At 38.8% G+C, this 102,950-nt stretch overlaps 2 protein-coding genes across 3 annotated transcripts; both read right to left on the bottom strand.

The window, feature by feature from the left end:
- Window positions 1–15,965: 15,965 nt before the first annotated feature.
- On the bottom strand, window positions 15,966–97,977 carry LOC128125430 (zinc finger protein 420-like). 2 transcript variants are annotated; one of them, XM_052762857.1, is made up of 7 exons: window positions 97,864–97,977; window positions 88,411–88,537; window positions 38,022–38,142; window positions 35,245–35,371; window positions 32,276–34,368; window positions 24,084–24,161; window positions 15,966–23,662 (listed from the first exon to the last, which is right to left on the bottom strand). In XM_052762857.1, exons 3-7 carry the CDS (start codon window positions 38,049–38,051, stop codon window positions 23,645–23,647), a joined length of 2,346 nt encoding a protein of 781 aa, XP_052618817.1. In that variant the 5' UTR covers window positions 38,052–38,142; window positions 88,411–88,537; window positions 97,864–97,977; the 3' UTR covers window positions 15,966–23,644. The 2 variants fall into 2 exon arrangements, with proteins under 2 accessions (XP_052618817.1, XP_052618818.1); XM_052762858.1 differs by lacking the exon at window positions 24,084–24,161.
- LOC128125435 (zinc finger protein 260-like) lies at window positions 78,820–97,977 on the bottom strand. The gene is made up of 4 exons (XM_052762864.1): window positions 97,864–97,977; window positions 92,440–92,615; window positions 88,411–88,537; window positions 78,820–87,519 (listed from the first exon to the last, which is right to left on the bottom strand). The coding sequence occupies exons 2-4, from the start codon at window positions 92,467–92,469 to the stop codon at window positions 85,673–85,675; spliced, it is 2,004 nt and encodes a 667-aa protein (XP_052618824.1). The 5' UTR covers window positions 92,470–92,615; window positions 97,864–97,977; the 3' UTR covers window positions 78,820–85,672.
- Window positions 97,978–102,950: the final 4,973 nt, after the last annotated feature.

The raw sequence follows: 102,950 nt of genomic DNA, 5'->3' as shown, positions 1-102,950 counted from the left end.
CTAAAGACCTCAGGGCTTTACCTATCCTAGATGTACCAATCGTGCTTTGCTTCCTGGTGAGCTGACTTCCCAAACTTCAAATGGCACCTGCTGCACCTCTGACCTGGCCCCCAGTAATATATAAAGAACTCAAAAAATTAGACATTAAGAAAACAGCCTAAGCTGGGCAGTGGTGGCACATGCCTTTAATCTTAGCACTAGGGAGGGAGAGGCAGATGGATCTATGAGTTTGAGGCCAGTCTGGTCTACAGAGAAAGTTACAAGGTAGCCAGGGCTATTACACAGAGAAAGGTTGTCTCAAAAAACAAAAACAAAACAACAAAAACCCTAATTTAAAACTGGGGTGCAGACTAACTAGAATTTTCAAAAGAAACTCAAATGGTTAAGGAGCACTTATAAAAAACTTCAACATCCTTAGCCATTTGGGAAATGCAAATAAAAACTGCTTTGAGATTTCATCTTTGTCCTACCATTACCACTGCAGCTATTACAAATGAAAAACACTTAATTGAGGTGGTGGCTTACTGTTTCAGTGGTTCAATCTATTATCATCATGGCAGGGAGTATGGCATCATGGAGCAGACATGGTGTGAAGGAGTAGTTCAAAGTTCTACATCTTGTAGTCAATGGGAAGTTGACTGGCACACTAGGCAATATTCTGAGCATAGAAAACCTCAAAGCCCATCCCCACAATGACACACTTCCTCCAAAAAGGCCATACTTACTCCAGCAAAGCTACATCTCTTAATTATGCCACTCATTATGAAAATATGGACCAATTACATTCCAACTGCCACTCTCCACTACCTGGTCCCCATAAGCTTGTAACAATATCATAATGTAAAATGCATTTTGTCCAACTTCAAATGTCTGCATAGTCTGTCAGAGTCTTAACAATGTTTAAAAGTCCAAAGTTCAAAGTCTCAGATTCATGCAATTGCTTAACTGTAATCACCTGTAAAATTCAAAATAAAAAAAGATCACATACTTCCAACATTTATTGGCACAGAATATACGTTCCTGTTCCTAAATACAGGGAAGGGAGCATATGGAGGAAATACTGTCCCAAAGCAAGACCAAAAGTCAGCCAGGCAAACTCCAAACTGCATCTCCGTGTGTGATGTCAAAATGATCTGCAGTTCTCTAACTCCTTTCAACTTTGTTGACTGCAACATACTTCTTTCTCTTGGGCTGATTCCACTCTCTATTAGCAGCTCTCCTCAGCAGTTATCCCACAACTCTAGCATCTCTAAGATCTTGGTTTCTCCAAGGCAAGCCAAGCTTCATCTCCACAGCTTCACCCAATGGCCTCTCTAAGCCTTGATTCTGGGATACCCCTAATGTTTGCCTGTTCTCAGTGGCTTTGTTTTGGCACAGGGGAAATTCCATAATGTGTTTCTGCTATCCTTAACTCTAAAACCAGAACCACATAGCTGAAGCTGCCAAGTTCTGCTGCTTACTGGGGCTGAAACATCATCCTAGTGTTCAATTACATCTTCACCAGCTTTCTGTCCTTCACTGCCTAAGCATGGCTATCCTGAAACTTGCTCTGTAGTCCAAGCTGTCCTCAAATTCAGAGATCCATCAGCCTCTGCCTTCCCAGTGCTAGGCTTAAAGGTGTGCACACCACACCCATCTCTTCACTTTTCTTTGGTTCCTTTTCACAATTTTGAAACTTAGCTGGGTGGGATATTTCTCACCACTCCATTTATTTCATTTCTTAATCCATTTATCTTCTTGAATATAGAACTTAGCTCTGTTCCACTTTCTGGTCCCCCTCAACAATTACATTCTGTAATTTACTCTGCTCATCTTACTCCTTTTCATTATAAGTCTTTATTAGAGTTACCACTAATAACCACATGACAGAGTATACTAGGCTGTTTTGAGATTTCTTCTGCCACCAGAATTGATCCAAAACCCTTCACTTTAGCCTCAAACAGACTCTTTGGACAAAAAGCAGCCACTTTCTTCACCAAAATATCACAAGGCCAGTCTTTAGGCCACATACTAACATTCTCATTTGAAGCCTCTTGATCCCCAAGTTCATCAAATCATATTCAGTACCACTGTCTTCCATACTCCTACTTGTATGCCCATTAAGCAGTGCATAAAACATTCTACTGCTTTCCAAACCTAAAGTACGAAAGTCCAGATTCCTCCAAACAAAAACATGGTCAGGCCTACCACAGCAATGCCCCAGTTCCTGGTACCAACTCCTGTTTGATTTAGGGTTTTTATTGCTGTGAAGAGACTCCATGACCATGTCAACTCTTATAAATGAAGAACATTTTATTGAGATTCATTATCTTTTCAGAGGTTCAGTCCATTACTATCATGTTAGAGTCATGGTGGCATGCAGGCAGATATGGTACTGGAAAAGTAGCTGAAAGTCCTACAACCTGAAGGCAATGAGAAGTCAACTGGAACACTGGGCAGTAGTATTCTGAACATTAGAAACCTCAAAGCCTGCCCTCACAGTGACATACTTCCCTTAACAAGACCATACTCAAACAAAGCCACACCTTCTAATAGGGCCACTTACTATGAGATTATGGGTGCCAACTACATTCAAACTACCACAGTCTTACACCATTCAGAATGGCCAAGGTCAGTAACCAAATGATAGTTCTTACTGATGATAATGTAAAATAAGGGGAACACTAGCTTGTGGGAAGGAAAACTTGTATAGCTACTATGGAAACCAGTATGGCAGTACATAAGAGAGACAGGAATTGATCTACCTCAGGATCCAGCTATACCACTCTTGTGCCTATACCCAAAGGGTGCTTGATCCTACCACAGAGGCTTTGCTCATCCATATTCATTGCTGCTCTATTCAGCATAGTCAGAAATTGGAAACAACCTAGTTGTCTGTCAGTGAATGAATGAATAAAGAAAATATCAGACATTTAGACAACAGAATATCATCTGCCATTGCAAAAATGAAAGCATGAAACTCATATGGAAATGGAAGAAACTAGAAAAAACATCCTGAGTGAAGTTAACTCAGGCCCAGAAAGTCAAATATTTTATATATTTATTTATATGTGGATGTTAGCTATTAAGTCATTGATAAATGAGCTATAATCCATATAAAAATAATGATTAGGTAGAAAGTAAGACTTCCCTGTGTAGCTAGAGTTTTCCTGCCTGGCCCACGGTCAGGGCAAATCTCTCTCACCTGCCAGTCCCACAGCCACTCAGACCCAACCAAGTAAATACAGAGACTTATATTGCTTACAAACTGTATGGCTGTGGCAGGCTTCTTGCTCACTTTTCTTACAGCTTAAATTAATCCATTTCTATAAATCTATACCTTGCCACATGGCTCGTGGCTTACCGGCATCTTCACATGCTGTTTCTCATCATGGTGGCTGGCAGTGTCTCTCCGACTTAGCCTTACACTTCCCAGCTTTATTCTCCTCCCTGTCCCGCCTACACTTCCTGCCTAGCCACTGGCCAATCAGTGATTTATTTATTGACCAATCAGAGCAACACATTTGCCATACAGAACATCCCACAGCACTTCCCCTTTTCTTTTCTTAAAAAGGAAGGTTTTAACCTTTACACATCTCCAAAATCAGCTTGGTATATTTGGGAATTTGGGCGTAGCTTCTATTACTACTTCCTGCTGGAGGGGGGTGCTGTATCTTATGGGGACACAAAGAATATTTTAGGGTTATGGAGTAGTCCATGAGGGTGTATCGTCTGAGCCAGTTGCCTTGAAACCATTCTGGATGTTGGATCATCTGGGCCATGGTGTCATCGGAGACCTTTCAGGTGGTCTTGGCCGGTCAAACCTGATGTGTCTTAATCTGGAACAAATCCATAGCCTCTGGCTTTCTGTGGAAACAAAAGCAGAGCCTCTTTTCCAAAGCAACATATCCTTACATCCAAATTTTGAAGTCAAGGTACCTTTAAAATATACATTTTTGCATAACTCAACAGCTTTTGTAATCAAATGTTTTTCTTTAGTTACGAATATCAAAGAGAACATAATCCAGATTCTCTGTGTGGTAGCCATCTTTACGTGGCTTATTTTTTTATATTAGCTTGAGACTATTGCCTTGAACTGTAGCCTTCTAAGTCTGAAACGGCGCTGGCGCTATGGCTGCTGGCTCTGCCCACTTCAGCTTCCCAGCATGGTGGTGGTACGTTTTCCGCCAGCTCTGGGAGCCATCAACTCTCAGAAATAGTGGGTCTATGCTTCTATCAAAGTAGCGTGTAGCCCAGAAACCTCTTTTTTTTTTGTACTAGCAAAGGCTAAATCCACCACACAGCTTAATGTGCCACTTGCAGAGGCCTCATTCCCACCATACTGCAGGTCAAGCATGCATGCACGCTAGGAACCCGCCAGTAGCTCAAACTGGCAGGCTGCCGCTAACTTGAAAGAGACAACTAGGAGCTGTTTTTAGCTCCGTTTTAGAATCTTTTTACTCAGGTTTCAGGTGGAAACTCTTGCCAACACGTTGGGCGCCATTTGTAGCTAGAGTTTTCCTGCCTGGCCCACAGTCAGGACAAACTCTCTCACCTGCCAGTCCCACAGTCACTCAGACCCAACCAAGTAAACACAGACACTTATATTGGTTACAAACTGTATGGCTGTGGCAGGCTTCTTGCTAACTGTTCTTACAGCTTAAATTAATCCATTTCTATTAATCTATACCTTGCCACGTGGCTTGTGGCTTACCGGTACTTTACATCTTCCTTGTCCTGATGGCGGCTCGCAGTGTCTCCCTCACCCAGCTTCCTGTTCTCTCCATTCTCCTCTCTGTTAGTCCTGCCTATACTTCCTGCCTGGCCACTGACCAATCAGTGATTTATTCATTGACCAATCAGCAACACATTTGCCGTATAGACCATCCCACAGCATCCCTGGGAAGAAAAAATGGAATAGATAATTAAGGATGGCTGAGGGGAGGATATTGGAATGGGAGGATCAAACAGGAAGAAGAAGGGGATAGATGAGGAAGGGAATACAGGGAGACTAAAGCTAGGAACCATTTGAGATGTCCTATGGAAACATAATACAGTAGAAGCTTCCTATTATTTATACATATATGAAGGTGATCTAAATATAATTGCTAAATAATAAAAAAGATAGAGCTCCGACTCGACATCTTTCCTCACCACAGTAAGTTTACAGTACCCCAAATGAGTTACATCTAATCAAGTTTTTGGCCAAAAGGGTCCCATAGGAACCCTCAAAGAACCCAAGCTATTGCCTGGGTGGCTTTCCACAAACTGTCAGTAAGGCCCCATTGCTGAAAACAACATGTATATAACTCACTGAACATGGACAGGTTGACCTAGTATCTACTTAGAGCTTTTGCCCCTTTGGACTAGTATATGGTACTGGAATATCCTTTCCATACTACCAAAGGAGAAAGGTAAATACCAGCCCACCTACAAACCATTCCATCTACAAGAGTGACCTGCTAGTAAAATACACTGGTGCAATAATGGCACAAAGTTTAGGGGAGTAACCAACCAATATCTGATTGGGTTTAGAGTCCACTCAAGGAGATGGAACCAATATACAATGCAGCTTAGGTGACCAGGAGCATATTAGATAGTCCTAGGACCTTGGGAAAAAAACAAACACTACTGCTATACTAAGGAATGTAGCAATTAAATGACTCCTAATGACATCTGCTATACTCATAGATCTGTGTCCTGCTCGGCCATCATCAGAGAAGCTTCCTCCTGCAGCAAATTGAAACAATATAGAAACACACAACAGGCAATATGCAGAGAATGAGAGACCTTGGAATACTCAACTCTACAGGGGATGTCTCCATCAAACCCCTCCCCTCAGAGCTCAGAGAACTCTAAGCAAGAAGATGTGAAAAGAGTATAAGAGACAGAGAGGTTGGAGGACAGCAAAGAATCAATGCTCAACAGGGTTGACACTTAAAGATATCACATAAATTGATTCTGCTGTCAAATCTTATCTAATATCCACTTAATCCAAAAGTACTTAATTTAAAACTAATTCAAAAGAAAAAATAAGGGAAAGGGGAGATTCCTCAGTGATTAGGAGCACTTATTGTTCTTGCAGAGAACATGGATTTGGTTCTGAGAAATGACATACTAGCTTATACCTATCCAAGGGATCTGATACCTTCTACATCTTCAGTCACTGCCTACATATGGTGAACAAACATACATACAGGCAAACATCCATATACCTAAAATAAATAATACAAAAAATAATTATAGAAAATATATCTTACAGAAACATGAGAAATATGTGTAAGACTGAGCAGTATAAATAATGGGGTTGAAGAAAGCAACTTCTTAAAGTCATTTCCTGTGTCAAGTTAAAATCTGCATTCCCTGATATGGAAATGATGAGTGACATCTGCTTGGAAGTGGGGATTATCTTCTTTACACAGACTAGAGCAGGCATCATGGAAAACTTCTTGCTCCTCTTTCTTTATTGCTTCACTTTACTCATTGGACAAAAAATAAGACCCTCAGACCTGATCCTCAACCAGCTGGTCTTTGTCAACAACTTAAGTTCTGTTCTTCCAAGGAATACCTGAGACAATGACAGCTTTTTTTATATGTATAATTTTAGTGTATGCTATCTACATGTGTTTCCAAATCAGTCTTCTGTTCAACTCTATAGTGCTGTGAACTTAAAGGGAAGAGAATTAAAATTATCAAAAGAGACCAAAAACTTGTTTGGTTAATTAAAAATCTGTGTTGAAAATCTGTACTGTCAGAAATAAAGTGAACACCTTTTCACTGAGTTGTAACATATGTATTAAAATTTTCAATAGCTAGGACTTTGCCTCCATTGATTTCTGGACCTTTGCTGAGAAAGGACCTTTGCTCAGGGAAGAGAAAACATGTACACCTCATGTCTTCTAGGAAGCAAAGTGAGGAGAGGGGGAGTGGCCAGGATGCTTTTAAAAAATTCTTTATTTTAATTTTTTTATTTTACATACCAATCCCAGTTCCCCCCATCACCCTTCCCAGTCCCCACCCCACATCACCTCAATCCCAGCGCCCACCCCACATCCACTCCTCAGAGAGGGTAAAACCTCCCATGTGGAGTTAACAAAGTCTGGAACATCAAATTGAGGCAGGCCCAAGCCCCTCATCGTACAAGGCTGAGCAAGGCCCACAGGGAAGGGGCTCCAAAAAGCCATTTCATGCACCAGGGATAAATCAAAGTGCCATAGCCAAGGGTTCCACAAACAGACCAAGCCACACAACTGTCACCCTCATTCAGACGGCCTAGTTCCGTCCCACGCAGGTTCCCCAGCCCTCAGTCTAGAGTCCATGAGTTCTCACTAGCTTGGGTCAGCTGTCTCTGTGGGTTTCCCCATCTGTAGTTGATACCTTTTCTACTTATAACCTTGAAGTACCAGCCCCCAGAGATGTAGTGAGTACCTGTTCTACCTATGTCCTTGAAATACCAGCCCCTGGGGCATGACCCATCCCTCCATGACATCTCGCACTGCTACATCCTGGGCCAGGGATTGAGGTAAAGTGCTAGCCACCGTGCCTGCTCACCCATGTTGCAAACTGTGGATTCAGCCTGATCTGGCTTTTTATTTAGAAAAAAGGGGAACAGGTGCTTACCTGCTGCAGCTCTGGTGCGTTCTGCCAGGCATGCTCAGGAAAGGAGCTGAAAGTTCCCTGGCACTCTCTGAGCACGCTAGGCACATACAAGCACTTAGGCCAGTCTAGGTGTGCAACGGGCTGCTCCACACTCCCAACCAAGGAGCTCAGAATAGCTGCCTGACACACACACACACACACACACACACACACACACACACACACACACACACACACACTGTCTGCCCTCCCCAAACAGATGACCGCTTGTGTTCCTACACAGGCCAAGGGAGCCGGCAGGTGTGTAGCAGCATGTGAGCCAGGCACTCACAAGCCAGGAGGCCTATGCAATAGCGGTGCTTGTGGTGGCCGGATCAGGTCACAGACTTTCGCCTGGTAGGAGCAAGCAGTGCATATTCCTCAGTAACGCAAGCCTAAAGCCTGAGCACAGTGGCGGTGTTATATCCACTGGCCCCTACTGTAGCTAGAGTTTTCCTGCCTGGCCCACAGTCAGGATAAATGTCTCTCACCTGCCAGCCCCACAGCCACTCAAACCCGACCAAGTAAACACAGAGACTTATATTGGTTACAAACTGTATGGCCCTGGCAGGATTCTTGCTAACTGTTCTTACAGCTTAAATTAATCCATTTCTATAAATCTATACCTTGCCACATGGCTCGTGGCTTACCGGCATCTTCACATACTGTTTCTCATCGTGGCGGCTGGTAGTGTCTCTCTGACTCAGCCTTCCACTTCCCAGCTTTATTCTCCTCCTTGTCCCGCCTACACTTCCTGCCTAGCCAATGGCCAATCAGTGTTTTATTTATTGACTAATCAGCAACACATTTGCCATACAGAACGTCCCACAGCACCCTACTAGTGGCTGCCTCAAGACAGCTGCGCGAGGTGGTACATTCTGCCTCCCCTTACCGACCGCGCTGCAGTAGGAGTGCCACCAGGCTGCTCCTTTCTTTTTAAACCCGTTCAGTGTAGCTGCTTAAGCCTTACAGGTTAAACACCTTTAGAGTAGCACTTCAGGACCTGGTTTAGCACTACACCTGTGACATCTGCTGGCTGAACATGTCTAGTACACCCAAAAATCATCCCATGAGCCAGCCATTCACCCTACCTGGTTAATTAAGAGCTTGGGACATCTGGACACTTAGGACAATCTCTCAAGGATCTTATCAGAGGTAAATTACTTCATAATTTTACACCTTAAACTTATTAATGAATAAAACATTAATAATTTTTTTCTTTACAAATGTTAAGAATCCCTTACACTGCTAGGTGATGGTGGTGCATGCCTTTAATCCCAGAACTTGGGAGGCAGAGCCAGGTGGACCTCTGTGAGGTAGAGGCCAGCCTGGTCTACAGATTGAGATCCAGGACAGGCACCAAAACGACACAGAGAAACCCTGACTTGAAAAAACAAAAAACAAAAAAACAAAAAAAGAATCTCTTACACCATCCATGGCAGATAACATAACTATTCAGGAACTTAAAAACTTCTTTGTTTATACTATAGATGAATTTTTACAAGACATATACAACCTTCCTGGGATGTATACAAATTTTGCTGTAATGGTGATTAGCATAGTAATTCATATCATATAATTAAAAAACTGGTTTAATAACAGCACCAAATATGAGACATTAATGGGACTGATACAGACGTTGCAAAGTGGTAATAAGAACTTAAACCAGTGAATTTATTCAAAGAAGCTATAGTTAACTATGGTATACATTCAACCAATGTGAAACAGATGTTAAATATGTGGTCTTCTAGAAATAGAATCACATCAAAGGACTGCAATCAGTTGATATCAGCTGTATTAGAATATAACCAGCAATTACAGTGGAAAAACTGGTTGAAAGAAGCTAAGGCCCTTAGGCAGCAAGGTAAGATTAGAAGTTTTAAGATTTCCCAAGATTTAACTCTTGGTGAGGGCTGTTTTGCTGATATAGATGCACAATCTATCTTGATGAGCATACATTATTCACATGCCTTAAATACTTGGGAAAAGGTTTCAGAACCAGGGAAACCAACTGAACTATATACCAAGGTCATACAGGGTTCAAAAGAACCATTTACTGACTCTTTACAAAGACTGATCAAAGCTGTAAGCAAGTCAATATCAGATCAAGAAATTAAACCAGTGCTAATTCAATCTTTGGCTTTTGAAAATGCTAATTTAGAATGCAAAGATATACTTGCATCTTTAAAGATCAGATCAGTACCCATAGAAAAATGACTCCAACATACAATCAATGTTGAGTCTCTTAACTTTGGTGATGAGGCTTGGATAGGAGAGGTGATTTCCAAAGATGTAAAGAGGCATCAAAGTGCCAAATGTTTTAACTGTGGTAAACCAGGCTCTATAAGAAGAAATTGTACACAGGGCACTCTTAGAAGCAATGCTTCGCCCAGAAATGACCCAAAGAAGAGACCTGAACCTTTTGGATTATGCAGAAGATATGGCAAAGGCCAACATTGGACCAATGAATGCAGATCAGTACGAGACATACATGGCAACCCTTTACCATTGGGAACACCTTGGGGAGCCTCTCACAGGTCCCCAAAATGAAGTGGTCCAGTCATTTTCAGTCACTGTGGAGGAAACACAGGAAAAACAGGACAATTAAATAATCTAGTACCTAATGTAAAAAAGCTATACTGCACTGGATGGTAGAGCAGCTTTGATAGAGGGATCAAAAATTTCAAAAAACACCATGAAACTAATTCTTTGGCAGACTTCCATAAATGAACAAAGACCAAAGCTGAAGGCTTAGTGGACACAGGAGCAGATGTGACGATAATTATGCCAAAATCATGGTATCTAAATTGGCCTCTTCAAGAGGTAGATGTTCAATTTCTACGGATTGGAATCCTACCACAGGTAAAACAAAGTATGAGATGGATTGAATGCATAGGGCCAGAAGTACAGAGAGGAAGGGTGAAGACATATTTGGCTAATGTAGCAGTGAATCTATGGGGTAATGATTTGTTACAGCAATGGAATACCAAGATTAATATTCCTCCAATCTCAGAAGTGGACCATAGACAAATTCATGTTTCTGGGAATAATATTATAAAACACTATAAAAAACATCCACCAAACATTCAGGCTATACATAAACAGCGCATGACTGCCATTGAACACTCAGAGGTACTGATGGCCACACCTTTAAAATGGCTAACTGATAAATCTGTCTGGGCTGGGCAATGGCCTGCCTATGACACAAGAGAAACAACTAGCCTTAAAACAGCTGATTCAGGAACAGTTAAGTGCTCAACATATTGAAGAATCTACCAGCCCTTGGAATTCTCTTGTATTTGTTATTAGAAAGAAATCTGGAAAATGGAGAATGCTGACAGATCTGGGAGCCACTAATAAAATAATTCAGCCTATGTAATCCCTACAGAATGGGATGCCATCACCATCTCTTTCTGTTACTGAAAGAATGGCCTATTACAGTTAGTGACTTAAAAGACTTTTTTTTATTTTGTTTTGTTTTTTGTTTTTTGAGAGAGGGTTTCTCTGTGTAGCTTTGTGCCTTTTCCTGGAACTCACGTGGTAGCCCAGGCTGGCCTGGAACTCACAGAGATCCACCTGGTTCTGCCTCCCAAGTGTTGGGATTAAAGGTATGTGCCACTACCGCCTGGCCAAAAGACTTTTTTTAAACCATACCTCTGCAAGAAAAGGATAGAGAAAAATTTGCTTTCACAGTACCTACTTATAATAATTCCCAGCCAATCAAGAGCTATCAATGGAAGGTCCTCCCACAGGTAATGTTAAAAAGCCCCACCCTGTGCCAATATTTTATGCAAAAACCATTGGAAATAATTTATGTGCAATTTCCACAATCTATAATTTACCATTATATGGATGATATCTTATTAGCTGATCTAAAGTTAGATACTTTAGAAAGCATGTTTGAAGAAGTAAAGAAAGACTTGCCTTGCTAGAGATTACAAATTGCTCCTGAAAAAAAATTCAAAGAGGAGATTTAATTAGTTAGGATATAAGATAGATCTAAAAAAAATTAGACTCCAAAAGGTACAACTTACGAGAGATCAATTACAGACTTAATTATTTTCAAGGATGGTTAGGAAGCATTTCCAATTTACAGACTATCATTGGAGTACCTAAAGATGGACTAGTAAATTTGGCCAATACCCTACAAGGGTACAAGGACTTATATAGTCCAAGAGAATTATCAGCTGAAGCTGAGAAGGAATTGGCCCTATTAAAAAAAGAAAATATCTGAGGCATGTGTGGATCATGTGAATCCAGAGCTTAACTGCATTCTAGTCATATTACCTTCCAGACATTCCCCTACAGGGATTTTGATGCAGAGGGAAGATATTATATTGGAATGGATATTCCTACCATGTAAACTGAGTAAGAAGTTAAAGACATGTGGAAAAGGTCTCTGACTTGATTTTAAAAGGAAAATTAAGACTTTGTCAATTGATAGGAATGGATCTGGCAGAAATGTAGTACCTTTAACTAGTGAAAAATATCCTCTTAATGGAAAGATAATAAACTTGCAGTAACTTTTTGGGAAAAATTAACAACTGCTATCCCCAAAGTGAGAGAATAAAATTCATAAAAAGGACCAGTTGGGTCCTTCTTCACATTGTATAGAGAAAACCAATATCTGGAGTCCCAATATTCTATATGGATGCTAATAAAACAAAAAATGCAGGATATAAATCAAGGAATTTAAGTAAAGTGGTTCAAAGCCCTTGCAATTCTGTACAAAAGTAAGAACTGTATGCCGTTCTTATGGTACTAATGTACTTTAAAGAGCCTCTTAGTATATTCACTGACTCTCAATATGCATAAAGAGTTGTTTTACATATTGAAACTGCTGAATTTATTCCTGATAAAACAGAGTTAACTTTGCTATTTATACAATTACTGGAAATAGTCAGAAACAGGTATCATCCTATATTTATCTAACACACATCAGGTCCCATACAGGTCTGCCAGGTTCTTTAGGAAAAGGTAATGATGAAATTGATTGATTATTAATAGGATGTGTGCTGAAGGCCTCAGAATTAAAAAAAAATTCATGTCAATAGCAAAGGTTTAAAAAAGGACTTTTCTATAACTTGGCAACTAGCTAAGGAAATTGTAAAAAAAAATGTCCTACTTGCTCCTTCTATATCTAAACTCCATTACCTGCAGGAAGCAATCCTAAATGTACACACACAAAAAATATAATTTGTCAGATGAATGTGCTTCATTTTGCATGTACCATACAATAGATACATTTTCAGGATTTCAATGGGCAACTTCCTTGAGTTCTGAAAAGGCTGATTCTGTAATTTCACACCTATTAATAGTCATGGCCATAATGGGTATGCCTGTACAAATTAATACTGACAATGCTCCAGCATATGTCTACAGTAAAATGAAATAGTTTTTTTCTTATTATAATATAAAGCATGTTACAGGTATACCACAAAATCCGACAGAACAAATAGTTGTAGAAAGATCTAATTGCACTTTAAAAGAAATGCTTTATAAAGAGAAAGGGGGAGCAAACCCCCCAAAGATAGATTGCATAATGCCTTTTCATTCAGAAAATGAGTTTTCTGAATGCTGATGAGAAAGGAACAACAGCTTCAGAGAGACATTGAATAACTGAAAAATCTAGTGAGTCAAATCAGCCTGTGTACTTCAAAGATGTGTTGATCTCAGAATGGAAACCAGGATATGTGCTACATTGTGGAAGGGGTTTCATTTTTCTTTCTACAGAAAAAGAAAAGCTACAGATACCATTAAAATTAATAAAAATGTGATTCAAACAGGAGAAACCTCTTAATAAGGAGAAATGATAGCTCATCCAATGTGACAATTCTACAAGTTGTAAGAAAAACTCACCAAACAAGGGTCAGGGCAGGGTTCTGGCTTTTGTCTTTATGGGATAACAGAAAAACCCATCTTCAAGAAGTCAAAATTCCTTGGACATCTAGATGTCTAAAGCAGAAGGGAAGGCTATCAAGAAAGAATTTACAAGAATAATCAGACATATTGGTACCAATATACTCTACAGGGTAACATCTCGCTGCCTAAACATCAATATATCTTTGCTTCTAGAAATGTTGTAGTCCTGACTCAATAATAATCAAAGCTGGCTTTGGAATTGGAGTGTGGCTCTCTTATGCTCTAAACCCATGCATGTTAAAAGAAAAAATTAAATTCTATCTCATATCAGCAGAGCCTCCTGGTGTGGGACAGAAGAAAACAAAAAATCTAGGGATTATTGCTGTCAAAATTCTATTTCTCCCCATACTTATTCTTGACTGTTTTGAACCTTTCTTTAGATATAGTGATATCCTAAAATTTAAACTTTCCATTTTAGTATTAATAATATTTAAGTTTTCCACAGTGAACAATAAATTCTCCTAATAGTTATCTATGAAACCTCCAGAAGAAATAAGGGGCCCCACAACAATGATTCTACCTGGTTCATAATGATGCCATTGAGCTGAAAGACACCACTCAAAGATTGGCTCAGGACTACAAACTGTTAAGGACATTTCCAAAGTGGCTAAGATAATCCATCATCTTACACCTCTAGCCAAAACTTCAAGTAAGCTTTGCCCATTACTCTGAGACTCACTACAAACATTACAGCTAGTCCTTATGAGGCTTATCCATTGTTTTAGTTTTTGTACAAGATCCTACAGAGATATTATTGCCTTCTAGACAGTAGGATGCAATTTTAAGAAAATGATGCCACCTCCCCAGAAGGTTTTGTTTTCTCAGGGTTATGGATAATTGTTATCTGTTAGGGGTTGTTTATAAGTTGTAATAGAGTTGGGGATGGAACAATAAATTTTAGACTTGGGATTCTCTTTTGGAAAGGAAAAAGGGGGAATAGATAGGAGAGGATATATAAGGTAGATTATTGTATATACTTGAAAACTAAATAACTATCAGCTTTAGATAATTTGCATTGGTATGGATTCTTGTATATTGATACAAATGTAAAACTATTGTTCTATTCCTGTTTAAGATAATTTCCATATTGAATCAAATACAAAACTGTATTTGTCATATTGTACATATGTTCCTAGTCCTGTTTGAAATATTTTGTATATTGATACAAATGTAAAATTATATTTGTCAAACTGTATGTCTGTTCTACCTCTGTTCAGGATATTTTGTATATTAATACATATTAAGGATATTATTGTCATATTGCACTATACATTTCTACCTCTGATTAAGATATTTTGTATATTGTCACAAATTCAAGGTCATTGTCTTTATACTGTACATCTGTTTACAGGTTGTTTACTCTTATAATGTGAAGTCTTAGTCTTTAAGTTATTTAGGGTGATAAGATTTACAGGTTAATATTCACCCATGTTTGTCATATTTATAGTTATGTTAGTTGGGTTTTCTAGATATACAGAAATATATGTTGGATAGATAGGTAATCTTCAAACACTTCATATACCTAGAGAATATGGCATTTAAATGCTTTAATAACTTAGAATTCTTTTGATGTGAGACACAATTGCTCATGGCAGCACTGATCTACTCCCAAGAAGATGTTGGGTATCAAAGGCACTCCATATTAAGTTTGTCTTCTCCCTGGCAAAAAATGGCCTGTTGGACAAAGAACTACCCTTGCCTCAGCTGCTGACAGCAAGCACACTGTCCTTTCAGGACAATCAGGACATAAGGAAAAGCAACTGATGAACCTTGCCAAGACAGGGTAAGATGGTGGGTTGGGAATTTAGCTCAGTAGTAGAGTGCTTGAGTGGTAGAGGACTGGGTTCAGTCCTCAGCTCCGAAAAAAAATAAAAGACAGAGTAAGATGGTCTTTCAACTATCTTGCTTCTGAAAATGATCTATCAGATATTATAGGCCTGTAGCCAAAAGTGGATGCCCCAGTATTGCAGAGAAACTTTAGGTGACTGTTCAGGCAGCCAGCTGTCTCTGTTATTTCTTGCATTTTTTTCAGAAGTTGCTTGCTTGCACTTCCTGCTTACTCGGGTAATATTATTTTCCTTCTCAGGTTTTTGATGGGGTTGAAGACTTGAGAGTTACAGTTACAATCCTCTTGTATATTAACTAAGAGGATATTAGGTACTAGGTTCAGATTCTTCAGGATAGGGCAGCTTTTTTGAATAATCTCTGCAATTTCCCATTACTTATGATCTGAACACTTAGTGTGTTTTTTACTTGATGTTGTTCTTGTTGGTTATAGTTCCAACTTCAGCTGTTTAGTCGGTTCTTTATTTTTTGAGTGCATTCTCCCAACTTATATCTTAATACGTTCCCTGACACCCTTTAAGCAGACTCCCATGGATCACTCGCATTACACACTACCCCAAACAAGAGTGGAAAAATACATATTGTATAACAAAAATAACTTTAATTTTTTATCAATATGCCAAAATCCATACCAATATAAAATAATTGAGGCTAATAATTGTCTTTTTATCCTGTATTCCTAGACTCCTCCTAAATGATGACAAATGTCCATAACTCATCAAATAAGCAAAAACCATCCACCCTACCTCTTGGAAATTTGGGCATTGTGTTTTCTAGACTGCTTCCTGCTGTTTGAGGACAAAGGCATCTTTAGGTAGTCTGAGAAAATTGAGATAATTGTCAAGTCCTGGGAAAACTAGCTATAACTTTTTTTGTCCAGTCTCTGTGCAATGGGAAAGCACAATGATTATCTGCAGTCCTGGCTAGACTAGTCTGTGAGTCTGGACCATCTCAGTTAGTATTCTTGAAGCTGTTATGGATGTAGAACTTTGAGGAAACTGCAACAGGGGCACTCTGAAAGGCTGGATCACCTGGGCCATCCATTTTCATTGGTGTCTAGTCCCCTGGCTCTGAAAACATACAACCTTTCAAAAGTATCATACACATCTGCATTAACACAAGTATTGACTGTGCAATGTGCACAAGCCTGCCAAAGATGATTTATTGTTTTATGTTTGATCAGGTAAAATATGTCACCTGTCTTGCAGTTTTTCGAGGTTTATTTCTTTATATCTGTAGCCAGGATTTTCAGCGTGTCTTTCCTGATCAAACCTGATCTCTACAACCTTGAATGGATCCATAGTCTTTTGTTTCCATAACCTCTTTCCCAAAGCAAAACATTTTCTGACTTCCATTTTAAACTTAACGCATTCCTAAGTATCTAAGATGGTTTATTTCATCAGTCCCTGCTACAGCCCCATGTCTCTGCGCAGCTGTTGTTTGCTCATTGCATTCAAAAATTTAAAGTCAATACAACACCACACAAGATACAGATTCCCTGTGTATTTCCCATCTGTATGTGGCTTATTCTTTTTTTATTATTTATAAACTATTTACTTTTTCTGTGAGTGTCTATACCATTTTTTCTTTCTTAAGCCTATGCACATTTTTTAAACACACTGGAACCTGTTTAGAATTTTTTTTCCAAACTGAACCGGTTTTTACTGCATATCTCTATCATTTTCTGTCTCCACGAGCAAAAGTTTAAACTGCTAAGCTACTGCTGGGTCATCCAATCATGATTTTGGTAGCTGGTTTGCCTGCTACTTGGGTCTAAAAGAACTAAGCCTTAAGTTCACAGACTAGTTGGGAGGTGTGTGACTGGGAACTACATTCAACCTCCCCCACCTCTGTGATGCTAGTGCCTGTGCTGTGGCTGGCATTTTTATTTAGCTTTTTGTTTCTATTTAGCATACCAGTAGAGCAAAGCCTCTTAAGGAGCCATATCCTTTTTTTTTTCTTCTTAGCTTTCTTAGGCCCTATGTCAAAATTCAGGCCTCAGCTTGGAATGCCAAATGTACATGGATTTTTTATTTAAGGCCACCAGCCAGTTCCCAAGTCATGACATGGAGACTTATTATTAGCTTTGAATGCTAGGCCTAGCTAAGGCTCATTTCTGGCTAGCTCTTTTAACTTAACCTGTTTCTTGTATGTACCTTTTGCCTCAGACTTCTTACTTCTCTTTCCTTCTGTATATTTTACTTTCACTGCTTCTTGTGCCTGTCTGGCAGTTACCTGGCTTCTGAATCCAGGCATCTTCCTTGCTCTTTCCTGCTCCTCCTCTTGTTCCTCTCCAAAGCCTGTATTTCTCCTATTTATTCTCTCTGCCTGCCAGAACTGCCTACCTTTTCTCCTGCCTACCTACTGGCCATTCAGCTTTTTATTAGATCAATCAGGTGCCTTAGGCAGGCAAGGTAAAACAAATACAACACATTCTTTTCATAATTTAACATATATTCTTATATCATTAAACAAATGCAGCATAAACAAATGTAACACACCTTTAAACAGTTAAAGTAATATTCTACAGCACAAATAAATGTTATATATCTTTGCTCAGTTAAATTAATATTCCACAACAATAAATGGTTACAGAATGGAAATAACAGTTTTGGGGTGAAATGAGATGTCTTTTCATTCTTCATCAGTTTACAAATTTACCATGTCACTGGAAGTTGTGTGAATTAAGATAATGATCTAAAGGTCATCAAGCAGAGGGGCCTCAATTCACAAAACACCTAAAATTGGCACCCCAAATTGGTCTAGCTGCTTGCAGTCTCCATATTGTTAAGGGCCAGTCTAGAAATCTTTAGTTTCCACTGTATCCTGTCTCAGGTTCATCAGCCCTGATATACAGCAGCAATTGATACAAGTGGTCATTTGATAACAAGAGCCAAAATTTGTTCTAGATTGTTCTAACCATGAGTTCATCTTCATCTATCCTCTTACACTGAAATTCATGAAATATTTATATAAATGTATAGGTTTGTTTACTGTAACACACTGCCCCAATTAAGGTCTAAAATTTTTTAGTATTTGTATTCTAAGATAGTACTTGGGAGTTGGAGTAAATACTTCCCTATCCTTTTTAAGTACTTCAAGATGATCTTCCAGCAGACTCTTGGGGATTTCTATGCTGTAAATGAGTATGCAGATGCTGTCTTATTCATAGGTTATGTCTTTAAAATTTATAGTTTCTTGTTATTTGTACAGAATGACTCAGAAATGAAATTAAGATAAATAAACTGTTTATTAAAACATTTTATTGAGCTTTATTATTTCATGATGAATTTCCTGAAATGCTACAATATTAGAATTGTGTAAAGGATTTAACAAAAAGAACTTAAATTCACTGCATTTCTTGAAGTGTACAATTATTATATACAACAGTACACAAGGACATCAAAATGGTGTGTAGTATTTGTCTATGAGTGGCATTGTTCTAAGGGTCATTGGAGTTTGGTTGAATCATGGGGTAGTAGCATGAGTTCAAAGTCAAGCAGGGGCACAGCCCAATTTGGATGATGTCTCTCACTGACATAGTTTTGTAGCTGTATTTTCATTTTTCCCCTGTAGAAAACTCCATGCATTCAAGGAAGAGAGTAACCTGGTAGTCTGAATATTAGGAAGCTGGTTTGTAGTTTGAATGACAATGTTCCCTGTAGGTTCATGTATTTGAAATCTAAGTCTCAAGCTGGTCAAAATATTTTGGGCAGATTAGTTGTTGGAGAATCATTGGAGAAAGTATGTCACTGGGGCAGAATCTCTGAGAAAAAAGGCCTTGAGCTAGCTTACTTTGGACTTTCTACTTAATGATTGTTGTGATATATTATGTACCCCAATAAAACTTATCTGGGGATCAGAGGACAGAGTCAGTCACTAGATTAGACATAGAGGCCAGACAGTGATGGCCCACACTCTTAATCCTATGACTCAGGAGACAGAGATTGTCTGGATCTCTGTGAGTCCAAGGACACACTGGGAACAGAACCAGGTATAGTGGCACACACCTTTAATCCCAACACTTGAGATTTCAGGCCTTTGCTTGGGAGGCACACACACCATTAATCCCAGGAAGTAAGATGGCAGAGCAGAAATAGGTAGAAAATGTGTGAGAAAACAACTCACTGTCTTGAGACTGAGGATTTCCTAGAGGTAAGAGCTTGTGGCTGGCTTGTTCTGTTTCTCTGATGTTTCAGCTTTCATCTCAATATCTGGCTCCAGGTCTTTTCTTTTTCTTTTTTTTTTCAGAGCTGAGGACCAAACCCAGGGCCTTGCGCTTGCTAGGCAAGCATTCTACCACTGAGCTAAATCACCAAACCCCAGGGTTTTTTCTATTAATAAGACCATTTAAGATTCATATTACAAATTGTGCTTCAGAATGTGATCTCTCAGCTTTCTGAATATTCCACCAACATGGCTGCTTGCCATCATGCTTCCCTGCCATGATGGGATCTTAGCCCTTTGGAACCATTAGCCAATGTAAGCTCTTTCTTTTTAGGTTTCCTTGGTCATGGTGCTTTATGAAAGCAACAGAGATGAAACAATTACAGTAATACATTTTATTATTGAATTTTAGACTCCCTCTTGGAGAGAGAATTCATGTCAGGTTTTGAAACCAGGTCAGAAACATGTAGTATGGTAGGTCATAGGCATTATAGGGGAGGAGGGCAAACACTATTGTAGTTTTCCCAAAATAACCTGATGAAAAACTTCCTTGAAAATACTTGCTTACATTCAAAGTAAAGTGGAATGCTCAGGATTCATCAATTAATCTTCTTATAGCAGTGTGTAGACACAAGTAAAGAAAAATGGACTAAACTGAGATATTAAATGATACCATATTCCCCTGTGGTAAGTAGAACATCTATATCATCCTGCACCCAAAAGATCAAGGAATTGTGATTGCTAGATCAATCCAAAGCTTTCCTTGAGGCACTGATAATGGAGAAAACAAACAGTTCCTCCTCTAAAACAAAGAATATTTTTGACAGGGACTTCTGGAGTTGGGGATTCTGACCTGGAAAACCCAACTTTTTGCACCATAGGGTGATGGGAATATCTGCCCTCAGGTTGCTGTGTGCTTTTCTCTGATGCTGCTGAGATATCCTGTGCCCCCTTGGGCAACACTGATTCAGTGGATTTCCATTTATTTCATCTCAATGTATGATAGGCTTGTCCTGACTGTCTCAATTTTAAATTTTGGAAAAACTATATAGGATCCTGTACTTCTTAATAACCTTGCTTAACACAGCTTTTGCAAAATATTTTGATCCCAATATTTTTCTATCTTCTTTATTCTGATCCTTTGGACCTTCCTGCTCAGGAGCCTGTCACTGAAGAATGACCTGATGTAGCTAGTTTCTTGCCTGGCCCACAGTCAGGACAAATCTCTCTCACCTGCCAGTCCCACAGCTGCTTAGACCCAACCAAGTAAACACAGAGACTTATATTGCTTACAAACTGTATGGCCGTACCAGGCTTCTTGCTAACTGTTCCTACTGCTTAAATTAATCCATTTCTATAAATTTATACCTTGCCATGTGGCTCGTGGCTTACTGGCATCTTCACATGCTGTTTGTCATCGTGGCGGCTGGCAGTGTCTCTGACTCAGCCTTCCACTTCCCAGCTTTATTCTCCTTGTCCCGCCTATACTTCCTCCTGCCTGACTACTGGACAATCAGTGTTTTATTTATTGACCAATCAGCAACACACTTGACATACAGACCATCCCACAGCAACCTAATGGTTCAGGTCAAAGGAATACCCAAGAAAACATAGTGGAAGGAATGGAAGAGCAAAGAGTAGGGGCAAGTATGCACAGAAACACTTCTGGACCTGACTATGCCACTCTGGTCATCTGTCCAATCCTTTAGGAGACCAGGACTGTCAACATTTCATCATGGCTGAAAGAAGGACCCCTGTGGTAAGGAGCTTCCTCAAATGTCTACTCGAAGTTCATAGTAGACAGTGGAGGGGTGTCACTTTTTCACAGGGGGAGCTATTCACGAGTTACTAAAGATCTAGTAAGTAACCTCCAACCCCAGCTCAGACAGGTAAATCTAGTTAAATTTAGTGAGTCCAACTCAAAGAAATGTCATGAAAGGAGAAGACCTGAAACTTTCTGCAACTGCCTTCTGCATTATCTCTACAAAAACTCTTCATTGAGTCAGGATCAGGTCCAGCATCACAGGGTCACACCTCTGCTCTCTTTATAACAGGTTTTCTGATGCTCCAAAGAGTTAACATCCCACACACTTATTCAGCTTTTCAAGAACAGATGGAGAATTCTTTCACTTTTTTTTTGTGATGAAACACTATGAACAAAAGGCAAGTTGGGGAGAAAAGGGTTTCTTTGGATTACACTTTCACAAACCTGTTCAACTTTGAAGAAAGTCAGGACAGGGACTCAAACAGGGCAGAATCCTGCTAGTAGGAGCTGATGCAGAGGCCATGGAGGGGTGCTGCTTACTGGCTTGCTTCCCCTGGTTGGCTTAGCCTGCTTTCTTATAGAAACCAGGACCACCAGAGCAGGGATGGAACCATCTACAATAGGCTGGGCCCTCTTCCATCAATCACTAATTAAGAAAGTACCTTACAGCTGGATCTTATAGAAGCATTTTCTCAATTGAGGTTCCCTTCTTTCAAATGTTACTACTTTTGTTCTATAACTACCCATGATTTCCTTTTTGCAAGAAACAATGAAATGAGGGATGCTGACCAACTAGGTCTGCCACTCAGGTTCCTGTTCCTGCTGGACAGTGATCAGCACTAATTACAGTTTGCACATATTTTGTCTTTCCCACTGATTCATCCTCAAACCTATCTCCTCTCTGGAATCTTCATGCTAGACACCATTAGTCATGAAGAAAATTTTCAACTCATGTGCACCAAGATTCCATCTCTGTCTAGTCATTGTCCACACTAATGGTACTAAAAAATAACAAATCCTGCAGAAAACACAACAGAAGGAATCCAGACACACAGTATTAGTGGAAATTCAACTAACTGCATTTACCATCCAAGTTAGTATGTAGCTTCTTCAAAAACAAACAACTATATCTTACATATGCTTTTGCAAGATATGAGTAACTGTAGCACATTCTTGCAATAGTGAAAAAATTACTCACTGATCAACATGCATATAAACAGCAACAGAAAAATACATATACAGCATGTTTATACTGACTCATGGCTAGCATGTTCTCATTAAAAAAATGGAAACAGAATCAGTGGTTTTCCTTTCCCAAAGATATTACAATTTGTTGCAAGAGAAATGGGCAAGTTCTGCAAAATGAACAAAGTGATACTAAAAAGATAACAAAATTTGTGAAAGCTTTAAGAGTTCAAAAACTTTCAGAAGATTAAATGAAGATTCAAAATATATTAAAATCATTGCAATAAAATGCATTGCATTATGGTGTGAAGACAGACAACAAGAGATATCAGTGTGAAGACAATATAGACAAAGGTTAATACTATGCAGAAATAGTGAAAATTTCTTAAGTCCTGGTATTATATTAGGACATGGGAAAAATGACAACAAAAGAAATAAAATCTAAATGAACCACAGAAAGAATCAAAGTTAGGAGATTAGGGAAAAAAGTTAGACACAGGAATATTTCTAATTTTACAGTATCCTAGAATGAAAATAATAAAATTCATATAATTGCATGAACACAAGATACATGCACAGTAAAATACATTATATTTTCTCCTAGTATTAATTCTAGCAAAAAAGTAATATATATAATAAGATAATCTTGACAATATTTACAGTAGACTATTCCAGATTCATTTCTAGATAAGCACAGTGTGGCAAAACCAATCTCATTTCTTATTTGCACATTTTTTGTTTTTATAAAGTGTATTAGATCTTCTATTGTAGCTTACATGTATCAATGTTTGGCAGCATGTATGTAGTACGTAGTCTGCTTGGGGCTGGAGTCAGAAGGCATCAATTCTACTGTAATTGAAGTTATGAATGTTGTCAGCCATTATGCGGTGGTGGGAACTGGATCCATGTTCTCTTCAAGAACAGCAAGTGCTATTATCTGCTGAGCCAACTCCTGTCCCCATTCCACTTCCAATGTTACTTGAAATTCTCACCACTCCTACCTCACACTCTCCAAAATGCATGGTACATTTGCTAATGTATGCTTTCTCTCCACATTCTTTATTCTGCTTCACAGGTAAGCAAGTCTGGCTTATCAGTGAGCTCAGGGTAGGAGAAAGAGATTCTTCAGAAAGACTTGGATTTCTAACACAGTACTGTGCTCTGTAAATAAAGAGAAAATTAAATAAGAGGATTTTCTGCAAAAAAAATCCATCAACTGTCATGCAATGTCAGAGTACTAAAACTTCTTAGGGAGCATTTTCACTTAGCATAACTTGATTTCTACTACTCCTAATTCAGAGCTCAATCAAAAATCAGGCACCAGCACCGAACTGAATGATAGAGATGACAATATTTTTACACTACTGAGTTTAACTTATCATGGAACAAAAGTAAAAGAAGCCTGACATCTGTCAAAAAGAACATGAAGAACAAAGTATCATGCAATGTTCTTTTCTTCTTTGAAGTTCTACCTATTCTCTGTAAGATGTGAGACTCATTCACACAGAGGTCACAAACATGCAAAGGTTTCATTGGAAACCAAAGGAGGAATAGAAACTGCAACAGAGTTATTTGCACTCACAGAAACTAGCCTGCTGTAATTCTTCATCCAATCTCTATACAAAGCCCGCTGAGCAGGGTCTAGGCATTGCCTTTCCTCCTGAAAGAAGTGCACAGGCATAAAATTGCAATTTTATGAGATGATGTAATTAAGAGTGTTTGACCCAGCTGTGTTGGTACAGTGCCATAATGCCAGCATGAAGGAGGCAGAGATAAGTAGATCCCGTTTAAGTCCAGACTTGGTCTATATAGTGAATTCTCAAACAAATTCTAAGGCAACAGACTAAAATATTTATTCAACAAAATGAAGTCAAAACTGAACACCAAGGCAACTTAGCCATTCATCCAGAGGAAGAGTGTTTCTGTTAGACCAAGGGACAAAAGACAATTCAAGTCAATTCTTCTAATACAGTTGTATGATTAGAATAATTTAAAACATGCTTTCCAATTTGGTCCAAATCTATAGTGCATTTTATAACTGTAAATACAGTGTGTCCTGATATTCTCTTACAGTATATATACTGTGCTTTTCCACTCTATTGTATAATATTAAGAACTTACCATATGAAGACACATTTCTGAATGCTGTATTTACATCCTAGTTTGCATACATCTCAGATGGAAAATTAATGCGGAGTAAAAATTTGCTTTGTAAATGCTAATGACTTCTACCACTATTGTGGAACTTGGTAAATTATACTTTCTGACTTAGTCAAATCTGCTCTGGTTCTTCATGGTTCTAATTTCAATCAGCTCTCAGGGTATACTTAATCTCCACTGAAAGGGTTCATTTACTTGAATAGGCAAGTGGTATGGGAGTCAAGGTAGAAAGCATTGGAGGTGAAATTCTGAGATCTTTGTAATGGACACAATAGCATGAGAACCAGTTTTGCATATAAGAGATAATGCAAATCCTCTTCCAGATTATTCTGGAAATAGAACTGGCAACCATAAGATAAATAAAAAGAATCTTGATAGGCCATATTTCATAAGATCTAGTTTACGGACAAAGGGAGAGTTATGCACAACAGAATTTTGAGAGTCTGTGTCCCCCTGCTCAGCAGCAGAAACATTGATCACACCTCTGGTCCAGTCCCATATGCCTGTTTCCCAGCCATGTAGCTTCACTGGGTTTCTGTTCATCTCATGGCACAGCTGAATCATGAGTTCCCCAGGCTGTCCCAAACAGTGTCCTGGAGCTGAAGGGAGTTTTCAGTGCCTGCAAGATCCTGTCTCAGTACTGCTTTGTTCTTAAAAATTTAGGCCCTGGATATCCCTCTAGCAATGCCCATCAGGCTCCTGTGATTTGGCTCTTACCATGCTCTTCCACAAATGCTGCTGAATGTTCCAGTCCCACAGAAACTCTGCTCATTTGCCATCACATCATCTCTCATATATAGTGATTGTTCCTGCCCCCCTGATTTGCATATACCCCTCTCTGTCCATGCACTCTCCCACACAGCTCCAGCTGATAGGCTAACCTGTTTTTTACAGCTTGACTGCATGCTTGCTGCCACCACAGACAAGAATTATGTTTATAAATGGTTACAGAATGAAGAAAACAATACTGTGAGGGGTACAGGGTGAGATTTCTGTTCACAGTGCACAAGTTTACAAACTTACCATGACACCTGAAATCTGTGCTGAATTAGGATAATGATCTAAAGGTCATGAAGCAGAGAAGCCTTGGTCCATTGAACACTCAACTTTGGAATCCCCAGAATGTATCATCTGGTTGCAGTCTCCAGATTGTTAAGGGCCAGTCCAGAAACTGAACTCTACACTGTCTGCTGTCTCAGGTCCAACATTCCTGATGCAGCACCAACTAACAGAAACATCTGTTTTTATTTGAAGATAATACCCTGAATTTAGTAATGATTATACTAACCATGAGCTCATGTTTCAACAAACTTCAACACTGAGAACATCAAAATGTTCTCAACTGGTAGTTTCTCATGAGTTGAATATGACTTTCTTTTTGTATTAAAATCTGTGGAAAAATTATGTAGTGATATGGATTTGATCACTGTAACACAGTTTGTCTAAAGTACATTTCTGAGTTTTCCTGTTTTTTTTTTTTTGGTTTTTCGAGACAGGGTTTCTCTGTGTAGCTTTGTGCCTTTCCTGGGACTCACTTGGTAGCCCAGGCTGGCCTCGAACTCACAGAGATCCGCCTGGCTCTGCCTCCCAAGTGCTGGGATTAAAGGCGTGCGCCACCACCGCCCGGCGAGTTTTCCTGTTTTTAAGATCAATATTCTGATATAATGCTTTGTAGTTGGACTAAATATTTTTTTCATCTTTTCTCCGTATTTCAAATTGAATACTAGCACACTCTTGGGGATTTCTTTTTTTTTTTTTTTTTAATCCGGAGCTGAGGACCAAACCCAGGGCCTTGTGCTTACTAGGCAAGTGCTCTACCACTGAGCTAAATCCCCAACCCCTAGATTTCTAAACTGTACATAAGCAAAGGTACATTGTGTCTTGTTCATAGATTATATCTTTAAAGTTTCGCCAGGCAGTGGTGGCGCACACCTTTAATCCCAGCACTAGGGAGGCAGAGGTAGGCGGATCTTTGTGAGTTTGAGGCCAACCTGGTCTACAGAGTGAGATCCAGGAAAGGCGCAAAGCTACACAGAGAAACTCTTGAGAAACCAAAAAAAAAAAAAAGTTTCAGGATATTTGTATGGGTGTACTCACACATGATATTAAGCTGAAGATAAGCCCTTAGCAAAGCCCTTTATAGTTTTTCATGATGAATATTCTGAGATGTCTATAATATTAACATTGTATAAAGTTTTAACAAATAGAGTTGAAATACAATTCATTTCTTGGGACTGTGGAGTGTTAAGGTACAGCAGTACCCAAGGACACCACAACAGACTGTAGTATTTATCCACAGGAAGCATTGTTCTGAAGGTCATTGGAGTTTGGTTGAGTTGTAGGGTACTAGCATGAGTCCAGAGTCACTCAGGGACACAACTAGTTTGGATGTCTGTCACTGCAATTGGAAGCTGTATTTTCATTTGTCCTTTTGCAGATCTCTCTTTCACCCTTCCTTGAAGGCAAGCAAGAGAGCATCCTTCTGAGGTCGAATCCTCTACATTCTGTATGTGTGGAGCTCTTTGAACTTAAGCAAGTACTACTATGATAGTAAGCCTGGAGCACTGAGCACAATCTTACCTATGTTTTGTGACTCAAATGCCTTCTCCTTAATACAGTGTTTCCAACTTTTCTTTTCTTTTTTTTTTTTTTTTTTTTTTTTGGTTTTTCGAGACAGGGTTTCTCTGTGTAGCTTTGCGCCTTTCCTGGAACTCACTTGGTAGCCCAGGCTGGCCTCGAACTCACAGAGATCCGCCTGGCTCTGCCTCCCGAGTGCTAGGATTAAAGGCGTGCGCCACCACCGCCCGGCTCCAACTTTTCTAATAATGGAAACTTTCAATGCAGTTACAAGTACTCTTATGTGAGTATCTGCATGTGGGCTGACCCACCTGGAGTTGGATACAGGAGCAGTGTCTCACTTGCTAAGACCACCGGAAATATGTGTTCCTGTGTCTTAGGCAACTCCCATGAAGTATGAGACCCACAAGTTGCTAACTGTGGCTCTAATATCAATTTTCTGTTTACAAGTTTGGAGGAACACTTTCTGGGTTCAGTGTGGGGTCCCAAATTACTCAGGGTCAGAGAATCTGAGCTTCATTACCCAGCAGTGCTGCATAATGGGATGATTTGGCCACAGGCATGTTTACCAGGTGTTTTGAAGGATCTATGCTTGTCTGTATGTTGTGCTTTGATCTTGATGGGGGAGGTCTTTTGCCATGCCCCTTGGTATTGTACAAAAAGCCCTTTGGAATAAACCTTGGGGTGACTGGGTATCGACTGAGGGCCCGGTGTCTCTGTCTTTCTGACTGTTTCTATCTATCATTTCCTCATTCCTCTCTCCTTCCCCCAAGAACTCTTCAACAGGTCATAGCTGGACTCCAGCAGACTCCCACATATGGCACCCAGACGTGGAACTTGAGTAGAGAGGATAAAGCGAAGGAACACCGCAAGTTAAGTTGGCATGCTCAGAATTAATTGAGGCAGTGAAGTTCTTTTCTTCAGGAGTAAAATTGTAAATATAAAGCACAGTTCAGGTTAAGCTGAGGCAAGTATCTTTCTTTGTATCTGTCTCTGTTTCTCTCTCTCTATCTACTAAGTTAGGTCTAAAAGTTGTATATAATTAAGTCATAAAAGTTTTGGTGAGGTTTGAGAAATATAAGCTTTAGGTACAGAGATATGGTGAAGACTTAGGCTTAATAGGTTTAACTTACAGTAGGTTTTCCCTAGAGTGGGACCTGGGACGCAGAAAGCAGAGTCTGGGACTGAGCAGCCACTGTGGACTTGGCGGTCTGAGGGTGAGCATTAGCTTCAGAAGACCCTATCACAAGCAGCAGCATCAGGAGCAACGGCTGACCAAGCATCAGTGGTTGATACCCGTGGGGCGTCATTCTCACAGGCAACAGACTGAAAAGAGCCAGCGCAAGCAGCAGGGATCTGTGTGCTTTCTGCTGAGAAGCCTCGGTAAGTAGAGCCAGACTGACATGGGTAGAGGCTATGCTCCCCAACCTTGTTGAGAGGAGCAGAGATGCCTCAAGAGAGGCAAATGGCTAACATCAGCAGCAGCGGGAGTGCAGCAGAGACATAGGACCCCAGGGACCAGAGTAGGTCTGTTGTCAGCGGCCAGAGCCCAGTGAGGGATACCCCTAGGGAGTGTGGGCAGAGAGCCAAATAGGCAGCTGGAGGGTGAGTGCACAGGGTGCCTTAGCCACTGCATGAGACAAAGCCTCCAGAGAAAGATGTCCTTGGGGTATGCACCTGATGGGCAAGGGAACAGAAGCCTGAGTGTGCCCAGCTGGCCATATGTTCTGGAGACACTAAGGTAGGCCTGACTACCACAAGTAGAAGTTAGCAGTGGAAGCCCTGCAGAGCAGCATCCCGAGGGTGAGACCACAGCAGAGGTAGTGCTGTGGACCCAGGGGAAACTGCTGGCTGACAGAATGCCTGGGTGAAACACTCTGAAACTCAAGCCAGGCTGGGCTCCCAGCGAAAGGGTGAAGCAGAGCCATGGGCTGCCCTGGGGCTGGCATTTGGCCATGCAAGCAAGGCATCATACAGAGGATGCAAGGCCACTGGCAGAGCCAGTAATGCAGCAGTCACAACTGAATTTCCTTCCTTTGAGCCCTAGCAGCACAAGGTGATTGAAAGACTTTAGGCCCCATGACACAGTGGACTTGTGGCCTGGAGAAGTGACCAGGACTGTTAGAAAAGGCAAATGGGAATGGAGCCAGCAGCCAAAGCCGTGCAGCTTCTGTTTACTGGCTGTGAAAAAATGCATCATGCTGGCTAATGGATGTCTTTTTCAAGAGGTCTGCAGCAGTTAAGTTACTGTGACAACCACCTTCGCCCTGGAGCAAATTTCCTAGGGTAAGGCTACCAGTCAAAAGTGTCTCTGTAGCTGAGAACAAAAGTTTCAGAGACTCTTCTTTGACCTAGGGTTGTTGCCTGCAAGGGAAGTGCAACAAATTTTGGTATGAGACTCTTCATATTTGGAGCTTTTGCTTCAGATTCATTATGACTTGGACAGCTACACAAAGACTTCAGGACAGGTGATGAGCCAGGCCCTGATCTTGAGCCTTCAGGGGAACATTAAGACTAGTATTAGTGAAAGCTCAAGATCAAGGTCTGGCTTGTCAGCTGTCCTGAAGTCTGTAAAGCTGTCCAAGTAATAATGAATTAAGGCCAGCCTGGTCTACAAAGTGAGTTCGAGGACAGCCAGGACTGTTACACAGAACTCTGTCTTGGAAACCTAAAAAAACAAAACAAAACAAAACAAAACAAAAAAACACTAGTATCAGAACTGACTTTTTGAATTTTTCAGAATTAAGAAATGGGAGGGACAGGAATGCTTCAATTGCAATGGGACAGTTTTGATCCCACCTATGCACTCGCACGTGCGCACACACACAAAACACAAACACACACACACACAGAAGTATCAACTGTGATGACTCATGAATTGTTTTGTGCATGCATATATGCTTTGTTAACTGTGGTGACTCATGAACTGTTTGTGCAGAAGTCATTTTTTTTTCTACCCAGGCTCAAGATGAAGCTTCAAAAAATATAAAGTAAAGGAGAGTTGTTATATTCCTCAGTATAACTAAAAAATTTTTTTCTTGTCCCTTGAGTGGATTAATATTAGCCTGTGTTAATGTAACCTATGTTTTGTTAGCAATAAGTGTAAATAGTTCTATTTAAGAGTTTGTTTTTGGATGTAACTTTGTGAGAATTGTAATTATGTATACTAATATTCATGTTAGAAATATGATGTTAACCTGTTAATGTTAATGGTGATGCTAAGGAGTCCTTAGATTTGATGTGGTTGCATCAAGAGTTTACTTATTTCCTTGATGCGGCTGCATCAAGAATTTATTAATTTAAAAAAAAGGGCTTGGTGCAGCTAAGACTGCTGTAGTCATCTTAGATCCATTTAAAAAGGCCATTCCATCTTCATCATCTTCTACTCCTTTACTGGGAGGTATAGCAGCCATAAGGAGCAGGTGTATTGCTATGATTATTCCAGCTACTTTCAAGCTCTTAGTGGAAAGCTGAATCAGAGCTTTCCACTTAAGATCTTTACATTAAGAAGGGGGAATTTGTGGGGGCCCAAATTACTCAGGGTCAGAGAATCTGAGCTTGCTTTATCCAGCAGGGCTGCATAATGGGATGATTTGGCCATGGGAGTGTTTACCAGGAGTTTTGAAGGGTCTACACTTGGCTGTATGTTGTGCTTTGATCTTGATAGGGAAGGTCTTTTGCCTTGACCCTTGGCATTGTATAAAAAGCCCTTTGGAACAAACCTTGAGGTGACCGGGTATTGACCCAAGGCTCTCTCAAAGCTATCCTGTGACTTTTTTGCTTTGTTTTGTTTTTTGGTTTTTTCGAGACAGGACTTCTCTGTGTAACTTTGCGTCTTTCCAGAATCTCGCTATGCACACCAGGCTGCCCTTAAACTCACAGAGACCCACCTGCCTCTGCCTCCCGAGTGCTGGGATTAAAGGCGTGCGCCAACACAGCCTGGTGTCCTGTGACTTTCTTATCATTTTTTTCTGTCTATCATTTCCTTATTCCTCTTTCTTCCCCTGCAAAGAACCCTTCAACAGGTCAGAGGTGGACTCCAACAAACTCCCAGTCCAACAGATATGGTCTATGAGACACTATTTCTGGGGAGACGCAACATGCATATGAATCTACTCACAACTAAGAATGGAAAACAAAATCAAGACCAACTTTTTGAATCAATGAGCTTTACTGGAACTGCATATAGCAGTATGGGGAAGGAGTTGCTTATGATAAGGAACACAAGAGACTCAAACACAGTTGCTATCATGAAACTTGAAACCAGCATGTGAAAAAGCTTATGAATAAAGCACAACCAGAGAATACTGCATACCTGTAAGCATTTCTACAGGTTAAAGAGTATCCTATCTTGGTGGCTCAAATCCCATTCTAAGCAGCATGGTTTGTCTGAGTTTCTTCACTTCAGTTAAGCATGCTGAATCCTGTCAGTTTCAGAGATTTCTTGAAGCTCTTTTGAGTGGTGTATTTCCTGCCTTAATCAGCTTCCCCTCAGAATGAATCATTCCAGTCTCCAGGAAATTGTTATACAACAACATACACTGCAGTTTCTCCGTTTTGTTTTCATTACAAAGAATTTGAGGTTGAACACGTTAAAAGTTTTAATGAAAATTTTCATATATTGCCACATTTTCAGAATTTCCCTCAGCATAAACTTGAGTTTTTTCTAAGATCTGAACATTACTTAAAGACTTTCACAAGTTTCTCAAGTTCATATTTTTTAGTGTGGAGCATTGCTAAGGACAGAGCTTGGATAAAGTACATGCCACATTTTATTTCCTATGGAATCTTTTCTCTCATCATCCTCTACTCCTTTACTGGGAGGTATAGCAGCCTTTTCCTCATACATTACATTTCTCAAGTTTCTCTCCTGTGTGTAGTCTCTGATGTGTTCTAAGAAACGAGCCAATAGCAAAGGATTTGTCACATTCTCTACATTTCTACATTTTTCTCCTGTAGGTATTATCTGATGAGTTCTAAGACTGCCTTTCTGGGTAAAGGATTTCTTGCATCTACTCCATTTGTAAGGCTTCTTACCTGTATGGGTTTTCTGATGTTTTCTAAGATCTGAGCCACTTGAAAAGGATTTGTCACATTTATTACATTTGTAAGGTTTTCTTCTGTATGGATTCTCTGATGAATTCTAAGTGTGAATTTCTGGGTAAAGGATTTGTCATAGTCACTGTATTTGTAAGGTTGCTCTCCTGTATGGATTCTCTGATGACTTCTAAGATGGTCTTTCTTGGAATAAGATTTCTCACATTCATTACATTTGTAAGGTTTCTCTCCTGTATGTGTTCTCTGATGACTTCTAAGAGTGTCTTTTTGGGAAAAAGATTTGTCACATTCACTACATTTGTAAGGTTTCTCTCCTGTATGTATTCTCTGATGCTTTGTAAGATTGACTTTTAGGGTAAAGGATTTGTCACATTCACTACATTTGTAAGGTTTTTCTCCTGTATGTATTCTCTGATGAGTTTTAAGATGTCCTTTCAGGGTAAAGGATCTGTCACATTCACTACATTTGTAAGGTTTCTCTCCTGTATGGATTCTCTGATGAGTTTTAAGGTTGTCTTTCTTAGAAAAGGATTTGTCACAGTCACTACATCTGTAAGGTTTCTCTCCAGTATGACTTCTCTGATGAGTTCTAAGATGGTCTTTCTTGGAATAAGATTTCTGACATTCACTACATTGGTACGGTTTCTCTCCTGTATGTATTTTCTGATGTTTTCTAAGATATGAGATAACTGAAAAGGATTTGTCACATTCACTACATTTGTAAGGTTTCTCTCCTGTATGTATTCTCTGATGTGTTCGACAAGATGAGGCAAACATAAAGGATTTGTCACATTCACTACATTTGTAAGGTTTCTCTCCTGTATGTATTCTCTGATGAGATTTAAGATAGCCTTTCAGGGTAAAGGATCTGTTACATTCACTACATTTGTAAGGTTTCTCTCCTGTATGTATTCTCTGATGAGTTCTAAGAAAGTCTCTCTTGGAAAAAGATTGCTCACATTTGGTACATTTGTAAGGTTTCTCTCCTGTATGTATTCTGTAATGTGTTCTAAGAGACGAGGCACTCATAAAGGATTTGTCACATTCACCACATTTGTAAGGTTTCTCTCCTGTATGGATTCTTTGATGTGTTCTGAGACTTGAGGAAACTGAAAAGGTTTTGTCACATTCACTACATTTATAAGGTTTCTCTCCTGTATGGATTCTCTGATGACTTCTAAGATTGCCTTTCACGATAAAGGATTTGTCACACTCACTACATTTGTAAGGTTTCTCTCCTGTATGAATTCTCTGATGATTTCTAAGATGGTCTTTCTTGGAAAAAGATTTCTCACATTTGCTACATGTGTAAGGTTTCTCTCCTGTATGGATTCTCTGATGTGTTCTAAGAGATGAAGCACTCATAAAGAATTTGCCACAATCATTACAATTGTGAGTCTTTGATCCACTGTGGATCCTGTAATGTCTTTCAATGTCAGGTGTATGAGAAAAGCACTGAGCATAATCTGTACATTTGTAGGGTTTTTCTCCACAATGGATTTTGTAATGGACTTTGAGTTGGGACAAATGCAGAAAGGATTTACTACACTTTGTACATTTATAGGGTTTCTCTCCAGTATGAGCAATCTGATGTCCACTGAGGCTTGAGTCCATCTTGAAGCATTTTCCACATTTCCTGCATTGGTGTGGCTTCTTTCCACTATAGATTCGTTTCAGCATGATTTTAGTTTTGGAGTCAAAAGATGTATCATACTCTGTGTTTTTGTGTTGCTTCCCTGTGTGAATTCCTTGATTTTGGCTAGTGATAGAACACAAATTTAAACAGTTTATGGACTCTTTATATTTGCAAGGTTCTTCTCCAGTGTTCTCACTTTTATGTCTGTTTACGTATATTTCAACAGAAGCATCTCTGTGGATACCAAATCTGTACTTGTTGCAATATTCTGCAGTATCACTTGTTTCATAAGATGTGCATTGAGAGGATTCATCAATCATGTTGCCAAGCTCATTACATTTATATGACTTCTCTTGGATAATCACATCCTCATGGGCAATATGCTTTGTGCCTTGATCCAAGCCTTTCTCATATTTACCACATACGCGATGATTCTCTGGAAAATTAGTGCAATTACAGATAATAAGGATTAATGCATGAATAAGCAGTTCAATAACTGATGTTTTCTTAGACATATAAACTAGCAGTTGTCAGAGACAGGGTTCCCAACAGGCATTTTGTATTTCACAATCATTAAATGGATGCTCATAAGAACCTCCAATCTGATCTATATCAAACCACAGGGATGCGTAATGGCCTTCTCATTCTTATCTAAACCCTGTACCTTGCAGCAGGGAGGACAAATAGGCATTCAAGTAGTAAAGAATTTTGAGAAAGAGGCTCTGTGAAGGATCATGTGAAGAATGTTTTCCTATGTTTCTTATGCTTTTGAGACAGTCACACAGTGTACCTAGGAAATCACCATGTAACCCAGGTTGGCATGGAACTCACCATGCCCTCCCTCTTCAACATGCAGAACTTAAAATGATGCTGTGCCAGTACTAAACATAGCAATCACATCTCAAAAATAAATAAAATTATTTTCACACAACAAACAACTCCTTCTCTATTTAAAACCTTCTTTAGTGTTTATAATCAGAAATAGGTGAATAGTTTAAACTAGTAGTGAAATAAAAATATTCTTATTTTTAATACTGCAATATATTTCCTTATTCTGAATATTCAATACTCTTTGAACTTTGAAGTTTTTTTTTTACATAGTAGATAGGAGGGCTGAAGAGATCACAGAGAATATAGCATTGGTTACTCTTCCAGAGAACACAGAAAAATGTAAATGAAGCACCATTAAAAAGTGATATTGGTAACTAGAATTTTCCTCATTTCTGGAATTCTCTAGGTTCAGAGAGTTTGCAAATACACAAAGTAGGTAAATACAAACAATGGATGAGGTTTTCTACAAGAGCATTCTTACCCACAAAGACTAGATTGCTGTAATTCTCTAACATTACATCCACGTACAATGTCCTCTGATCATAGTCTAGATACTCCCATTCCTCCTGTGAAAGATCCACAGCCACATCCCTGAATGATAACAGACTCTGCAATAGAAAAATACATATTTACCATGTGCTACTTGACAAAATGATATATTTTTTCTTGGTAAAAGAGACCTAAAGAATTAGAAACACTTTTGTGACATATATGTGCCATGGCAATTCTTCAAAGAGAGAAGTTTTCTAGAAGTGCTACACAGATGTGTCAGAACTTAAGCATGCCATTTTTCAGAGACAATGTAGAGGACTTACTACACTGCTTGCATTCATAAACTCTTTCTCTGTGAATTTTCTGATGTTTTTCTAAGATCTGGGCAGCAGATAAAGGATTTGCCACAATCACTACATTTGAAAAATTTGTCTTCAGTTTGCATTCTGTAATTTATTAAACTCCTTGAAAATGAAGTTTGAGTTCTAGCACCCTCATGGCACTACAAAACAGAATTTAATCTCAGATCCATGAGATCCAATGCTCTCTGCTGAACCCTATAGGCAGGAGGCACACATAACACACACATATATATTCAGGCAAATATATTGAAATACATAAAATAAAATTACAATTTAATTTTAATAAAAGACTTTCTAAAATATTTACCACCTTCATTGTATTTTCTATCTCTATGAAAACAGGACAACATGATAGTCTCACAATCAGCAAACTTTCAGGGAATAAAACATACATATTTGAGGTCTAGATGTACCTTTATGAAGTATGTGTTGATATCAAACATGATCCCAGTGTCACATCTCAGATGGTCAAGTTATAATGAGCAAAAGTATGCTTCCGAATTCTGTAGCTGTTGAACTTGCTCAAATATGTACACTAGATCAATCCTGTCTATAGCTGGGTCTCAACTAACTATTTTAAACTGCTCAGTTCTGATCCTGAGGCATAGGTACAATGCCTTTCTGCACCCTGTCTTGAACAAAGAGGCAGAATACAGAATGCAGAATTCATGGATGAATTAAAAGTCAGAGTTTTTCTTTAAAGGATGAGGAATGTAAAATCGGTGCATACATCTAACATTCCAAACATCACATAAAATCAAATAAATTTTGAAGTTATTTTATGAGACACTTTCACAACCATGAAGTAAATAGAAAAAGGAGAATTAGCCAACATTAATGCTATTTTAATTTTTCTAAATGTTGACACAAGCAGTACTGATAATAACAATTTCAAGAATCCCATATGGTGTTTCACTACAGAACAATTAGAAATACATGTGTAAATAAATGTGACAATGCATTCAGATGAAGTAGAGACATTTTCTTTATCAAAATGAATGTATTAAATTGACTGAGAAATATACTAACTTTTCATTAATTTTGAATGTTTTTGCTCATGTGATTGACTCAATTAAAAATTTAAATCTTGAAATTTCAACTGTATTATGTTCTTCAGTCTTTGATTTCATTCATCTAACAGGATTTTAGGTGGCATAGATAAGTATATACACTGTCTCTGTCACAAGTGTGCACCAGAAATGTAAACCTGGGGCCTGGAGAAATGGCTCACTGGTGAAAGGCACTTTACTGCAGAGACACCTAATTTAATACTCTCTACACACATGGCAGATCACTACAGTGCCTGAGTTCCATACCAAGGGTTTGACTCTGACCAGGGGCATAATTCATTATGCAGTGTATATAAAATACGCAGATGAAAATGTATGTATATAAACAAAATACTATTGTAAAGAAAGAAATAAAAACACTGACACAACTTTTACAGGATTTCTCCCCTGTAATATAAAGCGTTAGAAAAAGGGAAATCATAGGGTGGATGGAGCCTTCTTTCTCCAACGGAAGAGAGTAAAGTAATTAAGAGAGACATTCATTTAAATGCTTGAAAATTGACAGCTTATGTGCACCAAGCACCAAGTCAATACTCTCTAGAAAATTCTAACATATTCCACATGATGTCATACAAAGGTGGAGACAGCAATGCTTACTCTCCGCCTGAAAAATGGAACAAAATATAAAGAGAAAATAATAATCTTCCTAAAGAGAGCTTACCATTGAGCATTGAATAGAACCTCTCCAGAGACAAATATATTTCAAGTGTCAAAATACCCATCATTATTGAGTGACATAAAATGGCAAAAAGAGAAACCAGAATATTGGAATCTGCATCTCCTCACAGACACATCAATTTTCTGGCAAGAACAAGTCAAATATGCTGGAATATTTACTATTAGGTTTCAGTCCAGTGGATCTCTTCCAATTCTACTTTGCCATAAATTGCTCAGTGATGTCAGTGAAAAGGTCCTTGTAGTGGTATGTCCACGTTCATAAGCCTGTTTCTGGAACACTGACCATTCCAGAAATGCAATCAATGTGGTACTTGAGACCTTCCTTCCTCATTAATATGAAAGGACACAAGTCCATCCTATGTAAAAACTGGCCATCAATCTATTTATTTGAGCATCATTTACAAAAGATTCTGCTTCAGAACTCTAAGTCCATAGAAATGCGTGTCCTCACAGTATAAAACTGAGTGAAAATATAATGGGACCTGTTTCTGCTATATTGGTGAAAGATTTAAAGACCTAATCTTGATTATCAGAGAAGAAAAAAAGATAATAGAAAACAAACACTTTCAATAACATTTCCAAAGGTAGAGAATTAAAGTCTTGAATGGTTTCAATCACAAAAACAATTTTCAGAGAAATGTGGGCTTGACACTGACCTGAGGAGCATTTATCACAGAAGCATTCATTCTTCTTGTTGCTCTTCTCTGTGTTTCTGTCTCAGAAACAATGACTGGAATTCTTGTTGAAATTTCACATCAAGGTGTCAAAGATACAAAGCTAAAATTAATAGAACTCTGTTATGGACAATGCCAAACCACATAAAAGAACCCCAAACCAAAATGATACCAGAAATCCTGTCAGGGATCCTACATACAGGAAAAAATGAAAGGTGAAAGAAACTGATTATGAACCTTATCATTGCACCCAGAAGCATGGGCTCTTAAAATTCACAGAGAAGGAAGAGCAAATGAAGAGGGCTATAAAACAACAAAGGTCATCCACTCAAGCAGCACTGTAGATTATAATTATAGGCAAAGTATACATAGAAAAATCAGAGAGAAATTAGCCATGAGAACACAGGAAATAATGCATTTTACATAAGGAATAGATACATAAGAGAGCTGGGGAATAACATACTATGTTCAAAACAAAACCAGCAAACTACCATTTCTAACTAGAAGTAGATTATTACCCCTAATTTTACCCACCAGAATATTAAATATAAAATCATGAATGAAAGACTTATGATATGAAAATCCAAGTAGTAATGGTTATGTCACAAGACAAACTTCAACAGATTTAATGATAAACTCCCAAGGAAACAGGAAGAAATGGAAAACAGGTGAACACAGTAAAAGATGTGTTACACTGAGGCCATCAGTACAGTGCAGAGAAAAAAAATGAACAGCATTAGCAGGAAAACTAAAAAAGAGAGGAAGATGCATGTGTTCTCCAGTCTTACTGAATTTAGAGGCTTAAGAGTCATGTGGACAATTTTGAATAAGAATAAAGAATTAGGGAGAAACAGGTAGGAAAGGCAGGTAAGAAAGGGGAAGGGATGGGGATGAAAACATGAAGGAATGGGATGATTGACATAGGGGAGGGACAAACTGGGAGAACAATGAAAGAGATATCTTGATAGAGAGAGACATTATGGAATAAGGTAGAAACCTGGTGCTAGGGAATTTCCCAGGAATCCACAAGGACGACCCCAGATTCGACTACTAGCAATAGAGGTGAGGTTATCTGAACTGGCCCACCCTGGTAATCAGATTGGTGAATACCCTAATTGTCATCATAGAGCCTTCATACAGTAACTGATGGAAGCAGATGCAGAGATCTTCAACCAAGCACCTGGCCGAGCTCAGGGAGTCTAGTCAAAGAGGGAAGAGGGATTATATGAGCAAGTGGGGTCAAGATCATGCTGGGGAAATCTACAGAGATAACTGAAACAAGGTCATAGGAACTCATGAACATTAGACTGACAACTGTGGACCCTGCATGGGAGCAGACTAGGCCCTCTGCATATGGGAGACAGTTGTGTAGCTTGGCCTGTTTGATGGGCCCCTGACAGTGGGATCAGGATCTATCACTGGTGATTGAGCTGGCTTTTTGGAGCCCATTATCTATGATGGGATGCTCTGCTCAACCTTGATGCAGTGGGTAGGAGCTTGGTCCTTCCTCAACTGAATGTACCAGGCTTTGCTGACTCCCTATGGGAAGTCTTACCCTTTTGGAGGAGGGAATAGGGTGTGGTTGAGGGGGGAACTTTAGGGGGAAGGGATGAGGAAGGAGAGGGACATCTGTGGTTTGTATGTAAAATGAATTTTAAAAAATTTTTTAAAAAATAATTAAGGACAACAGGTAGGAAAGGCACCAAATTCCACTTAATGATGATGTGATCACACAAAAAAATCATCACAATCACCAAAAGAATATCTTTGATTTGCTAAATGCTTCACAAAATATTGAAAAGAACAAAACTAAGATGCAAATTACTACTTTCTCTATTAATAATGACAATTTGAAAAGTAATTTAGAAATTTAAGCCATTCAGGTTGGTTCCAAAAGATCTACGAACAACATTAAGTAATGATGAATTCATTTCTATAAAGAAATTTTTAAGGAACTCAGGAAAAAAATGAAAAGTAGTGGTACACAAAGAAATGGACTTCTATGCACACAGACTGATGAATAAAAGGTGTATATGGGTTATTTTAGTTAAGGTTTCTACTGCTGTGATGAAACACTCAAGACCAAAAGGCTAATTGGAGAGGAAAGAATTTATTTAGCTCACACTTCCAGATTACTGTTAATCACTGAAGGAAATCAGCACAGGAATATGAACAAGGCAGGAACCTGGAGGCAAGGGCCAATGCAGAAGCCATGTAGAAGTACTGCTTACTGTCTTGCTTCCAATAGCTTGTTCTGCCTGCTTTCTTATATAATCAAGGACCACCAGCCCACTACCCACAATGATCTGGGCCCTCCTCCATCAATCACTAATTTAAAAAAAAAATTCTACAGCCAGATCTAATGGAGGCATTTTCTCAATTGAGGTTCCCTCCTCTCTGATAACCATGTCAAGTTGACATGAAACTATCCTACACATGGTTATATTACTAACAGCAACCAGCAGAACTGATGCAATCCCATAAGCAAATACTGATATTTTCCAAAAATGAAGATATGGAAACAGTTACATGGACACAGGAAAATCATAAGTATCAAAATTATCATTAAAAAGAGTATTTCTGGGGTATCACAAGACCTTACATATATCATAACACAGAAGGACAAGGACAAAGACAGTATGGTCCTACATATAAAGAAACATGTAGAAAACTGAACAGAACAGAGATCCCAGAAAGAAACACAAAACAGAAAGGTACAGTAAGCCAAATCCATAAGAAACAAACCCAGAAAGAGAGAGAGCTTTGAACATTCTGTGCTGGGAAAAATGATTACACACGTATAGACAAGTAATATTAGATCTATATCTCTCACCCTACACAAAAATCAATACAAACTAGATCAAGAAACTTCCTGGGAAAGCTGAAATGCTAAAAGTGCTAGAGGAAAACATGATTAAATACTTAATTATTTAGCAATAAACAAACACACTCTGAAAGGGATTCCAGGAGGCCAGAAATTAAACAGGAAAAACGACAAAGGGATTTCATAGCTCTGCAGGTCAGAAAAGTATAGAAAAAAAAAAGAATGGTAGCTAAGAAAGTGAAGTAAATATTTAGGCTTTCTTCATACAAGGGCCTAACATATACATTACACAAAGAGCTGCTTAATGTAAACACAGGACATTCAAACAATTTATACAAAGGACCTTGGGATGGGAACAAGAGCTTTCAATGGAGTTAAGAACAGAGAACATAATGGGTATTGGTCTTCATAAGGCATCATGAGGTTAAGAATGAAGTTTTAAATGATAGCCTCACAAGCTCACAACTCAGGAAATGGATGGCTTCCAGACTGATAAGAGGAAGAAGGTGCGTGTGCGCATGCGCGCGTGGGGATGGGGGTGGGGGGGGGTGGGGGTGGGGTTGGTGTTTTCTCTGAATAAACAGAAAATTGTCTCCAATATGAACACACAGTTACAATCCCAGATCAGTCACTGCCTGAGAAAAGGTTTCAGGGGCTCTAAAATTTTCCATCATTGCACACTGCTATAAGCAGTTGTACGTTAGTAGAAAACACCTAGTGTTATGGAGTTTGTGATCACTGGGAAAAGAACATAGACTCAATAGAATTATACTTAAAAGATTTATTGATTAGCTGCTAGCAAGATGAACAATCTCTAAGCCAAATTTGAGACTGCTGTGCAGGAAGAGTATGAGGAAGGTTTTTACAGAGGAAAACCACAAGACCTTCAATGTCTATGCAAGCAAGCAGAAACTTCTCTGTTCTGCCAACTTTATAGGTTAAGGCAACTCAAAACCATCTTTGGGTATCTGCATAAGGAAGTTACAGAATTAAAAAAAACAGTCATATCATAACAAGTAGATAGTCATGTCTGTACATTTTTGGGTGAGCGGGTGTCACTGAAACAAGGTTACTAGGAATTTATCTTCTAGAGACTGGAGTCAGAGAAAAAATGACTAGTGGGTATCAAGATGGATGCCTAACATAAAATGGAGTTCCCTGAGCCATCACACTGGAATAAAATATCTGGTCCTTCGATTACATTTCATTTCATTCTACCCAGCAGGTACAGCACATGTATTTACCATGTGTGTCATGCTGTCTTGGAGGACAGACACATCTTCTATCTGCCAAATATCATGTTTTTTCTCAAAATGATAATAAACTTGTTATGAGATCTAGGTACAGCCATTCTTTAAAAAATTTTTTTTATTCATTTTACATACCAACCACAGATCTTCCTCTCATCCCTCCTCCCGATACCCTCGTCCCTCACCCTCTACTCCCTCCTCTAAAAGTGTAAAGCCTCCCTTGGGGAGTCAGCAAAGCCTGGTACATTCAGTTGAGGAAGGACCAAGCTCCTACCCACTGCATCAAGGTTGAGCAGAGCATTCCATCATAGATAATGGGCTCCAAAAAGCCAGCTCAATCACCAGTGATAGATCCTGATCCCACTGTCAGGGGCCCATCAAACAGGCCAAGCTACACAACTGTCTCCCATATGCAGAGGGCCTAGTCTGCTCCCATGCAGGGTCCACAGTTGTCAGCCTAATGTTCATGAGTTCCTATAAACTTGTTTCAGTTATCTCTGTAGATTTCCCCAGCATGATCTTGACCCCACTTGCTCATATAATCCCTCTTCCCTCTTTGACTAGACTCCCTGAGCTCGGCCAGGTGCTTGGTTGAAGATCTCTGCATCTGCTTCCATCAGTTACTGTATGAAGGCTCTATGATGACAATTAGGGTATTCACCAATCTGATTACCAGGGTGGGCCAGTTCAGATAACCTCACCTCTATTGCTAGTAGTCGAATCTGGGGTCGTCCTTGTGGATTCCTAGTTACAGCCATTCCTATCATTATCTAAGAAGGCTTTACATGTTTCACTGAGGTAAAATGTATCTTTCCAATTTACCCCTCCTTTCAATGTGGACCTGTTTTCTAATTTGTATGCACACCTTTGTGTGAGACTACAAATAACTTGAAATCCATGTGAATGCATTATAGGTAGAATTACAATTCAGGCCATACGTCTTTAAATGGAATGTTTGTGTGCTAAATCTTTTAAGTAAGTGTTTCTCAACTTTCCTAATGCTGCAAGTCTTTAAAAACACTTTTGGTACTCGTATGTGGATATATTTGCATGTGGGTGGACTCATCTAGAGATGGATAGAGGAGTGGTACCTCAGTTCCTAAGATCAAAATGTTTTTCAATGGTCTTAGGTGACCCCTGTGAAAGGGTTGTTTGATCCCTCTTGAGGGGGTCTTGACTCACAGGTTGAGAACTATTGTCCTAGGCAATGTCAAAGCAGAACCATCGAGGAATCATGGCAGAAACTACCTGATGGCTGCCAGAGAGAAGAGACTGTTTCTAGGGATAAAGTGAACCATTTCAGGGTATGCCCTTGGAATTAATCACTGATTTTGCCAGATCCATCAAAATCCTATCACCTATCTTCCCGAACATGCTACAGCTGTGTCTTGGTATTCTTCCAGACAGTTCTCAGGTTCATAATTAGTAATATACATGACTACAGTGACTCCCCTCAGTTTCTTGGTTGTTACTAATTTCCTCTCTCATGATCAACTTATATTTCTACATGTAAGTGTTAAGTGACATGCTTCTCCTGGCATACATACATACAAATACACATATGTGCATAAAAATATATACATACATACATATGTACATATATTAATGCATGTATCAAAATTCAGGGTGCATTCTGAATCTTGAAATACTATTATAACAAGTTTTCATGACCATGGTATCAGTATATACATAGCACTTTATTACACTGACATTATATTTATTTCATATCCAATAGTTTTCTTGATATTTAATGGACATTTGGATGGTTTCTTTCCTTGTTACTGTTCAAGTACTTTAGAGTCACAATGGGAGAGAAGATGTCATTTAATACTACCATCATTCCACCTGATCATGCTGGTCACTGTGTGGATTGATGTTATGTTTACATCTCATGATTTGGGGAAATTGCTCTAATCCTTTTCTATCATATTGAAAGAACAAACAGCTCCAAATTTCTTATGATAAAATTTAAAGTCGAAAAACTGTTCAAAGGACCTAGATAAACAAAATACCAAAATCTGTCAAATTAATGATGGATATTCATCACATTAAGAATTCAAGAGATACTCAATGAGCTAAGTGAGAAGAATGACAACTAAATGAATAAGGATACCAATAAGATCATCAAGAATATTAACACAATAAAAAGAAAACGAGGTTGTAGCTCTTACATCTAGAACATAAAGCAATAGATGAAAAATTATCAACTTGAATGAAAGAAACAGACATAATTCATCAGCTTCACTGACATTACACAGCAGAAACCAGAGGACACAGGAATGGAGAATTCATTGTTTTAAAACTAACAAAAGGAGAAGGACCTGATAAGCAGCAATAGAATCAAGATGTGTCCATTCTGAAGGTGGTTCCAAAAGACAATCAGTGGAATTCACAGCAGCAACATGGAATTCAAGAGCAGTGAGGGGATTAAGGTGAAATGCTGCAGGAACAAATGCTCCCAGTGAATAGCAGTCAAATCTCCTCAAGAGAAGAATATGCATGTCCTTCAGGGACCTTAGAAGTCCAACTGCAATCTGCTGCAATCAATGTGATTTGTTTCTCATTATACTTCAAATATGAACCACATATAGGAGTTTTTTCAGTGTTACTTAAGGGAAAATTGACTCGCAGCACTTCACTTATTTCCTGATCAGATGCTAAATATTGTTGTGCCATCAGGACCCATTTGCAGAAGAAACTTTCCCCTTCTATATGACATCTGATTGATTAGTGTGGAGGTTTTGGAGAGTTGGGTATCCAGGGTAGAAATTAATGATATAGAGACTCAAAGAAGGATAGAAGGAGTCAATGCACAGACTTCTTGCAGTACAGGAACACAAATAGTGACAAACCATTCTTGAATAATCCAAATAAGAGAGTGGATCTCCAAAGTAACATAACTAGATCTGAAAATGGGATACTGTAATATATGTCAATGACCTAAATGTTTCCTTATGGGGTACTGTGGAAACTGATTTAAAAAAATGAATGAAGAAAAGGATGATTTCCTAGAAACAATCAAACAATTCAAACTCCTATGTCATAAAACTAGGCCAGAAAAGAAGCAAGTGCTGAAACTGATACAGTCCCTGAAGACTGGACAGATTCAGCACTGAATCCTTTGAAAGGACACTAGTTCACTGAACATGTGCCTCTGGAGGGCCTTGCCCTTCTCTCCTATTCTCTCTGCTTTGCTAAAAACCACTAGATTACATCTCTAAAGCTAGTCACCAATGTCTATTCCCTTATTTGGCCAATTCATCCTCCTGAGGTTTTCTCCCAAGGTCCAGCTATTGAATTATTGAAGTCCAGCAATCAGAAGTCCCCTTGAGGCTTCTTATTAACATGCCCAATTAAAATTAATCACCTTATTCCAACAATGGGTTTTCCCATTTACATTTATAAAATGCCATTTGTCTGTGTGCCACCTTTTTGTCCTCTCTATCCAGAGGCAGTATTCTGCCCCTCCAGGACAAATATACCTGCCCCCTTTCCCTTGTCTCCTTTAACACAGCATCCTAGCCCATTTTAACACAGAGTTCTCCCATTTCTCTTCTTAAGAATTCCATCTGCAAGATGGTTTGCTGCCATTTTTCTGCCTGAGTCAGAAAGCACTCATTTTAACTTTTCTTTCCTGCTTAATAAAAGCTCTCTCTGTGTAAACAGGTGTTTTGATGTGGTTTCTGCGTAATTAGGAGTACAGGAGGGAGTTCCCACTGTGAGAGGATCCCCTTCTTTAATTCCTTTACAAATTCTTATACTAATCCTCCACAGAAAAAATATTGCTGAAAACTAAAAGAAAAGGAATGCTAGACCATCATCACACAAAGCTGGCTTTACTTGATACAAAAAGCAGATGAGGATGAAAAATATTTGCAAAGGAAAACTTTGCAAGGATGGACATTGACCAAGAGACTCTAATGGATGAACAAATGGAACTCAGATTGATTTCCACCAAGGTATTAACAAACCAGTCAACTCAAGACACAAAACAGAATCAGCGAGAGATAACACATAATTATGTCAACATATCCAGTAAAGGCCTGTGGAAAAGTATCACACTGGCTCACAATAAAAGCTCTGAAGAATGAGAGAACAGAAGGAACATACCTCAGACTAATGGAGATGACAGCCAGAACGCTGAACCTAACATCACACAAAATGCAGGAAGCCACCATCACTCCACTCTAATCAGGAGAGACAAGGATGTCCACTACCTCCACAGTAACTCAACACACTGCATCAGTGCTTATAAACAGCAAGAGAGACAGAGAAAATTTTCAATGTGTCAAATAAGAAAATTCAGAGGGCACATTTTCTCAAACTACAAGAAACAGAATTCTTTACTCCAAAAACTACAAATATTCCAAGAGAAAGCTCAGATCTGATAACCCTCTTTATAAGCTATATGAAAATCCAATAAAATATCACTTTTGTTTCTACATTCAAACAAAATATGATGAGAAGTCACCAGAAGACTGTCTAAACAGTCAGCAATCAGCATCTAAATAGTCAGAAATTAGCAGTCAGTATCTAAAGTCTTAGACACCCTGGTATAGCATTAAAACTGCTAAAAGTGCTCTGCTGGCTGCTGGGTGAGAAGAATCATTAGTGTCTGTCCCCAGATGTTGACCCCTTGTGCTGCAATACCAACCTGCCAGGCAAGGTATGCCTATCAGTGTAATAGTGCCAAGACTATTTTGTGGATAACAGAGATATTCTGACTCAAACTGAGGTCAGCCTACAAATACACAGGTGGCACTGGAAGATGGCCAAAAGTCCATGACTGGAAAGATTACACACCTAAGGAGGGAATCTACCCCTGACATACTGCTCCATATAAAAATATTGGAACTGCCTTTAAATGGTTCTGTTCACACAACAGCCTGGTACTGCTTTCAGCCTGTGTCAGAAAAATCCTGTTTACAACAGGAAACAGTTATTTCAAAGACTGCAGAATGCATAGCCTGTGAGTGAAAAATCCTTATCACCACATCCAAATCTCAGAGAACATTACTAAACTTGGGTAAAAGAATGTAAGAGCTGGAGGAAGGAGAGTGAGTTATGGAAAACCATACTGTCATATTCCATGGCAGTTGGAATTCTAAATACATGACAGCCTGGCTACCTGCCTGAAACCTGCCTCAAAACATACATGAAATACAAGGGGACTAATGGGATAAAAATGTGGACAATGATGGATGGGGCAGAGAATGATGAGAAGGTAACTTTGCATTCTCTCTAGAGAGCTCCAGGTGCAAGGGCCACTCTCTTGAAAATGCAAGTGGTAGAACAGGTGAGTTAGGAAGGATAACATTAAACTTCAGAAGCTCTGTAATAGCCACAATAGCAAAGAAAATAGAAAATGAAAATACTCTACGAGATATTTCTCTGTAAATATTCTCACAACCATAATATGAGTAAAAATATCAGGATATGCCACAGTTCATGTAAGTGAAAATTTAGCAACTGCACAACAGAATTTTGAGAGTCAAGGTAAAATATAAGGCTGTCGTGAATGCTTAGAATCCGATGCACAGGGGATTCATGGTCAGCATCAGGGTTTCAAGTAAAAAATGGGCATAGAAATGCATGGCTTTTCAAGGGAAAAAAATCAGGACATTTTTGCCTGTCACATCACTTCATGACTCTTGCCTGTAACATACAGGCTGAGTAGTGTTGTCAACTTCATCAGCAACAAATCAAAAATTCTTGCTCCAGTGACAGACACTGTGTTTCAATTACAGCAATATTATGGAAACAGAATGTGTCCCATGACAATATTCTGTTCATGTCTTTAATTGATGAGGTACATTTTCCATTTCATAGAAACTGAGCAAGAGATTATTCTGGGATGGGATTGTAGCTAGAGTTTTCCTGCCTGGCCCACAGTCAGGACAAATCTCTATCACCTGCCAGTCCCACAGCCCCTCAGACCCAACCAAGTAAACACAGAGACTTATATTGGTTACAAACTGTACGGCCGTGGCAGGCTTCTTGCTAACTGTTCTTACAGCTTAAATTAATCCATTTCCATTAATCTATACCTTGCCACATGGCTCGTGGTTTACCGGCATCTTCACATGCTGTTTGTCATCGTGGCGGCTGGCAGTGTCTCTCTGACTCAGCCTTCCACTTCCCAGCTTTATTCTCCTCCTTGTCCCGCCTATACTTCCTGCCTAGCCAATGGCCAATCAGTGTTTTATTTATTGACTAATCAGCAACACATTTGCCATACAAAACATCCCATAGCACTTCCCCCTTTTTTTTTCCAAAAAGGAAGGTTTTAACCTTAACAAAGTAAAATTACATATAATTTGGGAATTTGGGCGTAGCTTCTCTTACTACTTCCTGCTGGAGGGGGGCGCTGTATCTTATGGGGACACAAAGAAAACTTTAGGATTATGGAATAGTCCATGAGGCTGATTGTCTGAGCCAGTTGTCTTGAAACCATTCTGGATGTTGGATCATCTGGGCCATGGTGTCATCGGAGACCTTTCAGGGGGTCTTGGCTGGTCAAACCTGATGTATCTTAATCTGGAACAAATCCATAGCCTTTGGCTTTCTGTGGGAACAAAAGCAGAGTCTCCTTTCCAAAGCAACATATCCTTATATCCAAATTTTGAAGTCAAGGTACCTTTAAAATATATATTTTGGCATAACTCAACAGCTTTTACAATCAAATGTTTTTCTGCAGTTAAAAATCCCAAAGACAACACAATCCAGATTCTCTGTGTAATATTCATCTTTACGTGGCTTATTTTTTTTATATTAATTTTACTGTCTCTTTAAAGACTTTATTTTTTAAAACTATGTATTTGTTTATATAACTGTATATATCACCATATATCACCTTTTTAGTCTCTTTCAAGCCTACGTATATTTTACACACATTGTAAACTATTACATCTGAATCTGTCTTATTGTGAATCTATTGCTTTAAACTGCAGCAGCTGTGGCTGCTGGCTCCGCCCACCTCAGCTTCCCAACATGGCTATGTTTACCACCAGCTCTGGGAGCTATCGTGGGTCTATGCTTTTATCCAAACAGCCTGTAGTCCAGAAACCTCTTTTTTTGTTTTGTACCTGCAAAGGCTAAATCCACCACGCAGCTTAATGTGCCACTTACAGAGGCCTCATTCCCGCCAAACTGCAGGTCGAGCACGCACAACAGAAACCCACAAGTAGCTCAAACCAGCAGCTGCCGCTCATTTGAGAGAGACAATTAGGAAGCTGTTTTTAGCTCCATTTTAGAATCTTTTCCCAGGTTTTAGGTGGAAACTCTTGCCACCACGTTAGACGCCATTTGTAGATGTATCCAACCTTCTTATTAAATAAGAAACACAGAACCAATGCAAAGAAGAAAGCCAAGAGGTCAGAGCTAAGAGCTAAAACCTTACCCTTCCTCCTGCGGTGGTCCTACCTCTCCGAACCAGATCTACCCCTGTCTTTATATAGAGTTCCTGTCCTGCCTTCTCATTGGTTGTAAACCCAACCACATGACCGCCTCCTCACGGCCTGTCTGTATAGGCCTCCAGGTTTTCCATGATTGGTATTAAGATTAAAGGCATGTGTATCCAATAATGGCTGTATCCCTGAACACACAGAGACTTACCCAGTTCTGCCTACCAAGTGTTGGAATTACAAGCGTACGCCACCACTGCTCTGCTTTCCTATGGCTTGCTAATAGCTCTGACCCCCGGGCAACTTTATTTATTAACATACAAATAACATTTTAATACAAATAAAATATCACCATATGGGATGAATATCCCATGGTTTTAAATGCTTGCACTAAGAAACCAATGGTCCAGGACTTCTACTATAAAATCTAGGATTGACATTTCCTCAAATATTCTGAACAGAAATTATTTCTATATTTCTCAACCTTCCATTCAAAGGTCACCATCATTTGTTCCAACATGAACTGTTTAAAGTAGATAAAGCTCAAATAGATATGAATGTTCTCAGAATGTGGGGCTCTTGATTTGTAGGAGAGCACGGCAGTCTAGTTTAGTCTTCCCTAGGAAAGTCTCTCAGACAGAGGCTTCCCTCATCTCCAAGGTCTATCCTGCTATTCTCACACCTAAGTGCTGTCACAATGCAAATCTACTTTCCAATTGTCTTCTCCTATCCTTTAACACCAACAAATACTAGGAAAATAAAATATTCGTGAATATTTACCCAGACTAAATTCAGCACAGCCATGGAATGAGTTTTAAAACCCTGAAAGAAAATAACTGTCAACTGTAGTGTTAATCCTGAAAAAAATGACTACTAGAATTGACAGTGAAGGAAATGCAATTCAATGTGGTCTAAATTTAACACAGGTTTTCACACAATAACCTACTTAAATATAATCGGATTAAAATATGCACAAAAGAACCAGACAGTAGTAGTGTACATCTTTAATACCAGCAATCTTGAGGCAGAGGCTGGTGGATCTCTATAAGTTCAAGGCCAACGTGGTCTAAAGAGCAAGTTCCAAGATAGTCAGGGCTACAGAGAGAAACGTTGTCTCAAAAACTTAAAAAAAAAAGAAAAAAAGAAATGTAAGACAAATTGCTATACGGTCTTATTAATAAAAAACCTAGAGTCAGATATTGGGATGAAAAACTGAGAGGTCAGAGGAATAGGACAAGTCACAGACAACCTCACCTCACTGACACCTCAGTCTCCAAAGAGACCTACTTCCTATATACCCACACCTATATGCCTTTCTGTTCTACCATCTCATTTCCTCTCTCTCCACCCAGCTACATCACTTTCTCTTCCTGCCCAGCTCTGTCACTTGCTGTCTATCTGTGCAGACCTCCAGACCTTTATGGTTAACTAGTGTTGGAATTTAACATGTGTGCCACCACACCTGGCTCTGTTCCCAGTGTGGCCTTGAATTCAACAGAGATCCAGATGGATCTCTGCCTCCTGAACGCTAGGATTAAAGGCATGTGCTACCACTGCCTGACCTCTGTGTTTACTACAGTGGCTGGCTTTTTCCTCTGATCCTCAGATAAACATTTTTAAGATGCACAATATATTGGGGGATACAATATATCACCACAAAGAAAAAAAAAGAAAAGAAAGAATTAAACAAGAATTGTCCATGAAGACACAGGACAGAATACATTTTATGCGAGGAGTAAATAAATTGCAGAGAACTGGGATGCAACTCATCATGTACAACACAGGAAAGCACTAACCATCACTAGGAATGGAGAACAATAAGAACAATAATCTACCAGCTACAACACCAGCAGAACCTGGATTAAAGACTCTAAGAAATAGAATTTCAGTAAGCACAGAATCTGATTTATGATTCTTCAAAAGACTTCACCATAAAATCCCTAATAGATGCTGGAATAGATGAAACACATGTCAACATAATAAAGAGTGTATCTGTCAATCTAAGTTTACAATCTCAAAGAAAAAAATGTACAGTATTGACCTGACATTGCAACAGGACAAAAGTTCACATTCTTCCCTATTGAATTTATTGCAGTTTTAACTTAGAGGGGATGGAGTGAGGACTGGTGGTTAGAAGCACTGGCTGTTCTTCCAGAGGACTGGGGTTATAGAGCAACAACCAAAAAACAAACAAAAAACAAAAACAAAAAAACAAAACACAAAAAACAAACCCACCACCACCAAAAAAACCTTGCTAAAATATTCTTCCTGATTCAATGAGCAGTGGCTCCTTATGTGACTAATATCTAAAAAGCTCTCTGAGGATGCCTAGTTGCCTTGGGGAAAAGCCACTCTATTGAATAGGCAAAGTAGTAAAACAGGGGAGCGACTAGGAATGGATGAATTTAAATCCCAGGAGTTTTGTAATTGCCACAATAACAGAGAACCCTGTTTGCAGACAATAGAAAATGCAAGTCCTCTACCAGATCATGTTTCTGTAAACATCCTGGGAATCATAAGATGAATGAAAACGCATCAGACTCCATGTTCTTATGAGCAGCAGCAGAGAACTATCACACCATTGGTCCTGTTCCTGCCTATTGCCCAGCAATGCAGCTTTGCCAGCTCGGAAGTTCCAGGGCTGCTGGGATGCCTGCTATGGTTCCCACGACTGCACTGCTGACTGGTGACTTCCCCCAGGCTGCCAATGGATTCCCTGCTGCTGTGATATGAACTGTTTGTTCAAGTTATCATGGCACTCAGGGTTGTGATGAAATTACAGCACAGGCAGAGCTGATCTGGTTTCCCTATCTGTCACATGAATGTCATTGCACAACTGATTTCATGAAAGATAGGCCTGGATTAAAAAAAAAATTGCACAAGGTTAATCCAGCTCAAATCCCAGCATGAGAAAAAGGGATCATCACACCACTACCTGAGATGTTATAGACAACTCTTGGTCTTGGAAAAGGCAATGTCAGTTTTCTTCAGAGATATAGCTCACACATGTACAGGTAGCTTACCACAGACTCAGTACTTTTTAAAATATTGTGAATATGGAGATGTGAAGAAGCATTTTGGGAGTGGGTAATCAGAGCTGAGGGACAGGGGGTGAATTTCATTAAACACGTGGTATATACATGAATGAAATTTCCAAAACAATAAAAACCAATACACATTGCTGACTGACACTTATTTTTTCAGTTTGGCCATTTGAAATCACATATCCAGGTTCCACACTTAGTCTCACACTAGCAGTGACACCTCCATGTTCTTTCCTGTGCTGTTATCTTAAATCCTTATGTAATACCTCTAGATCGTTTAATGTTTCTCTTTCTTAAGATTTATACATTTTAATTTTATTTTGTAAATTTTATTTAAAAAATTTTCTTTCCTTTTACAAACCAACTCCTGTTCCTCCTCCCTTCTTTTCTCCCCCTCCCATTACCTACCCCCATCCTACCTCCATCCTCTCCTCATAGAGGGTAAGGCCTCCCTTGGGTAGTCAACACTTGGCATACCAAGTTGGGGCTGGAAGTAGCCCCTCCCCCCTTCATCAAGGCTGAGTTAGTCATCCCACCATAGGGAATGAGCTCTAAAAAGCCAGCTCGTATAGGTCCTGGTCCCATTGGCAGGGGACTCAAAGCACATCAAGCCAATGCAACTTTCACCCACATTCAGAGGGCCTATTTCGGTTCCATTCAGTCCCGCCCCTAGCTGTCAGTCCAGAGTCCATAAGCTCCCATTAGGTCAGCTATTTCTGTGTTTTTTCCCATCAAGATTTTGACCCCCCTTGCTCTTACAATCCTTCCTCCTTCTCTTCAACTATCACCATACACAAAACTCAAGTCCAAATGCATCAGAGACCTCAACATAAATGGGAAGTAGCCTCTAACGCAATGGAACAGGAGACCACATCCTAAATATAACACCAGTAGCACAGACACTGAGAGCAACAATTAATAAATGTATTTTAATTTCATTTGTATGGGTTATTTTCCTTCGGATAGACCTGTGAACCTCGTGCATGAAGTGCCTGCAGTGGCCATAAGAGGGCACTGGATCCTTTGGAACCTGAGTTAGGTCACCATGCAGGTACATGGAACTGAACCTGGAAGCTGCAAGAGCAAAAAGTGCTCTTAACTGCTGAGCCACCTCTTCAGGACTTGCTTTATTGTTCCTTATGTAGCTATAGTGAACACTTAAACCAATGAACAGTCAGGCAGAATTCATGGAATACTGAGGACACTTTCTTAGAGTGTCAGGGTGAGTATCAGCTCATGAAAAACAGTGACACAGGAGTGGGATGACAAAGATACACTGGGAAGTTTTGGCAGCAATGTCCCTGTTGTAAAATCATTTGTCCATAATTATATGGCTCAGGGCTTACAAACAATTAAGAACAAGTCAATCTGAAATAGTACACAGAAAGATATTATAAGAGTTGTATAAAAATGAATGAAATAGAGACTCAAAGACAATACAATGAGTCAATATACAGACTTCTTTCTATGAAGAGACAAAAGTACTGATAGACCATTTTTCACCTAATCCAAACTAAAAGAGTGAACTCCCCAGTAACAAGAATTAAAAAGAAGACATTGCACTGTAGCCCAATGACATCAGAGTTACCTTTCAGAGTGCTGTGGAAAGTCACATGCAAAGAAATTGGAATTGAAGAAGACAAGGATGACCTCCTAGAAACAAGTGAACAATTCAACACTCTAAACTACAAAACTAGAAAAGAGATTAAGCAGTGTTGAGACCAAAGCAGAAAGATTTCCCTGAAATAGTGTCTGAAGACTGGACAGATTCAGCACAGAATTCTTTCCTTTTGGCAAGCTTTATACTAATACCACAAAGAGAACAGTAAATAAAACACAAAGAAAAGGGATGGTAGAAAGTCATCATAAAAAGCTAGTGTTACCTCAAGATCCAAAGCAGGTGAACCCCAATAAATATATGCCAAGAAAAATCAGACAGTTTCAAGGATGGACATAGACACAGAGATTATCTCCAAATTACACGGAATGAGAATGTAAGAATGTTTCAACTCCTATGAATTAACCAATGTAAGATACCAAATATGTAGGGAGAGTAAGAGAAGAAATAGGATGATGTCAATAGATCCATGAAAGAAGGGTCTACGGAAAATTATCACATTTGATCATTATAAAAGCTCTGAAGAATGTGAGAACAAAAGGAATATATCTCAGCATAATAAATGAGACACAATCCTAAACCTGACACTACAAAAGAACAGCTGGAATCATTTTGCTCTAATCAAGAGAGTAGGGTATCCTCCAGAGTCCACACATTGCAACCCAGTTGAAAGACATAGAAAATTTTAAAGGTGAAAATAAAGGACAGTAATAAAAAGAGAGGGACCTCTTAGGTAAGAAACAGAATTCTGCAATTTAAAGGTATATATGCCTATGAGAAAGCACAGATCTGATAGTTGTCTTCATAGGCTATATAATCCACATACAAAATCACTTGGGTTTTTGTTTTTTGTTTTTTGTTTTTTTGGTTTTTCAAGACAGGGTTTCTCTGTATAGCTTTGCGCCTTTCCTAGAACTCTCACTCTGTAGCCCAGGCTGGCCTCGAACTCACAGAGATCCGCCTGCCTCTGGCTCCCGAGTGCTGGGATTAAAGGTGTGTGCCACCACCACCCAGCAAGGTTTTTTTTTTCTTTACATATCAACAAGGTGTTAAGTCAGCAAAACACTCATAGTGTCTGATATTATCTTGGACACCCTAGTGGAAGCATACACAGTGTCAAAAACTGCTATGCAGGTTGGGGGAAGAGCCAGAGTTATCAATGGCCATAACTAGATTTGGATTCTGTATGCTATAATCCCAACTTTCATGGCAAGGCATGCCCATTGGTGTCAAAGTGGTAAGACTATTTTGAGGGTAGTAGCAGGCCTTCTGGTTTGATCTGAGGATGGCTCCACAGAAGGAAATACATGCATTGCACAGGCAACCTGACCAAAAGCCAGTGACGGTAAAAGTCACAGGTCTAAAGAGAGAATCTACTACTGACATTTTGCTACATGTATTAAAAAAATAATCCCAAAATCCATGTGTATATATCTGAAAATATTTACTGGTTCTGTTCACACCACAGCCGGGTGTTGGTTTCAGCCTGGGATTAAATAACTTTGTTTTCGATGGGCAACAGTTATTTCAGAGACTCATAGCTCATCAAATACTGAGAACAACTGGCTGCTTACAGAACAGCTATGATGGGAATTCCATATTCTCACATCTAAATTTCAGGGAACATTAGAGAAGAGAAGGTAAAAGATTTTAAGAGCTGGAGGATGGGGAGGTGACATGAAAAATTCTCTTGTCATATGTCATGCCAGTTGGAATTATGGACACATTATGGTCTGGCTATCTGGCCCAAACCTGCCCAAATCATACATAAAATATGAGGACAACTGGGAAGAAAACATACCTAGCCAAGGATGGAACATAGGGTAACAAGGGGGGTAATGATGAATGAAAAAAACCTATGAAATCATTAAATATCAATGTTCATTAATTATAAAAAATTGAACTAAGTTTATAGAAATTAAGGGGAGATATCAATGTCTACTTGGAGACAGAACTTTTGTTTTTATCATCTATATAATCTAACAATTAGAAAGATTTGTACTGTCTGTTATTGCTTCTATTTATTTAATTAAAACTGAACAGTAAACAACAACAAAAATTTTTTTTAAAAAAAGGAAAAGATAACCAAGCACAAGAGAAACATGTAAAATACAAACTTGAATTCACTGAAGGAATTGAGGATGACACTGGAAGATGGGAAAATGTGCATGTACATGGAACACAAAGCATTACTGTGAAAATGACAGTGTTGAAGGATTTATATGATCAACTCAAAACCCATGACAATGCACAGGTACAGTAAAGAGACTCCTACAAATTTACATGGAAGCACAAGGACCCTAAGAGTGCAGAGTAACCCCAAACACACAGAGGACAGCTTGAGTCATCCCAGCTGTGATTTCAGATGACACTATAGACCCACAGGAACAGCAGCACCATGGCAGTGGCAGAAGAGCAGATACCCAAAGCAATAAGAACCAGCCCAAGCAGTTGTGACGAATGGAATTTTTCCAAAATGTCAAAAACTTATGTTACAGAACAGGCAGCCTCATCAGCCAGTGTTGTAGGGAAAGGTAAATATCCACATATAACAGAATGAAATTAGGTCCAAAGCAATGAATTGGAGAAACATGACTATATACAAATGAAAAATTGCATAGAAATTGTAATACCCGAAAGTAGGAAGAAATAGCCTACCTACAGAATGGATAAATTTATTAGCAACCTCCTTAGTACACAGCACAAATACCCATATTTTACCAAGATGTTAAAATAGAAAAGTACAAAGGAAGTAAGTAATATTGCAATCAATAAATAAGCCAAAAGGACCATAATCAAAGCAGTTAAAACAGCCAAAATTTACATATTACATTGTCCACAATTACTGTAATGAAGAAAATGCTCAACTAATGTACACTGAGATCTCCTCTCTGCCCAGTGTCTACACTCAAGGTCCTAAACAACAGTAAACACTGAAGACCATGCAGGAGGAAGAATACAGAGACACAGTGTCAATGGGAATTCAACTCACTGCAGCCACCAGGCAAGTTAGTGTGCAGCTTCTTGAACAACCAAACAAGCAAAGAGATAACCTAGAGAAGATGATACTCAAGGTTACAAAGGAATGAAATATACTGCAAATATAAACAGTATAAGAAGGAACTCAGAAAAAAGAAACATAACAGAGAAAATTTAACTTAATGGTATGTTTATATTTCCTTCAGTGATTTCTTGAAATGTATATGGGTAATATTCCCCAAACTAAACATGAAAATAGGATACAGATTCAAAAGAAAAAGAGAAAACATCCTTAAATCAAATTATATATTTTCTATAAAAGTATTTACTTCAAATGTAAGGATACAAAGTGCTAAGAAGGGATGATTTTTTAAAAAGATTTTCTGTGAAGAGGGCAGATCATAATTATGGTAGGTAAGAGGAAAAGCCAAATCTATCATATACAAAACAAAGACTATTAGCAAATGATCAAATGCCCATTCCCAGAAAGCTATGTGCTCAACATGAATTCACCTCATAAAACAGTTTCCAAATACATGAAGCAATCAATGACAGAATGGTAGGAAGCAAAGAGACAACAATATAGGAAGCTTCAATGTTCACCACTGAGAAAGAGGACCACGGAGAGCACAGAAAACCATTAATGCCTAGCAGCACTATAGAGAATCATTTACACAACAGCAGAAAACTCCCGGTCTTCTCAAAGTTCAATCAGCATGCTCCAGTGTGGCTATGTCTTAAAATAGAACAAGTCTTCAAACCTAGTAACAATCAATGTTTACCTTGAATGCTGACATCAACAGTAGACAGAAAAGAGAAGAATACAAAAAAGACACGTGAATACTAATATTATTGATAGCATGTTCTCATTAAAACATGAAGGAATATAAAAGGATGTTAAGGTTTTGTAAAGACTCTAACTACTCCATAGCAAGATCTTACATGCATTTTATATAAATGGAGAAAATCTTCCTAAAATTTATAAAATTGTGAGAAACCACAAAGACTTAAAAAATTCTGAGATAAAGATCAAATCCAGAGGTAATTTAAAAAATATATAAAAATTGTAACAACACAAACTGTGGAGTGTTGAAGACAGACAATCTGGGACATCAAAGGGAAAACAGTGTAGATGGAGTTTAACAGCAGAAATAGCAAGCAACTCTTATCAAAATCCCACTGGCATCATTTTAGGAAATACAGAAATTAAGCCTATAAGACACAGAATCTGAAGGAACTCCAAAAACTACGTGCAGGACAACCAAGAGTTTCAATGGTTCTAACTAAATACCGAATTAAAATTAATGTAATTAAACCACTTAATATTGGTATAAACACAACCAGCAATGTGAATGGAAGAGGGACATCACTCACATGCAAAACCAAATAAAATTATATTTGTCTCTGAGTATTAATTCTTATATACAGAGTCTTCAAACACCTACAATAGGACAATCCTGAGATTATTCTCAGATTTCTCTAGAATCATTTCTAATGAAACAGAATGTTTCAAAACCAATGTCATGTCTTCTTTCTACTGTCACTTCAGCCCTTCCGCATCTCTTCACCCCCTCCTCAAACCCTCTAACACATCTGGATCCTTTGCTACTGTCTCCTCTCTCTTCTCCATCCAGGGCTCTTTGTTCGGATTCACAGGTGAGCAGGACTGACCAACCTTGTGAGGCTGCATAGGAGAAAGAGGTTCTTCAGAAAGTACCTGGAACTTTGCAAGGAGCAAATACAAAAGATGCTAATTCCTGCTAAAAGGATAAACATGAAAGAGAGAGAAAATATCAAGAAAAATGTCTCTTTCCCTGAGGATTTTCCTTCGTTCTCTGAGATGTGAGACTCATTCACACACAGCACACACAGATGAACTATAGTTTTCCCAGGAACCCTGAGAAGAAGCAAGGGAGGCTGCAAGAAAACTATTCTCACCCTTAGAATCCAGATTGCTGCAGTTCTACAACAGGAGATCTGGGGAAAAAGCCCTGTGAGCAGGGTCTAGGCATTTCCACTCCTCCTATAACAAGTCCTCAGTCACAGCACTGAATGTGTCAACAAAACACGTAATAGAACACAGCTAATGAAGACACATTTCTGAATGTTGTATTTACATCCCAGACTGCATACATCTCACACAGAAAATTAGTGTGGAGGAAAAGGTGTACAACCATATCTGTGCCACTCCACAAAATATATTCTCTGATTCAATAGTATCTGTTCGGGTTCCACATGTGACTATTATCTACAAAGTTCTCTGGCGATGCCTAGTCTCAGGAGCAAAGGCTAGTTTCTTGATTAGGCATGTGGTAAAACAAGGGAGTTAGAAAGCATGGATGAATTTAAATTCCAGGAGCTTTGGAACTGCCACAATAGCTAAGAGAACCCTGCTTGCACACAAGAGATACCCCAAATGCTCTATCAGATTATTTTATAAATTACTATATGACAAAATTCTGGGAACAGTAAGATAAAAGAAAAAAAATCACGATCAACCCAGTTCAGAGGATCTCAAACTTACCGACAACGGAAAGCTATCCACAACAGAATTTTGAAAGCTGTGTCCTTCTGAGCAGCCTCGGCGAGCACCCCCCGGTCCCTCCCCTCCCGTGTCCCAGCCCCGCAGCTCCTCTGACCTGGGAGGTTCCAGGGCCGCCGGGCTGCGGTTCCCGCCACTGCGCTGCTGACTGGTGACTTTCCCAGGCCGCCCCGCGCGGCGACTGCAGCTCCGGGGAGTTTCAGGTCCCGAATACCCGCCGGGTCTTCCACATGCACTTCAAGAACACGCTGCTCCCCCGAGTTCAACACGGAAGGGTGGAATTTCCTATCTCTTCAGCCTGGTTCCTTGAAACGGACCTTCCTGGTCCCGCCCAAAACACCCTGCTTCCGGTCACGTGCTTCCGCCAACCCACCAACCGCGTTGCCGGTTATTTTTTTCCCCTAAACTCCTCTGATTGACAGATGGCCCCGCCCCATTGGGGACCTGTCCCTCCCACTTGGTCTCAGGCTGCCTTCCACACAGCTCCAGCTGTCAGGCTGCCCTGGACCTGCTCTGCACAGCCTCCCCACATGCTCGCTGCCAGCCTAGACCAGAACTGCATCTAGGAGGACGCTGCACCCCGGTATCTGACCACGAGCCTGTGTTCTGAAACCTTCGGATACAAGTTATCCTGTCTAATTTCTCGACTCGTCATACCAGCCCCCTTGGGTTAAAAACACACAGCAAAAGACAACCAACACCCTAAATCCTGACGCTCAGGTACCACTCCCAAAACAAAACGCCCTTGGCTCAAAGCATAAACCATATCTGTATCCACTAAGGAGAGAAAGTCAAATGATATCCAGGATACAGAACTCAAAATATGTAAAGTATGTGAATCAATTCAAAGATAGAGCAAAATGATTCATGGCAAGAACACAGTAGGCTGAAGGAAATGAGGACACTCTAGGATATGAAAAATAAATGTAGCTGGGCGGTGGTAGCACACGCCTTTAATCTCAGCACTTGGGAGGCAGAGTCAGAGGAAGGCAGATCTCAGTAAGTTCAAGGCAAGCCTGGTCTACAAAGGAATTCAGGGACAGCCAGGACTGTTATTAGGCAAAGAAATCCTGTCTCCAAAAACAAACAAACAAACAAAGAAAAAGAAAAAAGAAAAAAATTAATTTAATAAATATTTAGAATCACCGAAAAAAAGCGAAACTGAAATGAAACAAGAAATGAAAATGCAGTAAGTTTAATAATAAAGGCATCAATCAGGTAGGAGACAATATCAGGCTTGCATACAAGGTAGAGGAGCTGGAAAGCTCAAAAAAAATAATGAATTAAAATGAAATGTCCCATGCAAGTAGCACTTGATAAAGGTAAAAGTGGAGTTTCAGCTGCACGTTCTACTCTTATATGAAATATTCTAAGTTTTAGACACAGTAACTCACTCTGGAGAGCTTTCCTGGCAAGCTGGATAATCATTTCCATCACTATGCAAAGAAGTGACACTAAAAAGCCTTCTTTATCCTTCCTTTACAGACTTCCACTATTGCCAATCAAATATCTGGAATTACATTATTATCAATACTGACTTGTGGGAAGACTTTTCAGCAACTGAGGATTTTGAGAGGAAATAGTCTCAGAATGTCAGTGGTCAATCAATCCATTAAGGGACCAGTTTGAATTCATCTTGTGCTGTACTGCTCAAGCCACTAGATGATGATATTGTGGTTTTACTAGCTCAGAAACAAGTTTGCCTCCCGGAAGGCATGCTGAAGGTGCTTTTATTTAAAGCACAGACAATTCAATTTGAACACTCAGTGATGAAAGCAGAAACGTGTGGCTGTCCAATGTGGGAGTGTGTGGGAATCCTGCTCTGACCTTTCAAGGATTTTTAGGTGGAAAAGAGAGGAATTAGGTGCCAGGCGGTGGTGGCGCACACCTTTAATCCCAGCACTCGGGAGGCATAGGCAAGCGGATCTCTGTGAGTTCAAAGCCAGTCTGGGCTACCAAGTGAGTTCCAGGAAAGGCGCAAAGCTACACAGAGAAACCCTGTCTCGAAAAACCAAAAAAAAAAAAAAAAAAAAAAAAAAAAGAGAGAGGAATTAGGAAATACTAGGTGGAAAGATAGACCTAATTGACGAGGAGAAAGACAGACACAGGATAGCTTTGGAAGGGCCTGGGTCAATACCCAACAGCCCAGAGGTTTATTCAAAAGGGCTTTTTATTATATGCCAAGGGGAGAGGCAAAAGACCTCCTCCTTGCAAGATCAAAGTGCTCTGTACAGCCAAGTGTAGACCATTCCAAACACCTGATAAACACTCCTGTGGCCAAGTCATCTCCTTAAGCAGCCCTGCTGGTAAAGCAAGCACAGATTCTCTGACCCTGAGTAAGTTCTCACTAGGAAGCCTCTGTGGATCTTCACAGTACAAGATGCATAAAATGTATGTGGCCACAGCCCTAAACAAGTCAGTTTAGGCTATCTATGGCTCTGGGAATATTGAGGAAGAGGAGGTAGGGAGAAACTAAAAAGGGGCCAAGGGGAAATGGGCATGACATGACATTCTCCAGACTCCACAAAGCTATTGTAATCAGTAACTCAGAGCAGATGTACTCACCTGCACTGGCCTCACTCAAGGCCAGCCTTGGCCACAGTCTAGGAAGGGGAGAGGCTCACAGGGCCCCACCCTTTAACTCCTAACTATGGCTATGGATAGACTTTAGGAGAAGGGGAGTCACTGTCTTTAGTTGTGTCTCTTTTGGAGTCTTCCAACACATAGCTCCAAACCTAAATTCTCACAGATGGCTCTGGTTAATCTTGGTGGGTCAAAAACAAAATGAATAGAAATTAACCTGTGAGAAAGAGAGAAAGAGAAAGACAGATAGAGAGATACAGAGAGACACAGAGAGAGATTAGTTGGAACTATGTCCCAGGATTGCATAGAGTAGGGGGTGAGAGTGTATACTACAAGAGGGGTTCATGTGGAAATGGCAGATAATAATAATAGTAACAATAATTAAAATAAAAATTAAAATGACCACAGCAGTTGTGGGAGCCTGTTTTCAGGTTCCTCATGGCTTTACCCAGCAGGTCCGCATAGAGGATGATTAGGACCACTGGCCTGAGTGCAGGTGTCTGAAATGGTCTGCACTTGGCTGTGCTGGGGGAGGAGGTCTTTTGCTCCACCCCTTGGCGTCTCTATAAATACCCTGGGGCAGAGTCAGTCGGGGCCCATTGGAAAAGGTTCCAGGCCCTCTCGAGGCTATCCTTTATTTTCTATCTATTTATGTTTACAATATAAATCCTTCTATCTAATATTTCCTGCTGCTCGCACTCAAGAAAACTCTGGGGAGCTGTGGGGTTGGTGGGCAAACACCCCACAGAATGGCGCCATGAACAGGGACTAAAAAAAAAAAAAGAGGGGACAAAAAAAGAAAACAGGGAACTAAAGACAAAAAAAAGGGGGGAACTAAAACAAATGAACAGGGACTAAAGACAAAGTAATAGGGACTAAAGATAAAGAAAAATAAGTTTTATTACAGAGTTTTGGTGAAAGTGTGGGTCAGCCCTGCCAGTGGAAAGTGGCATGCCAGTGTTATGGAAAATATATATATTTTATATATGTATATTATTGAGGGGCAGGCGTTTTATCCTTGAGAGAAAAGGAAAACGGACTGGAAGGATGTCCGATGCTGCAGCGCAAAATTCTCTTCTGTCAAAATTTTCTATCTTCTATCCCTTTCTCAATCTCTATCTGTGAAAAATAAGTATAAGGTATAGGGTAGTAATATAGTGTAGGAAAAACTTAGAAATGTAAGATTGTGTAGAAAAAATAAGTAAGGCAACTAGACAGAAAAACTCAATTTTCTAACTTTGGGGGTTATGAACGCAAACTGGGAAAAAAAATCTTTCTTTGGGCTTTACAGGTAGTGAAAAAGCTCTTCTTTGAGCTTATGGGGAAGAAAAAGTTTCCTATGGAAGCTTTTGACCTGGGGACAGTTGAAATGCTAAGTCCATGCTGTAGTAGAAAGTGATTTCTCCCTGATGCAAAAAAGCCGGTGTAAAAAGCCAAAAAGCTTAAAAGTTCAGAAGTTTTCGGAAAAGTTGGTTTTTCTCCCTTGGGAAAAAAAAATTTTTCTCTTAAACTAAAAAGCTTTTCTTGGAAAATTTGGGGGGAAAATCTCTCTTAAAAAGCCGTAATCTTTCTCAAAAACTCTCTTAAACTTAAAACCTAAAGCCTTTAACTTTCTCTCTCAGAAGGACAAAAATTAGAATCACCTGAAGATATTAGTATGGGGACCACCTGTGATTAGCTCAAAGGGAAAACAACAAACCTCTTAAGACAGCAAAACCTAAGTTCTTTCAAGCTTTAAAAATCTTCCCTGCAATGCAGGAGGCAGGGACAAGTTCGTAAAAACCTCTTCTAAGCTCGGTCTCTTCAAGCTAGTAAAAGACAGAGGGTCAGAGTACCCTGAGGGAAATGCTTGGGAGAGTGTGGGTGAAGAGCTACAGAGAGCCCAAAAGGGCAGGAAACTTTACCTGAGAAAGGCAAAAAAGCCAAGCTTTTCAGTTACAGCTGAGCTGAGGCATCAATGGTTTTGAGTGAGAGTTTCAGAATGAAAAGGTGCTCCTAATAGGCCTAATGCAAAGATCCCCTGAAGCAATGCAAACTCTGTTAGCATTGTATCCTCTCTTCTGAGCAAAAACCCAGAGGCTTGTATTGTATATCCAGAATTAAACCTTGCTTTTGCATTCCGGCATGCTCATCTTTGGTGGTCTCTCTGGGAGTCTCGATCTGGGCACAACAAGCTAATGAAGTGAAAATACTAAATCCTGAAAATGTTTTTCTCAGAGTAAGTTAATGAAGGATATGTTTCATGTCTTTTGGTTAGTTTGGATAAGGGCTTGTCTATCTTGTTGATTTCTCAAAAAACCAACTCTTTGTTTCAATTATATTGATTTCAGCTCTCAATTTGATTATTTGCTGGCATCTATCCTTCCTGGGTGACTTTGCTTCTTCTTGTTCTAGAGCTTTCAGGTGTGCTGTTAAGTCACTAGTGTGAGATTTCTCCAACTTTGTAGTGGGTAGCCATTCCAGCTTTGATCTGGAAGTTCCAACCCCCATTGAGACTTCGGCAACTGTCACGCCTACAAGGCGGGGCCAAGGGAGGCGCCGGGGGACCCGAGATCTGGATCGGCGGGTGCTCGCTCTGTTGCAGGACCCTGGACTGGAGAGGTGGACCGAGCAGAGCTCCAGAGAACACCGCTGGACTGCGATACACCTTCCCCAGACTCCGCGACCTACCTATTCCTTAATTTGTAAGTTAAGCCATTAAATAAATCTCCTTTTAACTACGTGGAGTGGCCTTAATAATTTCACCAATACAACTTCATGTGGGCATTTAGTGCTATGAATTTTCCTCTAAGCACTGCTTTCATAGTGTCCCATAAGTTTGGGTATGTTGTACATTCATTTTCACTGAATTTTAGGAAATCTTTAATTTTTTTCTTTATTTCTCCCTTGACCCACTGGTGATTCAGTTGAGCAGTATTCAGTTTCCATGAGATTGTAGGCTTTCTGTAATTTTTGTTGTTGTTGAAATCTAACTTTTAGCCATGGTGGTCTTATAAAATACGGGAGGTTATTCCAATTTTTTTTTGTATTTATTGTGATTTTCTTTGTGACTGAGAATATGGTCAACTTTAGAGAAGGTTCCATGGGGTGCTGAGAAGAAGATATATTCTTCTTGGTTAGAATGGAATGTTCTGTAGATATCAATTAATTCCATTTGAGTCATAATATCTGTTAGTTCTTTTCTTTCTGGCAGACCTTTCTATTGGTGAGAGTGGGGTGCTGAAGTCTCCCACTACTAGTGTGTGTGTGGTTTGTTGTGTGATTTAAGCTTTAGTAATGTTTCTTTTACAAATGAGGGTGCCCTTGTATTTGGGGCATAAATGTTCAGAATTGAGACTTCATCTTGGTGGATTTTCCCTGTGATAAATATATACTGTCCTTCCTGATCTCTTTCGATTGATTTTAGTTTAGTCTATTTTGTTAGATATTACAATAGGTATGCCAGCATTTGATTGAAAAATCTTTTCCTAGCCTTTTACTCTGAGATAATGTCTATCTTTGAAGTTGAGGTGTGTTTCTTGCATGCTGCAGAAGGATGGATCCTGTTTCCATATCCATTCTGTTAGTCTGTGTCTTTTTATAGGTGAATTGAGACCATTGATATTAAGGGATATTAATGACCAGTGATTATTAATTCCTGTCATTTTTTGGTGATAGTGTTGTGTGTTTCCCTCCTTTGGTATTTGTTGGTGTGGGATTATCTATTGTCTGTGTTTTCATGGCTATGTCTAACTTTCTTAGGTTGGATTTTTCCATCTAGTGCTTTCTGTAGGGCTGGATTTGTGGATAGGTATTGTTTAAATCTGGTTTCATCATGGAATATTTTGTTTATTCCATCTATAGTGAGTGAGAGTTTTGCTGGCCATTAGTCTGTGCTGGCATCTGTGGTCTGTTAGTGTCTACATAACATCTGTCCAGAACATTCTGGCTTTCAGAGTCTCCACTGAGAAGTCAGGTATTATTCTGGTGGGTCTGCCTTTATATGTTACTTGACATTTTTCCTTTGCTGCTCTTAATATTTTTCTTTATTCTGTATGTTTAGTGGTTTGATTATTATTTGGCAAGGGGACATTTTGGGGTTCCATTCTATTTGGTGTTCTGTAAGCTTCTTGCATCTTCCTAGGCATTTCTTTCCTTAGGTTGGGAAAGTTTTCTTCTATGATTTTGTTGAATATATTCTCTATGCCTTTGAGCTGGAATTTTTCCTCTTCTTCTATCCTTGTTAATCTTAGGTTTGATTTTTTCATGGTGTCCCAGATTTCCTGGACATTTTGTGTTATGATTTAGTTGGCTTTGGTGTTTTGTTTGACTGATGAATCTATTTCCTCTATTGTATCTTCAATGCCATAAATTCTCTCTTCCATCTCTTGCATTCTGTTGGTTATGCTTGCATCTGTAGTTTCTGTTAATTTATTTAGATTTTTCCATTTCCATCATTCCCTCAGTTTGTATTTTTTTTATTGCCTCTATTTTAGCTTTCAAGTCTTGAGCTGTTTCTTTCACCTGTTTGATTCCTTTATGTTGGGTTTCTTGGCTTTCTTTAAGGGATTTATTGATTTCCTCCAATTTTTTGTTTTTCTTTTCCTTGATTTGTTTAAGGGATTTTTTCATTTCCTCTTTTATTATCTTCCTCTATTATCTTCTTAAATTCATTTTTAAGGTTGATTTCTTCTGCTTCTTCTGCGTTGGGATGTTTAGGTCTTGCTGACATGGAACCACTAAGTTCTGGTGGTGCTGTAGTGCTATTTATGTTGTCAAATGTAGTTTTGTATTGGCATCTACCCACCTCTTCCTCCATTTTGTGTAATTGGTATCTGAATCTGAGGTACCCTCTTGTTTTCAATCAGTACTCCTGGTCCAATGGGAGCTCTTGTTTCAATTGGAACTGGTGGAGTCTGTGTCTAAGGAAGCATCTGCGATCTCAGAGGTTGGGTGTGGTTTGGGGGGTGGTGTGGGGCTTGTAGGTTACAGGGTCCAGTTGGGTATGGTGGTAGTCTAACCTGCCTGCAGGAATCCTGCCTACTGGCCTTCAATGGGTGGGGGTTTTGGGGGATGGGTTGTGCCCCTGGGCCTATAGCCCAGAGGCTGTGATGTTCAGCTAGGAGAGCAAAGACTCACCTCTTGGTCCACTCAGACCTGGCAGATTCTATGTCTCAGGGAGCAGCTGTGATCTCGGAGGATGGGTCTGTATTGGGGGTGGAGTGGGACTTGTATGTTACAGGGTCTGGTGGGAGATGGTGGTAGTCTGGCTTGCCTGCAGGAATTCTGCCTGCTGGCCTGCAACTGGGGCTGCAGTTGATGGGGGTATGGGGTTGCAGGTTGTGCCTCGGGGCCTAAAGCCTAGAGGCAAAGGTCAACAATTTTTATAAGATGGAGGTTACCCATGAAGTCATCCTTCCTTCTTTGATCATTGCCTCATCCAATGTAGTCGATTGTGTAAGAAGTTATCAACATGGTACTCACTGCAACCTGTGTTCTTTTCACGTTTCTCAATAGTGAGAATTGGAAGCTCAAGACAACAACAGATTTACTGTCAGGTAATGCACTGCTTTCTAGGCAATGACATGAGAACAGGATTTTCAAGAGGTCTTCATATAGGGATGACAGGATTGAAGGAATAAAGCCAGGTCCTTGTTTCTCTGGACAATGACACAATTTCAAGGTTGTGATATTCCCCCCAGAATTGAGTCCCCACTGGGTTATATAAATCACTATTCTCTCATTCTTGAAAGAAGAGGCATGGTTTCAACATAGGACATGTTGGGGGAATTAATTTGCAGTTTATGATGTTTTTTTTTTGTCTTTGACTAAAAGATTATCACCTTTGTAGCATTGTCCATAATTAATAACATACTTTGTTTTCAGGATACCAACAAAAAATTATGGATTTGCTCTGGCAATGCTTATTGCTGTTGAAGAAGTCAACAGGAACCTACTTCTTTTCCCCAACAAGTGTCTAGTGTTTGGTTTATTCCATTATAAGGACCTAAAAACAGTGCACAGGTTCCATCACTTGCTTATAAAAAATGGTACAGAATTTCCCAACTATGCCTGTGGAAAAGAGTCTACATGTCAAGTAACACCTACAGGCCCAATGTGGGCAACATCTGCCATAATGGGCATACTGTTGCAGCTCAACCAGTCTCCACCAGTGAGATGATCTGAGGTAAGGGATGGGCAATTCTGATTTCTTTTGGGACATTCTGAAGTGCTAAGGTAAAGAAAGTGGGGAGACTGGTTTCATTCCTGTGTCAATCTACACAACTCCATGGGGAATCCATTCTTCTGTTTTTCTTCAATTTTTGTTTTTGAGATCATCACAATCCCATTGTTTCTTCCTCCCTTTTCCTCCCTCCAAACCTTCTGATGTCTTTCCTTGTTCTCACTCAAAATAATGGCCTTTTTTCAATAACTTTTATTGAATAACATGTATGCATATATTACATACACATACGTGTGTGTGTATGTGTGTTGTATGTGTGCATATGTGTGTGTATCCTAATATACCCTGCTCAGTCTGTGTAATGCTTCAGTAATATATGTTTTCTGATTGACCATTTGACACAAAACAACTATTTTGTGTTCTCTTTTCTGGGAAAGGATACCCCTCTAGCTCCTAGATTTTCTAAGTTGCCTGAAGTTCTTTGTGTAGGGTTTAGGTCTTGTGGGATTATTCCTGTTCACTTTGGCATGTCCATTGGTACCCTCCCAGGGATATCAACCAAACACATAACAAGGTACAATAAGACTAGGCACAAGCCCTTGTTTTTATTTTTCTATGGAGGTTTTCAAGTATACAAACTATGTTACTTTATTATTTTAGAATTTCTCCTTGGCTTTATAAAGGATTATGAAACTGATTGTGACCACCCTTTAATATTATTTCTGGTAAAAATGATCAATATTATCTTGGCACCATTCTGATTAAAGCACAGTGATTTTCTTCTCTTCTGCTAAAATTCTGACACAGACACTGAAAAGATTGAGGCTAATTGTGAGTATTTACTGCAGGAAGACTTTTTGACATTGCTCATCTTCTCTGGCCCACACTGGTACATTGAAGGATTCAGAAAGGGAATCGCATACATAAAATTGATTTCTTTGATAATTTAGTCTTTAAAATATGGAATCAATAATTATATCACTATAAGTAGTACTCTATGCCTTGATTCACATCTTATATTCATTTTAAAATCACTGAAAATCATATATTTCTCAAAGAAACTGTTGTGAGAATCAAATAGTAGTGAGGGAATTCTACATGTACTTGTCCTAGAAATGAATATCTTCTATGCCCATATGTAGATTAAATTGGAGTCTTGAATCTTTTAAAATATTTTTTATTTATTCTTTTACCTTGTATGTGTTTGTCCCTGCATGAGTTTATTGCACCACCAACATTCAGGAAAGTGTTGAGGACAGAATAGGGGACCAGATGCCTGGAACTGTAATTACAGTTGGTATTCTGGAAACCAACCCTTGGTTCTCTGCAAGAGCTGTAAACAATCTTAACTACTGACCCATCTCACCATCCACTGAAGTTATAAATCTTATACAACATTATCTTGCCACTGCCAGTCAAGTTTACAGACAAAGACAATATTCATACATGCTGTGTTTGGTTGAATAAACATGTACTGTGGGGTGGGGTGAGAATGCGTTTTGTACATCTGTTCATGAATGGTTGGTATTTTGTGTTGTCATTTAGCTCACAGGTGAGGAGGATAGACAACATGAGGACTTGAAATCATGGTGGTGCCACAAGGTTTAAATGATTGTATGCAAAAGGACCTTTGGGGAATATAAGCGCTGACAGGTTCATGAGAGGTTGTTTCCCAGAGAGTTTTGAAACTGCTGGAACTGGTAGGACATCAGGTGACTGAAAACTGAAAAACAATTATTGGTATAATTGTGTGAAATTACTAAGCATGAGACAGAACTACTTCATGTAATATCCATATTGGAGAGTCATATGTCCCTCCTGCCAGATTAAGAAATAACTAAGGGTGTCACTTCTTATTAAATTTTATTTTTTGGATAATTTCATTTATTACCATTTTTTGTACATCATTTTCAAACCTCTCTCTAACATACTATTTCCCATGTATACTCACTCATTTTCAAATTTATAATCTTTTTAGTTTGTTACTTTTATAGTCCCACATCCACTACTGTGTGGATATTGGGTATACTTAGTGTTGCTCTATGAATATATGTTTGGAACTGAGCACTTCAAAATGAAAAGCCTATCAGGGCTAATCCCTAAAGGAGATGGAGTCTCCCTTTTTTAGGGGCATCATTCCTAACATATACAAAAAGACTTTGTCAAACACTGAATTCACAGACTATCTACAGTTAAAATAGGGTGGTGATTGGAAAATTTGTTCTTCTGTGAATTGCCAAGTCTAATTCATTTATTACAGTATCCACAATTTACTAAAATTTTTTCTTACAAAATAAAAGATTTTATAAACACAGTTAAACAAAAATAAGCAATCATTTCTGATTCTCGCCCCATAATTTATAACTGGAATTACTGATATGCAGCAATGTCATTTAATAACATCTTCAGTAAGAAAGAATGTGGATATTGCTGATTCTCCCACACACCTACTGGAAGTGGCTTGTCAATAGGAAATGAGGAGGCTACAATGATGATACTTTTCTTTCTCCATCATATGTGGATCAGTGTAGGAAGTTTCCAGAGGACCAGTATGCCAACAAAGAGCAGAATCAGTGCATTCACAAAGCTGGGATCTTTAAGACCAGTGAAGACCCCTTGAGGATGGCGATGGCCTTGATGGCCTTGTGTGTCTCTGCATTCACAGTTCTGGATCTTGGGGTCTTTGTTAAGCATCAAGACACTTCCATTGTTAAGGCCAATAACTTGAATCTTTCCTGTATCTTGATCACCTCATTCATCTTTTGTGTGTGTGTGTGTGTGTGTGTGTGTGTGTGTGTGTGTGTGTGTGTGTGTGTGTCCCTTGCTTTTAACTGACTGGCTATCTGAACTCAGCTACCTGCATCCTGCAGCAAATCACATTTGGAGTGGTATTCACTGGGGCTGTTTCCTGTGTTGGCCAAAACAGTTACTGTGTTTTTGACTTTCAAAGTCACAGCCCATGAAAGAAGGATGAAGTACTTTCTGGTTTCAGGGGCACCTAACTATCATTCCCATCTGTACCCTCATCCAAATTATTCCCTGTGCAACTTGGCTGGGAGCTTCTCCTCCCTCTGTTGATATTGATGCACACTTCGAGCATGACCATGTGAATCAAGGGTTCAGTCACTGCTTTCTACTGTAGTGTCCTTGGATGCCTGGCCTGCTTGGCCCTGGGGAGCTTCACTCTGCCTTTTTTGGCCAGAAATCTGCCTGACACATTCAATGAAGGCAACTTCCTGACATTTAGCATGCTGGTGTTCTGTTGTGTCTGGGTCACATTCCTTCATGTGTAGCACAGCATAAGGGACAAGTTAATGGTGGCTGTGGAGATCTCCATTTTGGCCTCAAAGGCAGGCCTGCTAGGGTGCATCTTTGTCCCCAAATGCTACATAATTTTGTTAAGACTTCACAGAAATTCTCTTCAAAAGTTTAGGGAGAAAACATCTTCCTATACCCACATTTCACTAACTGTAACTGAAAAACATAAAATTTGTATATAACCCCCAAATATTAGGTGATATGCAATATCTGTCTGTGTTTTCTAGTGATTCTCACCATTTCCCCTAATGATGCTGCCTGCCACTGTCAGGGCTCCTCAAGTCTGTTCTGTAGATTGTCTCATAATCTTCCACTCAGCCTCTTATTTAATATCACCCATAAACAAAATGTTAGTAAAGACTGGAAGTGATCTTTTGAACTCCAACATGCAAAAAGATTCAAAATAAAATCAATGGCCTCTGATATCTGGGTAAATGAGCAACTTTAATAGCAGTTGAGTGCTGAGAGAAAAATACAAGAAATGTGTATGAATGATACATTGTAGTATGCAAGAATTTTATATTACTCTTACCATCATACTATCCTGTAGCTGTCACATTTCTATCAATGAAACACACGGGCCTTAATACAAATGTATTACAATAGGAACTACCAAAGATGATAATATTTTGCAGTATAAATATTCCTGGACTCAGGTTATTAGGGATTAGATGTCTTTTTAAATATATATTTATTTTATTTTCATTCACTTTTAGGAATATTTTCCAATACACATGCAGTAACCACAGGGGATGGAATACAGAATTGAATCCTCAGAACAGACATTAGGATGATTATCAGCTGCCATGTGGGTGTTGCAAATTGAAACCAGTTCCTCTGGAAAAACAGGCAATGCTCTTAAATGTTGAGTGATATCTCTAGCCCCTGGTTAGATGTCACTTATTTCTCAAGATATTATCTTCTGGAGGTTTGCTTTTTTCATATGAGAGTGTTGAAGTGGTGGGACCATTAACATGAACTCTAGTAGAAGACAATGACCTTTTCCTCTATTCATGCTGAGTTCATTCTATCAAAACTTCTGTCCACATGTACTTATACCATTAGGCAGCCATACATCACACAGTGTGGAATCAATGTTTGTGAAATTCTATTTAGATTTTAGCAGGGAATCATAAAGTTGGCCTCGCCTAGCTCCCTTGAGAGACATGTGTTATAGGTTTCTCATGTTAGAGTCCATGGCTTCTGGAGCACTGTGTGCCTTTCAGTTCCTGAGAAACCAAGGTACTTCCTCAGGCAGTGAGGCTTTCAGGCCACTTTGTTGCTGTGGGATGGTCTGTATGTCAAATGTGTTGCTGATTGGTCAATGAATAAATCACTGATTGGTCAGTGGCCAGGCAGGAAGTATAGGTGGGACTAACAGAGAGGAGAATGGAGAGAACAGGAAGCTGGAGGAGAGAGACACTGACAGCCGCCATGATGACAAGCCACATGTGGTATTAATTTTGCTCTCTGTCCTTCTGGACCTATACATTCGAGCCATCTTGCACTCTGTTTCACCTGAGATAATGTCCCTATTCCTAACAGTTGAATGTTTACCTCCTGAAGAGGCCAAGTTGGATGCCAAAATTCTGGTGCAATTATGGTAATGTCCACACCTGTGTCTACCAGACCAGACAACAAAACACCATTTATTTTTATCGATAAATTTGATCTTTGCTCATTAATAAAGTTTGCCAAAACATTTTCTTTATGTTTTCTCCTGAATTTTCTATTCTCTCTGTTTCATCATCCTGACCAGCATGACTTATTCCAATAGGCATTTGGTTATTTAATTGCTCTGAGTTGGGGTTTCCTTCAGTGGCCAGGCAGGAAGTATAGGCGGGACTAACAGAGAGGAGAATGGAGAGAACAGGAAGCTGGGGGAGAGAGACACTGCCAGCCGCCATGATGACAAGCCACATGTGAAGTTGCCAGTAAGCCACGAGCCATGTGGCAAGGTATAGATTAATAGAAATGGATTAATTTAAGCTGTAGGAACAGTTAGCAAGAAGCCTGCCACGGCCATACAGTTTGTAACCAATATAAGTCTCTGTGTTTACTTGGTCGGGTTTGAGTGGCTTGGGACTGGCGGGTGAGAGAGATTTGTCCTGACTGTGGGCCAGGCAGGAAAACTCTAGCTACACTTTGTGTTTCTCTGTATGTTCACTTAGAAATCAAGGAAGCATGGAAGCTTGATACGATGACTAGTCTTAGACATTAATCTTGTGTTTCCTGCATTAGTTGCAAATGTCACTGTATCCTGGCAGCTATTACTGAATTGATCCTGACAATTGCCACTATATTGTTTCTGATAAGGCTATAAAAATGATCCGCTGTCAATAAAATGGTTACAGCCTTGGTCTTGCTGTGGCCGCTCCAACCTGAGTCTGATTAATTACTTGACCAGCTGTATTAGGTAGCCATGGCCCTGATAAGTAAGCATGAGTGCTTATATTGGGGTGAGAAAATGACTCAGCATTTAAGAGCACTACCTTCTCTTACAAAGAACATAGGTTTGATTTCCAATACACCATCATGGTTCACAACTACTGTTCTTGAGGATCTGAATTCCATAGGGACTCCAAGATGGCATACACATACACAAATGCAAGCAAAGCACTCATAAACATAAAAATAAATATATAGGCAGGGTATATTTTATCATTATACCAGTTGCTTGAAACAGTTCATAATGAATAAGAAAACTCTGATGTGTACAGCACGAAGAGATCTTGTTTTGTTTTACTATGACTTTTATCAAAAGGTTTTATTAGATATATATTTGGGTCAAAAGACAACTATGCAATAATCAATCAGTCATGAATTTGAGAAAGAGCAAAATGGAGGAGGGCATGAGAGGTATGCAAGGGAGTAAAGGAAAGGGGAAAATTCTGTAAATACATTTTAATTTCAAAAATAAAAATTATTATTAAACTCATCAAAAAAAGTCCAAGAATAAATAATTCTTAAAAAAATCTTATGTGAATAGCCAGTTACACAATGTATACTATCTGTGCATATGAGCATGTAGTTCAGGTCCTTTGCTCTTAAAACAGGAAGGAATTTTTTAAGTCATGTATGGCTGGATAGAACAGTGAAGCACATAGATGAACATTGTCTAAAGAACTGTGGAGGTAGTGAAAATGTAGATAATGGTAAAACTGAAAGAATATCAAACATAAAAAGAGACACAAGAGGCAGACCTGAGTCTAAACTTTAAATAACTGAATCTTCACAAAGACAAAATGAACAATTGGCACCTCCATATTCTAATCTCTGAAAGCACAACTAACATATATGTGATATTTTGTGTTTGCTTTAACAAATAAAGCTTGCCTGAAAATCAGAGGACAAAGCCAACCACTAGTTAGCCACAGAGGCCAGGCAGTAGTGGCACACACCTTTAACCCAGCACTAGAGAGGTTGAGACAGGAAGTGATATGGCTAGGTGTAGAAAAGTAATGTAATGCGGGAGGAGACAGGAGCATAGTGCCTTTTGGCTTAGGAGTTGGTGAGGAGAGAGATGACTGTGGCTTGTTTCTTTGTCTCCGTGATCTTTCAGAATTTACCCTGATATTTGGCTCTGGGTTTTTATTAAGACCAATTAGAATTTATGCTACATCTGGTGTCCAACTTGTGCAGCACAAATTCATGAAAAAGCCACTTGCTGTGGCTTTGCAGCCACCAGCTCAGGCCAGAGCTACACGAGACTGGAGTCACTAACCTGCTGGCTAGATTTTTCTTTTCTTTCCCAAGCCCTCTGAGGGAGTCTGGAACTTTTTTCTGTTGTAACCTCTGTGCAGTAGACTCCACAGGCTTTTGAGCTCCAAAAGCCATAGCAGTTAGCCCATTTCCCACATTCCCAAATGCAGATGGCTGGCTCTTTGGCTTCTTCCCTTTCCTGGTAGTTTGTGGATTTCCCTTGACCCTCCTAAGGATGTGGTCACACTCAGTTCACTGTCATCTGAACCATCATTGTCAGCAGATTTGGTGAGCCAATTGGGACATCTTAAAAGGGTGAATTAGTAAAAAAAAAATAATAATCAAAAGAAAAGACAGAGTTTTGCTCAAATTAAAAAAAATGGGAAACATTATTACAATGGAGGGAGGAGTTAAGTCTCTGTGTAATAATATGCTAGGCAGTTTGAAATGGAGCAATTAAATGAGATGATAATTAATATAGATGGGATATATATGTCAATTATAAATATTTGTTTGATCATTTTTATTTTTTCATTAAAAAAGTTGGACAATAAGAATGCCAAGATAAAAGTTCTAGAAAAACTTGTTAAAATAGGTCATAGAGATATTTAGACCCAGACAGAGAAATTTAAAAGAGAACAAATATCAGCATTGTATTATAAGGTTCCAGAGAAACAGCTTAAGGCTTTCAAACAGCCAACATTAATTTATCCAGTAACCTTACAGAAACTGCCAAATGATACATGTCCCCCAGACTATGTAAGAGCCTAATGGACTCCTGTGCAAATGTTAGATTGGAGGACATTCAAGGAAGTGATAGTCTCATTTGGTATGCATTCACTTTTTATGAAGCAGAAGTTAAACTTATGGTCAACTTGTAATAGAATTATCCCTCAAGACTGGAGAGATTTTGTTACAGCCATGTTGGAGGCTGGTCCTCAATTACAATAGAGGACCTGGTGGAAAGATGAGGCTAAGACCATTGAACAATGAAGTAGGGTGAGAGGTATGGAAATATCCAAAGACCAAATTCTTGGAGAGGGAGATTATGCTCATGTAAAAAGGCAATCTATATGATGACCACACCCTGGCTTTATGCCATGCAGCAGCCTTGAATGCTTGGGACAGAATTGAAGAAGGAAAGAAAATTGTGTTATTTACTATTCACTAAAGTCTTGCAGGGCCCAAAGGAAACCTTTGCTGCTTTCTTACAAGGATTGACTTCAGCAGTAAATAGAATGATACAAATTCAGAAGCTAGACAAATAATAATCAAATCTCTATCTTTTGAAAATGCTAATGCACAATGCAAAAGGGTAATTAGGCCATTAAAGCAAGATCAGCACCCTTGGAGGAATGGATCTATGATACAATCAATATTAAATCTCATAACCATGATGGTGCTTGGATAGGAGAGGTACTTTCCAGAGGTTTGAAGAAAAATCAAAATGTCAAATATTTCAATTGTGGTAAACAAGGTCACCATACTGCTCTGGATTATAAAACAGGTATAGAAGAGAGAACAAAAAGTTCAGGAGAAACCATAAAGTAAATTTTTGTAAACTTCTATAAAAATGAACAACCAAAATTAAAAATATGAATAAATGATGTTGTCATTGAAGGTCTGTAGACACAGGTGCAGATGTGACAATAATTTCACCAGAATCTTGTCATCCAAATTGGCCTCTTCAGGAGGTAAATGTTCAGATTTTAGAGATTGGAAAGTTATCTCAGGTAAAACAGAGCAAGAGATGGGTCAAATGTAAAGGGCCAGAAGGACAGAGAGGAAAATTAAAGCCATATGCTATCATAGCAACGAATTTATGGGGACATGACTTGTTACAGCAATAAAATACTCAGATTAACATTCCTCCAATCTCAGAAACAATCCATAAATTTATGTTTCTGGGGAAAATATTAAAAGGTACTATCAAGAATAGTCACTGACCATTCAGGTTGTACAAGAACAGGGCACAACAGTTGCTGATCTTTCAAAGGCACCAACAGTCCTACCTTTAAGAGGGTTGACTGACAAACCTGTATGGGTTGAGCAGTGGCCTTTAGCAACAGAGAAACTGCAGGCCTTAGACCAGTTGGTACAGGACCAGCTAAATGCTCAACATATTGAGGAATTGACCAGCCCTTGGGATTCTCCTGTATTCATTATTAAAAAGAAATCTGGAAAATGTAGAATGGTAACAGATCTAAGAGCTGTTAATAAGGTGATTCAGACAATCAGTTCTCTATAGTGTAGAATTCCTTTGCCTTCTTTGTTACCTAAAGGATGGCCTCTTTAGTTATTGATTTAAAAGACTGTTTCTTCACTATACCTTTACAAGAAAAATGCAGAGAAAAAATTTACCTTCTGGTGCCTACTTATAATAATTCTCAGCCTGTTAAGAGATATCAATTGAAGGTTCTCCCACAGGGAATGTTAAATAGGCCCACCCTGTGCCAATATTTTGTACAGCAGCTGTTTGAAATTATATGTAAGCAATTTCCTCAACCTATAGTTTACCATTACATGGACAATGTCTTACTAGCTGATTCAAATGTAGATACTTTTGAGAAAATGCTTGAAGAAAAGACAATTTTGTCTTGTTGGGGATTACAAATTGCTCCTGAAAAAATGCAAAGAGGAGATTCTATTAATTATTTAAGATATAAAATAGGTTTATAAAAAATAGGTCCCAAAAGGTGCAAATTAGAAGAGAGCAATTGTGGACTCTTATTGACCTTCAAAGATTGCTAGGAGACATTTTGTAACTATAGCCCACTATTGGAGTATAAAACCAAGAACAGATTAATTTATTCAAAATGTTAAATGGAGAGGACTTAAATAGTTCAAGAGAATTATTAGCTGAAGCTAAAAGAGAATTGGCTTTGGTGGAAAAGAAATTCCAGGATGCTCATGTGAATCATTTAGATCCAGAGCTCAATTGCATACTGGTTATTTTACCCTCTATACATTCATAAAAAAAACACCAGGTCAATAGCAACAGTTTGAAAACAGATTTTTCGATCACTTGGCAAAAAGCCAGGGAAACTATTAGAAAATATCCTACTTGTTCTTCATACAACCAAACCCCATTACTTACAGGATGTAACCCAAAGGGTACTCAAAGGAATAAAATCTGCCAGATGGATATGTTTCATTTTGTAGAATTCAGAAAAATTAAAATATGTATACTACATCATCAATACCTATTCAAGATTTCAAAGGGAAACTGCTTTGAGTTGTGAAAAGGGTGATTCTGTAATCAAGCATTTGTTAGAAGTTATGGCCATCATGGGAATACCTGTACAAATTAAGACTGACAATGTTCCATCCTATGTCTCTGGTAAAATGAAACAGTTCTTTTTTTTTTTTGCTTATTACAATATAAAGCATATTACAGGTATATCACACAATCCTACAGGCCAAGCAGTCATAGAAAGATCAAATCAAACTCTAAAGAATATGCTAAATAAACAGAAAGGGGTAATAAAGACCTCCTGAAATAGATTGCATAATGCTTTCCTAAATTTGAATTTTCTAAATGTTAATGAGAAAAGAACGACAGCTGTAGAGAGACATTGGATAATAGAAAAAACAAGGGATTTAAATCAGCCTGTATTTTTAAAGATGTGCTGACCTCAGAATATGACCAGGATATGTATTAAATTGGGGAAGAGGCTTTGTTTTTGTTTGTTCAGGAAAAGAAAAGCTATGGATACCATTAAAATTGATAAAGGTTTGATTTGAATGAGAGATACCTCTTAATTAAAAGAGGTGATTGTTCATCAACCGGCATGACCATTCAATTTAAATTAACTTTAAAACTAACAAATGTTTCTCATTTGATCAGATATAACTTGCCAAAAGAGAACCTCCCTTAAAGTTAGAGTTGGGGCAGGGTTTTGTTTTGTTTTTTTCAGGAGAATGAAGACATTCTGCTAAGGAATCTGAAGATCATTGGACAAATGAGAAATCTGACAAAAAAGTATAAATCATCTAGAAAAAAAAAACACCAAGAAAAAGAGCACATTGACATATCAGATATTATATTTCAAGCAGAATAAAATTTCATAAATCTTCCCAAATGTTTGTGCTTTTTCTACAGACATATAATATAAATGGTCTTTTTGTTGTCCCAACTAAAAATTAAAGCTGCCTTTGGAGTTGGAGTGTGGCTCTCTCCTTCTGTAAACTCAAGCATGCTTGTTAAAGTACAATAAAAAAATCTTTATCTCATGTTAGAAGAGCCACCTGATACGTGATGGAAGAAAAACAAAAAATTAAGGGGCAATTTTATTGTCACTAATTTCCTAATCTTTGGTTTTATTTTGACTCTTCCATGCTTTTCTAAAGGTATAAATGTTACCCTCAAAATTTATAAGATTATATATATTTAATTTTTGTCATAATATTAATGGTCATATATAGAACTGATTCTAGAAAAAGGCTTCACCTAGCTTCCTATACATGATTTCAGATTTGAGTCTTTATCATGTAACTAGTCATTAAGTTTTTGTACTCTGGGTGTATATAACAAATATTGATTCTTTAACCTCTTTGAGATCTGCTGTATATGATATTTACAATGTTAAAGTTTTCTGCAATGAACCATGAACACCCCTAACAATTACTCTTGAAGTCCCCCAAAAGGATGATGGGCCCCCACAATGATTACACATGGACTATGATAACATTGTTAAGCTAACAAACACTACTCAAAGATTGGCTTTGCACTACAAACTTCTCAGGACAATTTTGAGGTGGCTAGCTGAGATGGTACAGCCTCACCAGGATATGAGACAAACCATGCAATTCCCCATTACACAGAGACTAGACAACAAATAATGCAGTTATCTCTCTCAGGACTTGACAATTAACCCAAATTTTTCAGTTCAGGGCCCCCTAAAGATGCCATCACCCCCAGAAAGCAAGAAGTAAATTTAAGAACATGATGTCCACAATCCCAACAGGTGATGTGGGTGGTATTTGGTAGTTCAATGGGTTATGGATATTTGTCATTGTTTAGGGTGGTTGATTACAAGTTGTATTGGCAATGGTCAGGAAAAAAGCTGATTACTGAATCTACTCTGAAAAGGAAAAATGGAGAGTATAGATATGATAAAATAAAAAAGGTAGATTATTGAATCTACTTTAAAAAGAAACTACTAGTTTTAAATATTTTACATTGTGGATTGGATTTTTATATGTTGTATACAAATTTTGTATATCATACAAATTTGAGATTAATTTTGTTAGAACATACTGCATATACATTTTTAATTTTGTTCAAAGTATTGTACCTATACAACTCATTTAACAATGTAATGCAAATTTCTAGTCCTTAAAAGTTATTATTACAAACTAGGGTATAAAGAAATGCAGCTGGGTAGTGGTGGTGCACACCTTTAATCCCAGCACTCAGGATGCAGAGCCAGGTGGATCTCTGTGAGTTTGAGGCTAGCCTCATCTACAGAACCAGGAAAGGCACCAAAACTACACAGGGAAACCCTGTCTCAGAAAAAGAAAAAAAAAAAGGGAAAAAATATGCAAGTTACTAGTTAGTCATTACAATTGAATCTGTAGTCATGTTAGGTATGTTTTCAAGTTCAAACATATATTTTAGATAGATAGGTCATTCTTAAACACTTCAGAGAACTACAGAATATGGCATTTAAGATGTCTTAATAACATAGATTCCTTTTTTTTAAAAAAAATGACGAGACATGTCTGCTCCTGGCAGCACCAATCTACTTCAGATAAGATGATGGGCATTGATGAAACTCCATATAGAATTTACTTTCTTTGTGACAAAAATTAGCCACTGGGCAAGAAAATGTCCTTGCCTTGACTGCTGACAGTATGCTGTCCAAATGTGACAAGCAGAACACAAAAGAAAGGATTACTGAACTTTGCCAAGACAAGGTAGGAAAGCCCTCCAGAAAATCCTGCTTCACAGATAAGTCTATCAGATATGCCAGGCCTGTAGGCCAAAGACAGATGCCCCAACATTGCAGAGAAAGAGAGCAGCCTTCTGAAGCCAAATCCTTTATTTTCCTTTTTTTAAAAAAATTTATTTATTATGTATACAGCATACAGGCCAGAAGAGGGCACCAGATCTCATTACAGATGGTTGTGAGCCACCAAGTGGGTACTGGGAATTGAACTCAGGGCCTCTGGAAGAGCAGTCAGTGCTCTTAACCTCTGAGCCATCTCTCCAGCCCCTGAATCCTTTATATTTTGTATGTGTGGAGCTCTTTGAACTCCAACAAATACTATGGCAGGAAGCCTGGAGTACTGGGCACAATCTTACCTAGGTTATGTGACTCAAATGCCTTCTCTTTAATACAGTAGTTCCAACTTTCCTAATACTGCAAACCTTCAAAGCAGTTCCAAGTACTCCTATATGTGTATCTGCACATAGGGAGACTCACCTGGAGTTGCACAGAGGATTAGTGTCTCAGTTCCTAAGATAATCAGAAATAATGTGTTTTACTGTATCTTAGGAAAACCCTATGAAAGTATGAGACCCACAGGTTGATAACTGCTGCTCTAATATCAATTTTCTGTTTATAAGTTTGGAGGAACACTTAATGGGTTCAACACATGTTTCATGAGACACTTTTCCTAGGGAGATGCAACATGCATATGCATCTACTCACAACTGGAAACTGAAAACAGAGGCAAGGCCAACTTTTTGAATCAGAGAGCTTTATTGGAATTGCACACATGAATATGGGGAAGTACTGTGGGATATCTTTCTATATGCTGTGAATGTGTTGCTCTGATCAGTTGATCAATAAAGCTGTTTGGCCTATGGCAAGGCAGCTTAGAGGCAGGCAGGAAATTCAAGCAGAGAGACAGGAAGAAGGTGGAGAGAGACACCAGCTACTGCCTCCGAACAACATGCCAGCAGATTGGTAAAGCCGTGGAACACGTGACCAAACACTGATTAGTAGAAATGGGTTGATTTAAGATATAAGAACTAGCTAGCAAGAGACCTGCATTAGGCCATGCAATTGGTAATTAATATAAGCCTTTGTGTGTTTACTTGGGTCTGAGTGGCTGAGGGACTGGGCAGGACACAGGAAAACTTCCAGTTATGTTTAGCTCCCCAATGTGGAGCAAGAATTTCCACCCAAAACCTGAGAAACTTTAAAAAAGATTGTAAAATGAAGCTTAAAACAGCTTCCTAGTGTGTCTCTCAGGCCAGCTGCAGCCTGCAGGCTTGAGCTACAGTATGGCAGATTTGTGGCATGTGGGCTTGACCTGCAGCATGGCGGATTCCCACCACAGTACACAGAGGTGTCTCTAATCCATGGTGGGTTTAGCTTTTGCTACTATAAAAAGGGTTACTGAGCTACATGCTGCTTGATAGAGACATAGACACACTGCCTTCCAGAACTGGCAGACAGCATTGCTCCCAGAGCTGGTGGTAAATTACCTCCACCATGTTGGGAAGCTAAGGTGGGAGGAGTCAGCAGCCAAGACTGCCAATTCTGACCTAGCCAAGCTGCAGTTTAAAGCAATAGATTAACAATAAGGCAGACTCAGATGGAATAAACCTCTAAACAGTTTACAATGTGTGTAAAAATGTACATAGGCTTTCAAGAGAGAAAAAGGATAGACAGTTATATAAAGAAATAGTTTTAAAAAATAAAGTCATTTAAAGAGACAGTAAAAGTAATATAAAAAATAGCCATGTAAAGATTGAAATCATACACAGAGTCTGGATTATATTGTATTGGGATCTTTAACTGCAGAAAGATATTTGATTGTAAAGGCTGCTCAGTTAAATCAATATAATATAATATAATATAATATAATATAATATAATATAATATAATATAATATAATATTATATATATATATATATTTAAAGGTATTTTGACTTCAAAGTTTATGTCTAAGGATATGTTGCTTTGGAAAAGAGGTCCTGCTTTTGTTTCCACAGAAGATGAGAACCTGTGAATTGCTTCCAGGCTAATATGGTTTGATCAGTCAAGACTCCCTGAAAGGTCTCCGATGACACCATGGCCCACATGATCCAACATCCAGAATGGCTTCAAGGCAACTGCTTCAGAGAATATAGCCTCACAGACTATTCCAGTCAGGACTTGACCATAATTCTTAATTTTCTCAGGATCCCGTAAAGATGTCTTCACCCTCAACCAGCAGGAAGTAGTATTAGAAGCTACACCCAAATTCCCAAAATATTGTTTACAAAAAATGTATATTTTTATTTAAAGAGGATTGATTATAAATGCAGTCTCTTTCTAATGAAGAAAAAAGGATATGATATAGATATAATAGAATGAAAGGGTAGATTATTGAACCTACTTTTAAAGAATAACAACTTATTTGAAATGTTTTACAATGATATGGATTTTACTTTATTGATACAAATTTAAAGTTAATTTTGTTATACTATATTTCTACTCTTGTTTAAGGTATGTTTGTGCAGCTCATTTGAAATTGTAACGTATAAGAAATACAGATTAATAATTAGTCATCCATGATAATCAAACTTATAATCATGTTAGTTAAGTTTCTTTAGGTATATATAAAGATATATTTCAATTAAGTAAGTAATCTTGAAACACTTCAAAGCCTTACAGAATATGGCATTTAAAATGTTTTAAAAACTTAGACATTATGGACAGTGAGACATGTCTGCTCCTGGCAGCACCAACTTACTTCAAAGAGGAAAATGGGTATTGAAGATACTCCATATGAGTTTATCTTCTTCTTGGCAAAAATAGCCATTTGGGCAAGAAAATGCTCTTGCCTGGACTGCTGATAATGTTATATAAACTGGATATGCAGGACACATAGGAAGGTAGCCAGTGAACTTTGCAAGGCAAAATGGTTCTTCAGGTTTCTGCTTCACAGAGGAGACTGCCAGACATTCTACAGGACACAGGGAGAAGCAACTAAAAAACTCTAGGCCTATTGGCTGAAGATGGATGCCCCAACATGACAGAGGAACTTTGGATGACTGTCCAGGCAGGCAGCTGTCTCTGTCATTTCCAGAATTTTGGAGGTTGCTTACAATGCTTTTCCTGTTAGGTAATATTATATCCTTGGGAGATCTTTGATGTAATTGAAGACTAGATAGTTATAATTTTTCTTGGTTATGATAAAAGGTAAGTTATATATGAAACCTTAAGCTCACAATTATAAGATAAATAGAATATTTTCTTTGAATTTGACAAATACACATAGACTAGATATTGTAACAACAATTCTTGCTTGATAACTGTTTTGTTAGATGTAATTTTACTATGTTAAATTTAAAACCTTCCATTTTGATTAGACAGAAAAGGGGAAGTGCTGTGGGATGCCTTTCTGTATGCTGTGAATATGTGTTACTCTTATTAGTTGATAAATAGAGCCATATTGGGTCTGAGTGGCTATGAGACCAGGTGGGACACAGGAAAACTTTCAGCTACAGGGCAGGAATTGCTCACTGGAGCACAAGAAATTCAACACAGTTGCTATCATGAAACTTGAAACCACCATGTGATACAGCATATGAATAATGCACACCCAGAGAACATTTGCAAACCTGTAGGCATACATACAGGTTAAAGAGCAATCTATCTTGGAGGCTCAAATCCCCTTCTAAGCAGCATGGTTTATCTGAGTTTCTTCATTTGAGTTAAGCATACTGAATCCTGTCAATTTCTGGGATTTCTTGAAGCTATTGTGAGTGGTGTATTTACTGCCATAATCAGCTTCCCCTCAGAATGAATCATTCCAATCTCCAGGAAACTGTTACATAATAGCATACACTGCAGATTTCTCCATTTTGACTTCATTACAAAGAATTTGAGGTTGAAGAAGTAAAAAGTTTTAATGTAAAATTTCCTATATTGCCACATTTCAGAATTTCCCTCAACATAATTGATTTTTTTCTAAGCTTTGAACATTACTTAAAGACTTTCACAAGCTTCTCACATTCATAATGATTCTTTAGTGTGGAGCATCAAGCATCACTAAGGATAGAGCTTGGATAATGCACATAACACATTATTTCCTATGAAATCCCTTCCCAATGGTATGAATTTCCATCTTAGACTTGAGGGGCAGGTAAAGTCTTTTCCTCATATATTACATTTGTAAAGTTTCTCTCTTGGATGTAGTCTCTGATGTATTCTAAGAAATGAGCCAACAGTAAAGGATTTGTCACATTCACTACATTTTTAAAGTTTCATGTATGTATTCTCTGATGAGTTCTAAGACTGCCTTTCTGAGTAAAGGATTTCTTGCATTCACTCCATTCATAAGGCTTCTCACCCATATGAGTTTTCTGGTGTTTTTTAAGAACTGAACTTCTTGAAAAGGATTTGTTACATTTACTACATTTGTAAGGTTTCTCTCCTGTATGGATTCTCTGATGAATTCTAAGAGTGAATTTCTGGGTAAAGGATTTGTCACATTCACTACATTTGTAAGGTTTCTCTCCTGTATGGATTCTCTGATGAATTCTAAGAGTGAATTTCTGGGTAAAGGATTTGTCACATTGACTACATTTGTAAGGTTTCTCTCCTGTATGGATTCTCTGATGAATTCTAAGATGGTCTTTGTTGGAATAAGCTTTCTCACATTGACTACATTTGTAAGGTTTCTCTCCTGTATGGTTTCTCTGATGAATTCTAAGATGGTCTTTTTTGGAATAAGTTTTGTCACATTCACTACACTTGTAAGGTTTCTCTCCTGTATGGATTCTCTGATGGTTTGTAAGATTGACTTTTAGGGTAAAGGATCTGTCACATTCATTACATTTGTAAGGTTTCTCTCCTGTATGGATTCTCTGATGAATTCTAAGAGTGAATTTCTGGGTAAAGAATTTTTCACAGTCACTACATTTGTAAGGTTTCTCTCCTGTATGGATTCGCTGATGAATTCTAAGACTGGATTTCTGGGTAAAGGATTTGTTACAGTCACTACATTCGTAAGGTTTCTCTCCTGTATGGATTCTCTGATGAGTTTTAAGATAGCCTTTCAGGGTAAAAGATCTACCACATTCACTACATTTGTAAGGTTTCTCTCCTGTATGGATTCGCTGATGAGTTTGAAGATTATCTTTCTTAGAAAAGGATTTGTCACAGTCACTACATTTATAAGGTTTCTCTCCTGTATGGATTCGCTGATGAGTTTTAAGATTATCTTTCTTAGAAAAGGATTTGTCACAGTCACTACATTTGAAAGGTTTCTCTCTTAAATGCATTCTCTGATGAGTTCTAGGATGGTCTTTCTTGGAAAAAGATTTCTCACATTTGCTACAATTGTAAAGTTTCACTCCCGAATGGGTTCTCTGATGTGTTCTAAGCAATGAGGCACTTATAAGGGATTTGCTACAATCACTACATTTGTAAGTATTCTCTCCAGTGTGGATCCTATAATACCGTTCAATGTTGGGTGTATGATAAATGCACTTAGCACAGTCTGTACATTTGTAAGGTTTTTCTCTGCAATGGATTTTGTAATGGACTTTGAGTTGGGACAAATGCAAAAAGGATTTACTACATTTTGTACATTTATAAGTTTTCTCTCTAATATGAGCCCTGTGATGTCCACTGAGGCTTGAGCACATCTTGAAGCATTTTCCACATTTCCTGCATTGGTGTAGTTTCTTCCCACGATTGGTACATTTCTGTGTGATTTTAGTTTGAAAGTCAAAAGATTTATCACACTCTGTATTTTGGTGTCCTTTCTTCCCTGTGTGAATTCTTTGATTTTGGCTAATGATAGAATACAAATTTAAACAGTTTATGGACTCTTTATATTTGCAAGGTTCTTCTCCAGTGCTCCCACTTTTATGTCTGTTTACATATGTTTCAACAGAAGCATCTCTGTGGATATCAAATCTGTACTTGTTGCAATATTCTGCAGTATCATTTGTGTCATAAGGTGTACATCGGGAGGATTCATGAATTATGTTCCCAAGCTCATTACATTTATAAGACTTCTCCTGGCTATTCACATCCTCATGGACAATGTGCTTTGCGCCTTGATTCAAGCCCTTCTCATATTTACCACATATGCGATGATTCTCTGGAAAATTAGTGCAATTAAGGATAATAAGGATTAACCCATGAGTAAGAGGTTTCATAACTTACATTTTCTTAGACACATAAACTAGCAGTTTTCAGGGATAGACTCTCAACAGAGATCTTTTCTGTTTCATAATCATTTTATGGATGCTCATAAGAACTTCCAATTTGATCTATATCAAACCACAGGGACCAGTAATAGCCATCTTGTTGTTACCTAAACACTGTACCTTGCAGCAGGTAGGACAAATAGGTGTTCAAGTAGTAAAGAACTTTGAGAAAAAGGCTCTGTGAAGGATCATATGAGGAATGTTTACCTATTATGTTTTTGAGACAGAATCACACAGTGAAGCTTTGGTCATCTAGGAAATCATCATATAACCCAGGTCGGCATAAATTTACAGGTCCCCCTCTTCAGCCTCCAACACGCAAAAATTAGAATGATGCTGTGCCAGTACTAAACATAGCAATCACATCTCAAAAATAAATAAATAAAAATATTTTCACACAACAAACAACTCCTTCTCTATTTAAAACCTTTTTTAGTGTTCATAATCAGAAATAGGTGAATAGTTTAAACTAGTAGTGAAATAGAAATATTCTACTCATTTTAATACTGCAATATATTTCCGTATTCTGAATATTCAGTACTCTTTGAACTTTGAAGTGTTCTTTATATAGTAGATAGAAGGGCTGAAGAGATCACAGAGAATATAGTATTTGTTACTCTTCCAGAGAACAAGGAGAATGTAAATGAAGTTCCATTAAAAAGTGATATTGGTAACCAGAATTTCCCTCATTTCTGGGATTCTCTAGGTTCAAAGAGTTTACATATATACAAAGTAGGTAAATACAAGGAATAGATGAGTTATTACAAGAAGAGCATTCTTACCCACAAAGGCTAGATTGTGGTAATTCTCCAACATCACATCCATGTACAATGTTCTCTGACCACAGTCCAGACATTCCCATTCCTCCTGTGAGAGGTCCACAGTCACATCCCTGAATGTTAACCCACTCTGCAACAGAAAATTACATATTTGTCATGTGCTGCTTAACAAATTTTTTTCTTTTTTGGTAAAAATGACCTAAAGAATTAGAAACACTTTTGTGATATAGATGAGACATGACAATTCTTCAAAGAGGGAAGTTTCCTAGAAGTGCTGCATGGGTGTGTCAGAACTTTAGCATTGCAGTTCTTTCAGAGGCAATGTAGACAAGTATTTACCACATTGCTTACATTCATAAGGTCTCTCTCCTCCATGAATCTTCTGATTTTTTTTAAGATCTGAGCAGCAGATAAAGTATTTACCACAATCACTACATTTGAAAATTTTGTCTCTAGTTTGCATTCTGTAATGTCTTCAAGTCCTTGAAAATGGATTTTGGCTCCCAGCACTACATCCCAGAATTTAATCTCAGATTCATGAGAACCAATGCTTTCCACTAAACCATATAGGGAGGAGGCACACATAGTACACACGCATACATTCCTGCAAATATATTGAAATACAGAAAATAAAGTTACAATTTAACTTTAATAAGAGACTTTCTAAAATATTCAGTCTTTATTGTATTTGCTATCTCTGTGAAAACAGGATAACATAATAGTTCTGCAATCAGCAAACTTTAGGGAATACAACATACATATTTGAGCTCTAGATGTACCTTTATGAAGTATGTGTTGATATCAAACATGATCCCAGTGTCACATCTCAGAAGGTCAGGTTATAATGAGCAAAAGTATGCTTCTGAATTCTGCAGCTTTCAACTTTGCTCAAACATGGACAATAGATCAAGCCTGTTTGCAGCTGGGCCTCACCTGACTCTATTCTAAAATGCTCAGTTCAGATCCTGAGGCAGAGGCAAAATGCTACATCCTTTCTAGAAAAAATAGGTAAAATATGGAATGTAGAATTCATGGATGAATTAAAAGTCAGAGTTTTTCTTTAATTAATAAAGAGTGTAAAATTAGTGCATACACCCAACATTCCAAACAACACATAGAATCAAATACTTTGTGAAGTTATTTTATGAGAAATTTTCACAACTATGAAGTAAAATAGAAAAAGCAGAATTAGACAACATTAATGTTATTTAAATTTTTCTAAATGTTGACACAAGCAATACTGATAACAATTTCATGAATTCCATATGGAGTTTCACTACAGAATCATTAGAAATATATGTGTACCAATGACAGAGAAATGGATGAGATCTACATGAGCAAACTGGACATGGGAGAGGGGTAATGAAGGGCAAGGGTCAAGGGAAAGAGAGCTTAGAGGAGCGGGAGATCCCAGCTGGATCAAGAACAGAGAGGGAGAACAAGGAAAGAGAGACCATGATAAATGAAGACCCCATGGGAATAGGAAGAAACAAAGTGCTAGAGAGGTCCCCAGAAATCCACAAAAATACCTCCACAATAGACTACTGGCAATGGTCGAGAGACAGCCTGAACCGACCTACTCTGGTGATAGGATGGCCAAACACCCTAACTGTCGTGCTAAAAATCTCATCCAATGACTGATGGAATCGGATGCAGAGATCCATGGCCAGGCCCCAGGTGGAGCTCCAGGAGTCCAATCGGCGAGAAAGAAGATGTATTGTATGAGCAAGAATTGTTGAGACCAAGGTTGGAAAAAGCACAGGGACAAATAGCCAAACTAGTGGAAGCAAATGAACTATGAACCAATAGCTGAGGAGCCCCCAACTGGATCAGGCCCTCTGGATAACTGAGACAGTTGATTAGCTTGATCTGTTTGGGAGGCACCCAGGCAGTGGGACTGGGACCTGGGGCCTATGCAGGGACACTTTGCTCAACCTGGGAGGAGGGGACTGGACCTGCCTGGACTGAATCTACGAGGTTGAGCTGAATCCCCAGGGGAGTCCTTGTCCTGGAAGAGATGGGAATGGGGGGTGGTCTGTGGGGAGGGCGGAGGGGGGGGGGTTGGACAGGGGAATCCGTTGCTGATATATAAAATTAAATCAAATTATAAAATTAAAAAAAATAAATAAATAATTAAAAAAAAGAAATACATGTGTAAATAAATGGCCTAAGTGACAATTCATTCAGATGAAGTGGAAACATTTTCTATTATCAAAATGAATATATTAAATTGACTGAAAAATGTAATAACTTTTCATTAATTTTGAATATGTTATTGCTCATGTGATTGACTCAACTGAAAATTTAAATCTTGTAATTTCAACTGCACTATGTTCTTCAGTCTTTCAACTCATTCATCTAACAGGATTTTAGGTTGCATCGGTAAGTATATATGCTGTCTCTGTCACAAGTGTGCACCAGAAATGTAAACCTGGGTCTGAAGAAATGGCTCCCTGGTGAAAGGCACTTTCTGTTCCTGCAGAGACACCTAATTTAATCCTCTCTACACACAAAGCAGCTCACTACAGTGCCTGAGTTCAGTGCCAAGGGTTTGACTGTGACAAGGGGCACTATGCATCATACATTGCAGTGTACATAAAAATATGCTGATGAAAACCCATGTCCATAAACAAAATACTATTGTAAAGAAAGAAACAGAAACATTGACACAATTTCAGGACTTCCCCCCACCCCCTGTAATACAAAGCTTCAGAGAAAGGAAAACATAGGGTAGAGGGAGCCTTCTTTCTCTAACAGAAAAGAAGTAAAGTCATTAAGAGGGGCATTTGTTTATGCTTGAAAACTGATGGCTTATATGCAGCACCAAGTCAATACTCTAGAAAATTCTAACATATTCCACATGATATCATACAAAGGTGGAGACAGCAATGCTCACTTGTTTGAAAAATACAACAAAATATAAAGAGAAAATAATAATCTTCCTAAGGAGAACTCACCATTGAGCATTGAACAGAACCTCTCCTGAGACAAATACATTTCAAGTGTCAGCACATCCATCATCACTGTGTGACATAAAATGGCAAAAAGGGAACCAGAATACTGCAATTTGCATCTCCTCACAGACACATCAACTTTCTGGCAAGAGCAAGCCATATATGCTGAAATATTTACTATTAGGATTCAGTCCAGTGAGTCTCTTTCAATTCTACTTTGCCATTAATTGCTCAGTGATGTCCGTGAAAAGGTCCATGTATTAGTATGCTCACGTTCATAAGCCTGTTTCTGGAACACTGACCATTCCAGAAATGCAACAAATGTGGCACTTTAGACCTTCCTTCCACACTAGTATGAAAGGATGCAAGTCCATCCTATGTAAAAACTGGCCATCAATCTATTTCTTTGAGCATCATTAACAGTAGATTCCGTTTCAGAATTGCAAGTCTTAAGTCCATGGAAATTCATGTCCTCATAGTATAAAACTGTGTGAAAATATAATGGGACAAGTTTCTGCTATATTGGTGAAAGATTTAAAGACATAATGTTGATTATCAGAAAAGAAAAAAAATAGTAGAAAACTGCTGTGGGATGGTCTGTATGTCAAGTGTGTTGCTGATTGGTCAATAAGTAAAACACTGATTGGCCAGTGGCCAGGCAGGAAGTATAGGCAGGACAAGGAGGAGAATAAAGCTGGGAAGTGGAAGGCTGAGTCAGAGACACTGCCAGCCGCCACGATGACAAGCAGCATGTGAAGATGCCGGTAAGCCACGAGCCATGTGGCAAGGTATAGATTAATAGAAATGGACTAATTTAAGCTGTAAGAACAGTTATCAAGAAGCCTGCCACGGCCATACAGTTTGTAACCAATATAAGTCTCTGTGTTTACTTGGTTGGGTCTGAGCGGCTGTGGGACTGGCAGGTGAGAGATATTTGTCCCGACTGTGGGCCAGGCAGGAAAACTTTAGCTACAGAAAACAAACACTTTCAATAACATTTCCCAAGGTAGATAATTAAAGTCTTGAATAGTTTCAATCACAAAAAAAATTTTCAGAGAAATGTGGGCATGACACTGACCTGGGGAGCATTTATCACAGAAGCATTCATTCTTCTTGTTACTCTTCTCTGTGTTTCTGTCTCAGAAACAAAGACTGGAATTCTTGTTGAAATACCTTTGGAGGAGGGGATGAGGGGTGGGACTGGGGAGGGCTGAGTGAGCGTGGCCGGAGGGGGAGGAGGGATGAGAGGGGAATCTGTGGTTGGTATGTAAAATGAATAAAAAAATTTTTAAATAAAAAACAAAACAAAGCAGCAACAACAAAAACATTAGATTATATCTCTAAAGCTAGTCACCAAGGTCTATTCCCTTCTTTGGTCACTTCATCCTCCTGAGGTTTTCTCCTAAGGTCCAGTGATCTGAAGCTCTTTTTTGTTCATCTAATAAGCAAGGCCAATTAAAATTAATCCCTCATCCCAACATGACGTTTCTTCTTTTATCTTTACAAACTGCCATTTGCCTATGTGCCACTTCTGTGTCCCCTCTATCCAGAGACAGTCCCCTGTCCCTCCCCTTCTCCCTAATCTTTTATCTCCTTTACTACTTCATGCTAGCCCATTCTAAGACAGAGTTCCCCTTCTGTTCTTCTTAAGAATTCCACCTACAAAGTCATTTGCTGCTGTTTTTCTGCCAGAATCAGAAAGTAGTCATTTCAACTTTTCTTTTCTGCTTAATAAAAGATCTCTCTGTGTAAATAGGCGTTTAGGTGTGGTTGGAACATAATCAGGGGTCCAGGAGGAAGCCCCCTCTGTGTGGGGGTCCACATCTTTCTCTAATTCCTTTGCAAATTCCTATACTAGTCCTCCACAGAAAATATTGCCAAAAACTAAAAGAAAAGGAATACTAGGCCATTATCACATAAAACTGACTTTACATTGGTACAATAAGCAGATGAGGATGAAAACTATTTGCAAAGGAAAAATCACAGACCAGTTGCAAGGATGGGCATTGACAACAAGATTCTCTCTAATGGATGTAGAAATGGAACTCAGATTGATTTCATACAAGAAATGAAAGAATGTTGCAATACCCATGAAACAATCAATTCCAGGCACAAAATATAATCAGTGAGAGACGACACACAATTATGTCAACATATTCATTAACAGCCTGTCGAAAAGTATCACATTGGCTCACAATAAAAGCTCTGAAGAACAAGAGAACAGAAGGGACATACCTCAGACTAATGAAGATAAAAGCCAGAACGCTGGACCTAACATCACAAAAAATGCAGGAAGCCACCATCACTCTACTCTAATCAGAAGAGAGACGAAGGTATCCACTTCCTGCACACTAACTCAACACACTGCATCAGTGCTATAAACAACAAGAGAGACAAAATTTTCAATGTGTCAAATGAGAAAATTCTGAGAGCACATTTTCTCAAATTACAGGAAACACAATTATTTACTGCAAAATCTCCCAAATTTTCCAAGAGAAAGCTCAGATCTGATAACCCTCTCTATAAGCTCTATGGAAATCCAAGAAAATATCACTTGAGTTTCTACATTCAAATAGAATATGATGAGAAGTCAGCAGAAGACTCGGGGTCTAAACAGTCTTAGACACCCTAGTGTAGCATTCAAAATGCTAAAAGTGCTCTGCAGGCTGCTGCATGAGAAGAATCATCAGTGTCTGTCCCCAGATGATGACCCCTTGTGCTGCAATATCAACCTGCCAGACAGGGATATACCCATCAGCGGAATAGTGCCAAAACTATTTTATGGGTAACAGAAGCATTCTGCTTCAAACTGAGCTCAGCCCACAAACACACAGATAGCACTGGAAACTGGCCAAAAGTCAATGACTGGAAAGATCACAGGCCCTAGAAGAGAATCTACTCTTGACATACTGCTCCATGCAAAAATACTGGAACTGCCTTTAAATGGTTCTGCTCATACAATAGCCTGGTACTGCTTTCAGCCTGGGTCAGAAAAATTTCATTTGCAACAGGACACAGTTATTTCAGAGACTGCTGAGTGCACAACTTGTGAGTGAAAAATCCTTATTACCACATCCAAATCTCAGGGAACATTTTATGTGAGGAATAAATAAATTGCAGAGAACTGGGAAGCAATCCATCATGTACAACACAGGAAAGCATTAACCCATCACTGGGAATGGAGAACAATAAGAACAATAATATACCAGCTACAACACCAGCAAAACCTGGATTAAAGACTCTAAGAAATAGAATCTCAGTACATATAGAACAGAATTTGATCTATGGATCTTCAAAAGACTTCGCCATAAAATCCCTACTAGAAGTTGGAATAGAGGAAACACATCTCAACATAATAAAGAGTATATTTGTCAATGTAGGTTTACAATCTCAAAGAAGAAAATGTACAGAATTGACCTGACATTGTAACAAGACAAAAGTTCACATTCTTCCCAATTGTATTTATTATAGTTTTAACTTAGTTAGAGAGGATGGAGTGAGGCTTGGTGGTCAGGAGCACTGGCTGTTCTTCCAGAGGACTGGGGTTCTAGAGCAGCAACCAAATGGCAGCTCATAAAACAGTCCGTAACACTAGTTCCAGGGGATCCTCATGCCCTCTTATGGCCTCCGTGGACACTGATCAGGTGTGATACACAGAAATACATGCAGAACAAACACCCACACACACACGTAACAAGAATAATAAAGGAACTAGCTACAGAAATTTGAAAGAGAGAAACAAGCAAAGAGATATAGTAGGAAAGGAAGAGAAATAACTCAACCATTTCAATGATGATGTGATTGCATAAATAACCTGAAAACACCATCAGAAACCTTTATACTTGACAAAAGCCTTAGTAATATTGAAGAGTATAGAAATAAAAACCATGAAGCACCAGTTTTCTACATAACCAATATTGAGTATGTTGAAAATAAATTAGGATACTATTCCATTGACTGTAGCTTAAAAGACTTCCCAGAGCCCCCTAAAATATTCCTAAGTTCATGCTCCTTAGCCTCGAGCAAGTTACAACCTTGACATTCCATCTCATACTAGCCAACAAATTGGTGGATCAAGAGTTGGTGCAGTGGGTTAGAGCAGTTACAGCTCTTCCAGAATACGTGCGTTTGAATCCCAGCATTGATATCACGGCTCACAACCATCGGTAAATTCCTTCCCAAAAGATGTAATGCTTTCATGTGACATCCACAGGCACTAGACACATGTGTGGCACAGACACACATTATGCCAAAACGCTCATGCAATAAAAGAAAATAAAAACTAACAAAAAATAAGAAAACAAATAGAACCAAATCTGATGTGCAAAACTTTAATTTCACCACACTGGATGCTGAGGCAGGTATAATTCTGTAATCTGCTGTTATTTTTGTCTACATGGTGTGCATCAGACCATTGACAGTTACATATTGAGACCCTCAAAAAAATAATACACAACAAAAAATAATCAAATGGCCAAAAATGCAGATGAGGAAATGGGAAATTAGAACCTTACCCTATTCTAACTTCTGGTGGGAATGCAAGCAGGAGAAATCCCTTCGGAGATTTACAGAAAGTACAAATGTACTCCCCATGTCACCTTTTAAAGCTGAGGGATAGAAGCTTGTTTCAACATGTACAGACATATCTATGTAAGAATGCAAACATCTAAGCTCTGACAGAAGAAACATGATCATATCCATAAACCCATAAAAGGGCTATGGAGAAATTCCACATTTGCTCATTTTGAAGATTTCAAAAATCTTGGAATAGGAAGAACACACCTTAGCATAACAAACAATAGAAGCCAAGAAGATAAATCTAACATTTTACTAAATGAGGAAAACTGGAAGGATTCCAATCTCCTCAGGAAAGGGACACAGGTGTCCCCTCTGTCCACACTAACTCAGCATGGTGGATCTATTCTTTCCCAGAGCAAGAAGGAAAGAGAAAAAAAAAATCTCACTTTAAAGGGGTAAACAGATGTCAGATAGTAACTCATTCCAAATTATAAGAAATATAATTGTCAAGCCAGATGTGGTGGTGCACGGCTTTAATCTCAGCACTCAGGAAGCAGAAGCAGGTGGACCTCTGTGAGTTTGAGGCCAGTCTGATCTACAATGTGAGATCCAGGACAGTCACGGCTATTACACAGAGAAACCCTGCCTTAAAAAAAACCAAAGGAAAAAAAAAAGAAGTATCATTCTCAACTTCAAAATGATATATACTCCATGAGAAAGCTCAGTTCTGATAATTTTTCAAATAAACCTTAAAGCCCACGCTTTAAATCAGCTGGCGTTTTACATATCAACAAGATCACAGTTGGGTGCCTGCTTCCCTTGGTTTCCTAAAACAGTGCCATAAAGTGAAGACAGTTTTCTCTGTAATCAAATACTATCTGATTACATTTTTGGCTAGTTCCAGAGAAGGAAATATGTGAAATACACAGGAATCCTGGACAAGTGCCTAAGACTGGAAGGGTAACAGGCCATAGGTGGGAATCCACTCATGACATGACATTTTGCTACATATACAGATATTCAAAGGTTCTGTTCACAATTTAGCCAGCAACTGGTTTCAGCCCATGTCAGAGAACCTTTGTACAGAGTGGGCCACAGCTCTTTCATGGACTCCTAACTGGACACATACAGAGAAGGAGTGACTGCTGACTGCACAGCCATGATGAGGAATTACACGACCTGGTTCAAATCTGAGGGAACATGACAGGAGAGGGGACAAACATTGTGTTAGCAAAGGATAGGGACGTTAGCCATGAAATACACAATATATTGTATACTCTTCACAAAACAGTCAGGAAAAAACTAATTTTACATGGAAGCACAAAAAATCTGAGTATACAGAGCAACTCCAGGTACATAGAACAGAGCTTGAATTATCTTAGCTGAGATTCCAGCTGATACAGCAATCACATGACCATCACAGGGGAGTGTCAGAAGAGTAGATAAACAGCCCTATGCAACAGAGCAGCAGATACAGAAACAGAACAACAGCAGTGACCACGTGATGGTCAACAAAATAAAACAGATGTGTTTGGTAATAGGTAGCCTCATCAGCTAGGGTGTTGGGAAAATTGTCTACCAGACAAAAGCTATGAATCTGGGTTGATTCTGTCCTACTATCTAGTGAATCACAGACTTTCATGTATTCTGAAAGAGTAAACTGATAAAATAGATATGTGCAATTAAAACATACACAGAAAACATAAAAAGCAAAAGTATGAGGAAACAGCCTATAGAGCAGATAAATTTATTATCTAGCTTTTCATTTCATTTTCATAAAGTTATTAGCTAGCTTTTCATGGTATGAGAGGTTAATACCCAGAATATATCATAAAATAAAGAAAAAACAACAAAGCAAAGAAATAATAATTAATTCAATGAAGAAGCAAATCATTTCAATAGATAGTGCTATAAAGCAGTTATAATGGCCACTAAGTACACATTAAAAGTGCTCCACACTGTTAGGCATGGAACAAATACTCACCTAATATGCACTGAAATCCCCTTTCTGCAGATTCAGGGTCCACATTCAAGGACTTTTACAACAAATCCTGTGGACTACACAAAAGAAAAGAACTCAGAGACACAGTGTCAGTGGAAATCTAACTTACTGTAGCCACCAGAAGTCAGTGTACAGTTTCTTCAGCAAACACAAGCAAAAATTCACATCAGATCCAACTATATTACACATGTGGTCCTGTATGAAATAACTGATTATAGCACATTCTTGCAAAAATGAATTACTCACTGACCAGCATGCACGTGAATAGTAAATCCACATTTGAAACAGAAGAATACATATATCACATGTGAACACTGACAGGGGATTTTGTGTTCTCATTCAAATATAGGAACACAATTGAAAAGGGAATTTCTCTTACATAAGAATTCTAAGCAATTCATTTCAACACGAAAGAGGAACTTCGGCAAAATGGAAAAAAGTTGTGCTAACTTGATATGAAATTTTGAGAAAGCATAGAGTTCAAAGACCTTCAGAAGCAAAACAAGATTTCAAAATATATTACAATTACAATAATAAAAACCATTGAGTTTTGGTTTGAAGAAAGGCAACAGGCAATTTTAAAATGAAGACAATTAAGACAGATTTGAAACAATGCAGAGATAATAAATAATTCTTATTGAAGTTGTAAAAGCATCATGTTAGGAAATGGAAAATGAGAGTATTAAAGGAATACCATCTACAGAAACTTAAAAAAAAAATCTCAAAGGCAGGAGACCAGGAAACAAACCTAGAGGCACTAATTTTCCTTATTTTACAAGACATTAAAATTAGTTCTGAAAATCATTATACTGATATGAAGACATAAAAGGGATATGAGCAGGATGGGGATGGCATGACTCTCATTCATAGTCAAATAAATTACATTTTTCATAGTATTAATTCTTACATAGAAAGCCAGTTACATGTACAATGAGGTAACCTAGAGATTATTTACAGTAGAATACTCTAGAACAGCAGTTCTCAACCTATGGGTTGTGAGCTATTATGGGGTGGGGTTCAAAAGACCCTTTCACCGGGGTAGTCTAAGAATATAGGAAAACACATATTTCCGAAAACACATCACTCCTCTATCTATTTCCATGTGAATCTGCTCATATGCAGATAAGCCCACATACACCACCTGGAACTGAATTGAAGTGTTGCAGCATTAAGAAGGTTGAGAACAACTGCTCTAGGATCATTTCTAGAGAAAGAGAATGTAGCAAAAGCAATCTCATATCTCATTTGCATTTTCATTGTTTTAGCTGATGGTTACCAGTGTTTTGCAGCATGTATGATAGTGCTCTGTATCTGTGCCTCATGTGAACTGAGGTAAGAAAAAGGCATCAGTCTCTGGAACTGAAGTTATGGATGGCTGTCAGCTTCCATGTGGGCTCAGGGAACTGAACTCATGTCCTTATCTACACAAGCAAAGGCTGATAACTGCTGAGTCATCTAAATAGCACCTCCATTCCATTTCCACTGTTACTTGAATCCTTCGACACCACTACCTTACTAGCTCCAAAAATACCTGGTATATTTGGATCTGTCTCCTTTCCCTCCACCTTGCAGGTATCTAGGTTTTGCATCCAGTGTGAGCAGTTCTGGCTTATCAATGAAACTGCACCTGAGAAAGAGATTCTTCAGAAAGCTCCTAGATTTCCATCACAGTATTGTGCTAAGTAAATAAAGTGAAAACAAAGTAAAGGATTCTACAGATGATCCCCCAGGTCTCACCCAGTTTCAGAATACTGAAAACACTGAGGGACAATTTTCAGTTAGCATAACTTAAGTCCGACCACCTCTAACCACAGCTCAACCAAAACACAAGAATGGAAATGGAACTGAATGATTGTGATGACAGCGTTATAAACTATCTTTCCGAATTTGTCATAGAACTAAAATGAAAGACTAACACCTCCCCAAAGAACAAACATGGAAAACATCAATGTATCACAACGTACTTTTATCTCTTAGGATTTCACTTTCCTCTATGAGATGTGAGACTCATTCACACAAAGTGCACACTTGTGTGAATAGTTTTCCCTAGAATCCTGGGGAGAAGCAATGGAGACTGAAGAAAACTATTCTCACACACTAAAAACAGACTGCTGAAATCCTGCAAGATCCAAAGTGTGTACAAAGCCAGCTGAGCAGGGTCCAAGCATTGCCCCTCTTCCCGAGAGCAGTCCACAGTCATAGCACTGACTGTCAACAAATCATGAAATTAAAAAACAAAAAACAAAAGAAGTGAGTGTTTAAGCCATCTGTGTTCCTGCATACTTTAATCCCAGCACCTACAAGGGAGAGGCAGGCAGATCCCTGGAGGGTCCAGGTTGGTGTACGACGGTGAGATCTGAGCCAGACACAGCAACAGATGATGCACTTATTCAACAAAATAAAACCCAAACCAAACATCAACAGGCCAGTTCAGTCATGTGTTATGGGAAGAGTGCTTTTCTTGGAAAAAAAGAAACAAATGACAATTGGAATTAATTTTTCTTATACAACTGAGTGTTAAGAATTCTTTAGCAGATACTTTCTAATTTTGTCCTAGTCAATAGCGCATCTTATAACTGTAAAAACAGTGTGACATACATACTGCAAAAACTTATAACTGTAAAAACACTGTTTGCGTAGATATACTACACTTTTCCAGATTCAAAGGTATAATATTAAGCACTAAGGATATGAAAAATAATTCTGAATGCTGTATTTATATCTGAGTATGCATAAGTCCCAGATGAAAAATTAATTGGAGAAAGAAGTCTGCTCAGTAAATGTTAATGTTTACAATCATAGCTTTAAAGCTTGCTAAAATATACTTCCTGATTCAGTGAAATCTGCAGTGGCTCCTTATGTGACTAATACCTAAAAAGCTCTCTGTGGATACCTCCTCACCATGGGGAAAAGCCACTCTCTTGAATAGGCAAAGTGGTAAAACAGGGGAGCGACTAGGAATGGATGAATTTAAATCCCAGGAGTTTTGTAATTGCCACAATAGCAAAGAGAACCCTGTTTGCAGACAATAGATAATGCAAGTCCTCTACCAGATCATGTTTCTGTAAACATCCTGGGAATCATAAGATGAATGAAAACGTATCAGACTCCATGTTCTTATGAGCAGCAGCAGAGAACTATCACACCATTGGTCCTGTTCCTGCCTATTGCCCAGCAATGCAGCTCTGCCAGCTCGGAAGTTCCAGGGCTGCTCGGATGCCTGCTATGGTTCCCACAACTGCACTGCTGACTGGTGACTTCCCCCAGGCTGCCAATGGGTTCCCTGCTGCTGTGATATGAACTGTTTGGTCAAGTTATCATGTTACTCACCGTTGTGATGAAATTACAGCACAGGCAGAGCTGGTCTGGTTTCCCTATCTGTCACATGGATGTCATTGCACAACTGATTTCATGAAAGATAGGCCTGGATTAAAAAAAAAAAAATTGCACAAGGTTAATCCAGCTCAAATCCCAGCATGAGAAAAAGGGATCATCACACCACTACCTGAGATGTTATAGACAACTCTTGGCCTTGGAAGAGGCAATGTCAGTTTTCTTCAGAGATATAGCTCATGCACGTACAGGTAGCTTACTTTGAACTCAGTACTTTTTTTAAAAAACGTGAAGCTAGGCGGTGGTGGCGCACGTCTTTAATCCCAGCACTGGGAAGGCAGAGGCAGGCAGATCTCTGTGAGTTCAAGGCCAGCCTGGTCTACAGAGCGAGATCCAGGACAGGAACCAAAACTACACAGAGAAACCCTGTCTGGAAACCGCCCCCCCCCCCAAAAAAAAAAAAAAAGAAAAAAAGAAAAAAAAAAGAAAAATTGTGAATGTGGAGACGTGGAGAAGCACTTGGGGAGGGGTAATCAGAGCAAAGGGACAGGGGATAAATTTCATCCAACACATGATATGAAATTCCCAAAACAATGAAAACCAATACATATCACTGACATGACATTTATTTCTTCAGTTTGGCTATCTGAAATCACATATCAACGCTTCACACTTACTCTCACATTAGCAGTGACACCTCCATGTTCTTTCCTGTCCTGTTATTTTAAATCCTTATGTAATACCTCTAGATCATTTACTGTTTCTTTCCTAAGATTTATGTATTTTAACTTCATGTGTATGGATGTTTGCCTACAGGTAGGTCAGTGCACCTTGTGCATGAAGTGCCTGCAGTGGCCATAAGAGGGCACTAGATCCTTTGGAACCTGAGTGAAGTCACCATGCAAGTACATGGAGCTGAACCTGGAAGCTGCAAGAGCAAAAAGTGCTCTTAACTGCTGAGCCACCTCTGCAGGACTTGCTTTATTGTTCCTTACATAGCTATAGTGAAGACAAACCAATGAACAGTCAGGCAGAATTCATGGAATACTGAGGACACTTTCTTAGAGTGTCAGGGTGAGTATCAGCTCATGAAAAACAGTGACACAGGAGTGGGATGACAAAGATACACTGGGAAGTTTTGGCAGCAATGTCCCTGTTGTAAAATCATTTGTCCATAATTATGTGGCTCAGGGTTTATGAGCATTAAGAACAAGTCAATCTGAAATAGTACATAGAAAGAATTATAAGGGCTGGAGAGATGGCTCAGAGGTTAAGCACACAGGCTGCTCTTCCAGGGGTCCTGAGTTCAATTCCCAGCAACCACATGGTGGCTCACAACCATCTGTAATGAGATCTGGTGCCCTCTTTTGGCCTGCAGGCATACATGCAGGCAGAACATTGTTTACATAATAAATAAATCTTAAAAAAAAAGATTTTATAAAAGTTGTGTAAAAACGAATGAAATAGAGACTCAAAGACAATACAATGAGTCAATGTACAGACTTCTTTCTATGAAGAGACAAAAGTACTGATGAACCATTTTTCACCTAATCCAAACTAAAAGAGTGAACTCCCCAGTAACAAGAGTTAAAAAGAAGACATTGCACTGTAGATCAATGACATCTATGTTACCTTACAGAGTGCTGTGGAAAGTCACATGCAAAGAAATTGGAATTGAAGAAGACAAGGATGACCTCCTAGAAACAAGTGAACAATTCAACACTCTAAATTGCAAA

Source organism: Peromyscus californicus, unplaced genomic scaffold, assembly GCF_007827085.1.
Source record: "Peromyscus californicus insignis strain IS unplaced genomic scaffold, ASM782708v3 Scaffold_4__1_contigs__length_199733344, whole genome shotgun sequence".
Taxonomy (NCBI): Eukaryota; Metazoa; Chordata; class Mammalia; order Rodentia; family Cricetidae; genus Peromyscus; species Peromyscus californicus.
This window is presented reverse-complemented; position numbering and strand designations above follow the sequence as displayed.

Coding starts and splice junctions, on each gene's coding strand:
- LOC128125430 (XM_052762857.1), bottom strand. CDS start 38,051: ATGAATGCTTCTGTGATAAATGCTCCTCAG. Junction 35,372..38,021: donor CTGTGATAAATGCTCCTCAG/GTCAGTGTCAAG, acceptor TTTCTATTGCAG/AGTCTGTTATCATTCAGGGA. Junction 34,369..35,244: donor CAGCAATCTAGTCTTTGTGG/GTAAGAATGCTC, acceptor CTAATTTTCCAG/AGAATCATCGCGTATGTGGT.
- LOC128125435 (XM_052762864.1), bottom strand. CDS start 92,469: ATGAATGCTTCTGTGATAAATGCTCCCCAG. Junction 88,538..92,439: donor CTGTGATAAATGCTCCCCAG/GTCAGTGTCATG, acceptor TTTCTGTTGCAG/AGTGGGTTAACATTCAGGGA. Junction 87,520..88,410: donor CCACAATCTAGCCTTTGTGG/GTAAGAATGCTC, acceptor CTAATTTTCCAG/AGAATCATCGCATATGTGGT.